This window comes from Nuphar pumila, chromosome 4 (assembly GCF_984573655.1).
Source record: "Nuphar pumila chromosome 4, dmNupPumi1.hap1.1, whole genome shotgun sequence".
In the NCBI taxonomy this organism is placed as follows: Eukaryota; Viridiplantae; Streptophyta; class Magnoliopsida; order Nymphaeales; family Nymphaeaceae; genus Nuphar; species Nuphar pumila.
In genome coordinates, this window is record NC_143252.1 from 124826995 (window position 1) to 124971173 (window position 144179).

At 37.1% G+C, this 144179-nt stretch overlaps 4 protein-coding genes across 6 annotated transcripts; 2 read left to right on the forward strand and 2 right to left on the reverse strand.

Annotated features, from left to right (window-relative positions):
• Window positions 1–13435: 13435 nt before the first annotated feature.
• LOC149840923 (uncharacterized) lies at window positions 13436–41241 on the reverse strand. Its single transcript, XM_090003463.1, has 4 exons — window positions 40708–41241; window positions 39140–39498; window positions 14754–14794; window positions 13436–14657 (listed from the first exon to the last, which is right to left on the reverse strand). The coding sequence occupies exons 1-4, from the start codon at window positions 40734–40736 to the stop codon at window positions 14019–14021; spliced, it is 1068 nt and encodes a 355-aa protein (XP_089859589.1). The 5' UTR covers window positions 40737–41241; the 3' UTR covers window positions 13436–14018.
• A 5961-nt stretch (window positions 41242–47202) lies between these two features.
• Window positions 47203–51701, reverse strand: LOC149840924 (RNA-binding KH domain-containing protein RCF3-like). Of its 2 annotated transcripts, XM_090003464.1 has the most exons (8): window positions 51656–51701; window positions 50003–50647; window positions 49090–49536; window positions 48745–49002; window positions 48302–48577; window positions 48010–48074; window positions 47693–47767; window positions 47203–47512 (listed from the first exon to the last, which is right to left on the reverse strand). In XM_090003464.1, exons 2-7 carry the CDS (start codon window positions 50600–50602, stop codon window positions 47719–47721), a joined length of 1695 nt encoding a protein of 564 aa, XP_089859590.1. In that variant the 5' UTR covers window positions 50603–50647; window positions 51656–51701; the 3' UTR covers window positions 47203–47512; window positions 47693–47718. The 2 variants fall into 2 exon arrangements, with proteins under 2 accessions (XP_089859590.1, XP_089859591.1); XM_090003465.1 differs by lacking the exon at window positions 47693–47767.
• A 5536-nt stretch (window positions 51702–57237) lies between these two features.
• Window positions 57238–117770, forward strand: EDA25 (CCAAT-binding factor). 2 transcript variants are annotated; one of them, XM_090003466.1, is made up of 16 exons: window positions 57238–58252; window positions 60083–60158; window positions 60356–60475; window positions 61445–61520; window positions 77153–77221; window positions 78080–78160; window positions 80961–81032; window positions 99617–99709; window positions 101875–102033; window positions 106340–106423; window positions 106514–106657; window positions 108319–108408; window positions 115048–115130; window positions 115266–115652; window positions 116414–116651; window positions 116971–117770. In XM_090003466.1, exons 1-16 carry the CDS (start codon window positions 57274–57276, stop codon window positions 117679–117681), a joined length of 3462 nt encoding a protein of 1153 aa, XP_089859592.1. In that variant the 5' UTR covers window positions 57238–57273; the 3' UTR covers window positions 117682–117770. The 2 variants fall into 2 exon arrangements, with proteins under 2 accessions (XP_089859592.1, XP_089859593.1); XM_090003467.1 differs by lacking the exons at window positions 106340–106423; window positions 106514–106657.
• Window positions 117771–126619: 8849 nt separating this feature from the next.
• On the forward strand, window positions 126620–129742 carry LOC149840926 (geranylgeranyl diphosphate reductase, chloroplastic-like). Its single transcript, XM_090003468.1, has 2 exons — window positions 126620–127602; window positions 128959–129742. Exons 1-2 carry the CDS (start codon window positions 126679–126681, stop codon window positions 129484–129486), a joined length of 1452 nt encoding a protein of 483 aa, XP_089859594.1. The 5' UTR covers window positions 126620–126678; the 3' UTR covers window positions 129487–129742.
• Window positions 129743–144179: the final 14437 nt, after the last annotated feature.

Here is a 144179-nt window from a genome sequence, read left to right on the forward strand (position 1 = left end):
TTCTCATAGGCCAGATCCCTTCGTTCAATCTGCTAAATCAAATATTTTCTTTCTCATGCATTTACTTTTTTTTCCTTTTAATTTAGATCAAGTTCTTTTATTGCACTCATATAGAATCAGTATGAGTTTTATTTTATATGCATATTAGATAGTTGATTTTATTTCCCTTTTGCTAAGTTATACAACTTCTTGTAAATTCTTGATTCTCACCTCTGTTAATGACATTATTTCATATGGATACTATTCTCTTTTCAAATTGACTTTTTTACCAAGTGTTCACCCATGTGTCTACATGATTCTGGCCAAATTTCACTATTTTTCATTATCTCTGGATCCGTTTTTAAAATAAAAAACCGAAACTTATTTTTACTGCCTCGTCAAGCGTTGTATAGAACCAGGATCGTCTTGTCGGAGTTATATCTCCCTAACCGGAGATGATTTTTCAAATATGTAAAAAAAAGTTTCTTTGTTTACTTGTCTAGTTTATTTTTACTAAATTTGGTAGTTTTCCATGGTTATTTACTATTTTATTTTAATTCAAAACTGAGTCTGGTTATAAAATATCATGTTCTGTAACATGTTAGTTTTCTAAGACAGAGTAACGACTTTGCGAAGTCATTGTGCCCAAGTCGTAATAGATTTTTAATTTTTGTTAATTGGAGTAATTTTTTTATCTTTTCAATCAGCTTTTCCCATAAATTTGGGAAAATTTGACTATGTTTACCCTTTGAACCAGCCAATTTACAGAAACTGGTCTATTGCCCTCTATTCATGTTTTGCATATTTGAAGATCATTTATTTAATTAATATCTCAAAATCTAGAAAATATTTTTGAATTATGCAAAAAGGATATGTTTTTAAAGTTTGTCTTGAATCCACAGACTTAATTTGGGATAAAATTGAATTTGTTTATGCATCTCTCAATTCAAAAAACCCTAACAAGTTTTCTGCCTTTTATATTCCTATTAAAATCTTACAACATTCATAACCAGAGGTCCAATCAGTGTTTTTCTTCCAAGTTTCCCCCAAATTTTTTATTTTAGGTTGTTAAAAGTAAGTGCACCAATTTTCAGTATTTTAGCATATCATTTAGTATTTTATTTAGTTGATTTTTCAAAATCGGTTTTCTGCAAAGTCTTATTTCTGCTAAAACAAGGATAATTTTGGCATTTTCTTATTTATATTTTTAATTTTGGGCATTATTTTCATGATTTTAAAATCTTGATAATGTTTTTTATCATATCAACATGCTCTCCAATCAATTTGATAAATTTTTGAGCTTCCATATTGGATATATTTCAATTTTTTTTCATAAAACCCTAATTTTAAGACTATTTTTATAAATAGTCTTAGTTTTAGGGGTGCTGTGGTCCTTTTGCACCTAATTCTAAAATTTATTATCTAAAATATTTTAGTTTTATAGTCTACTAAATTATTTAGTATATTTTGTTTTTATAAAAGTATGAGAAAGGCTTATTTTAGGAAAATATTCCTCAATTTCTGGATATTATTGGATAAATCCCAGAAAGCATATGTTTTTTTACTAACATGTTTGCTAATTTTGCAAGAAAGTTCAAGATTTTATTTTTCTTTTCTTTTTTCATTTTATTATTCGATTTCTTAATGTAAATTGTAATCAAATATAAAAAATAGTGGAAATTTATTTTTCTGCATAGTTTAGGTTCCATATGCATATAATTTATTTTCTTAATATTAATTATCATTATTTATCATGCATATGCACGTTTTAATCTCACTTATAAGGATTCACGAATAACACATGCACCTTCTTTTAAAAAGTTAATACAATTGGTGGAATTCATATTTATGGTCATAGTTAGAATACAAATGAAATTCAAGTTTATTAACCTCTTTTAAGTCACAAAAGCTAAAACACTTAGTCTATTTAAAAAATTTATTGCATATCTCAAAAGGTTTTCAAGATATTTTCTTAAATCCTCCTTTTTAGAATTTAATAAGATGTATTTAAAACATATTTGTGGCCATAGTCATGGATATGTGACAAATTCATCTTTATTGAATTTTGTAAAGCACAAAAACTCCTTTTCACCAAACAAATTTCAAAATGAAGGAGGTTTGTAAATGATTTCTTTTCTGGATTTCAAAAGAGTATATATCCAGGCATCATTTAGATTTAGGTTGCACCCTACGGAGGCTCACAAGGCCGCAAACCCAGTCATTTGATCTTTTCATAAACTCAATTTCAAAACATCTCAAAATATTTCTTTAAAGTATTTTTCAAGAATTTCAACCATGCATCATGTTTTTCATTAACTCTTTTCAAAGATCATGTCATATGTATGTTTCTAAGATTTAGAAAAATTTCTTAGGCATTTGAACATACAAGGTATAATCGTTCGATCCTTGGTTCAATTACCCTTGGTAAAGGCATCAAGAACGGTTGAACCTTGTACCGACAGACGAGTCTCATCTTTCAAGTTTTTCCCACATTTTTTAAAATAGAGGCAAGTTTTTCTAAAAATCTTTTCAAAAGTTCAGTTGAATGGCAAAGTGAAAATTTTGCATGGATACAGATTTTGGGGACCATGATGGGACCTAACATCGTCTGATCAACCCTGTACCTTGCCTTGTTTAAATTGTCTAGGAGAGGTTCTAGAGATAGAAAAAGTGGAGAGAGAAGGAGTACTTATTTTTTATCTAAAGGGGAGGGCCTCCTTTTATAGCCAAAGGGTGGGGTGGGCCCCACCCTAAGGGATAAGGATCCCTTAAGGATAAGGCTTGCCCATTTTACTCAAATACCCCTCTCTTTCAAGATAAAGACAAGTGATTCTTTTCAAGTGGGGCCCACTTAGATATTTTATGGAATATTTTATGGTTCCCATAAAATACTTTTACGTGGGGCCCACCAACATTTTTGTGGGTCCCATAAATTTTTAGGAGTTTTGTTGGTTTTTTCATAAAAAATTCTTAATACACCATTTTCTTCGTATCAACGAAACTAAGAAAGTTGGCTCATTGAAATCTCCTAATTTTACTAAAGAAAGAAGTTATGGCTCCCTTACTGATTGTGCATATATTTACGAGAACATATATGTCATAATTATAATTGGTTCGTTGAAATCTATTCATTTTACATTTCAGGTTCATTTGTTATTTTTACATAAAATATTGTTATTATGCAAAATTTTACTTTCGCAAGTCAATTGACCTTTTGAAAAAGTTTTAGAAAACTTGCCTTCATTTTGAAAATATGAGAAAAATTGAGAGAGGGGACTCGTCTGTTGGTACAAGGTTCAATCGTTCCTGGCGCCTTTACCAGAGGTAATCGAACCAAGAATTGAACAATATGCCTTGCTTTGTTTAAATGTCTAAGAAATTATCCTGAATCCTAGAATGCAGAAAGAATCAATCACACATATGATATGATTTTGAAAAGAAGTTTATGGAGAACATGATGCATGCCTGGAATTATTGAAAAACACTTTGAAAAAGAAGAATAATTTGAGATATTATGAAATCAATTTTCTGAAAGGAAGAACCAGATGATTGGGCGTGTGGCCCTGATGTTGCAACCTAAGTCTAGATGATGCATGGCTGTATTTTCTGAAAAATTCTTTTAAAAGGCTTTGATAAAAATCATTGATAAATCTCTTTGTTTTATAAAATTCTTTTGATGAAAAGGGGTTTTGTGCCTTATAGAATTCAGATGAAATAAATTTACCATATATCCATGACTATGACCACAAATATATTTTGAATATATCTGATTTAATTCTTAAAAGAGAGGGTTTTAGAAAATACTTGAGAAGCTTTTAAAAATATACAATGATTTTGAAAAATAGCCTTAGTGTGTAGGATTTTTATAACTTAAAATAAATTAATAAATTTAAATTTTATTCGTATTCTGACTATGGCAACAAATACGAATTCCACTAAGTTTATCAACTTCTTACAAGAAGGTGAACGTGCTATTTGTGTTTCACCATTGTAGAATTGAAAAAGTACATATGCATGACAAACCATAACAATTAATATTGAAAAAAATTATATGCAAATGCAATCTAAGCTATACAAAAAAGTAATTTTTTTCTATTTTTGGTATTTGATTATAATTTACATTGAATAATAAAATAAAGAAAGAAAAGAGAAAATAAAGAAAAATAATATCTTGAGCTTTTCTGCAAAATCAGTAAACTTGTCAGTACATATATATTGGCTTTTCGGGATTTATCCAATAATATCTAGAAATTCGGGGATATGATCCTAAAATAAGCCTTTTTTATATGCATTCGTAAAATAAAAATTCTAAACAAAATAAAGGATGACGCATGATTTAATAAACAATAAAAGTAAGTTGATTATAAAATTAGAAATTCGGAGTTGAAGGCAAAATAACTAAAATATCCCTGAAAATGATATTTATTGCAAAACAGTGTTAAAAATCAAGGTTTTTCAAAAAACAGTTTTGAAATATGCCTAATCCAAAGACCAAGCGAGTTAAAACGATGTGAAATTGGGTGAAGAGTACCCTGACACGATCAAGAAAATAATCAAAATATAAAAATATAAAACTTTTTTATAAAAAGATAAAATAATCAAGAAAAAGACAGATTTTGCCTGTATTTCTAGAGAACAAGGCTCCTGTGAGAACCAATTTTTGCAAAACAGTAAGATGAAATATCAAATGACCTTCAAAAAACATGAAAATTGACATGGACACTGCTAACAATCTTAAAAACAACATACAATAAAACCAAATATTTAATGAATGTGCTAGAAATAAATATTAAATTAAAAAGTAAAAATAGGCTGAATAACAAGCTATTTTGTACCTATCACGGTGTCATATTAGAATAACATATCAAACAGAGATGAAAATTTATGAATTATTATAGAGATAAACTAGACATGATGACAAAAAGTTTTTTTTTACGGATCGGAAAAATAATCTCCAGTTATTGAGATATGATTCCGACAAGATGCACTTGATTCTAGCTAACGCCTGACGATTCAAGAAAAGCAGATTCTGGTTATTGGTTAAAATAAAATTGCAAATGATCTGCAAAAATCACCAAAATCACATATAAGAAACTAGACATGGAGACAAAGAGATCACTTTTTACGGATCAGAGAGATCATCTTCGGTTAGAGAATATCACTCCGACAAGATGGTCCTGGATCTGAGCAACACCTAGCAATACAAAAAAAACAAATTCTGGTTTTGGGTTAAAAAAAAAATAAACGATGGTAAAAAATCACAAAAATTATACATTATAAACTAGACATGCAGACAGATCAGTCACTTTTTACAGATTAGAAAGATCATCTCCGGTTAGGCAAATATCACTCCGGCAAGATGCTCCTCGATTTGAACTGTGCCTAACGATTCAAGAAGAACATGTTCTGATATTGGGCTTAAATAAAATAGTAAACGGTTGTAAAAAATCCCAAAAATCACTCAAAAGAAACTAAATACGTAGACAAAGAAACCACTTTTTATGGATCTGAAAAATGATTTCCGGTCAGGGAGATATGACTCCGGCAAGTTGCTCCTGATTCTGCACAGCGTTTTGACGATGCAAAAAACAAGTTTCGGTTCTTGAATTTATAAACGGATCATCAGATGCCCAAAAATCATAAAATTTTGTCAGATTCGTATAAACACATGAATATAACCCTCATAAAAATTCCGATCAAAATGACAAAAAACTCATATAAAATAACGCTGCTAATGCGAGGCCAGAATAAAGATTTATGCAGGATTGTCAAACAAGATTCAAGAATTTGATCTAATATGCATAAAACGAGAAAGAGAAAACACAGATGCAATATTTTTTATTTTTCATGGATGAAATAATATAAATCTAAATCTAATATGCTCATAAAATAAAGAAAAATATAGAAAACAAATACTGCATGGGATTTGCTTTTCTATAGCCGATTGGAAGAAGGATTCGATCAATGAAAGATTGTATCTCTCTATTCTTGTTGGCTAAGATAAAATCAAAAAAGAAAAAGTATGAGGAGCAAGAGGTTAAGGGTTTACGTGTGACTGGATTAGCCATTGATGTTGCCACACAAAAAACAGATTAGAGAAGAAGAAAAGAAAGAAAAAGGGGCGGCACCATGAAAAAAAAAATAAAAATAAACAAGAGAGAGAGAGGGAGAAGGATTTTACCTTGGGTTAGAGGAGGAGCTAAGGTAGAGAGCATTGATTTGGATGGACGTCCCCCCTTGAAGCCTTATTTATAATATTTTTTGGGCTGGAGATAGGGCTTCTAGATTTAATTAACAAGCTTCAAAAATTTTGGAGACTAGAAGGGAAATTTTCTCAAAGGGTCTTAATTGGGTTTATTTTTTACTTTTTGACTTTTCTTAATTGACTCTGACCTAATTGAAACTCTAATCAAAAACTTAAAATGTGGCGCCACCTAGGTGGGCCCCATATTTGATTTTAAAACAAGTAAAAGGCTTAAAAAGGTTTTAAAAATAAAAGATAAAATCAAAAGGACAAAAAGCTATAAATAAAGTCATAAATTGACTAGAGTTCTGAAATAATAAAATTTAGAAAAATCAAATGAAAAGACAATCCAAAAGTGATTCCACCTATATGGGTTTCAAAAGTGATTGCAAATTGAATTGGATCTAAATTTCGTTTTGAAATTCAAGTTTGATAAAATCCAAATCAAAATTCGATCCGGATCCAGATTTGACACACTCAAAAAGACATTTTTCTGAAAAGGGCATTTGAAAATGTCAAATGTAAAGCACTGGGTTTTATATTCAAAAGATGTAAAGATTAATTTTGAACCCAGGTTTGAAATTAGAAGAAAAAAATGTTTCGAATTTGTATTTGGATTCAAAGTTTTAAGATGACAAGTGGATATGGATCATGGACCATAAGTCTAATCCATGTTTGAAAATGATGAGAGATCCTGAATCAAAGATAAAACACTTAAAATGGACCCCAAATAATGAAAAGAATAGGTTGGATCCTGGATTAAAATATTATGATAGAAATAGATCCTGAATATGAAAATTGAAGAATGGATCCGAAATGACAAATGATTGTATCTTGGATATCTGATGAGATAATCCAGGTTCAGAAAGCAAATTGGACCCTCGTTATAGATAATAGAATGAATTGAATAAAAGATACAGGTTCAGAATAGAGAATGGATATCAGATCCGATATTTGATCCAATGTTCGAATCAAAATGTGAATTGGATTTCGCATATAGATAGAGTATCAAATAAAATAATTGATCATAGTCCAAACTGAAAATCACCCTTGGCTTAAAAATTGATAGAAATGTCTTTCTGAATAGAAATGACCAAGAAATGATTTTACCCTGTAGTGTGAAGAATAACACTTGGAGAGTGAGGTTTGAACTGGATAGAACTGAGTTCCAGGGTTTCTAAACTCAGGTGAACTAAAAAGACACTGACTCGACTAAACTCCTAGACCAGGTGATTGAAAACAGACATAATTCTCAGTGAAATGTGAGAATTTCACTATAGAGTGAAGTGAGTGTACTGAGTTTGAGCTAAAATGACAACTAACTGAACTAAGGTGAATTGAATTCAGAGCTTAAACACTAGCTAGGCTGACTAGGGTTAGCTCAATTTTAGCTGAAATGAGTTGAACTGAGTTGAAATAGACTCCAACAATATGAGAAGCAACTTTGAACTAAAACTGGACCACTTGAACTCCTGGTGAACTCAGGTTAGACACAGAAGAATAGGGTCGACTGAAATTAACTAACTCTGGGACAATTGGCTTGGATTCAAGCTAGAAATGAGCTCACTTTATGTGAAATGAACTAATTTTAGATGAAATGAAATGATACAACTCATTGTAAGCTCAGGGGAGCTAGAAATGATTGACATTCTAACTCTTCTGAACTTAAAATGATCTTGGTTGGGTCTAACTAACAAGGGTCTAAGGTGACCTAGGGGTAAAATTGTATTTTTTCTAATAAAATATGGTGAAATGATACCTGAACTAGAATAGACCTAAGGGTTGGACTCCTATACTGTGCTACAGGGGGTCGACATTTGTGAGGGGGTGTCTAGGGACGAAACTAGAAAAATTGGGGTGTTTACAAATATCTCATAGATTATTCAAAATTTTTACTAAAAATTTTCAGGTCTTACATGTGGGCTAGGTAAGGGCTAAGATTTTAATATAGAGGTCACTTGTGCATCTAAATCAGGCTAGGGGAGTATCTCCCATGATCTGGTATGCAATCACATGATCTCCAATGCCAGTGGCTCGCTAGAAGAGCAAGACTGCACAGCCCGGGATGCCGAAAGAGCTTGGACTCTTTGAGGAAGATGATTGACCAGCCTACAAGGTCTGGTCAAGATGTGAACCAGAGAGACAAAATAGAGAGAGAAGAGAAGGAGAAAGGATAAGAGAGAGAATCAAATTACATACAACTCTAAAAGGAATCTCAGGCCATTATTTATATTGTATGGCTTCTGTCTGGGTCTAGCTCTGACCCAAAAAGCAAAATCTAACCCATAATCTCTATACACCCTCTAACTGCCAAACTGGAGTCCTAACTAGCAGTCATAACTAAACTAAAGAGGAGATCAATTAGACTAACTAGGGACCCTCCCTAACTAGATCCTAGTCATCCTAACTAAATTATCAAAATCATAAATTAAGAAATAGGAAACAATCCTTGGTTGAACCCTTTTCGCAAAATAGAAAGTAGGAAAGAGAGGGGGGATGTCCCCTCATTTTTAGCAAAGTAGGGGTCACCCCTTACTTTCCTTTTTCCTTTCTTTGGATTCCTCTAAGTTGGTGCTCCACCCTCTAGGCCCTACCTGACTTTCCTATCTCCAAGCTGGTTAAGATATGTGTCATTTGACTTTGTGCCATGGATAGAGGCCACCTCAACTGCCACATCACCTTCATAAGTATTGCTTTGACTTGGGTGTCTGCCTTGCCTGGGTGAGGTGTCGTGTGGATCTTGAAGCCCTGAATCTAACTCCTATATTTCGGTTCATAACACATGTTGAGGTGGTGAATGATGTTGATGTTTCTCGGTCGAAGGAGAAGGCGTTGTTTGTGGAGAGTATGCAGGATGATGTTGAGGAGTCTGAGAAGGTGGAAGATGAACCATTGGATAAGCAAGTGCATGCTGACATGCTTAAGAGTCAGATTGCAGAGGATGATTTCACTTCAATCATTTGCTTAAGAGAAGAGAGAGTATGTAGACAAGAATAGTAATCTGACTGGCATTAAGAAGCCAAATATTGAACTCCCTTGATGTTGAGTCATTATGTATTTCATCAATTAATAACCTTGTACAATGTAGTTCACCAAACCCAAGTAGAACGCTTTAGACTTCAGGATGAACATCTTCCAATTGCATAAAGAGTCCATTTAGGAACAAATATATGCCTCTCAATGGCCATGACAATGGGCATGTGCAACATTCCAACCTTTCGCCTTTATGAATGCCAAAACTTGAGCAAGTTGATCATGATTTTCATGAATTCTAAACTGATGTTTCTATTGCTATGATGCATCCTCAAAGTCCATTGTTATATAATGTGAATGTATGTAACAAGTTCATTTTTTAATGAATAGAATGAATATATGTATGAAAAAGTTCATTTTTGAATAACTAGAATGAATATATATGTACGAGCATGTGAATGAATATATGATTATATGAGCAGGTTCAATTTTGAATAAATGAAATGAATATATGTATGAGCAAGTTCATTTTTTAATGAATGAAATGAATTATTGTATGAATATGTTATTTTTATGCGAATCTCGCAAGTCTCGAAGATATTTGACTAGGTTCGCATATTCTGATGTGTGAATGTAGTCCAACTGATAAGGTTAACTCCTCATATGCGAATATGGTCTAACCGTGGTGAGGTTCTCAACTCTAATGTGTATTTACATTCATACATTCAGCAAGTGTATAAGAAAACTCGCATGCCAAAAATTTGCACAAATCACCCCATATTTGCAGATCTCCTTGAGAATCAGTTACAAAGGTGATCTGCATGGTTCTATGCAAACTTCGTACTATTTATGCAAAGTTTCGACATGTTTCAGTTGTAGAAAGTTCACCAATTTGGTTATGTGGATTTCTTGAGGTACACAAAAAATGTGTGAATCTACCTTTTAGTAAGAGTTTGTGATACCCATAGAGCCTACCAATATAGTTCATACAAATTTTGAGATTTCTACACAAACTTTGTTCAAATACAGTTTTTATTGAGAGGTTCCCAGATTTGAAGAGTGTAGTCATGCGAAACTCGAGACGAAAATCACATAATTATGAGAAAATCACAAATTTAGTAGAAAAATTGCATATTTAGGAGAAAATTTATATTTTCACATATTTGAGAGAAAATTTGCATATTTGAGAGAAAATTATATTCACACATTTGTTTATTTGAGAGAAAATTCGAATATCTTGAGAAAATTCGCTTGTGAGAAAAGGTAAAAAGGTCTTTTTAATGCTAAAAATTTGCTAAGTTTCTAAGTTTTAGTTACAGGAAGTTCGCAGATTTGGTTGTGCAAACTTTATGTTTCAATTATAAGAAGTTTGCAGATTTGGTCACATGAACTTCATACAATGTATTTCATTTTATGCATATTAAGTGCATCTGAAGTATTCCCTTGAAATTTATTTTGATTTGAAATGAAATGGTTTTTACACAGTATCAGAGGTTTTGGAGTTCCACCTTCTGTTGTTAAACAATTACTATCTTATATTGTTTACTATGTTTTTCTCTCAACTTTTATGATGCAAATGTTCATGCTATTATGTTGCAATACCATAACTTTTCTTTTAAAGAAATTTTTGTTTTTGAATAATTACGTGTGAAGCATATGCTTTTTAGGCTTCCAAGTATTCGTCTCTCTTTAAGGGGGGGATAACGCTTCAATCGCTTTTTTAGCTTTTAATCACAGTTTGTTACACGTCGTCGGATGTTGAGAATTGGAATCAGCCAATTCCCCAATTGTTTTTGAAAATTGATTCAGGGACAAGAACATCGCTTGGAACGTCTTTCTTGACTTTGGGCCTGGCCACTTCAACAAAGATCAACGTGCGTAATGCCAAACCATGACTTGAAATTACCCCGGGTTGGTAGCATTATGGGGATGACAATCCAGTTCCCCATGTGTCTGCTGCCTCAACTTACCAACATTTTTAGGGATGTTGGTTCTGATATCCAACCCACCAATTACGGTTTACTTGGACTCGCTATTGCAGATCTGATTAACTAAATGCATCTGTTTCAGTTTGAATTTTACATTCATACCAGAATCAGGATGTGTATCCAGCAAACATCAAATCCTAATACATGTAAATCCATATCAAATCCAACTCCAAAGCCAATTAGGCCAGATCCAATATGTTGACTTTAGTGATGCCTACACCCAAACTAAATCCAACCCATTTACATCTCTAACATTTTTGTGGACTATGTAAAAATGTGGATCTCACCGCACATGCAGTTTTGTCATTGTGAAAGACTAGAGGGTCCCTCCATGGCAACACAGAAATTGCAGATGAAATGTGCCTTGGCGATCCATCTACACATTCACAGGTGCTCATTTTTGGGGCTTTGGGTGAATATAATTTAGGCTGCTCTTTGCGTCTCCTCTTCCATGATTGCGACAACTTTGTTTCCCCAAAGGATAACGAGGTACGATTAGAGCTCATAAACCAACCTGACCCATTACCCAATGAGGCTGAACGAGTTGTTATACATATATATATATATATATATATATATATATATATATATATATATATATATATATATATATATATATATATACTAACTATTGGTTTTCCATGAATTTCCAGTTTTTTTTCAAAATTCTAGTACAGATGTGATTTAGATGCATGTTTTAATAGGAATCACTTCTTGGACCATTTGATTCCGATGCATGGATAGGTTTTTATAAGGTTTCAAAAATCGACGGCTTACATTTTTCATAATTTTGGAGGCTTAAAACACTAGAAATCAATGTTTAGTAGGTTACCACACACACACACACACACACATATATATATATATATATATATATATATATATATATATGAGCGTGTGCAGGTTCAAAAAGAGCAAAAAGGATCCATTTAAGTTTGAAACCCGGGCCGGGGCGGGGGACAAGGTCTCCACCTCCGCCCCATCTCAAAATCCTGCCCTCCATTCCTACATGCTACAATTCCAAACAGATCCCATTTGGATGCAGTTGAACTATTTCCAATTTCAACCCAACATTAGAAAGAGACTTCTTATTCCGCCCAATATTTCCATGCTACAGAAGTATTAGACTGAAATTCAGACATCTTAACGATGCTTTGTAATCAAAAGAGGGGAGATCAACGTCCAATACCTCACTGGTAGTTTGAAAGTAACTTCAAGGATCTCACAAAGCCAAAGGGAATTTAGATCAAAGAACCACTAAGATTCAACAACACCTAACCTTGAACTGCCTTTCCAACTCAGAGCACCCACCAAATTAGGTTGACTTCAAGAGTGGCCTAAAGTTCATTGCTCAAGTTTGAAACCAGATGCAATAATACCACCTTTCAGGCATTGCCATTAGCAATAAACACAGAGAAGCCGACAGGTCTTAGATATCTAGGTTTCATGGTTGCTCCTCAATCTTGCATGTCCTTCAGCACTTGAAAATAATAGTGCAACCAAGTCTTTCGTTTTGATTTTTTTGTTACATCAATGCACTCCAGCAAAATGCACAACCAAATACCATGTAACTTCACTGCCCTTCCACCCTTAATAGCAAAACCAACTACACCATCATTAATAATTTGACAATGCGGTCATCCAAATCACAAAGGGTCGAGCTTTGCTTGCTGATGATCCCACAAACACTAAATGCTTTCAGTCCACAACCAAAAAAGATCCAACCTCATCTTAAATCATCAATTCAAATATACATCAAGAAAATTTTAAGCAACATTTCTTATGAATACCACCTCAAGAGATTGTCACATCCTATGATCAGATATATGCATCGTAGACTTCAGAACTTTTGCAGAATTTTTTTCATTCATTGGCTTGCATGCCCTCTTGCACTCTATCTTGAATGACTCCATAAGATAGTATCCCGTGACTTGACATAAAAGATAGATAGTTGCACATTTTGCATACTCATACGTTTATCAGAGGCCAATATCAAATTGAGTTACAGCATGCTTTGATGTGTGATCTAGTAGAATATGCTAAGCACAAAGACCATTTCTGTGTAATCAATCTGAAAGGACAAAATATCTGTCCATATGCACACCTCATTCTCTGCCATGTATGAGCCATGGAATTATTTAGTTCAGTTCACTGAAAATTTGCTGCTATGTCATTAATTAAGATGTTATAATTTGCACAAGACCAACACCTGCATATATATAAGTCAAGATGCAGGCACTTGAATCCAAACTAGTAACGACATGATAAATCCGTAGATAATGTGAAGATGACCTTCCTAACCAGGTTTCTTTGACAGGTACATGAAATCAGGGCGCAAAGTCAAAAGTCACAATCTCCATATACTGAATGGCACTCACAGCGATTTGTAAGGAAGCATTTAAAGAGAGTAAAAAAGAAAAAAGCAGAAAATTGTAGTGACTTGCACAGTTTAAACTTCACCATCTCTTCAAAGATTGAGCAGTCAATGTTGAACTTGAGCACCCAATAGTAACAGAATGATCCGTAGACCTCTGGCCCTTGAACAATTGGAAAGAATGCGAGCCACTTTTCCTCAAGATATCTGATTCTGACAAATCCTTGCTAGAACTTCCCCCCATCAAAGGCTGCTGCTTGCGACGGTGCCTATTCAGAAAAGATAAGTTACCATGCAGTGATGCTTGGGTCGTCCCCTCAACACAATCACCCCATTGCCCACAGCTCCAAGGTTTTGATGTTGTTGCTTCAACATCTTCAATGGTTGATTTAAGCTTGGGAAATCCACTCTTCAACCTTGTAGCTAACATCCGTTGATCTGGGACAGGCATTGTCCATTCTTATGACTTTGAGCAAAGAGGGCATGGAGGATCATGCTTTTGGATCATAGGGGTGGTCTGTTCTAGGCACTCCACGTGATAAACATGACAACAGGAAAGAACCCCTGCAACTGGCATATCGCCACTTCTCACTATTCGATGAGAACTCCATGGTGATCTCTGAGACATCAATCTCTCACATATTCCACAATTCAGGGCCTCAGACACATTGCGTGAAAAAGCAGGGTATTCCAGGTCAAACTGATCAGAGGCATTAGTGAAATCAATACTGCTTGAGCTACTCCACAAAAGGCCTTCACGCTGAGAATTAGCACTCAGATTTGAGGAAACTTGCACTGGCTGAAGTTCAGAAAATACTCTGAAGGACTTTGGGTCAGAATGAAAACTGTTTATATTAGGTGTTATTAAGCTGTCATTAATACTACTGGAAGAAGCTGAAATCTGCATTTTTTTTTCAGAACTTTGGCTAGGGAAGGAAAGAGGGTGGATGGGTTTTGACATAAAACAGTGACTTGAGAAGTTCCGGTGCAAGAAGTGGCTTTGTGATTTGGGCATGTGGTCAGACTCGTTAGCATCTGAATGAGAAGATGTTGAACCAAAGCTGTATGGCACTGTTGAAGTTCCAAGCCCAAGGGACCCCTGCAAGCAAATGAGGCCATCAATAGAGGCATTCAAAAAGATGGTCATAATCATCTAGAGCCAGACAAAAAATGGGGGAAAATAAGGAATGATCACCTCCATAGAACGAGGAAATGAGAAGGGCTCCAATGCTGGTTCTGTAAGAAATAATGTTAAGATTAGAGAGCCACCAATAATTAAAACAAAAAAACATTCACCAAAAGTATAACATTTAACAGATGTTCGAAAGAAACTTAAATTTGAACTGATGCCGGTTATAGTTTCTCTTATACAATATAATTATTTTTTAAGTTTTTCTCCAAGGACCATATATTTGCAACCTATCCAAGTTAATAGTGTACGAGTATGCAAATACTCCACATTCTCATACAAGATAGTTGGGCATCAATTAGTCGACCCTTAAGTTTTGTTTGTGTTGTTTTAAAGTTCATGCAATAAGCTCTTGCTTAAAACACAGCAAATACAAATATAGCACAAATATTTGTTCAGTCAAGGTCCACATAAAGTGCATGCATCAGCAGCATAGATATAAGGAGGATGAAGCTCATTGACCAGAAGCCTGAGCTACTTAAAAAATCATAAATTATATAGTGAACGACAATCACCCAAAAAATGAAGGATGTCTGGATCCAATACTTCATACATACTGTTTAGAATCAGGTCTAATGTTACGTAGATTTATGGGGTCCTGTTTTAGGTCATATTAGTTGGTTTGGATATTTAATTTGATCCCCATTGATTCATTTGAATTTTTGGATTTTGGTTTTAGATTTAATGTTGGAGCTTGGGTCGAGATAAGCATCCATTATGGGCTAAGATCAAAGAGTTTCCTAACTAGTTTAGGTTTATATGAGAATCATGATGTTATGGAGATTTAAGGTTAAGAGTTCTAATTATGGTTTGGAGTCTATAAATTACTATGTCAAGAGCCATTAGATCAATGAATGAGAAATTATATTTTGGCTGAAATTTTGCAGATTTCAGTGGTTGCTTCTCCCTTGAAGAGTTGGGTGTGTGCATTTTGTAATGGAAACAAGAAGAATACAAGAAATCCACCAAAGGCATACAAGAACCAAAAGAGAAAAGTGAATGGACAAGCACAAGCCCACAAAGGGACAATTCACAAGCTAATCAATGGCAAATACAAGATATTACTATAGCCACTAATGGGCATACACAAAAGAACACAAGCACTAAAAAATAATAATCTTTTATTATATAGAAAATGCTTAAGAAAAACATTGAAAACAAATAGGGACAAGGGATTCCCTTAATAGAGTACAAGCTATGTTACCGTGACACGGCACCTTGGGTGCTGTACCCGTGTCAACATGTGTCGACATGGGTACTGGTACCTAGACACGACATTTGTCATGTCCTATATTATATTATATTATGTATTATATTTTAAATATATAATATATATTTTAAGTAAATTTAGATACATAATATATATTTTAGATATATAACATATATTTTTCAGTATATATTTAGCCATGTCCCTGTACCCACATTTTTTGGAATTGTCGTGTTGTACCCGTACCCGTACCCAGGTGACATAGAGTAAAAAAGAGCCAAGGGAGTTCCCAAAAGAGCAGTTGGGATGCTCAAAACGTTTCTATGGTCAAAAGACCATAGAGCCCCTAGTCAAACCTAAAAGGACAAAAAAAAGTCAAATCTGCTCCTAATGGTAGGACCTATTACAAATGTCCAAAAAGACTAAAAAGCCCTAGAGGACATAAACTATTACAACTCAATAAACATGATATATATATATGCATATATCAGTTACAAATATCGGTCTTGGTTATATCTTGGTGAGGCTATTTCTCACGATATTATAGGTTTGGTGATAAATCTCGAAAAATCTTGATAAAAAAATAAAAAATATATAAAAATAACAAAAAAATAAGAAAATATCATGTTTAGATAATAAAATAAATTATAATAAAAGAAATAAGTAAAAAATGCAAAATAAAGAAGAAAACACATTTAAGATGTAGATAATAAATAAAAAAAATAACAATAATTGATAATATTGTGATATTATCATGAGAATATCATGATAATATCGCAATATTAACAAATTGGTGACATTTTCAAAATATTGTGATCTTTTACCTATCATATCATTTGCCGAAAATACAACGATAATATTGCGATATTTTGAAAATATCATCGATATTTGTGACTATGGTATATATATATATATATATATATATATATATATATATATATATATATATATATATATCAACACTCCCCCTCAAACTTATGGTGCGATAACCGAAAGTTTGCCAAGAAAAGACATAAACCGAGGTGACGGTAAGGCCTTAATAAAAAAGCCCGCCGACTGACATTCAGAAGTGACATAAGGCATTTCAATTGTTCTTCTCAAGTATTCTTCTCTTACATAATGGCAGTCCATCTCCATATGTTTTGTTCATTCGTGGAATGTGTGGTTACTCGCAATATAGATAGTACTTTTATTGTCGCGGCACATCTTCAAAGGTATAGAGATGGCAACACCCATGTCTTTGAGAAGACTCCATAGCCAAATAATCTCCATAGAATTTAGCATGTCCTGGTTAACATAGAATTTGAGAATTTCAGTTCAGTTGTTAACTCACTAGAATTTGCACAGAGATATCGTCGTGATCCAACCCTATTTGTATCATCTACTCAAGAAAAATGCATACTCTTGTTATTTATAGCAATGTTATATGTATTGTACTGTATCGTTTGGTACGGTATGGTACATATTGTTACTATAAGGAATATCGATATGCTATGCATTACGCTAAAAGGTCAACACACTTAAAAAAAGGGCTGAATTATAATTTTTCAAGTTTTGATTTTAAAGACCTCTTGAGAGCAGACTCCCTCATTTGTGTAGAAGTCATTAGGTATTCACGCACATTAGGACTTGTTAGAGCGATTTGGAGGAAAATTCATGTGCAAGAGAGAGAACTTTTGCGGTTTGCTAAAGTAAAAGTGCATTTTCACCATTTTTTCACCCAAAGAAGTGGGTCAAAGTAAAAAATCTTTATTACGAGTAAAATTACAAAGTAAACCTCAAAAAAAATTTTTGCTGCAATCCCTTGCTAGTGATCATGCATATATTTTGCATTTTATACATATATTTTTATGCATGATCCGTCAAAAAATTGCATTAAAAACTCACTCTTATCAATGTTTTCGAGAAACTGCTTTAAATTCAAAATAAAGATAAAATTGCATATTTCAGGCTCTTCCCTACGTTTTTCAGTGTTTTGATTATTTTAGAACTTTTTAATTGGTAGTTTAATTAGTTTAAGAATTGTTATTTAATATTCTAGTTGGTTTAGAAGTTGTTTTTATGAAACATGTTTTTAGAGGAGAGAAGTTTTTAGAATTTCTGAAATTTAGTTAGACTTTTTAGAAATTTTAGTTTTAACCTAATGTTTTCAATATAAATAGTATTATTTCAACAGAGGGGGGTGTCTTTCCCCTTGGATTTCACGCAGCTCTGTCTCCCTCCCTCTCTTCTCTTCTTCCCCCATTTCACTCTTGGCATGTTCCTCCCTCGGTTCTTCTTTCCCTCCTTGTTTCATCTTATTTCTAATCCTTACTTTTGCCGGCTTCTTCTTGTCCCCATCGTCGGAGTTACGTGCAGTCCGGAGGCGTTCTTCTTCTCAACCCCTCCATCGGAGGTAAATCGTAGGTTTGCTTCTTCTCTCCCGTCTCTCCATAGTTTACTATATAGATTAGTTATTATTTCTTTCATAGAATACATGCATCATGTTTCACCATTGCATATACTTTAATTTATTTTCTACATATTCATTGCATGTAGTTTAAATGAGTTTTAATTTTATCATCTGCAAATAAAAAGAAAAAAAATATATAAAATAGCTTAATTTAGTTTAACCGATTTTCATGTAGATTAATATTATTTTACTCAAATTGATATATTTAGCATAGAGTATTTTTGATATTTTAGTAATTTTTAATTCAGTTCATGTTAGATCTAGGTTAGATTTAGTTGCGATTAAGCTTTTTTATTTTTGATATTAATTAAATTTAATTTAGTATATTTCTAAAATAGCCAATTTAGAGTTTATGTAGTTTTCTTGATTCTTTTTAATTGTCAGTAATAGTTCCACTTATTTCTTGTTAATAGATTAGTTCTTGTTTGGTTGAATCATGTTTTTGTAATTTTTCAGCATGTTAAAATAGTTTAAATTAATTTTAATAGCATAGGTTAATTGATAGGTAGATTAATTGATTATTTTAATTCTTTTTATTTCAGCAATTCAGAATAAGTTAATTTCCTGCTTTTAATTAGTTAAATCGCTGTCTTTTTGTTCCAGAATTTTGATTTCAGTTCTTAGTTAGAAATTAATTATTTTTTTTCTTATTAGAAATCGTGCATAGTGTTTCTAATTTAGCTGATTTAGTTGCAATTTAATTATCGGATTTCTTAGAATATACTAGAATATTTTAATTCATTCATGTTTTGCTGTAGTTTAGAGTAGTTGTGATTAATTAAGTTAGCCCAGATCAAGTTTAATTCACGTCATTTACTTTAGTTTTATTTTTATTTATCATGCATAGTTAGTCAAAATAATAGCTGATTTTTGCTTTTATTATTCTATTTGATTCTTGATTAAGTTAGATAGATTGCTTAGGTTACTTTTTATTCTTTTTAGTTTTATTAGTTAAGTCTGAAAATCCGTAGAGCATATGGTTCTTGCTAGTTTACTTTAGTTTGTTATTAGTTTTTGTCTTTTAGTTAATTTGTTATTAGTTTGTTATAAGTTAGTTTATTTATTTAGTTAGTTTGTCATTTTGTCTTTTAATGATTTAGTTTGTTCTATGATAGTTTGTTATAGGTTATCAGGATTCTTATTTTGTGATTTTTTATCAAACTAACATTAAATTTTTGACTAGTTTTACTTGGTTTTGGTTTTGTGTTTTTATTTTGCAGGGAAGTGAATGGACGTGTGGTAGGCCCTCAAAAGTACCCTTGAAGCGCCCTCTAAGGTCCCCAAAAGGTTCTCACAAAAGGACCTTTGAGCCCTCAACAGAGCCAAAACCTTTTAAGAGTGAAAAACTAAAAACCTTTAATAATAACTCTAAGATTCAAGTAAAGCAGAGGCATCAAAGGGACTAGAGCTCAAGCACTGAAGACCTTTTTCTCTTTTCTTTTAGATTAGGCTATTAATTCATTAATTTGGGTTTGTAATAAAACCATTTATTATCTTTTTGAGCCCTTTACAAGAGGATAACACATTGTAATAATTAGTTATTTTCATTTATTTTTATTTTAAAGGCAATAAAGCATGTTATCGTGTGGAATACAAAGTTTTCTCCGGTTTCCTGAGTTCGACCCAGATCTCACCCTAGTGTGAGCAGGTTTTTATTATTTGGTGTCTGGCTTTCACAAAACCGTTTTTATCAAAAAATATTTTTTTAAAATTCATTTCATAAAACTTACACCAACCAGCTTACTATGAAGTTGGATACGTGAAAAATAGAGATTTATATCAAGGTAGAAATCAAGCTCCGATCCGACATGGCAATTGGGCACTCAAGTAATGAGTGAAAACCGATCAAAAATCAAGTGCAACTATTGCTATAATATCTTTGTTTATGTAATATGAAAGTATGAGTTGTGTGGCATGTTCTTAATTGCAAGATATTTAATGTTTTGCATTGTTCTTGTGAGATAGTATGTCACAGGGATTCGACTAGCAGGGTACCGCACCCACGTCAACGCGACGCGACTCGAGTGCGGGTGCAACACCCAATGCAGTCAAACCGACATTGGGTGTGGTCAACGTACCTTGTAATATTGTGTGTTTTTACACTTAGTTAAATTCAGAGACTTGAAATTTTGGCTAAGTATTGTAGAGAAATAGATAAATGCTCGACTTTAGGTGGCGTCAATTGAGTCTGAGCTTGGCCCAGGTCTCATTGACAAGACCTAAACGATCCAAACAAGATATAATAAAAACTTTTATTTTCGACTTTTAAAACCATGCAAAATTCAGAGGCAAAATTTAAGTTATATATAGTTAGATGCGCCTTAAAATTCTGAGTTCAACGATATTTTGTTTTTCTGAATTTGGGCTATGGTTGGCCCGAAAATCTTTTTTTTCATAAAAGGCCCACCTCGATGGGACCGGGTCTGGGTTAGATAGGACTGGATGCGATCCATATGATCCAAGTTAATATGGATCTGGACTCAGTCTAAGACCCATTTTAATTAAGATATGATCCAATTCAAGACCTATATGGATTTTGGATATGGATTTGGATCTTAAATCCAGATCCAACGAAATTAAAGCTTTACATTTAAAATACAGGTTTAAATTAAAGAATTTTAAAGTTAAGAAGACTCCTAGAGGGATAGGACACCCTCTGGAACTTTCTGAATATTTCTTATTTAATAAATAATTATTTAAATATTAAATAATAATTAATTCCAAAAATCTGTTTTGTTATAGCAATTGCCTCTAGAAGAACCCAATAGATAATTAGAAAAAAAAATAAAATAAATATAGAAGATAAAAAAGAAAAAGAAAGAAGTTGAAAAAGTCAACAAAAATCTTTGAATGGGACTGGGAAAGGAGGTTGGAGATAGACAACCATATGGTAAAGCTCTATCTCCAGCCCATATGGGATTTCATAGGGGAGGGGGGCGTCACCCTCTAGAGGGCCTCCCCATTATAAAATTTCAAAAAAAAAAGGATGAAAGAAAGAAAGATAAAGAGAGAGAGAGAGAGCTCGTGGGAAAGGAGAGAGAAAAGAAGAAAAAAAGGAAAAGGAAGATCTATCTCCTCCGATCATCTAACGATTTCTCCGATCTTTTTCTAATTCCAACTAAGGTAAGAGTTTTTTCTTTTGATTCGAATGGAGAAAAAGAGCCTAAATCAGATTTATGTGATATTTTTGAAGGAATCCATGAATCTGATTCAGTTTCACATGTTGAACTTATGAAAAATCGATACGTGCATAAAAAAAGACAATAATATATTGTACATGTTCTTAAGTTCGGATCTCCATATGTACAGGTGGACAGATCTGGACAGATATGTCCGGCAGTACCGAACAGATCTGTCCGGATATACACATGGACAGATCTGCCGATATTCACATGGGTGTAGATCTGGTCTAGATCAGATATTTTTTCTTTTTACTGCCATTAGTTCGTGCACAAAATTTTTGATGATCAAGCGTATGTATGGGTTACAAATCTGTCTTCCTTTTCAGTTTATAGTCATACTGATTTTTGGTTTGATAGAAGTAGGGGTGGCAATCGGGTCGGGTCGGCGGGTCAGAATACCTCAACACAAACACGACCCGTTTATTAAACGGGTCGGATGTGGCAAACACAAACACGACCCAATTATTAAACGGGTAACCCGACACGACACGGTTAACCCGTTTAATAATCGGGTCAGGTCAACATGACACGATTACACGACACGACGGCCCGTTTATTAAACGGGTCGACCCGATAACATAGACATGATAATCGCAGAGGTGCACACCACCACTGGAGAGGAGAGGTCTCGCGCTCTCGGTTGCGGCTGGGTAGGAAGGAGTTAGATGGGTGACTAAAGTGTAAAGTTAGGAGTTAGGGTTAGATAATTTAATATATATATATATATATATATATATATATATATATATATAAACGGGTTGAGGGTTGACGGGTTCGTGTAAACGGGTTGACCCGCCCGCCTAACCCGTTTATTAAACAGGTCAAACGGGTTGGCATACCCCTAACACGAACACGACCCGTTTAATAAACGGGTTAGGCGGGTCGACCTGTTTACGACACGAACCCGTTTAAGCCAAACCCTAACCCGGCTAAGAAGCGGGTTGGCGGGTCGGGTCAGATTTTGCCACCCCTAGATAGAAGTATGTGTTGGGCCTGGCTGAATGGGTTTCATGCCAAGCTGATTGATCAGCATTAAAACTCGGGTTGCCCAAGTTTCTGATGGGATTCTGGAATGAAACCAGACCCGTCCCAATCAGGTTTGACATCATGATGTGTTTTAAACCTTGTGATTTGGAGGCTCGTCTATAACGAAAATCTGAGTTTTTATTTATCTTGAAAAGAATCGACATTCGATTTTATTAAGTATGAGTTTGTTTTGCTTAACTAAACCTGGCTCTGAATTTCACATATGTGTGTTTTGAGAAACATATCAGTTGGGTTTGAATACACATTAAGTTCTTGGTTTTAGTATGTGATAAACCATAGACTTTATTTGTCTAAACTAGTCTTGTTAAAACACGAATACATTGATCTGAATAGGGAGCTTAAGTACAGGTCAAGTATGAGTTTTTCTCATTACAGTCTGAACCATTGTTAACCATGAATTACATATGAATTTAACTATTTAATGCTGGGCCAGATTCGACCCAAACTGGGTCTGCCACAGCATATATATATATATATATATATATATATATATATATATATATATATATATATATATATATATATATATATATATGCTGTGGGGCTTTTGATGAGCCCCGTCGGCCGGGCAGATTTATAATCTGTTAAGCCCCAGCCGATTGCAAGTCGGCTGGGCAGTGTCATATTCTGTTAAGCCCCAGCCGACAGCCGACTTGCAGTCGAGTGGGCAGATTCTCAAGCTGATGAGCCCAGCCGACTGCATCGGCTGGGCAGTTTTCAAAAAAAAATATACATATATTAAATGTCCAGATTTACATGTTTATGTGTATGTTCAGATTTACATCTTCATGAGTATGTCCAGATTTACATGTTCATGTGTATGCATGTCAAATGTCTAGATTTACATGTTCGTGTGTATGAATGTTAAATATCCAGATTCACATATGTTAAATGCTCATGCTTATGTTTAGATTTATACATGCTGAATGTTTAGATTTATACATGTCTAATATTCAGATTTGTGTGTCTGTCCATGTCCAGATTATGCATTTTTATTATTGGACTATTATGAATATTTTCATGTGACTACCAGTGTTATCCCTCTTTGGGCTCAGTGGGTATGTGTTGTACCCCGAGCTTGCCCGAAATGGTAGAAAGAGTTGTTGATTACACATGCTTATGAAATTTAATATTTTATTTACATGCATATGCAGCTAGTGAACATGTGAATTCTGTAATTTACATTGTTGTTGCATTAGCATCATCACGTACACGTTTGCATATTATGCATGGGATGAATGATGAAAATAAAAATGTTTATTGCAAGCATGTGTTTATATGCATATGTAATTTGTTTATTCATGTACATTCGTATTGTATGTGAGTGAATGTACATTTGTAGACATGTTTGGATAATTGTGTAATCACATGTTCACTGTGGTTTTTGCATAGTACATTTGTAGACATGTTTGGATAATTGTGTGATCACATGTTCACTGTGGTTTTTGCATATGATGCACCAGTCGTCAGATGTGAACTAGTGTAGGTCAGATGGGCCACGAGCAGGTGTTGCTCTAAGTTTTGTTATATGCATTGCAAAAAATTCATTTGATATTTATTGAATTTTTGAATTAATTGCATTGTTCCATATTGTAATAGGCGGTCCCGTGTTGCATTTTGCATATTGATTTGCAAAACGAATATTGTGTAATGAATATTTCTTTTGATAAAAAGAAATAAACAATGTAATGTAATTAATGTTTCTTTCTGCGTGTCCCTTCTACAATGTGAGAATCCTATATTTCGGTTTTAGAGAACCATGAGGATACTAAAACTCTGTGTGCGATTGTGTCCCTGAACCCAATTAAGTAGTTCACCTCCCAGACACGATTTTAGGAAGTTTTCTGCCACTTTTCATGATGATAGTGTTGTAGATACAACTATTGTTATGTCTCGACATTAGATATTGATTTCTAATGTTTCGATCGATGGTATTGATTACTGATGTCGGTCGAGGGCCAAGTGTAGAACCTAGTAATAAAATAAAAATTGTGTGTTAAGCTACAACTGAGAACCTAACTTGAACTTCGGAGAATTGTTGTGCCCGTTTTGAGTATCCACGGGTTTTAATAAAAAGTGAAACTAAATTTGTGTGTATTTAATAAGGACATGCATATAAAAGCAACTCTGATAACTTAATAAGTTACTCATGCATGTGCATTGATATCATGCATATTTACTGTTATGCATTAGTTCATGCATCCTTACATGTTCTTTCACATATGATATATTGTTGTTGCATGATAATTGTTCTTAAATGCATGAATGATTATTTGAATATTGGAAGTGTTGTAGTTGTATTCCTCTAAAAATATTACATAAATTTGATTTATGTTTTTCTTGCCTATTTGAATTGTTAGAAGAATTCGTATATACAATCTATGATTCTGACTTCGTGTTCTTTATCTTTTTCACAACCTCTAAAGCCCAGTGATGAGATCAACTGCCTTAGAGAGCCTACGAGGACTGCGTGACCGCTTTGACGTTTTGCTTTGGGACAGTGTGACTCTGTTTTATTTGATATTCATTTGAATAATGTTCTCAAACTCTAGTTATTGATAAATAAAGTTATTTTAGTTAGTTGATGGTTAATATAAGATCCCTTCTGGTGTGGATTGCGATTATGTCTGAAATGCCTCAGATCTCTGGGTATGGTTTCTGCAATTGTTTTTAAAAAAACTACACTTTTCAATGGGGATGAGTTAGGGTCGTTACATACCCAGGGTCATAACAGTCCAAATCTGGACTCTAAAAAAACATGATGAAATGAGGGGCTAGGCGGGGGATTAGGGCAAAAAATCCCCCCCCCCGACGCCTCCCCTTCTCCTCTGAGTCGTCTTCAACCCAACCCATCTCCTCTGGTGCGGTGACTGCAAGTATCTCTCTCTCTCTCTCTCTCTCTCTCTCTCTCTCTCTCTCTCTCTCTCTCTCTCTCTCTCTCTCCGTCTCTCTCGCTCTTCTCGACTAAACCTCTGCCCTCCCTCTCTCTCCCCTCTGCATATCTCTCTCTCCCCAACCTCCTCCTCTTCTTCTTGAGGCCACGCCCCCGACGCCCTCTTTTCTTCCTCTCTGCCTCTGCTAGAGGCAGGTAGGGCACAACTCGGCCACCTGTGACGGTGGTGGCCAGGTTCACCGCCTCGAGCCCTACTCCGCCCCCTCTCCCTTGCTCTTGTTGGTGGACCGAGCCAGCTCGATCCTGCACCAGTGTGGGCCTGGGCACGACACGACCCGACTATCGAGCCACCCTTATTGTGTTTGAGCAGCAACAGCTTTTGTTGTTGTCATCTCGAGTCGAGCCGAACCGAGCACAACCCGACTAAGGTCGATCTCAGTGTGATTCGGTCCAGCAGCCCGGGCCTGCTCGACGAGACTGTCGAACCATCTCCCCTTGTTGTGCTCGAGCAGCAACAACTTCTGTTGTTGTTGTCTCGAGTTGGGCCCGACTAAGACTGAGCACAATCTGATTCGGTCCAGCACCCCGAGCCGGCTTGGGTGCACCGAGTCTGACTAGAGGTAAAGACCACTCGGTCAAACCCTGCCAGCTCTCCCTCTACCTGCTCTGTCAGGCACAACTCCTTGCCCCGACCCGACTAACCGTCAAGATCAGCTCAGTTGAACCCAACCCTGTTAGGCTGGGTTCGATTCCCAGCACCTTGGGTTGTCGAACTCAACCCTTCTGATATGAATTTTATTTTAATATAATATTTTTTTTAAGGACGAAAATGACAGATAAAAGGAAAAGACTTGCATCATCCTCATCCCCACATGCAAGTTCTGCTACTAGTGTTGTTGGTAGTGGTAGTGGGAGTATTGATTCTTTGTTAACTACATCATGTGACGATAGGGAGTCACTATGGGCACATGTGGATAAGCTTGAAAAAACTGAAGGTGGTGGAAACAAGAGATTTTGATGCAAACTTTGCGAGAGAGATTATGTTAGGTCTTACACAAGAGTTAAGGCTCATTTGTTGAAGATATCAAGATATGACATTTTAGGATGCAAAAGAGTTGATGAGGCAATACGAAGACAGTACAAGAAAATATAAGATGAATATGAGAAGAGGAAGACAATAAGTGATTCTTATGCAATTAGTGTACCCTTTTTAAGCCACCAAGATGATGCTTAAAAAAAAAGAAAAATGGATACAGGAGGTAGAGGAAAAGGAACGATACAAGCATCATTCAATATATATGGAACGGAGAAGATGGATAAAAAAGTAAGGAGGTATTTTTCAGAGTTACCGAAAATGCCTATACACCAGGGAAAGTGCGCTTCTCTGAGACGCACTTCGGAAGCGCGAAACGCGACGCTTCTAAAACATGCAGGAAAGCGCACAATTAAAATAAGTGTGTTTTCCTTTAAAGGGGTATGTGTTTCCCTTTAAATGGAAACACATACTCCTTTAAAGGGTGGTGATTTGCTTAATAGACAAGTTTGCCCTTTTTTAACCTTTTTTACCAAAAAAAGTAAAAGATTTTTTTTTTAATAAGGGCAAAATGAAGATTTTAAAAAACTCATGAAAAAACAAAACTCGTAAGGGTTAGGGTTTTTTCTTTCACCATTGCATCTGACTCCTCCCTCTCTCTCTCAAGATTTCGGCCACTGACGTCTAGTGACCTCCAGGACTTCCAGTGACCTCCACCGACCGGCGATGAAGATCTTCAGGTATGTTACTCTCCTCTCACTCTATCTCTCCATCCCACTCGGCCGTGGGAGAGAGCGACCTCCAGGCTTCCGGGAATACCCACTCGGCCTAGCAGAGTTTGGAGCAACATTTCCCCTAAAACTAAAGGTTGGTTTCAGGCTTCAGCATGTTTCATTTTTGTTTCATGCCATCAAGCTTTGAGAAAGATTTTATATGCATAATGGTTAATTTTGAAACAACAAAGTTTGTTTAAGCGTGCTATCATTTTATGAAACAACAATGTTTGTCGAAGCATGTAATCATTTTATGAAACAACATTATTTGCTTATGTGAGCATTATTCTTTTTCTTTATTTTTGTAAGGTAAGGTGATGGGTACTGCAGTTTTAATTCATCACGTTAGTTTTTTTTTAACGTGATTGACTTCCTAGGTCTGTTATTGATCTATTTTCAAACACGTGAAACCAATCCAAGGTCTGATATTGAATTAGTTTTGAGAAAAAAAACACTTTGAGACCTATTCAAGGTTTTCATTTAATATTATTCTTTTCTAACATAGAGACCTATTCAAGGACTATCTTAAGTTTTCAATTATTATTTTTTTTAATGTGAGACCTATTCAGGTCTGTCAAAAATTATGTTTTTAAAGACCTCTTGAGGGCACACTTAAAAAGTTGGTTAAATAGTAATTTTTCAGTTTTGGGTTTTAAAGACCTCTCGAGGGACAACTCCCTCATTTGTGTATAAGTCATTAGAGAGGTATCCACGCACCATAGGAATCGTGAGTGCAATTTCGGGGTCGATTTGTGTGCAAGGAAGAGGGCTTTTGCGGTTTGCTAAAGTAAAAGTGCATTTCCACTATTTTTCCACTCAATGAAGTGGGTTAAGGTCAAAAATCTTTATTATGAGTAAAATTACAAAGCTACCCTACAAAACATTGCCTCGGTAGGCATCTCCCTGCAACCCCTTGCCAACTTACCGTGAAGTTGGATCCACAAAAATTAAATATTTATATCAATGTAGAAATCAGGCTTCACATTACTCCAACAAAGATGGCATTCGATGATTCGACATGACAATGGGGCAATCAAGTAATGAGTGAAAACCGACTGAAAATTCAGTGCATCTATTGGCATAATATTTTTGTTTATGTCATATGAAAGTATGAGTCTTGTGGCATGTTTTTAATTATAAGATATTTAATATTTTGCATTGTTCTTGCGACATATTTTGTAGCTCATAGAGACATAAATGCATCATATGTGATTTTATTATTGTATTTTATACAATTCATCATTTTTATATGTTATGATTTTTTTAGAATTTTTGCTAGGTTTTTATTATTTTTTATTATTTTTTTATTGTTTTTTGAATTTTTTTATCAAAAAATTATGATTTTTTACAATACGATACAAATCTTATTTTGGGCCCGACAGATACGGGTAACGATACGATACTTACAACTTTAATTTGCATTGCAGAGTCCTGCATTTCATGTATCCTAAGCAAAGTTATCGGAAGCTTCTTAGATAGGTAGGAAACTCGCTTCGGAAGAGCGATACTCCTCACTTTCGAAACTTGATGAGAACCATGATTCTCCTATGCTTTTCCTATGCTTTCCACACGCTTCATTATTCTTATATGTTCTCTTACTCAACTTTTCATATTTTTTATGTATTTTCTCTCACTCTTCTCACTCACTTCCATGTGTTTTCTCTAAATTGCTAGTCATCATTTTTGGATTTTGTCAAAAATTTAATTTTTAAACTAAAAAATCATAAAATTTAATATTAGTCACTTTTATTTTAGTTTTTATTGTGTTTCATTTTGATTTCCATTCAATTCTTATATTTCTTTTTTTTTATTCCTCACTTCCTGCTTCTTATACATTTTAAAATGCATCGCTTCTCGCTTCCGCTTCCCATATCGTTTTCCGCTTCCTAGTCTGACAACCTTGGTGCTAAGCATATTGAGGTAGATTGTCATTTTACAAGGAAAACATATAAAGATGAAATCATATCACTAGAGCACAGCGATTCAAGGGAGCAAGTAGGTGATGTGTCACCAAGAGTCTCCTTGTTTCAAAATATTTCTCTCCAAACTTAGGATGATTCCTCGGTATCATGCCAAGTTTGAAGAGAAGTGAGGAAATATACATTCCTTGTATCACTAATCTTGTATAATACTTGTGGTCTATGTCACACAGACTTTACTAACAGAGCACCGCACCCGCGTCGCACCCGCACCCATGCGGGTGCGACACTTGGACACGGCTTCCTTTGTGTTAGGTGAAGTCAACCACACTGAGGTCCATTTCTATCCAAAAGTAGATTCAATTAACCCTAATCAAGTCCATTTTTATCTATATTATATATATAAATACATAAATGCACACAAATACACAGTGTTAACTTAAAACTATTTAAAATTATATATATATCCTCTTCGCACCCCCGCACCCAAGTTTTTTTAAAGTGCCACATCGCCGCATCGGCACCCGTACCCGCACCTATGTGACATAGCTTGTGGTTGTATTGTTTTGTTCATACGGTTATTTCTGTCTACAAACTTTATAAGTTAGAAAATTAAATAAGTTAGTGTAGCAGGACTATTTTCATCCATTTTTGTCAGCAACATGGGAGATGATAGGAAAGGATATGAATGCTTTGAACCTCACCGAGGACATGGCATTGGATCTATGTCACATGGGTGCGGGTGCGACACAGGTGCGGCGCAATTTTAAAAAATTTGGACACGGGGACTCGGCTATATATATATATATATATATATATCCTGTGTGCATATACGTGGATATTGTCTTATAAAGTTTGGCACCAGCATGAGTGTTTTTATAAACTTTGCAAATTGTACTTTTGCCCTATCAGAACGGGGGGTCAACGGGCAGGGGTCTAGGGGGGGCGCCCCTGGCGAGGGGCCCGTAGGGGGCAGCGCCCCTCAGATTTTTTTTTTTCTGGGGCTTATGTTTAATACTCATGCTATATATATATATATATATATATATATATATATATATATATTTTTTAAATATATAAAAAGATTGAAGGGAAAGTTTTAAAGGAAAAGATATGAATGCTTTGAACCTCACCGAGGACATGGCATTGGATAGAAATGATTGGAGGAAAAGGATTCATGTGGAAGACCCCAAATGAATTTCTTTTTTGGTTCATATCGCTGACCCCAATGGTTTTGGGATGAAGGCGTAGTTGTTGTTGTTGTTGTTGTATATAAAAAGATCATTTTTTTTTTGTTTTTTACCCTAAAAATGGACAAAATTAGACTCGGTCAATGTTGACCGAGTCCAAAACAAGGACGGACTCGGCCTCGACTCGTTGACCGAGTCCGGGCCATGTCCGAAGCCGCACCCGTGTCGGGGCGTGTCGACTCGGGTGCGACACCTCCTTAGCCGAGTCTGTGTGACATAGCATTGGATAGAAATGATTGGAGAAGGATTCATGTGGTAGACCCAGACTGATTTTCTTTGTTGGTTCATATCGCCGACCCCAATTGTTTTGGGATGAAGGTGTAGTAGTTGTTGTTGTTGTTGTTGTTTGTCAGCAACATGGGAGTCTCCACCAGCTTGCAGTGAATCAATCGTTCCATTCTGTTTTAGAATATCCAATGCATCCTTTTGTTGCATTAACATCAAAGAGTCCTTTTGCTGGTCCACCTACAGGCCAAAGAAGAATCTAAGAAGGCCGAAGTCCATGTTAAATTTTTTATCCAGGATATTCAACTCTTTGATTTTGACGGCATAGCATCCTGTGATGATTATGTCATTCACATATACAAGTGCCATAGTCATATCAAATCTACCATAATGAACAAAAAGGGAGTAATCAGATTGGCTCCTTAGAAAGGCAAACCAATAAATGACAATGTTAAAGTATCAAACCATGATCTCGACGCCAGCTTAAGGCTATAAATAGCCTTCTTTAATTTAAGGATCATCGCATGAGTGTCTCCTGAATATCCTAGGGTGTTCCATACATACTACTGAATATCCTGGTCTAGGTGATGATAGAGCGGGCAAAAGACTTGGCCCATGGACAACATAATTAGAAGTACCACAACCTTTGATATGACACCTACTCGAGGCACATTAGATGACTAGGCAGCAACGATCACAACATGATGAACATCTTTTCATGATGAACATCTTTTCAAGATGATGACAAAATATTGAACATGAATTTATGTGTGCTTTGTGATTAGGATCCTGTTGTATTCCCATGTCCTAATTTTGTAGGGCTATTGTATCATACCAAGTGTATCTATATAGTGTCTCATTCTGATATCATTAGAGTTACTGTTAAGATATGATATACATATACGTATGTATATGTATATATTCCACTGTAAACCCAAATACCCAGCAGGGGTATTTCGGTCTTTTTACCTAATAGGCATCAGCTCCTAATGGGCTGACATTTTTATCTTTTCTATGTACTTTATTTCTGCTTTTTACAGTCCTTTATTTCTGCACTGTATTTCTGCTTTTTACAGTCTTTCTTGACTGACTGTGAAAGAGACAACTCCATATAGCTGTTTGGAGCTACCCCAACAGTCACACATGTGACCGTTGGGTGCAGCCCCAACACTCATATGGAGCTGCACCCTATAGCTCTTCAATGTATTATAAATAGGCCTTATCAGCCCTTGTAAACTCAACTCATTTTTATGAGTATATATGCAATAACAATTCTTTATACCCTTGTGTGGGTGGACCTGTGACTCAATGATTGAAAGTGTGTTCTTGCATGCCTATTGGATTCTATCCATTTGATTACATGGTATCAAAGCTTTGGTGTTCCTAAGGGCATTTGTTGAAAAAGAGATCATGATCAAGAGGAGGATCATGGACTTGGTGGCACAACACATCAAAAACTCGATTGTTGCATTGGGAAGCGGACCATCTCCAAAAAAAAAGTCTTGTATTGCATTCTTTCTCCTTTCTCTTTCATTTTCACTCGTTGTAAATGGAAAATAAGAGGGAAGTAATACTCTTCATTCCCGTACGCCTAAATGATACTAACTATTTGATGTAGGCATCCATAGTTAAACATAAAATATGGACTAAAGTTGCTTCCAAATATGAGAAAAGATAGAAGGAATGGAGGATGAGTCATTCCAAAATTATTGGATGGCTCATCAATAGTGTGGACATTCATAAATGTTCTAGTTTAGCGAAGTTTGGTTTCGCTAGTGATGTATGAAAATACCTTAAAGACATGTATGGTCTTAAGGATATTGAGCATATATGTAATGTCCAAAATAAAGTAAGGACGATGACTCAAGGGAAGATGAGCATAAGAGAGTACTATAATGCACTCTCTCTCTTATGAGATGAATTAGCTCTTCTTGAACCAAAGTGGCATTGCCCACAAGATGTTGAGCTCTGCGAAAATCAAAGCAAAGCAAAGCATTTTTATCAATTCATAAATGGGCTTAGGCCGAATTTGAAAGAACTAAATCCGCTTTTCTTCATAGAGAAGGGGTTCCTTCCATAGTTGAAACCCTTGAAGAATTAACTATGAAAGAAAATAGATTGAAAAGACCATCCACTTCTAAGGATGAAGAATCTGTGCTTGTTATGTCAAAGCCCGAAAATCATACGAAGAGTTATAAACCACCTCATTTTGTAAGAAATGAGAATGGTAGAAACCCCAACTATGAAAAGAGTGATCATGATTCAAAAAAAGGTGAAAAATTATTTGCTACCATTGCTATGAACCGAGACACATCAAGCATTTTTTGTCCCAAAAGAAATAAGGAGGACTATAAAGAAGACAAAAGAGTAGCTTCGGTTGAAAGGAGTGAAATGGACGACTCCAAGTACATCGGTTCGCTCTCTTTAGCTCAATTAATGAAGGCATTGCAACCTATGCTTAAAGCTCAATCTCCTTCATGTTCGGGAGTGGCCATATCAACAAGTGACAACCATGGTAAGACATCTTGGATCCTAGACTCTGGTGCTTTATTTCATAGGACTCCTAATGAGTCCATATTAACCAACAACAAATTTAACTCAAATGATTCTTATGTTTCAACTGTCGATGGCACATCTTTGAAAATCAAAAGTTTTGGTATTTATTAAAAAACACCTATCTTTCACGTACCAAATATTATAGTACCAAAATTAAATTTAAACCTCTTATCGGTTTCTCAAATTGCGGACTATGATTGCAAAATAGTTTTCTTATCTAATAATTTTCTAATACAGGATCTCCAGTGAGAGAAGCCGATGGGGCAAGGCCATAGAAGAGGAGACCTCTATGTTATGGACAATCTAGAATTGTCAAACAACGTTTTGTAATTTTGTAGAAAAGAAAGATATAAAAATTTGGCACAAAAGACTAAGACATCCTAGTGTGAACAAATTACAACTCTTTTCATTTCTTTCAAATTGTAAAAGGAAAAATTTTGTATGTGAAGATTGCATTCTTGACAAAATGAAGTCTTTACCTTTAGGAACAAGACATCTTATAACTAAGAATCCATTTGAATTAGTGCATTCGAATGTATGGGGTCCCACACCAGTCATATCCAAAAGAGACGTTTATTATTATGTTGTATTTGTGGACGATTATAGCAGACACTCTTGTATATTCTTTTTAAAACACGAATCGAAAGTGTTTAATTGTTTTAAAAAAATCCATAATTATATAAAAAATCAATTCAAAACCAATATTCAAATCTTTAGAACTGGTTCCGGGAGAGAATTTGTGTCAAAAGAATTTGAAAACTATCTTGGCTTGAATGGGATTATACACCAAAATCGTGTTCATACACCCCTCAACAAAATGGTCTTGCCGAAAGAAAGCATAGACACATTATTAAAACCACTAGAACACTTCTAGTATCTAAAAATGTTCCAAAAGATTTTTGGGCCGAAGCCTCCCTTATGACGGTCTATTTGATAAATAGAATGCCTTCAAAAAATATTAAAAATATTTTTTCTATTGAAAAACTTTGAAAAACGTCTCCCGATTACAAAAGGTTGAGGATCTTTGGGTGCAAATGCTTTGTTCTTACCAACAAAAATGATAAACTCTCCCCTAAAGTCATTCCTTGTGCGTTTTTGAGTTATGCCGAAAACCAAAAAGGATATAGGTGCTATGACATTGAAAGAAACAAATTATATGTTTCTAGAAATGTTATGTTTCTTGAAAATGAAAATGGGTTTATCAAAGATAATATCCAAGAAAGTTGTGATTATTCGTTCCTCTTTGACCTAGTCAATGATAATAGTGAAAATATTTATGAGTGCCAAGACATACATGAGGCAAATGAGAATGTGAGTAGGAGTATTGATAGTGTAGACATATCTAACAATAATTTACAAACCTATGCTCGACGTACTGAAGGTCACCCACCATGTGCACTAGAAAGATACTCCCAAAACCAAGAAGAAGATCCTTCTATCCTTAGAAAATCTATAAGAATTTCAAAAGCTCCTAGTAGATTTGTATCATATGATTCTTTTGAACCAAGGTATAGACCTTGCCTAATGGTCATTCACTCGTATTCTGAACCTCAATCATATCATGAGGCTAAACATCGTCATGAATGGATTAAGGTTATGAATGACGAGTTGCAAGCATTAGAAAGAGCAAAAACTTGAGAGATTCAAATATTACCTAAAGGAAGAAAAACTATAGGATGCAAATGGGTTTACAAGGTAAAAACCAAGTACGATGAAACATTAGAAAGATAATAAGGCTAGATTAGTGGCTAAGGGATATAGTCAAGAATATGAGATTGACTATGATGAGACATTTGCCCCTGTTGCTCACATGACTACGGTTAGAACCCGCATTGTTGTAGCATCGAAAGAAAATGGTTTATATTTCAAATGGACGTTAAGAATGCCTTTTTAAATGGTAATCTAAATGGAGAAGTGCACATGGATCCTCCACCTGGCTTAACTTTAGCACATGAAAAAACTCTCTGATTACGTAAGGCCTTGTATGGCCTAAAGCAAGCTCCAAAAGCTTGGTATGATAGGTTCAGTGATGTGATGACACAACTCCATTTTAAATCTTGGTTTACTGATACTGCATTGTTTGTTAAGTCTTCTAATGCATGAATGGTGATTCTACTATTGTACGTAGATTATATGATAATCACAGGAGATAATAAGCAGGGAGTTAACCATATCGAAGATGTGCTTAAAACCAACTTTGATATGACAGATCTTGGTTTTTTACGATATTTTCTTAGAATAAAAGTTGTTTACTCACATCGTGGTTATTTTTTATCATAGACTAAATATACAGCAGAGATCATTGAAAGATCAGGACTTTCGGATGAAAAATTAGTCGATACTCCGGAAGTCATAAATGTCAAAATAAAGATAGATGATGGAAAGCCCTTGCAAGATCCAACCCCCTACAGACAGATGATTGGGGCTTTGTCTTATCTTTCTATCACTCGTCCTAATATATCTCATGCTATTCATTTTGCTAGTCAATTTCAGCATATTCCCACTACAGTGCATATAAGTGTTGTAATGAGAATAGTTAGATATATTAAAAAATCTATTAATATTGGCTTGTTTTTATCATCATCCTCCTCATTAGAAGTCATTGCCTATTCTGATTGGGGAGGAGATGCCAATGATAGACGCTCAACAACTAGTTTATGTGTATTTGTAGGTGACTTTCTAATTTCATGACGATGCAAAAACCAAAAGAAGGTGTCACTTTCTTCCACTGAAGTTGAGTATTGTGCTATGGCAACCACTACATCTGAGTTAGTATGGCTGAGACAACTTCTTGAAGACTTGGGGGTTCATACCACAGAACCTTCAAAATTGTGTTGTGACAACAAGAGCGCTGTGTACATTGCAAGCAATCATACATTTCATGAGAGGACGAAACACATTGAGATGGATTGCCACTACGTTCGCGAAGAATTCCTGCGGAAGACTCACTTTGCCTTATGTTCCATCAGAATATCAACTTGCGGATTTCTTCACCAAAACGTTACCGTCACCCAGATTTCACTTCCTACTTGGCAAACTCTTGGTAGTTGTACCATGAGTTTGAGGGGGTGTTAAGATATGATATACATATACGTATGTATATGTATATATTCCATTGTAAAGCCAAATACCCAGCAGGGGTATTTTGGTCCTTTTACCTAATAGGCATCAGCTCCTAATGGGCTGACATTTTTATCTTTTCTATGTACTTTATTTCTGCTTTTTACAGTCCTTTATTTCTGCACTGTATTTCTGCTTTTTACACAGTCTTTCTTGACTGACTGTGAAAGGGACAACTCCATATAGCTGTTTGGAGCTGCCCCAACAGTCACACATGTGACCGTTGGGTGCAGCCCCAACAGTCATATGGAGCTGCACCCTATAGCTCTTCAATGTATTATAAATAGGCCTTATCAGCCCTTGTAAACTCAACTCATTTTTATGAGTATATATGCAATAACAATTCTTTAGACCCTTGTGTGGGTGGATCGGTGACTCAATCAAGTATTCTACATGATTGAAAGTGTGTTCTTGCATGCGTATTGGATTCTATCCATTAGATTACAGTTAACACTTTTGACATCCACAAACTTAGTATTGAGCTGATATGTTTTCAGTGTAGATATTTTCCTAAACCACCTATGCAGGATCATCCAGAACTCTCATGCTGGAACTCCAGTAGGAGTCTGAAACAAGACCTCATTATAAAATGTGGTCTTTATGATGAACGCGGCAACAGATTAGTTGTTATTTCAACCCAAAGCTTAAAGAAGAAGAGAGGGACCCAGTACAAAGATTACCAACAGTCAGTTAAAGACTGTCTCAGGCAATAGAGTAACACTAGACAACAGAAAATATCCTTATAACTCATTTCCCAGAACTTCTTGATGCAAAATGAAGGAAGATCCCTTTTGTCTCCTATTCTTCTGCATTGTCACATTGCTACCGATAGAATGTTTGATGTGCAAAACATATGTGATGAGACACCCATCCTAGTGTCTCCAGGTCAACAGAGTTGCACCCCTAGGGGTGTGATTCTTTTGTCCCAAAAAATGGGGATTCTTGTGAGGCAAAAGGGATGCAACAGTTCTTTTCACTTTTGTCTGGTGTTTGATTACACCATCTGGCACACATGAAAAGGGGCGCAACAATCTGGCCCCTCAGGGACCAAGTGAGTGACTATTAGATCTAGAGCTTAAATAGAAAGATGAGGGAATTGATACAACGATAACCAACTTAACTGATTCTCACATGCAATAGTATAAGAATAGGATCCAGAAAATGAAATGTATTACAGAACTAGCATTGAATATGGATCGAGGAAAGTCCTCTTAAGGAGACTTCAAGGAAAATGCCCAAAACCCACGCCATGGGTTTTGTCGTGTTTGGTATTTGAAGAAAAGTTGAAGGATAACCAACAGAAAAGTGGATACAACAGAGTTGCACCCCTAGGGGTGTGATTCTTTTGTCCCAAAAAATGGGGATTCTTGTGAGGCAAAAGGGATGCAACAGTTCTTTTCACTTTTGTCTGGTGTTTGATTACACCATCTGGCACACATGAAAAGGGGCGCAACAATCTGGCCCCTCAGGGACCAAGTGAGTGACTATTAGATCTAGAGCTTAAATAGAAAGATGAGGGGATTGATACAACGATAACCAACTTAACTGATTCTCACATGCAATAGTATAAGAATAGGATCCAGAAAATGAAATGTATTACAGAACTAGCATTGAATATGGATCGAGGAAAGTCCTCTTAAGGAGACTTCAAGGAAAATGCCCAAAACCCACGCCATGGGTTTTGTCGTGTTTGGTATTTGAAGAAAAGTTGAAGGATAACCAACAGAAAAGTGGATACAACCTAGAAAGCAAATCATTTCATGCAAAGGATGCAAAGAGTGACATATGGATGACTGGTTCTAGATTCTATTAGAATCTAGATCGAGATAGACCCTATCCCCAAAATATTCTCTTTAGGAGGAGAAACACAACATACCATGAATGGTGACATGTCGTGGGAGTTCAGGTTTGCTTTACATACATCATTATAGATAGCAATGGTTTCCTCCACTTTTTTTCTGCCAATCTTGCTACCACTACCACCTATGCTTGATTGCACAGGTTCCACCAATTAGTCAACTATCGACTCTGATCCAATGCCTCGACATTTTTTCAATGAAAACAATGTTTCAACATTGCCCATTGATTTTTTCAATAAAATAGGAAAATATAAAGTTCAATTGCCAAATAAGCTTTTGATGATTAGTAAATGAAAAACTGCTAATGACTATTAGAAAAGCTATTAAACAAATGCATCGGTGTTTTAAACACAAATTTGGATGTCTATGCATGTTGAAATGGAAAACAAGCAGTCAATGATTTGAAATGAGCAGGGACTGTGCATACAAAGATATAAATAAGGCAGTGCTAACATATCTAGACTCATCATGTCATCTTTACTGTCATGTATTTAAAACTTTTTAGGGACTACGTGTGTGTGTATGTGCATGTGCATGTGCATTTCTATATCAACATGAATGTCAGACGGTGAAGGATGTGCAGGGTGTGTGAACATGCATGCTTGCACGTTTGTAGGTGGGTGGGTGAGAGTGGGTGTGGGTGTAGGCATGAACATGATGTGAAAGGATGTGCCAGATAGCAAATATCCATGAATAAGTATAAAATAGATAAGCATGGTTCTGTCAGAAAGAAACATAGTAACAATGCATAGCATAAACAACAAGAATTCATACCCAAATGTGAGAGTGATGAGACAACAAACAAGCTATTTAAAAACCTTAAAACAGTCACATTTATCTACCATAAAAGTAAATGCTGGATTAATTATAACACACCTTGTACTGCAGTTGATGCAAGATCATTGTGGTTGACTCCCTCCATGGGTGGAGTCCATTGCTGGGTCTGAATGCTGTCAGATGGGCTGCTAAAACAGGAGAAGATGCCATCAGATGTAGAATACTGGCAACTGGGAAACTGGTCATTTCTCACCCAGCCTCTGCTTTCTTTACTGTTTGAAGACGGTGAAGACCCATAAAGCTGCACGCCACCATAGGAACTATGCGACAGCCCTTCCAAATGAAACCTTGGATCCCACCCACTTGACAATGGAGGTGAAAAGCTCGAGTTTGTTCGCCAATAAGGTTCATTTGGAGCTAAGGACCACTCTCGGCTTCCTGAATTGGATCCATGTGGCCTTGCAGCCACACAACAAAGTGAACCCGTCTTAGCTATTTCGGTGAAACTTTGTCAAATCTAGCAGACTCTACAAGTACTTTCCAGCCCGAAAGATGGATAGCTCATAAACTCTTCATAACAAATGGATCACCAATGCTAGTTTATTATGGTTCTGCAATTTCATCAGCAAAAATTTGCACCACAATTAATTAATCACAGAAGGTACTTGCTGCCAGAATCAAATCCTCCCCAAAAGTAGTATCATGAAGACATAAGATACAGGGAAAAGAATCAGACAACTATCAAAAGGAAACAGCACCACAAAACTAACGCATTGCCCTAAATTTAACAAAGCCACTAACGTCCGTCATTCAAGTTTCTTAAATAGATGGTTTCTTGAAACCAAACAGCATCAAGTATCCTTCCGGCAGATTTCGAAATCTTTTCCAGGCTACTCTTGCAAAGATATAAGGGATTCACCCACCAGATGGCAATAAAATAAAAGATCAAATGAGCACCAACAACTGCCAGCTCCCCTCAACGAACATCATTTTGTCTATACATCAACCTCCAATATCTAATATTGATATCCTGATAGTACCACCCAAAATTCATTTAACTTAAAACCCCGATGAATGGTGATCGTCAATCAATAGCCACATATGTCATGACGCTTCCCTTCTATCAATTAGAAAGTGAATTCTGTCGCAGAAAAGCATAAATAAATTGGGTCCAAAAGAAGAAAATACATCATAACACAAGTGAAACATATTATGTTGATTCAACCCTCGGATGCAAAGATAATCACTTGCAATTCAACCCAAAACAAGTACAAAAGGGAACAGATAACACGAATGCAAGACCAATTCCCTTGAAACCGAACGCCGTCAAATATAACAACCGACAAAGAAACAAAATCAATAAACCACATGAAAAAAAGAGAAATCTTCACAACTATCATCAAACTTATATCCGATACGAACAAGGGTTCTAATGAGATTAAAAACAAATCACTCAAAACCCTATACCAAAACACAGAATCCACGCACCAAAATGGCTCAGAATTTGGGTAAAAGAAGGATTTTTCTAGAGATTTCGATTCTTCGTTTACGAAGTAGAAAACCCATCAGTACCCAGCAATCCCTCTTCTTCTCTTTTTTTAGTAATCCTAAGTAAGAGAAAATCCAGAAAAACTGTAAAAAAATGGATGGAAAAAAATAATTCTTACAGATGAAATGTGAGGGTCGATTCGGTCATCCCGAAGAAGGATTCTCGGTTGTTCTACACTTCAAGAACGGTGAAAATTACTGGAAACGGGAACGGAGAGAAGAAGAAAGCCTTAATGATGTCTTTCTCTCCCACCCTGGGAACCCGAGAAAATCCTCTACTGAAGTGAGAAAGGAAGAACGGAAAGGTAGTCTTGAGAAATGAAGCCCCTCCTCTTCTTTTGCTTTTTCTATAGTAGTGAGTGGTGATGGTTTTTTCTTTTTACTTTTTCCGGGGTGTTTGGGCTTTTGGGGATTGTTTGGTTTCAAATTTGGTGGTTTTGGTAACTTCAACAGAAAAATAAACAAAATAATCATTTGATAAGTAAATTTAGAAATATCAAGCCTTTAAGTGATATTGATTTATTTATGATAGACCCCTGTCATTGTATTACTTGGCCTTCTTGCCGTCCAGTCTTTGATGTCTTTGCAGTAATGACTAAGTGAGAGATTAGTTGCTAAATTAACCAACTCCTTGCTTATGCAGTGATTTGTGTTACTATATCAGCGGTATCATGAAAAAGCATGACGGGTTTAAGGTATTATGAAATCTTCAAGCCATTGAATGAAAGTATTGCAATATGTTTTAATACGAGTAATATTGAAATCATATTTCCTTCAAAAATTTTATTGAAATCATATGTGTGTATTGTTGTCAGGTGTTTTAAGCTGTTGGTCAAGATTCGCTACAGACGTGAGAAATATAAAATAAACAAATTCTCAAGGAGAAAATCGTGTCCGAGTAAGTAATTGTTATTTTTTTTTAAATTTTGTTCGTCTGTCGGTGTGGAAGTAAAACAAACAGACGCTACATTTCACCAGTGCATTTGATTAAGCCGATCATCTGGTTTGTTAACTTCAAAACCAACATGGCGAAGGAATCCATTGGAGCCCAATGTTCCCTCGAGGGATATCATATGACATGCATAAGTGACAGATTCAAGTTTTGAATCCTTCAATCACTTGTCTCCAACTCTCGTCTTAATATGTGTAAAACTAGACTAGTGCTCGTGCAAAATTGAACGTTGATTTTAAGCAATAGTTAACCCCTAATTAATTTGTTCGTCGGTTTTGGGGATTTTTTCAGCAATTAGTGCAACTCTCTCCTCATTTTGGGGTGTTATTACATATTTATCTGCTTTACAATTGGGGAGTCAAAGATAGGAAGAAGGTATGTGTGTGTGTGTGTGTGTGTTTCCTTCCCTCCTCCAAAGTTGCTTGTTAAAGCATCATCTAAAATGCTATCGAGTTCACTGGTCCCAATGGTTCTAAAGCTGTACATAGTTGTTCAAATGTTGACCATGTTACGATCGTGTATGTTGTTTTCAAGTGACATGTTTTTGAGTGAATAAAAAAAGAAAAAAGAAAAAAATGGACAGATAAAAGAGATGAGATTTTTATGTAATAGCCTAGCCCCCTTTAAATTTTATGCGGAATACATGTTGGGCTTGTCAACTTGGCTTGTCCATTGATTATCCTTACAAACACAATCCATAAAGACAAGAGTTAGTGCGATTGACCAACATCGGTCAAAAAAGAAGAGTTTAGGCCCTGAATTCAAAAAATGTCAGAAGCAGCTTTTGACATGTACGCTCTTGCTTTGTGATGTTTCAAATGTAGCGACCTTGATAACACTAACAAAAACTTATACCTACCTTTGAACCCCAAAGGATATAAACATGCTCGCTCTAGGGAAACAAAATAATAACAAAAAATGATCTTATCGTATAGCAAATATGATGTGATTTTTAAAACGCCCTACAATTTTTACTACTCTCTCCATGTTCAAAATTGCAAATATCTAATTTCAAAAAGACCTTTTTATCTTTAGCACATGTGACTTCTTAAATATATCTTAATTTTCTCTCACATGTGTAATTGCTTTTTGCAAAACTGTCTTAGTTTTCAGATTTTTATATATCTGATCCAACATTGAAAACTTATGCTTTTATAGTCGTTAAAAAGTTGAGACATACCGCTGTAACTTTCCTATTTTGAGTCAAAGCAAAAAAGGACTGTAAGGTTCTCATTTGTGTATTCCAAAACCAAAACAAAAGCATGCTTTGCAGCACGTGCCTTTTGTCTTTTTTATGCTATTTTACAACTACATGCATTAAAAATAAAAAAGAATAAAAAAAAGAATAAACATAGTTAGCTTTCCAACACCACCCAGATTACCTTGATCTTACAGGCAGTTGGAGAGAAACATCTTATGAAAAATAGAATATTTGGTTGTTAAACTTAAAAAAACGAGAACCATAGAAGGGTTTTCGGCTCTTAATCAAAACAGAAAAGTTATAGGCTTATCTCTCAACTTTCCAACAACCATAAAAATAAAGGTTTTGAGCGATACAGACCTATGTAAAAAAAAAAAGTAATATGCAAGGATGCTTTAGTAACCAAGGCTTTGAATTTGGGGACATGTCATTAGCTGTAAAAATTAGTGCTAAGATTTTACTTTTCACTCTTTATTTTCAACTTCAATTTTCTTTTATATAAATCATAGTATGTATCATGAAACTTGGGTAATAAACATGATCAAAGTATTCTCTTCTCTTGTTGCTGTGTTTGGAAGCACCAGTTGGTGAATGTTGAAGACTTCCGTCAGACCTGTCATTCTCTGTTTTCCCCACTTGTAAAGGAAATATGGTAAATATGATTGTTGCACTCATGTTTTAGAATAGTATCTGCAAAGCAAAGTTTTTCTCCCTTCCACTCAAATACTAACAGCTGAAGTGTTACCAGCAGGGAGATGCAAGATCTACGTGTTTTGTTTAGTAGAAACTAGCCCTTGGATCATGTTTTTCCGACATCTAAGTTGTATAATATTGTCAATCTGACCCTCTAGATGCAATCAACATGGTTTGTTTGTTACCAATTGCATCTTGGATTGTGTCAGATTAATGTAAAACTTTTTTTTTAGTTGTAAAATTTGTGAGCCATTTAAATACTTGGAAAACCTGCTTATATGGCACAATTGTGTGATCCAAAACATGCTTCCAACTAAACAAACCACGTAGATCACATCTATAAGGTTAGATTCACAAAAAAAAAAAATGAAAGGCATGGTGTCTTTTAGTAGATTGTATCCTCAAGTGTATGCATTTCATCTGCTTTGGCTTCAGATTATGTCCATCGATGTTGACATAATGCTCAAAAAATACTAACCCAAAAGAGAAGGCCAACACAATTCACCAAGTGACCAATTAAAAGAAAATGAACATGCTAATGACAGATGTTGAACCATCCAAGCAAGGCAACATAAGAAAATTGATATTCTAGAAACAATTTAAGACCATGTACATGCATAAACCATAACCCACTGAGAATAACTACTTACTACTTCCTCGTCATCAACTAGTCCAAATCCCTTGATACCTACCGCAATAAACATTATGACACAATGCTTTACAACAACACTTTGCAGATAAAGAGAATCAAAACTGAAGACAAGTAACACCCAAGGTTGAACTACAGTTAATCGAATACAAATCCATCCTGCTTCACAATTTAACTAATCAAATACCTGATAAGAGAAGAATGAATGTCAAGTGAAAGAAAGAATATTTCAAGCTAAAAACTTGAGCAAAAATCATGCTTGTATGGTATTTCATGAAGCTAGTAACATGGGCCCTTTTTTTCTTTTTTTCCAAAACAAAAAAAAAAATCCTATACATCATAGTATGAATGCTTAACATCATGCCCCTTACTTAGCAGAGAGCACTAGTCCTTTTTTCCTGAAGGAATACAGAGAACATCACTGTTATGACCATAATAAATAAGCATGATTTCCAAGCAATATATGCAATCCACAAACGAGGTGAACGAGAAGCAGCAAACCATAATAAAGTTAGCCGGCAGCAGTTACACTCTTGATTCAGCCTGGAAAGTGGCAACTGTTGGCTACATAATCCACTGAAAATTTTCTTTTCCAAAGCAGTCAGTGAACTATCATAAATGCTGGACAAAATATATGAGGAACAGAAAACCCTAAAAGCAAGAAAACAACATAACTGCAAGTATGAAAACAACAACAAGAAGCACAAAAAATGTAACCACTTTCTAACTTTTCCAGATACTTGAGTTACTTGCACCAAATGAATGGAATAAGTGGGTAACTGATGTAGCTGGAAAGATCAAACTATTACTGACGATTACAGAGTGGCATGAAATGCTTCATGGCCATAATGTATCAACAAATACAAGTCCCAGACATCAAACTAAAACCAAACTGCTCTACAAAAAATTAAAATAAGCAAGGAACCAAATAACCGGGAAAGAGAAATAACAAAACAGAAATTTATGAGTGTCTCAGGTTCTTCATATCACAAAGGACATCAATGGATAGCTGCAGAGCGCAAGGAAACAAAGAGTAACTCGTGAAGAGACATTGTCCTGGAAGCAATGGCAGTTAAAAGATAGTGGAAATCATAAGGTATCCAATTCTTTAAATCTAGCCAAGACAATGAGGCCTATCGAAAGGGAAAAAAACACTTAGACAATAAGACCATAAACAAATAGAGGTAAAAGAGCATGACAAGCACAATGAACACGACTAAATGAAGATGAGGTCTTCAAATAGCAAGGGAAGAAACGCCCAAGGCAGAAACCCATAATTCCAAAAAGGACAGAAAAGGAAACGAAGAAACTAATTAGCTGGGTCAGAGTTTCTATCGAAGCTGAACGGTTTTTGTGGGGCCAATTTGGTCAAGATCGAATTTAACACATTGCCAAACCAGAAGCCAACAGAGGTCCCCGAGTTGGACTACCCGCGTTACTATGTCATGGTGTCTTTTAGTCTGGTCTTGTCCATCTTGTGTTTCAACAAAACAGTCTAATCGAGTGATAAACCAAGCCCAGCCCAGTTAGAGGGAGTTTTGCCAGACAACCCGGTGCTGGCAATGCCGTAGTTGTCCCGCATTTGATACACATCCCACATGGGACAGGGTCCAACTCTTGCATCCAAAAAGTCAAACGTGGCCCTTAGTGCCCTCATTGAACACAAAGCCCTAAGAGAAAACAGATGAAGAAATGGGTTTGTTAATGATTTTGAAGACATGAGAGGAACATGACCAAATCACCAGCCGCCGCAGCTGTCCATGGATCAAAGCCAGGTCACACCCCAACTTGGATAAACCAGATCGCTCAATACACTTAACCAAGTAAAAGACCCAATTATAACCGACTGGAAAAAAAGGCCTCTTACAGCTCCAAAGCAACTTGGATGTATTTTTCAATACGTGAGGTAGACGAACCCAACAAATATTTCTGACCTATGATTCATGTTACTCAATTTCACTGGGTTGTGTTTTTTGATTGATTGCCACCAGCGGAATGAGTGAGAGTGCAGATATACAAGCACGCGCACGATATTCCAAAGACCCAAACAAACTAACTCTCTCTCTCAATTCTGTAAGACAGGGAAGGAAGTCGGCACACCAGTAAAGAATGAACAATAGAAACTTTACTGGCGAGACCTAACAATAAGGACAAAGCACTCATGGTTGGTTGGTTACACCTCATGCGAAAGAGTTCTTGCCATCGTCTACTCCTTTCCATCAAGTCCTCAATCATTTACCAATAGTGCACGTCAACTTGTGTCGTGTTGGGACGTTGCAGGTTCAAAACCCAATGGTATAGTTGTAAAACTGGTTGGGGTCGGACTCTGTACTGATGGAAGGCTGCAAGGGGTACACATCAGCGAATAGACAAGAGACGCTATTTTTCAATGCACACGACACACCAACATGGTTGTCGAGGGCATAAAATCTGGCGCATTTTGCCATATTCCACTAAAGAAACGCTCCACTTTGCATCTAAATAATTCATTTTTTGCCATACTTGGTGCTAAAATCCTGGAGTAGAAGTATAGTCAGCCGAATCTGGAGCTAGCAGCAGCTTCTCAAGCAGAGTTAGCAGGTCCAAGGAGACTTCTTGACAACTTGATCCAGAGATCCACAATCCAGGCAAATTATACACGATCAGAAGCATGCATGAATGACCTTCTGTAGGCTCTCAGCTTCACCAGGTACGCTATGCCTTACCTGCTTCCCATGCCGTGGAAACTTGAGTCACATCCAACGCCTGCATTTGCTCGTTAGCTGCAAAACAATGCTCAACTGTTGAATCTACAGGCTAACCTAATATCCCGAAAGCATCATTGTGGAAGCTACAAATTTAATGATCCTCCACAAAGCAGAGAAGAGATGATTAAATTTAACACAGAAACCTAAACTCTCAGTCAGCCCCATTTTAGACCAATATGGACTGAAATCGCGTTCACGCAACGATAAAAAAACATGGTAAAGAAACTAACCACATTTTGGAAAAGGTGACCACGAATGCACCAACCAATAGTCTCAGTAAAAAAAAACTATTAGGGACTTTTTTTCTTTAGTGAAAGCACCGCCACCTTAAAATCTAAAACCTGAACCCACACCAATTGAGCTCCTCACAGCTAACAGAATAGAAGAAAATCACCATGATAATCTTGAGTTTTAACATGAACTGAAAACACTAGCAAGACTAAAGTTGCGACAGGAGTGCAAATATTGAAGGTCTCAGTATTCATGTTCTTCCCTTCAAACATTAAAGTTTTACTCAGTTACAGACAGGCCTGCGCTTTTGAATAGAAAACTGTAAAGCTTGGTGAGATGTAAAGGGTGGGCCATAAGTTTCGCCAACACTGCTCATCTGGTCTTCAGTTTTAGGCTGGAGGCTTCATCAACAAAAGACAATAGGTCTGGCTCCAGGCTTCATGTATCTCAGCTGTGTGTATAGGAAGGGAAGGCAACAAAGGTCAAAAAAACAGGAACATTAGAAAATCCACATATTGGCAGGTCTGTCTAGGTTAAGATAAGCAAGATTGTCAATTGTGACAACCTCGCTACATAAGTCAAAGCAACTTGAGTTTCGCAAGAAAGATGGAGGGAAAACACGATTGTCTACCTGCAGGCCCTACTCAGCGAGGACCCCTAATAACCGTGGTGTTTTCCATGGGAAACAGGGGTTTGACCAGACATCCTGATAAAAAAACTAGAAATCAGATTCAGGAAATTTTTAAAAATATAATGTACTATTTCGTAATCATTCAGAAAAAGTGGATCCTAAACAAAATTGCAGAGATAATGGTAACAATAATAATAGGAAACCCTGTCAGCTGCATAGGGGTATAAATTATAAATCAGTCTAAAGAAAAAGGCTTTCGAGACTAAATTGGAAGAACAAATCCATCGGTACAGAAGAAGAACAAACCAGCTTCTTACCCTGAACTACCTGACCGGCCTGATACATAACCACCATATGATCCATAGCCACCTCCACTGCCACTCTGTATATGAAAACATCAAATGGTTTAATATTTCTCGCACCTCCCAATGCCAGGAATAGTCAACAGTGTACAAGGTAAAACAACAAGAAACGATAAGCAAACCAACTCCACCCCCCATCCCACAGAGAGAGGGAGAGAGTCTCCAATACTCCAATCACAATCAATTTCAAACAATAAGCAAATCATAACTTTCAAGTTAAGGTAAAAACAAAACGTGCAAACATCACCTGGCCGCCAGCATAATTTTCATAACTGTCAGAAGAGGGCACATCAGAATGACCCCCATAAGAACTTCCGCCATTATAGGAGTATCCCCTTCCATGAGATTTAGCATCCGATCTTCCCCCATATTTTGGAGGTTCATGAGGACCTCCTGGCATGGGAAGGTAAGGAACAGCTGGGGAGAATGACGGTAAGACACCTTCCCTTTCAAAGCAGTTAGCCTTCAGACGCATTGCCACTTGAACAAGCGCGTTTCTAGCAATATCAAGATCTCCGCTGATCTGCAGAGTCGCCGTTCAAAGGATAATTATCAAATTTCTTAGATAAAGCTTGGAGAAAAGAAAAAGATCCAGTTTGATGACAGCAGCAGTTCAGAACAGCATTATTCTATCATGCAAACTAATATATCACATACCAGTACTCACAAAGCAATAAAAGCTCTACGAACCTGGACCATCTCATCATCTTCCGATGCAACCTTTGGGAGATTTTCCTTTGAAAAAATACGAATATTAGCTCTAGTTAGTCTCCTCATCTCAGATATGATTGTCCCGCCTTTACCAATCAAGCACCCTATGCGTGCTGTTGGCACAAGGAGACGGGTAGTGTATGAAGGTTCACCAGATTCACGCTCAATCTTCTCACTGCATCTTGGCTGAAGCCTAACTGCAGCATCAACCGTCGCTGAAACAGGGTCATCAAAGAACTGGCAATAGAACCCAAAAACGAAGAATTAAAGAACAAAATAAGGCAACATCAAAGGCCAGGACATGACAAAATTTTAGAAATTTACCTCCCGAGATGAGACAGATATTATACAGTCATCTTCAGCAGTAGAACTCTCAACTTTAATAATTGCTCCAGATTCCTGTCTTATTTGCTTGATTATACCACCACCCTTGCCTATAACACCACCAATATAGCCAGTAGGGCACACCAGACGGAGACCAAATTCCCTAGCAGAATTTTCATCCCTAACAACTGGCGCAGGGAAAAAAGGATTTGAGGACCCCACAGGCCAATTCCCACCAGCATCACCCTTGTACCCACCAAAAGAAGTCAAAACTGGAGCAAGACCCATGATTGGGTTAGCAGTGTTTGGACCCATGAACTGACCACCAGCTGGGTACATGTTTGGTGCACTTGAAAATAGCAGTGTTTGTGACCTTGAAGGATTATCATGGAGACGGGATGATATCTGATAAAGTGCCTTTCTAACAACAGATTGATCCCCAGATATCTGATGCCAAACAAATTCGAACAGTTCAGATGCCAGCAATGCAGACCACTTACATGCTTCATTCAATAAGGATCCACCATAATACAATTAATAAGACATGTGAATAGTTTAAAATAAGAGAAAATAAGCAACAGAAAGCAAGAGGATGATAACACATAGTCCGCGGACCAGCCATGGTGAGCATTACACACTCTAGTCAACAAGGATCCACCATGGAAAACGACAGGATATGAGGAAGAGTTTCATGCAAAATCTAACAATTGTTCTCCCACTTATCAGCAAGGTCAATCTCAACCATGGCAATTGTTGAGGCAACAGTACATTATATATTATTGCTAGTTTTCCACGTCCAGCTTATTTCATCCCCTAACGGGTGAGGAATATTGACTGTTCTAAAACAATTTACGCTACCATCAGATAAGGGTGAAGAGGTTCAAAGAGTAAAAGAGTTACAGAAAATTACTACCTGAAGAAGCTCATCAGAATTCATAGCGCAGGGAGGAAGCTGATCGTTCTTCAATATGCGGATCTGAGCACATGTTTCACTCCGCATGTTCTGAATGATTTGACCACCCTTTCCGATGATGCATCCAATCTGATCAGAAGGTACAAGCAAACGTGCAGTGGCCACCTGGTTCTCTGGATCAGTCTCTTCTTCACCAGGTGTCTCATCAGCGGTAATCCTGTCATGTACCTTGAAGAGTGCATCTTGTGCTGGGCAGAGAAAGTCTATCCCTTCTTCTTCAATATCAGTCCCTTTACCCCGTCGGCGAGGACTGAATATGGTAACCACACGCTCATCACATCCAGGCACCGTTTCACCAATACGGATTTTTGCTTGACTTTGGGCCCTCAGTTGCTTCACAATCTCACCTCCCCTACCAATTATGCTTCCAATCTTCCTCCCTAGACACAAGTAGCGGTACACAGTATCGTCTGGCCCAGGGGCATACTGATCTCTCTCATCCCCTGAATGTCTCCTCTTGCCACTGCCATTTTCGTTCATGGCCATTGGGTCTGCTTGATGATGGGGCCGTTTACCAGAGTTGTATCTCTGACCGGCCATTCAAGAAAACAGTGGCCTCAAAGTGAAGCTGGCTTGTACCAAGACCTGCCAGGAAGGCGATAACATTCAAAAAGTATGAAATGTGCATGGATTAAACAAAAAAAGAAAGATGCACATTCTTGAAGCAGTTTCTGCTCAAGACCATAAAGTACAATATAAAAGGAAGCCATGCTATTCACTTCAAAAAGAAACTGCAACAACAATGTCAACCGACAGATTAATACGAGAAAGCATTGAATGAACCACCAGTTAGTCTTTCAAGTTCCAATTGTCCAATTCAAACTAACAATCAAGACACGAACTCGACATCGGACCACTGAGTCCTACCGAAACTAATGGAGTACAGGTACTCTAAAAATACATATGCCGAAATCAACAGCAACCACAGTCCAACCCCGCTCCCTTCTCATGTTCCACTACAAAGGACACATTCCCCTCTGCCCCCACAAAAAACAAACCGTTATTTAGATGTCAAATGGCAGTCAGTAAACTGAATCAAACATCATCAAGAACAGCTCACTTAGGCAACGTACTACTTTAGCACTTCAACGTTTAGCTGATTGTTTCGAGCACTCCACGAAAATAAAAAATAAAGAAACCCTGAAACCTAGCACCATTTTGCCCTCGTTTCAAATTGTTGGTACGCATGAAACCCCCAGACATCATACTCATCCGAAGCTCCAAACCCCTCGTAAAAGGCAAAGGAAGCCCTGAACCCAATAACGCGCTAATATCAGATCCTGATATTCATCAGATCACCCCATCGGACGTCAAAACCCCATAAAAGAACACTACAAACCCAAACCCTAACATCAAGCTCGTCTGCCTACAGCTTCACCATTCACCATTAATGAAGAAACAGCATACAATAATGTACAAATAAAAGAAGCAACTGGACCAGGAAAGAATCCGATCCCGAACCCCTAAACCCCCAAACCACTAACCCTAACGGGGACGAGAGAAACAGGTACCGGTTTGTACAGCGAAAAAAGGAGTAAAAGCATTTCGAGGGAAATTGAGAATTCGCGGAAATACATGAGATAGATGCCGTACCTGGCCGATTTCCCCCTGAAAAAATAACCCGAGAGTGTGGAGTATAGAGAGAGAGAGAGACGGTAAGACATATAAGTAAGGCCTTAGTTGTATGGGGGTTGACAATTAGGGTTTCGGTTATCCGGGTCGGGTCCGGGTTGAAACATGCCAGATCCTCAAAATATGTGGCTTGCAAGCGTCGTCCAGCTCGCTATTTAGCTGGCTTCAAGTAACCTCCAAAAATTGAGCTTCGTGAACCAAGCTATGAGCCAGATCAATTAGCCAAGCCGATTATGAACAAAGAAGCTCGGCTTGACTTGGCACTTGTAGGCTCGTTTTATATATTATATAATCTTTAGTGTCGCACGAAAGTGCTTTTGTGGTGCATATCGCGTGCCACTAATGACTATTAGAGCATATAAACTTTTGATAATGCTTTCGCGCGTCACTAAAGGTTTTTTTTATTTTTTTTAATTTGTGCATACCATTGATCGTCGAACTTTTGCAGTTCGACGTTACACCCTTCATTAAACAACAAACAAACAACAACAACTACGCCTTCATCCCAAAACAATTGGGGTCAGCGATATGAACCAAAAAAGAAATTCATTTTGGGTCTTCCACATGAATCCTTTTCCTCCAATCATTTCTATCCAACGCCATGTCCTCGGTGAGGTTCAAAGCATTCATATCCTTTCCTATCATCTCCATCCAAGTCTTCCTAGGCCTACCCCGACCTCTTTTAACTAATATATTTTCCCATTTCTCCAACCTTCTAACTGGAGCATCATTAGGCCTTCGCCGAATATGTCCAAACCACCGTAAACGATTTTCTCGCATCTTATTTTCAATGGGTGCAACACCTACCTTCTTACGTATCTCTTCGTTCCGAATCTTATCTTTTATTGTATTTCCACACATCCATCTAAGCATCCGCATCTCATCTACACTCATTTTTTGAATATGATGTCTCTTGGCAGCCCAACATTCCGTACCATATAGTAAAGCGGGTCTAATAGTCGTCCTATAAAACTTTCCCTTCAACCGCAATGGCATTCTACGATCGCACAACACTCCAGTAGCACTTTTCCATTTCATCCACCCAACCTTTATCCTATGATTTACATCTCCATCAATTTCCCCATCATATATTATATTATGTGCATTATATATTATGGAAAACACTTAAAAGAAAACTTTTTTTTATAAAATGAGCCAGCTCATGATCAACACATAATGAACTTGAGCTTGGGACCACTCGTGTTGATCTCACAAGTCGAGCCTAAGGAGAGTATTATTACCCTTAACAAGTCAAGCTAGAACATCCCAAGTTTGGTTTACTCGGCTTGTTTTTCAGCCCTACAGAACAGGATGCGACTATGGCGAGAAGCAAATAAGAGAAACGAAAGAGACATCTTAGAGTTAGGAGAAACCGCCTCTAATTTAAGAAGCTATCCAGTCAGTGTTGGGGAACTCCTCTGAATGCCTTATCAAATTGTTCCTACCTTCTCAACATTTGTAGAGAGTGAACCTTGTTGAAATGGTACGGCTACCACATTTCTCTCATTCTCGTCTTTATTCAAATAAAGATACATGAGACAATTTGAAAATCATTTTAAAAGATAAGAGAAAATTAACTAACTTAAAAACTATTTCAACTCGTAATTAACACCTACATTAATGGTGATGTGGACTTTGCTAGCCTTAGGCATCTTGGCCTCCTAAGTCATGCATGCATACTGTCATGGCCCAATCCCTGGGAGGTCGGCCCTGGCAGATCCGGTTCTCTAAACGGGTGCAGCGAGGAAATGTGTGTGGGTTGCGAAAGGGGCGGGCATGACCTGGCAGCAGCTGGGGTGCTGCAGCACCGGTGGCAGCAGAGGGTTCAATAGCGGAGGCAGGGGCGGCATGTTGGGTAGGTGTATGACACACTACAGCGGCATGGCATGTCGTCGGGCAGGGATACAGTCTTTGTAAAATCTGAAAGGGCTAAAATGGGTGCCTAAGTCATGGCCATCTTTAAAAACTCGAAGGTCGTGGGAGTTGTGAAAGGCACCCTTCTTCAACAGGGTCGTCAGGGGGTGGGAGATCTAGGCATACCCCTTAACAAACTTTCGGTAGTACCCGGTAAGGTAAAAAAATCTTTGTTGTCCCTTGAGTGATTGGGGTATTGGCCAACTCTGCATTGTCTCTACTTTCTTGAGGTCCACCTTTACACCTTGACCCGAGATAACATGTCCTAAGTAATGGACATGGGTCTGACCAAATTTGCACTTGGTCTGCTTAGCATACAATTCATGCTCAGTGAGGGTTTCGAGGGCAATCCGCATGTGGTGCATATGGTCTTCCCAATAGTGGTTGTAGATCAGGATGTCATCGAATAAGACCAATATGAACTGCCAAATGTAGGGTCAAAATGTGTCATTCATTAAACCCTTAAAGGTTGTTGGTGTGTTGGTGAGACCAAAAGACCTCACCAAGAACTTGTAGTGGTCATGGTGCGTTTGAAATGTTGTCTTTTGAGCATCTTTTGGGGCCATGTGGATCTGATGATAACTAGACCTTAAATCCAACTTTGAGATATAATGTGCCCCGTGGAATTCATCCAACAACTCGTCGATTACCGAAATTGAGTACTTGTCCTTAATCATAAACAAATTAAGTGTTTGATAATCGATGCAAAACCACAAAGATTTATCCTTCTTCACCAACAAAATCAAAGAAGAATGCAAACTCTTGTTGGCCTGAATAATCTCCTCAGAGAGCATCTCCCTAACCAACAACTCAATTTTCAGCTTCTGAGTATGCGCATACTTGTAGGGTTGTACATTTGTGGTATTGGCCCAATACTTAATGAGGATCGCATAGTCGTGCCACTCAGTTGGTGGTAGGTTCTTGGGCTCATCGAACACTATGCACAACTCCTGGAGTAAGGCCTCCAGGTTAGTTGGGGTCTATGTTGGGGTCATGGGCACCCCATCTACTGCTATCAACACAAATATTTGTGACACACCCCACCCGAACCACCCTAGCTAGTTGTTTAGACTTAGCCAGAGAAGCAAAGGTCCATGAAGGAGCTCAGATCAACACCTAATGGCTTTTGTAATCAAACTTCATAATCATGTCCTCGAAGTTTCGTCATACATAACCCAAAGACTAGAGCCACTCCATCCTCAACACCACGTCTACACCCTTAATCGACACTACGAACATGTTTGTGATTAAGATCATCCCCTAAATTGTTAGTTGAACTGCAGGGCATAGGGCAGTGCATCTAAGTTTTCTATTGTTTCCAACTACTACCTTAAAAGATTGTTAATGAGAAGTCTCACACTTGGCTCTTTTAGTCATCTACACACAAATGAAGTTGTTTGTCGAACCAATGTCTATCAACACTAAGATAAACATTTGACCGGTTCTACCTTACACTCTCATGGTCTGCGGTACCTCCACACTATCTAGTGTGTAGTACCAAATCTTTGAAACCTCCTTTGAAGTGTCATCGATTGCATCAGTTAACTTAGTGTCACTAGTCTCACCATCCTCAGTCTCACTATCACAAAGGTACGGATTCATGACATTACACTTGTGGTCCTTTGTCCATATCTCACCGCAGTGATAACAAAGGCCCTTCTATTGACGATCCCTCGTGTGCTCGTGGGAGAGCCGCTTCACTTCCATCTTAGGGTGCAACTTTTGTATGTGTCTTGACTGCGAAGGTAGAGTCGTGGCTTGATCAGCAAGACCAACACCTTTTCATATGCTGAATCATTTTCATTGGCCCTGCGCACCACCCCGTGTGCAGTTGCCTAGTAGAAATTGATCAAGCGCATTTTTAAATGCAAATTCCATCTAGTGTATGCCGCTTAGTGCATGGCCGTCCCATACCAGCTATCACTTTCAAAAGGGGCACACATGTGCCTTAGCCTTGCGTGACCTAAAAAGTATTGCAACTTCATGCATACGTTACAACAAAACCTCACCACCGAAGGAACAAGAACTTGCAGTCTCCAATCTGAAGAACAATTGATGATTGAACACCATAGCGAAGAGCACCACCCAGACTCATTCACCGCCTAGGCATTCACTCGCTTGGCCTCGAGTCACCATACTCGGTTGGAATCACCTAATGTGATCCCTGAAGGAATTAACCCTAACCCACATGCACTCCCGTGCGTCAAACCGCTACACATGGAATAATTTATGCAAGTTGAGAGGTCCTTAACCAAATCTCTAAAGGCAACATCCTCTGATCCGCTGGCACTGCTGAACCAAACAATGCTCCACGTCACTGCTGCCATACAACGATGCATTAACGATGATGCTGTTGCCTATCGCGTGCCATACTACCACCGCACGTCATCAATAAAGCCAACACACACTGCACGTTTCTACACTTAATGCATTTTCCACTCAATAGAGCTCCACACTGCAACTGACCTATTCCGAAAGTTCGGTCCTGTAAATTGACAAACTCTAATATAAGCATTTGTAAATTGAAAACCTTACAAGGATCACTATTATCAAGTAAGCCAAATTTTAGAGATGAAGAAACATTATTTGGAAATTAATCAATTATATAAATTTAAAATGAAGAAGTATCCAAGTTGTATGATATTAAACACAAATCAAAATTCATAGACCCTTGAACAATTACTATTTCAAATGGTTATCCACCTGTGCTATGATAATGATTAAATAACTGTAACAGTGTTTATATACAAGGATAGCTGGCAAGTTGAGTATAAAATGGTTTCGGAAATAAAACATGTTCAGGTTTGAGGTTGGTTCAGGTGATGGGTCGGGTTCCAAATAGTCCATGTTCGGGTTAGGTATGCAACGAGTTTGGGTACAAACCCATTTTCAATTTAGACACAGACTGTATGGACCATTTGAATCGAGCATAAAGACAGGTCGAGTGAACATGAGTTTGGATCTATATTTTTCTAGATATTCTGTCCAACAAGTCCAAGTTCCCAAACATTTCAAGAGAAGATCCAGGTCTGAAAAAATGGTTCAATCAGGACCAAAGTCCTCAGTTTATGAGCTTATGCTAAATAGACCTGTGCCCTCAGCTTATCAGGTCTTGATCCATTCCAACCCCGATACCAGACGATGGGTCTGGACCCACACAACCACATCTGTGATGAAGCCAACCCGTCGGGTGTATATGGATTTGGATATCATACCCGAGTCACTAGACTAAACGGTACCACCGACTTAATCGGAACCGTCCACCGATCCGTAACACTGAGTCATTAGGGCGGTTTTAAGCTGTCACATAGATCAGTGGACACGAACGCGAGTTCCAAATTTTTATGGGAAAAAGGACACGAGGACACATATTTATATTTTAAAAAAATTTTAATCAATAAAAAACTATTCTTTTGATATTTATTAAAAAAATTCATATTTTTATTGACAAATATAAAAAATATTACATATTATTCAGATATAGTAAAAAAAGTCATACGTGACTATGTGTCCGATCGCGTTAACGAACGCCTTGAGTTCACGCCCCTAAAAAGTGGCGAATCCCTGTGGCACAAGTTTTAAGTGGGAGATTTGCCTCCAACGTCCGAAGGCAAAACCTAAAAGGCTAAAAGGCCCCGCCATCCTTTTCAGTTCTCTGCGGAAGCATGGCGGAGGTGGAGGGCTCGAACCCAAACCTTAAAAAATTGCTGAAGAAGAAGAAGAAGAATAAGAATAAGAAGGAGAATAAGGTGAACAACGAGGCTGAGGGCAACGCCGGTTTCCTCCAGTCAGAGATTGCGTCGTTCGCTTCCTCCATCGGCCTCGCTCCCTCCCTCTCTTCCTCTTTCCCCGATTCTGGGTTCGATGACACCGATTTCAGGAAGGCCGGCCCTCTTAAGCCCATCAGAAAGCCTAAATCCGATCCCTCCGGGGAATCTCCGTCGGAAAACCGGAAGGCTGGGAAGAAGGGAGATGATAAGCACAGGGACACGGCATCTGAAAACAGGCCTTCAAAATCACGGAAAAGCCTTAAAACTAAACCCGAGGAGGTTGCATCAGGAAGCACTAAGAATTCGCGGAAGAAGGCGCGAAAAGAGCAGCACGGGGAACGTAGGGTTTCTGATTCAGAAAACGTGAAGGTAAGCAACGCTAGTCATAAGAAGTTCGGTTTTGATTCGTTCCAAGAGCATAAGGGTGATTCGACGGGTGATAGTGGGAAAATTCGTAGCTTGAACCCTAAGCATAGTAAGAATGCGAGCAAAAGCGGTGAATTGCCTTCGGATTTGTCGGCGAAGACCGTAAAAGAGAAGTTTCCGTTGATTGGAGCTAGCGCGCTGTCTCAGTATTGGTACGAGGACTCTGCAAAGTTGGAAACCCAAATTCTAGGTTCTGTCCGTGGAAAGGAGGCTCCTACGATGGATAGAGATCAATGGAATTTGCTCATTCGGAAGAAAACTGAAGTTGCGGAACGGATAATGGAGCAATACAGTCATGATTACGAGCTCACGAGAGCGAAGAACAGCGACATGAGGATGGCTGCTGCAGCTCAGAGGTCAGGCACGGCTGCTGACAAGGTTGCTGCATTCACGGTTTTGATCCAGGACAATCCAATCGCTAATTTAAGGTCACTCGATGCGCTCCTAGGTACCTGCAGTGATTTTCATGGTTTCTTATTTTTTTTTGTAAGTTTTTATATCTACTGCCTCTTTGCTTGCATATTTTAACTGCATGTTTATTTTGTTTGTGATGGGTTTTTTTACTTCTACATTTTTTTTAAAATTATTATATGACGATAAAATCAATAGTTTGATTGTGGAAGTGATTGGTTCACAATATTTGTTGGCAATGAGAAGTTTCCTTTAGCTTTATTGACGAGTTTTGTGCATATGTATTGGTTATGCTTTTATAAGATACGTTGCTAATTAATTATTAATCTTAAACGGACTGGATTTGAGATTGCTACTTAAAAGTACTATCCTGAAACAGATTTCTTCTTACTGAAAAAAAGAATCTGAAATAGCTTGTTGGAAATAAAGGATTCCATTACTGGTTTTAATGATAAACTGATAATTTTTGTAAATGCTGTCTTATGGCTTGAGTGGGACATGGAAATGCTTTGTATTAATAGATAATGGGGTGATATAACAATTAACGAGTCTAGGATTCTAGAAGCAATTTGTATTTTTTCTGGTACGAGTTTGAATCTTAATCACAAAAATTCTAGCCATAGATTAGTAAACATATGGTTGTGAAAACATGGCTGTGGAAATGTTCTAACAAATTTATTTGCTTACAGATAAAGTAAAATAGACTATAACTTTCTGTATGTAATCACTTTTCATACACTGGCATACATGCACTCTTAGATGTGTTATTGCATTATGCATTTTTCAGCTTTAGTCTAAAAGTCAGTGTATACAGATATTTGGAAATAATCTCTCCCTTTCTTTTTCCTCCTTAAGAAGGTTTATAACTTTATCCTGATGATTCAATTTCAGCAAACAGTTTTCTCAAACCCTGAAATGAACAAGTGACTAGAAGTTAGTACCTGGCTGGTTGAGTTCTGTGTTGTCTTAAGAACATTAAGTGGTGTCTCCACATCTTTTCTTATTTCTCTGTTACACAAAAATCAATTTTGAGCTACTTTGGGAAGATGTTCACCCAAGAGATTAATTTGTAGAGAAATTGGTTAGAGCTCAAGTAGAAAGAAGTAATGGATCATGTGTGGAAGTGGTGTCTATTTAGCAAGTAGTGGTCTGTTGGGCATGCACATAGTAACAGTATTCTCAAGTAGTAATTGGAGCAATATAGATCTCTTCATGCTCCACATCCTAGTGGAGATCTGGAATTGGGCTAGGACTAGGGTTTTCTTGGATTGCACATTCCAAGTGGCCTTTCTATCTGCCAATTATTATTTGGATGTGTTGACTGTGAAGTGTTGTTTTGTGTTGGGATGCCATCTCATTATTCCACGTTTTAGACAGTAATAAGAACCATGTGTTCTTGTACAATGTGATGCCATCATTAAAATAAATTGTGTTCATTGCCTCATTGGGTGTAAAAAAAGGCAATAAATGTCAGATACATATTAACTATTAAGATTCTCTCTCTCTCCATGTTTGTATATGTAAAAGAACAGTGCATCTTGTGGTGGGTAAACAATGGACATTCTTGTGGAACTGCTCCTTTTTTGTTGTTTGATGTCAGGGGGATCTTAACGATGGTTGGCACTGTAAACATGATTATTTGACAGGGAAGTGTTATGCATTACTTGACCTTAAAAGGAAAGGGTTTCAGGAAATATGAATGGCATTGATTTTTATTTGGTTGACCAACCATTGCACCCGCACCCACATGACACAGTCGGCGTTATAGTTTTGAGGAGACTTAATGAACTCTGAAATGCTTTTTTAAATGATCTTATTGGCTTTTATCTAATCTTTGCTTCTTGATTTGGATTTCCATGTGTACCAGCTATGGTGACATCCAAAGTAGGAAAGCGTCATGCATTGACTGGCTTTGATGCTTTGAGGGAGTTATTTTTAGTAAGGTAACTCTTTAGTTGTTCATAGTGAGTGCTGTGATTAGCATTCATCTTTTGGTTATGGAATTTATATTTGAACGTATGATTTTAATGGCTATCTGAAATAAAAAAATCTTCTGATTTTACTTGTAGACTTTTCTCATTGCTTTCTATAACTTTTTCTCCTTCATGAGGAATTTAATTCTGATTTTCTCTTTTCTCAGTCTTTTACCAGATCGTAAATTGAAATATTTCTCCCAGCATCCACTGAACTGTTTATCAGAGACAAAGGATGGATGCTCTCTTCTGCTTTTTTGGTATTGGGAGGACTGCTTAAAAAAGAGGTATGAGCTATGGATACTACAATTTAGTCTCATGCCATGCCTCCTTGTTTAATATCCTAATGGAAAATTAGACAAGGATAGTGTGTCCCATATCATTTTAGCCATGTCAATGTGACATAATGTATGCGGGAGTTATTACCTTGTCAACAAAGACTATATAGCTGTTATTTAGAAGTTCATTAACCTGTTTATTGCTTAACATTGCTAGGTGAGTTTTTGGTTTTGCCATATTTTTTAGTCTATGTAACATGGCTCCTTCTCGCTCTGTGGGTTTGAGTGCGGCACCCGGCACTGTTGGGTGCTGTCACTCCTGCACCTGATCATTTTGGTTCAGTTTTGGAGTTGGTCAACATTGACCAAACCCAAAATTCTCCAAGTTAAATAAAAAGAACTTTGAAATTTAGAAAACTCATAATTGCATAATAATGCAATATATATATCCCTGCACCCTGCACCCATGTTTTTGGAAATTTCCGTGTGGCACTCACACATGCATCCGCACCCACACCTATGTAGCTTCTAGTTTTCCTGATAAACTTCTCAATTATGGTGAACAGAACACAAAAAGTTCCTTTCTCAAACGACATTGAAGCTTGTTAAAGATTTTTTTAAGTGACTTAAGATGCTAGGATCCTGTCAGGTACAAAACTGCTGCCTTGAGGGGTGATACACATTTCTAAAGCATCTGATTTCATGCCTGAACTTTGTCCATTATGATGATGTATCGTCTGCTCTTCATTGATGACAAGGTTTGAGTTTGTCTAAAGGCCAGTGCATCAAGCCTCAAAAATGTGCCAATCCAGGCTATCTCGATTGTTCTGGTCCCAGAGCCCATTAGGCTATTTGACTTGGTGGCTACCTCCATGGGGAGATCAATTCTATATAATTCAATCTCTGGTCTTTTCAGCTCTAAACAAAAAGTGTTAGTGTTAGAATCTTTTATACAAAATTGTTTGTTGATTATTGTAGATTTGAGCGCTTCATTGCTGCACTTGAGGAAGCTTCTAAAGATGCACTTTATGTCCTAAAGAAAAAATCATTAAAGGTATGCATGCTTAGTCATTTATTTGTCTTATATTGAGATTGAATAATGATTTTTGTTTGCTTTATTGAAATTGAATTATATTGTCCACATTATCCCATGTGATTAGCACTTTATTCCTATTCTCAGCACTTTTTGTTGGGTGGTACCTATCATTTTGATATCGATTGACTGGTTTCTCAATTTTCTGTCTCTCTCCATCTCTTTTTTACTATGTCATAGGGACTTGCTAAACTCAGTGCGGCACCCACGTCGATGCGACTTGATGCGGGTGCGGCACCCGATGCGGTCAATATAACCCTCAATGCGGTCAACCCGCACCCAGGTTTATATTTGTCCAAAACAGACTCGATCAACTTTGACCTAGCCGTTTTGGACTATAAAAAGTTGTGACCTTTTTTTTTCATGTTGGTGAAACGAGGAAGAAGAAAAAGGAGGAAGAAGAAGAGAGAAGAAGAGGAAGAGGAAGAAGAAGAAGAAGAAAGAAGAGAAGAAGGAAGAAGAAGAAAAAAAAGAAAGAAAGTGGAGAAAGAAGAAGAAGAAAGAGTAAGAGAAGGAAGAGGAGAGCAAAGAAGACAAAAGAGAAGGAGAAGGAGAAGGAGAAGAGAGAGCATACCGGTGAACAACTACCTCCTCCGTTTCTTCTTCCCGTTCATCAATCTGCCAGAGAGAAAGAGAGAGGGGATGCCCTTTCGGACGAAACCCACCAGAGAGAGAGAGAGAGAGAGAGAGAGAGAGAGAGATCTTGGTCTAAACCCAAAACGAGCGAGCGCACCTGCACCTATGTGACAGTTTTTTTCTGTTTTTTTTTCTTCGAATTGACTGGTTCATTCACTTCTGAATTACCAGTCTCAATGGATTGGATGAAACTCAGCGGCGTTGTTGTCACCTTTTTGGTTTTAATAGCCTAAAAATACTCTGTAGCATGTGGTATACAAATATTGGTGTATGTTTCTAACTTTCTATCCATGTTCTAAAAACAGGGCTGAGGTCCAAATTGTTATGATTGATGATCCAGTTCAAGAAACAATCAAACCATTGTGTCAACCTGTCCTAAACCTGAAATTTTCAAATTTAAAAGTTGTTGTGGCTTCAACAATCTCTTCCTTTTCCTCTAGTGTTATTTTTCATTTCAAGAAAGATCGGTTTAGTCCATATCATTTACATTCTATCCCACTCTCCCTGGACTCTTCAATTGTCATGGGTGTTTATGATTAATATTTTTTTCAGTGGCTCTTTGAAATAGAGAGTTCAGGTTGTTGGTAATGGATATAATCATGAATATGAACTCAAAAATTCTGAGAGATTCATGCTTATGGCGTGCATGAGTTTATCAAAGCCTCGTTTCAGTTGCCTTAGATTGTGCTTGGCCTACTTTTTTGCTACATAACTGTCTTCAAAATCTCCTGTGCAGTTTCATATGTGAAGTAAGCCTCTCTATCTTATTATTAAAATGAAATACATTGGAGTACTGATGGAATATAATGAAATAGAGCTCCTTTGAGGTTCCTTATGAAACGAGGCATGGAAAGGAGCTACTGCAAAGAAGTCTCGGGAGTTATGAAGGAAGCTTCAGGTTCATATTGGTGATGGGTTGAAAATGGGATTTTTATATTTCCTATATAGAATTGATTTGTGATGGGAAGAATTAAGCACAAGCACAAGCACAAACATTACCCATATTGGTGAACCAAAACATCCATGTGCAACTCCTTGGGAAATATTACCAGAATGCTACTTCTTTTTTGTATTTCAAATACTCCTTATAATACCTAATAAGTTAAAGTCGATTCCATTTATGTTCATAAATCCAGACCATTTCCATTTTTGTCAGAACGGATCTACTAATTGTTTGACATATCCACTAAATAGCGAATAGTGGGTTGCAAAACTAACAACAATGGAAAGTAAAATCAAATGGTCTTGTCTAAATATGGAAAAGCCAGTTGCAAAATTGGTTGTCTTGATGGCAACATGCTATTTATGCTACTAAGCATCTGAATAGTTTGCCTTTCCATGTCTGTGACCCACATATTTTCTATCTGAAATGTAAAAAAGAAAAAAAAGGAAAACCTCTGGGCAAAGGGTGGTTCATTTCAACTAGTGGCCTTCTCTTTTTAAGGTTGCTGCTCTAGACTGAGAAAAATCTGATGGTTTTGCCTTTCCCCTGCCAAAGACTCTTCAGACATTAGTCCCTTCCATGGTGTCATTGCTACATATCTAATATTGCTTTTAAATGTTGAGATTCATTTGTTGTTTCTTTTTGTATTTAATCGATGGCCTATTTTTTAAGCAGAGGTATGCTTTGTTAAAATGTATTTATATATATATATATATATATATATATATATTCATATATGAGCGTATAGATTCATATATGAGTTTATATGTATATACTATATACTTTTGTAATTGTTTTATTATTGTAATAGTTTTTGCCCATGTAAGGGCATTTTGGTCATTTGTACTTATGTAATAGGTACTGTGCATTAGGGGCAGTTTTGTCTTTGTACATTTTTTACATTTTTTGTCTTCTTCCTCTTGTACGAGGGCATATTGGTCCAATATAGTCATTGGGATCTCCCCAATGGCTCCCAACGACTATATGGTGACTAGGGGTGTCAACGGGTCGGGTTTAGTTCGGGCCCAGGTGGAACTAGACCTGGCTCCGATTTTTGGGGCCTGGACCTGGGTCTAAACAGACCAACCATAAGAGAAACCATGCCCAAATCCGATATGGACTACATGAACTAGACCCGGGTTATACTCGGTAAAATAATATTTTTTATCATTTTTATATTGAAAAATTGCAGGGCGTAATCAGAACTCGGGTCGGGCCCAGGTCTAGTATAAAATTTCACAAACTATACCCGGCTCCATGTATTAATCGGACCTTCGGGTCCGGACCCGGGTCTTCTTATTTATCACCATACTCGGATGCTATAGGGTTTGGTACGGGTCGGGTCTGGGTAAACCCGACCCGTTGACACCCCTAATGGTGACCCATGTAGCCTATATAAAGGGGTAAATTCCCCTATTTGTTTCTAATGCTTTTCCTAAACATTCTACATTAATAAAAGTTTATTATTTTATGTTTTTTTTTGTTCTTTTGCTTGTGTTCATTGATGTCTCTTGTTATCTTTGTATTTTCATTGATTGGATTGTGTGGTCCCTTCGAGGACTTCTGCTTGTGCACATTTAGCCTCTTTGTATCCATTGTATGCACTTTGTGCTTGTGTAGTGCCTTAGTGCTATTGTATTATCCCTTTGGATTTATATTTGTGCCTGTCTTCATTGTATTTTTGTTTTTCGCTTATTTCATTATATGGTATCAGAGCCAATAACTTTTGTTTTTGGTATTTTGCCTTTTTGGATCCTGGGATTCTTTGGTTCGGGTTTGTGCTTTGTGAAGGAATCGTGATCGATGTATGGCTTGGATTCAATGGAGATCTTTGTCATGAAAAGGTGCGGATTCTAACGATGATCTCCAAGGCTCAAAACATTATATATTTAAACAACAAACTTAAGAATTAAAAGATACATCAAAATGTAAATAAATAATTTTATTCATAATGGACATTAAAAGAAATACAAAATAAGATTACATTCAAGTCTCACTACAATGCACTTAAAGAAAGATAATACACAATCCTAATACTACCCATCACTCTCTCACGTTACAAAGGCACCCACCCACCCATATTTATAAAGAAAAACAAAAAAGAGAATGAGAGAAGTGAAAAAGAGGGAAAGTCTCATGTGGGAGAGAGCTCCCAACGGCTAGAATTCTAGCCGTTGGGAACAAGTCAAGCTAGTTTGATTAGCTCTCAACGGCTAGAGTTCTAATCGATGGGAGCAAGTCAAAGCTAGTTTGACTTGTCTCCCATATATATATATTACATTAATCTTAACACCCTCCTCAAACTTTAAGTTTGAAATTACAAAAGAAGAAACCCATTACACAAGATGTCTTCATAGACTTCATCAAGTTTTTCCATTCGACGCCGCTTCACGGGGTTCTCAAACATATGCTCTATTATATAAAAGATTTTCAATATCATCAATCCTTGATATTCTCGAAATGTATTTAGAATCAATCGTACCGCCAATATTTGAAGAACCTGTAAAAAGCGCAAAACAAGAGCAATCTAATAAGAAATAACTATACTTATATATATATATTATGGAGAGAGAATGGCCATAGTATTACCAAAGAATTAAAAAAAACCATGATGACTTAAGGTATACATCATACAAGATTCTAAAGTTTTTAACACATAAAATTCACATAATATACCTAAAAATCACTTTTTAACACATGCCTATAAAACCAAATACATACAACAAAAGAATTAGCAACATGAATGACATATAAGCATAATATTTAAGATTTTAAAGAAAAAACACATACTCTTGTAAAATATAATTTTTATGACGATATTCATAATTGAAACATATATTTTATGGAAACATGCTTACACACAAGTTCTAATTTTAATTAATTTGAAACCTATTCATTTTTAACATATTTAGCAATAAGCTACTATATTTCAAATACATGTTTCATATGCATACCATAAATATTTAAAGTAGAGAATAAAAAAAAATACATACCGGAATATGAGTCCAAGCCGTTCATCTATTCAAATCTTTCTTTCAAAGCACAAACACGAACAAGTTACCAAGATACCTTGCTTTGATACCATATGACGAAATAGTCTAGATTCCAATGCACTCCATGATGATGATCTCCAAGACTCAAAATATTATACATTTAAACGACAAACTTAAGAATTAAAAGACACATAAAAATGTAAACAAATAATTTTATTCATAATGGACATTAAAAGAAATACAAAACAAAATTACATTCAAGCCTCACTACAATGCACTAAAAAAAACAATACACAACCCTAATACTACCCATCACTCTCTCACATTACAAAGGCACCCACCCACCCATATTTATAAAGAAAGATAGAGAAGAGAAGGAGATAAGTGAAAAAGAGGGAAAGTCTCGTATGTGAGAGAGAGCTCCCAAGGACTAGAATTCTAGCTGTTGGGAGCAAGTCAGTCTAGTTTGATTGGCTCTCAACGGCTAGAGTTCTAGCCGTTGGGAGCAAGTCAAAGCTAGTTTGACTTGTCTCCCATATATATATATATTATATTTATGATACATATAATATATATTATTATATTATATATATTATTACAATATATATACTTATACATATACGTATATATATACTTATATTACATTAATCTTAACAGTCTTGACCCGATATGTATCTTAAATCTTTATTTTTACTTGAATTGTCTATCTCATGCATTATTCATGAGAGAGCACTCATTTTTCTTATCTTAGAAAAATTATTTGTTATTTTTATAACATAAACCTTTAAATGCTTTCAAATTTATTGTTGGATTTATTTTTTTAAATATTATTAAATATTTTATAACGTTTATAATATTTATTTGGTTTTGTGAAATGATATTTATATATGTGTATGCTTTTATGAGATATAGTTTGAATCTTAGGATTTTTGAACTCTATTTAATATTTACATATATGATCTAGTATTCTTGAGCATGTGTTTTTGGCACTTAGATGCTTTATTTGAGCACTTCATGGTTATAAATGTCAAAACATGTCCTTATGTATGACTTTAAATTTATTGGTTTATTATTACATACACATTGATGAATGCGTTTGCTTATTCGTGCATAAGGTTTTTGGACATGATTTCTTCATGCATAAGTTGTTCTTTTATGGGAATTATGCACACATCCTTGTGGAATTTAATGTTGAACTCCTCTATGAGGTTGATGAATGCATTTTAAGTGTGCTTTTTTTATAAAAATTATTAAAAGTATTTATGTTATTGTGTGCTCTTTTGATGGCCCTTTCTAGTGGCCCTTGTGATTATGCCCATTTGAGATGTATTTTTATTACACTTTAATGGTTTGTGCCTTGTGATTGTGATATTTCTTAGACTCATGGCTCCTTAGTGAACATTATCTTACATGTTTTTACTTCGTATTACCTCACATGAGTTTCAAGTATTTTGCTTCTTTTTTTTGCACCTGTTATTAATAAAATTTGTGATTATTGAGAGCCTTCCTTGTGTTTGCCCTTTGTGGGTTTTGTAAGTGTACTCTTTGTGGTTCACTTTTGTCCTTGTCCATTTTGTGTCTATTGGTGGACATTCATGTTAAAGACTCTCATTGGTGGATATTTTATCTTGTCATAAAATTGCATTTATTGCATGTTTTACTAAACTTATTTGAGGATTTCACTTGATTTGATTTTTTTTGTCAAATCGGTTCTTGTTTCTTAGAATGTGTCTTTCAAGGACTTCCTTTTTGCCTCTTTATATGGCTTAGTCCATCATTCTTCTTTCAATACATCCATTATTATTTGTTTGGCCTTATCTAGGTGAGTTCTATGCACTTATATGTTGTGGAGTCAAAGTTAGTTGTTGGGGTGAGTTATGTGTGCACATCTATTTCTTGTCAGTATAGATTGCCAAGTTCATGAGTGCCATATTGGCACTGACAGTTGATTGGCCTCTAGTTCTCTGAGTTAGTTGTATAACTCAATTTTTTGTGCACCTCGGTGTTGTGCAGCCAGAGTTAGTTGTTGAGGTGAGTTATGTGTGCACCTTTATCTTCTTGTTAGTGTAAATTGCCAAGTTTATGGATGTTGTATTGGCACTTGCTTTGGCTCTGACAGACTGTGGATTGACCTCTGGTTCTATGAGCGAGTTGTATCATTCAATTGTTTATTTGGCCTTTGTTGTTTATTGGATGCTCGTATCAATCTTTGTTAGTGATGACTCAATTGTTATTTGCTTATGATCATATTGGTCCTTATGAATTAAATCTCATATTGTTGCAACATTTATTGCTTTGATTTGAATATTATTTTCAAGTCTTCTAGCTTTTTGACATCAGTTTGTCTTTGTTGCAGTATTTTTGCCTATCTTGCTTTCTGCACTCTTTCCTCTTATTTGAGTGATTTTTTTTGTTGGATAATTTTTTTTTGCTTTTTAGTTTTACAACCATGGTTGTGGTGAGTTATGTGCACCCGTTGTAGCTGATGTTATTGTTTACAATTTTACAATCAATTGTGATGTGAGGGATGCACACCTTTTGTAGTTGTAGCTGATATTTATTGTTAGTTTTGGTTGCCATTATTGATGGTACATGGTCACGGGTATGGTTATTGCTGACATTTGTATTTGCTCTCTTATCCTATGTGCGGATAAACTTGAATTTTGAGGATGTTGAGTTGGAACTCAAAGAGGTGATTGCTTGTGGTGAGCAAATTGATGTTGAGATTTGCAAATATCAGTTCTTTTGTTATGATTTATTGTATGTGGGATTTTTTAAAAATCTCTCCATAGGTTTTCTAATCTTTTTCACTGTTCATTTGTCATATAAAGAGGCATATTCAATGCACATAATTAGTTTATGCATTATTATGGGTTTTGTAAGTGTACCCTTTGTGGACCTCCCCCTCCAAGCCGTTAGATTAGTCTCTTCCCTTCTTGTATATATAAGTTTGTGTAAGTGAAAGGTGAGAGAGTGATGGATAGTTTAGGTGTGTGTGTGTGTGAGTGTGTTTGCAGTGAGGATTATATGTAATTTTGTATATTTTTTATTAATAAAATTATTTATTTTTTTACTCGTAATTTTGTCTATGTGATTTTTATATCCAAATGCACCGTTCTATAGCATTTGGATTTCATTTGTCAAATAGATAGTACATTTTTTTTACTTTCTTTGTATATTAGGTTCCGTGCCACTTTGTGACAACACCCGGCTAATTTAAAATTTTCATGTCATCTTTTAGGCAAATTGATAAGTTATCATCAAGGAAGCATAAAAAGCAATTTGTTTTCATATGTCTAGAACATTTTGATATGTTGAATGCATAAGTTCAAGAAGAACAAAGTGTTTTAACTGAAGAGGACATTCAATGGATCAATGTGAAAGAAGCACAGGTGGTAGATTATGAGGAGCCTATGTGCATTTGGGAGGACGTGAACGTAAATGATGGAGGAGAAGAAGAAGATAATGATGATGATTATTGAAATCATACATATTTGCTTTTGTTTATGTTTTGGAAAAACTTAGTTATGTAAAACTTAAGTATTCACTAACTTTGTTATTTTGTTTTTGTTTTGTTCTCTCTGCACGTTCATGAAGATGAAGATAGCTGATGTATGCATTTGATGAAGATTATCATTGAACACTTGGATCCTTCTCTTTGTTTCTTTTTGTATTTTCAAACTTTCGGTATATCATACTGATGTAAGTTTTATGAGATGGATTTTCAAAGATATATTTTTGATAAAACGCTTTGTGAAAGCTAGACACCAAATAATAAAAACCAGCTCACACTAGGCTGAGATTCGGGTCGAACTAAGGGAACATAATGAACAACTTTGTATTTCACATAATTGCAATTTTTATTGCCTTAAAATAAAAATAATTAACTAATTAAAATGAGTTGCCCTCGGCAGAGGGTTCAAAAATAATAAACAGGCCTTATTACAATCCAACTTAAAATAAATGACCCTCTGGCTCTAAAAAAATAAAAATAAAAAGGAAAAAATCTGCAAGGTTTCTTTTCCTCGCGATCTAGCTTTCTTTTCGTAAAGCGTGCATGGCCCTTCGCTATCGCGCTTTTATCTTTCAAAGTTGAACCCTCCTGCAAAACACAAAACAAGACACAAGGGTTAGTTATCAACAAATCAAAATCAATTAACCACTACGAGCACAAAAATGTATCTAACTAATTAACTAATTATGAACCAAATCAAAAAATCTAATCAACTAACTACAAGAAGAAATCAAAACCCAACTAACTAATTGCAACTAATTCTAGAAAACGTTAAAGCCCCTAACTAATTGACTATGCAATATTAAATTCATAACTTAATCTTAACCGAATAAAAAACAACTAGCTAACTCATTACCTATCATATGAATAAATAAATTTGCTCTAACTAACTATGAGAAAGGTAAAAATCAAACTAACTAATTAAAAAGGCAATACCAAACTAGCTACGAAATTTAACCACAGAAACTGACATCATATCATCCTAATGCATGCTGCCGCCAATCGCACGAATTTGGTAATACCACTACCAGTGTTAATCATAGCATCAATCGGTGTACTGATCAGGTAAACATTTATTTATTTTTGTATCAGGCTTAATTGCAGTACAATAGTCCAACAAACACAGCTGTAGATCACGCTGATCTGCGGGTCATGCCAAAATGCTTCAATGAATCCACAAGAGAGAATAGCAAGTCAGCGTAATTTACAAGGCAATCAGGTTCACATGTGTGATCTGATGCTCCTGTGCAATACCCAGCAACAAATCTATATGTCCTAATTTGGGTTGATGAACCCGTGCCCACTAACCAAAAGAATAATGCAAAGCAAATCTGCACAGTCGCGATTTGTGGGTCAAGTACTATCGCTCTGTATATTGCAGATCAGTTCGGATCAAATAAAAAAATTTCAGAACTTGAAGAAGTAAGTCTGCGTGAACAACTAAAACACGTATTTTGCCAGTCACACAGATATGTGTGTTTTACTGCACGCGTTGATCCGACAAATCAGAAGATGCACGATCTAATTTTTTTTTCCACGCTGATATGCGTGATTCCATGTTCATACTGATCAGCGGTATTGTTATGATCAGATTGCTTTGAAGATGAATAAGCCTGCGTCTAAAAATATATTCTTTACACTGCTCAGCCTGAATCGTCTCAATACTAATCAGAAAATTGATCGGGCCTGAAACTGGCGTGATTTCGACCTGATCCGGCTGGTTCAACGTCAACACTAAAGAACGATCAGATCTGTCATCACTGACAGATCTGCTCTTTCTTTCACACACTTAATATGGCAGCAGCGTGCATGGATCTTCTATACTCCTAAGAATAACAGAACTACCAGTACCTATGCATACAAAGCAACAAGTGCAATATTACCTATGTCACATGGGTGCGGGTGCGGGGATGCGGCACTTTAAAAAACATGGGTGCTGGGGTGCGGCAAAAAAAGGGACCCGAGTCGGAGTCGGATTCGGATCCGACCCGGATCCAAACCCGATAAAACAATCGCTGCGTGCTTTAAATAAGCACGCAGGGTCGGGTTTCTATTCGAGAAACCCTCCCCACACTGCTCACTCTCTCTCCTCGCTCGCCTTCTCCCCCCACCGCAGGCTCCCTCTCTCCCATTCGTTTTCCGGCCACCTAACGCCGGCAAGCCCCACGTCCGGCAAGCCCCATGTGCTAGCGATGCGATGGGCCCCTTTCAGGTGAGCTCCCTCTCGCCTCTCTCTTTCCTCGTTGTCTTCTTCTTCTTCTTCTTCAGGCGAGCCTCCCTCAATGGTTTTTTATTTTACATATCGGGTAGACCGCACCAGGTGCCGCACCCTCACACGCACCCGCATTGCATCGCGTCGACGCGGGCGCGACATCTGGTTACCCAAATCACTGTGACAAAATATTACTTTATTCTAAAAACAAAACAAAAAATATATCATGATACCCTACATGCAATTTCTAAAAGGTAACAAAAAATACAACAACAACAACTACGCCTTCATCCCAAAACAATTGGGGTCGGCGATATGAACCAAAAAAGAAAATCATTCTGGGTCTTCCACATGAATCCTTCTCCTCCAATCATTTCTATCCAATGCCATGTCCTCGGTGAGGTTTAAAGCATTCATATCCTTTCCTATCATCTCCATCCAAGTCTTCCTAGGCCTATCCCGACCTCTTTTAACTAATATATTTTCCCATTTCTCCATCCTTCTAACTGGAGCATCATTAGGCCTTCGCCGAATATGTCCAAACCACAGTAAACGATTCTCTCTCATCTTATTTTCAATGGGTGCAACGCCTACCTTCTTACGTATCTCCTCGTTCCGAATCTTATCTTTTATTGTATTTCCACACATCCATCTAAGCATACACATCTCAGCTACACTCATTTTTTGAATATGATGTCTCTTGGCAGCCCAACATTCCGTACCATATAGTAAAGTGGGCCTAATTGTCGTCCTATAAAACTTTTCCTTCAACCGCAATAGCATTCTATGATCGCACAACACTCCAGTTGCACTTTTCTATTTCATCCACCCAACCTTTATCCTATGATTTATATCTCCATCAATTTCTCCATACTTTTGAATGATAGATCCCAAATATTTGAAACAATCATCCACCGATATTTCTTGCTCACCAAGCTTCACTACACTCCCATCACTACTTCGTTGCTTACTAAACTGATATTCCATATATTCTGTCTTACTCTTACTCAACTTAAAACCTCTTGCTTCCAATGTCTGTCTCCATAATTCTAACTTAGCATTAACCCCAGCTCTAGACTCATCAATCAAAACAATATCATCAGTAAACAACATACACCACGACACATTTTCTTGAATTGATCTCGTAAGCTCATCCATCACTATAGCAAATAGGAAAGGGCTTAAAGCAAATCCTTGATGTAACCCAACCGTTATAGGAAAATTGGTTGTCACCCCTCCATAAGTGCGGACATTGGTTACTACTCCTTCGTACATATCTTTAATTATACTAATGTACTTGAGAGAAACACCTTTCTTCATCATTGTCCACCAGAGAACATCCTTGGGTACTCTATCGTATGCCTTCTCCAAATCAATAAAAATAAAAACCATATGCAAATCTTTGTTCCTCTCTCTATTTCTCTCAATAAGTTGTCTAAGAAGATGTATAGCTTCCATAGTTGATCTTCCAGGCATAAAACCAAATTGATTCTCCGATATCATGACAATCTTTCTCAACTTAGACTCAATCACCCTCTCTCAAAGTTTCATAGTATGACTCATGAGTTTTATACCACGATAGTTTGTGCAATCTTGTATATCACCCTTATTCTTATATAGAGGCACCAAAGTACTCTTCCTCCACTCATTAGGCATCTTATTTGTCCGCCAAATCTTCTTAAAAAGATTTGTCAATCATTCTAAACCTTTCTCACCCAAGCATTTTCAAGCTTCTATACATATACCATCTGGGCCAACTGCCCTTCTTGATTTCATTTTCTTCAAAGCCTTCGCAATTTCTTTCTTTTGAATCTTGCGCATGAAGTCACGATTCATCTCATGAAAAGGAATGGAGAAGTCTCCAAGATCCTGAGCATGACTTCCATTAAATAACTTATCAAAATAATCTTTCCATCTCCCCTTAATCTCCTCATCTTTGACTAAAACTCTTTGCGTTTCATCTTTGATACATCTAACCATACCCAAATCCCTCGATTTCCTATCTCTCATCTTTGCAAGCCTATAAATATCCTTCTCGCTTTCTTTGGTATCCAACTTGTCATAAATCTCTTTATATACCTTATCCCTCGCGTTTCAAACTACTTTTTTAGCTTCCTTCTTTGCTATCATATACTTCTCCAAATTCTCATTATCACGACTCTTACTTAGATTTCTATAACACTCTCTTTTGACCTTAATAGCTAATTTGACATCCTCGTTCCACCATGATGTATCCTTACATAGCAGTGCACCTACTTTAGACTCACCCAATACCTCCTTAGCCACCTTTCTCATGCCACTCGCTATCTTATTCCACATTGATTCTGAATCCTCCCAATCAGCTTCCTTAACTACCTACTCTACAAACATTCCTTGTTTAGCTCCTTTCAGTGCCCACCACTTAATTCTAGGATCTATCCTATGTCTATCTCTTTTGCGACATTGTCTAATTCTAAGATCTAAAATTAAGACTCTATGTTATGTAGCTATACTTTCTCTCGGTATAACCTTACAATCGATGCAACAACCCCTATTTCTCTTTCTAAGTAGGAAAAAATCTATTTGACTCGTATTAACCCCACTTTTAAATGTTACTAGGTGAGACTCTCTCTTCCTAAACCAAGTGTTTACTAAGATCATATCGTAGGACAAATCAAAATCTAAAATCCTTTCTCTACTGTCGTTTCTTTCTCCTATACCATAGCCTCCATGGATACTGTCAAATCCATCCCTACTAATGCCTACATGTCCATTAAGGTCACCGCCGATGAAAAGCTTTTCTCCATAAGATATCCCTTGTACTACTCCATCTAAATCTTCTCAAAATTGACGCTTAATGGAATCATCTAAACCTACTTGAGGTGCATAAACACTAATAATATTAATAATATCCGTACCTAATACTAATTTAATAAGTAAAATTCTATCACCCTTCCTACGGACCTCAACTACATTATCTATAAACTGACGACTCATAACAATCCCTACTCCATTCCTATTCCTATTTATTCCTGTATACCAAATCTTATATCCCCAAGGTTCTATCACTTTAGCTTTCTCACCTACCCATTTGGTCTCTTGAAGACATAAAATATCAATCTTTCTCCTACACATAACATCTACTAACTCTACTAACTTACCAGTTAAAGACCCTATGTTCCACGTGGCTAACCTAATTTTATGGTCTTGGACTAACTTCTTTACCCCCACCCGTCCAACAAAGTGAGGGAACCCTTGCCTATTTGACACCACACCCGGGAGCCGGTGTGACGCGTCGCTTCTGGGCGACGACCTAGCAACCCTTGCCCATTTATCACTGCCTTCGGGCCTATAGAGTACAACGCGTCGCTCAGTAGGGAATGCCTCAACGAAATTCTCATATTGGTTCTTATTCATAGGGAATGCCCCAACGAAATTCTCATATTGTTGTTTGTTGTTGTAACAAAAAATACTTAAAGTGCATAAAAAATAAAGAAAGGGAGGAGAAGAGGCGTATCTTGATGATCCGTCTCCGACGGAAGGGTTGAGGAGAAGAACAACCTTTCACGATGTATGCTCGTCACGCTGCACTCCCTGACGAAAGAGGAAGAAGATACCGATGAAGAAAAAGACTAGAAGAGAGAAAGAGGAGGAAGAAAGTTGAAGAGAGGAGGGGAGAAAACCAGTATATAGAGAGAGAGGCGTGAGTTCCAAGATGAGAAAGACACCCCTCTTCTCTCTTAATTCTATTTAAAGAGAAAACTAGGGTTAGGGTCTTAAAAAAATATTTTCTAACAACCCCACAAATTTTTAAGAAATTCAAAATATCTTCGTTTTCAAAAGCATTTTTTTAAAAACTTTTACACTTTACTAAAGAAAAACTCAGATAGGCACAAATTCGCTCATTTTTCTTTTTGATTGAAATCGGTAAATCTCCTAACCAACAAGCATTATTAGTCACTTTTCAAACTTAATCATGCACATAAACGTGTCAAGAATATTCATAAAATTATGCATGATCACATACTGTAAGTTTGAGGGTGGTATCTAAACGTATTAATTAATATATATTATATATATATATTCATATATGAGTGTATAGATTCATATATGAGTTTATTGTTTTATATATATATATACACACACACACGTATGTATATATATACTCCAAAATATCCGATAGGGGTATTTTTGGTCTTTTCACATATTGTAAAAGTTGTTTTTATTAAAACAACTTTTTTTGTTTTTTCTTTTCCTTTTTTCTTTTTATTTTTGTTCATAAAGGAGACCTTGGGGCCCCCACTATTGGAGTCGTTGGGATCCCCAACGGTCATATTTATGACCGTTGGGGCTCCCCAATGGTCATATTTATGACTGTTGGGGCTCTCCAACGTCTCCATATGTGGGAGCCCAAGGCCTCCCTCTCTCCTTTTTTGTTGTATATATGTATAGGGGGTGTTCTTCCCTCTTGATGTAATCTTTTCTCTCATTCTGTGTAGAGTGTTTTACACTCTCTTAATAAAATTATTTCTTTTTTAGCCTTTTGGCATTACCCCTTTGTGGGTTTATGTAATTTCACTTTATGTGCTTGTGAGTTCCCCTTAGTGGGTTTGTGTATTTGCACTTTATGTGTGTATGAGTTCGTGTCCTTTATTAGATCTTCAAGTGTTATCACTTGCTATTTGTATTTTCGTTTTTTTCTTTACATTTATATGTATATATTATATATTTTTGTAACTGTTTTATTATTGTAATATGTTTTGCACATGTAGGGGCATTTTGGTCATTTGTACTTATGTAATAGGTACTGCTCATTAGGGGCAATTTTGTCTTTGTACAGTTTTTATATGTTTTTTGTCTTTTCCCTCTTGTATAAGGGTATATTGGACAAAGTCCAATATAGTCCTTGGGAGCCATTGGGAGCATCCCAACGATTATATGGTGACCCATGTAGCCTATATAAAGGGGTAAATTCTCCCATTTGTTTCTAATGCTTTTCTTAAGCATTCTACATTAATAAAAAATTATTATTTTATGTTTTTTGCGTTCATTTTCTTGTGTTCATTAATGTCTGTATTTTCCATTGATTGGATTGTGTGTTGTCCCTTTGAGGACTTGTACTTGTGCACATTTAGGCTCTTTGTAGCCATTGTATGCTTTTTGTGCCTTAGTGCCATTGTATTATCCCTTTCTGGATTTATATTTGTGCTTGTGCACATTGTATTTTTGCTTTCCACTTATTTCATTACATGCTTGAATTTATTTCATAAGTTTCCTTTGTTGCAATTTCACGTGGACATGTTTATTTTTTTGCAGACATTATATAAACTCTTGGAGAGCAAACCAGAGCAAGAACGGAGGTTGCTTTCTGCTGTTGTCAACAAGGTAATACCAAGAAGCTCCATATAAGGATGTGCACAACATATTATTGGTTTTGGGATTTTTATTATGAGTTTTTTTTGGTTACTTCTAGATTTATGTTGTGCCTAAATTACCTAGTCACTCCTATTAGCGAACTGTCTTTCCATCTGACACTTGGCAACATTAACACCAACAATAACACTTCTAGACACTCTAATTTTTAGATCTTTGAAAACTTTAGGGTTCTTTTTCAAATTGGATACTATTTTTCAGACAATTTTGTTAATATTTTCCCAAAAGTACAAGCATCTTAACCATTTCTTGTTGGCCACATCTTCATGGTTTTATTTTACCATGAAGGAGAAAACAATAGCATAAAACATTAGTATGTTATTGATTTCTGGTATCAACTCTATGTAAGTTACTTCTACCAGGCCCTTGAACTGGTGTTATACCCGTATTGGTATTGGGCACTCTGCACCTGTACCTATGTGATAGAGAGCATCATACATTGCAATGCTGATTTTTTGCATTCTCTGTGTGGCTCAAATTATTGGTTGTACTTTATTCTTTCTCCTTGCAGTTTGAAATTCAAACATGTTATACTCGTGTGTGTCTGTGTAGCTGTATCCATGTATCTTGTTTTCTAAGTCTCGTTATGTCAAACACTCCATGTTTGTATCTGATGCAGAGCTCTCATACATGTGTCATTGATTTGTGGCTAAGCTTCAATCTTGTTTTTCCTGTGTTATCACTTGCTCTTTAGAGAATTGTCCTCTGTTTTCCATGTTTAATATTTGCTTTTAGTATAACCAGGATGCAAATCTAGTTTAATGTTGAACATGGACCTGTTCTTGCTATCTATTTATGCTTTATGTGCAGTTAGGTGATCCAGAAGCAAGGGTCGCATCAGATGCTAGTTATTTCCTGACTTGTCTTTTATCTACCCACCCCAATATGAAGGTATTACTTATCTCTGATTTGTACTTTATCAACTTTCTTTTCGCTTGTCTCTTCACTGTCTTATGATCCAAACATTTCTTGTATTTGAGTTTGGTTGGACAATTTTTCAACCAGATATTAAATCCAATTTTGACCCCATTTAATATAGATTCATTTCAAGCAAACCCTTACATCTATGCACATTTGAATGGTTTTTGTGTATGCCACATTTGAGTTGTTATAACATGTTAATTGCAAGTTATGTAGATATGGATCAGGTGAGCTTTTTCTCCATCGTTAGCAACTTGGCTGGATGATGACTCTTGATAATGCAGGAAAACTGTTCTTTACAGGAGAATTAAGTGTCTTTCTTGTGGAAAGTCTTGAGGTTTTCCTGAAAAAATAGAAATTATCATGATGATATTTTGATATATCTTGATATTGTTTGGTGTCTAAGTGTTGTGTAATTTTTTTCCCAAAGCTCAACTCCAAGATGCCAATTGCGCCTATATGTAGGAATTCAATTTTACAATAGCTACTACTTCATTGTGGGGTGCAAGGAGGGATATTGCAACACAAAGAGTTATCTCAGAATTAGCATACTGTTGCTTACTATCAGCACTAGGACAAATATAACTATAACAAGTGCACATATTAAATGAAACTTCATGTTGATTATGTAATGGCTGGGTTGCTACAAAAGGAAGAAAAATATCCTATATGTAATCAAATAAAATATTATTTTATTAGTGTCACTATGTGATCATCTTGTCTCTTTTACTTATAGTGAAAAGAGGGTTTATATTTAATCTTGTAATTCATTATTATTTGTTTTATCAAAAGGTTATGTGTACTTTTTGGTGTTAGCGTTTTACAATCCCATTCAGCCTCATCCTATAGCCTGTCCGTGTGTTCTATGGCTGATTGCTTTGTGGAAATGTGAAATAATTCCATGTTTGTGAACTTTTTTTCTGAGTAATTTATATGGGACTCTGCTACTAATTCCTCATTTTGATGCAAAAGTTTCAATGACAAAACAACTCTGGTTGTTGGTGCATGATTTTATAGTATTAGATCACAGAAGTCTTGATTGCTGATTTGTGTTCACACATTGATGATATTTATTCTTTTAGAGCAAAAAATCTAGGCTGCTTTTGTTGTCTAGCTAGAGTAAAAATGTCTTGATGCTTTTAATTGTCGTGAAGCCAGATGCTGCTGTGGTTTTGATCAAGGTTGTAAGTATTTGTATCGTTACCAATATCGGTCGGGCCCAAAATAAGGTACGTATTATATCGTATCGTAACAAATCTTAATTTTTAATAAAATTTTCAAAAAAATCATGAAAAATCAGAAAAATTAGCAAATTTTTTAAAAAATCATAACACATGAAACAATGATGAATTGCACAAAATACAACCCTAAAATCACATATGAAGCGTTTATGTTTGTATGAGCTGCATAGGACATCATTAAACATCAACTATTTCACAAAAACAATGTAAAATATTAAATATTTTGCAATTAAACAAGACTCATACTTTCATATTACATAAATAAAAATATCATGACAATAATTGCACTTGTTTTTTAATCGGTTTTTACTCATTACTTGAGTGCCCCATTGCCACACTGGATCATCTGATGCATCTTTGTTGGAGTGTGGAGCCTGATTCTACCTTAACATAAATCCTTAGTTTTTGCGGATCCAACTTCGCAATAAGTTGATGGGGGTTGCAAGGGGTCTGTGTTCCTCGAGACAAATTTTTTTGGTGGGTAGTTTTGTAATTTGACTCACAATAGAGATTTTTTTTACCTTAATCCACTTTCTTGAGTGAAAAAATAGTGGAAATGCACTCTTACTAGAGCAAACCCCAAAAGCCCTCTCCCTTGCGCACGGATCAACCCCCAAATGTCTCTCACGACTCTTAGGGTGTGTGGATACCCCTCTAATGGCCTCTACACAAATGAGAGAGTCGGCCCTCAAGAGATCTTTAAAACAAAAAAAAAGATTCAACCCTTTTTAAAGTGAGCCAAAGGTGTATCATACGCTACACCCTGTATCGTATGATATGGTACGATACATACAATACAGATACAATACACTTGTATAAGTGTGTATTGTATCATTATTTCCCATAGTAACGATACAACATTGGTTTTGATAGTTTTTGTGGGTTATTATGCTTTACTGTGGACCATTGTGTATAATACTATAATTTATGAAGATTGGCAGTTGATGGATGCTATTTATAGAAGTTATCTTTACCACATAATTCAGACTTTTCTGTTGACGTTAAAATATTTTTGGACATGATAATTGCACTAGGAACATGGCATCTTTTGTTGTTACCCTGATCTGAAATTCTGAAGTTGAGATGGAATCAGTTTGTGCTGGGCCATTTTTTTTACTTGGGTCCAGAATCTGTTATTTTTTCTGACTTCTGATCAAATTCTAATGGAGAAGCAGCTACATCAAAGCTGAGTTTGATATTGTGCTTAGGAGAGGGAACAGTGAATTGAAAAATATGAAACAAGAGAACTGGTTCTCTGGGTTCTGTCCTTGTTTTAGCTTTACTATTGCTTAAATCCTGAAGATTCCAATTTCAATTAAACTATATTTTTGTTGATCGTTTGATGGAAATGCTACTAGATCCATGCTTCTTGTTTCTGGTGATTTCTCTTCTGGCTGTTTAAACATCAGTTTTATCATGCATTTATTTGAAGTTCATGTGATTTTTCATTTGTATCTATAAATTCTATACTGTATTAGTGGCTTGATTATGTCAGATCTCTCCTAATCGAAAGATTTACATTTTTTCAGTTGGTTATCATCGAGGAAGTCGACTTCTTTATCTTCCGTCCACATGTGGGTTTAAGGGCAAAATGTCATGCTGTAAGTGCTTTGCCTTATCTTTTGCAATATTGAGTCTGAGACTATGTAAAGCATAAGTAACACAGCACCAGTCTAGTATTTCTTTGTATTTGTTTTGGGCTTATGAAAACACATTTTTAGTTTTTTGATTTTGCCATTCATTGAAGAGGTGTTTGCCATGTTTGTTGAGACTCTTGTAGAATCTGATAAATGAATGGATGAATAGAGAAGAAAATGAGGAAAATAAGGGAACAAAAGGGCACTCACTGTGGGCACATGTTAATTTAGTGGTTAAATTAAACTAAAACTGAAACCATGAAGTGGTGTCCTGGGTTTGGTGTGAATACTGTTATGTTTTGCAACCATTTATGTATTTTTTTAAATTCACATTCTCTTTACAATACTAGTTAATATGAAACTAGTACTGCAGAAGTGAATTCTACCTTGTGGCCAAAACAGCAGATAAATTCTTTGCTGATTTGTATGCAGATTTGAAGGAAGGTTATTTTACACATGCTATAATTCTGTATGATCAATTCACTTATCTTTTCATAACACTGGCTATTGATGGGAGACTAACCAAATTGCCTATAATTGTACCCTTGCCAATTGTAACACCCCAAATTTCAAACTTGCGAACCTTTTCAGAAAAACAGGCGAGACTAGAAATATCTTTCTTTCAGAGTTTGTTTATGAAATCAACGGAAGATTTTTCTTTTGTTAAATCAGAAGGCAAGCTGACAACTTTGGGCACGTTAGCTAAAAGAACCAAAACACACAAAATTAGGATATCCCAAGAAAAATCCGTTACAAACCCAAAGCGTCTAGGACGCGAGCTAAGAGCAGGAAGAAGAAGTCTTGAAGCCATCTTGTAATCGCGCCATCGCCCGTAGTGTACCTAATCATCACCTGTACCCATAAAATGAGTTAGTTTCGCGAAAAACTAATAGGTGCACAAGAGAGACTACAAGAAACTGAATTAAGTACATTTAATTCAGTAGGTTACACAGTTTAAAGCAGATATGCAGTTAAACCGGTAAGCAATGCAATCAGGTGAATAATGCAAACCATGGTTGCCAATTGAGGAAGCAGGAGCGGAAAGCGGGAGCGGAAAGCGGGAGCGGAAAGCGAGGCACTTTCAAAATTTTAGGAGACGGGGAAGCGTGGGACTGAAAAGAAGTGTTTTCTCGGTTCCGGGTCATGGATCTGAAGATCCAGGACCCGTGACATCCACTTCTTCATTAATGGCATTATGTAATATTGTTTATTGTAATGAGGGGTATTTTAGTGCCCTAAAATATTGTAATCTAATCTAAACTACTAAACTACAGCTCAACGAGTAGCATACTAAACTACTGAGCAAGCAAGCGATCGACCAGTGTGAACAAACTTTATGTTTCGATATTACTGGCCTGCGGGTACGCGCAGGCAAAACGTAGAAACAACTGAGACTAGTTCGGGCGTCTGTTATTCTATGTATTTTCAATAACCCGAATAGCTATTTGAGTCCGCTCCTAAAGGGCCGGCTTTAGCCGAGAGAGGATTCCCCAAAGGAGGCTGTGCCACGGATGCATCCAACTTCTGCAGAAGTATTGAGCTAACTAATGTAGCCCCTTTCCTCTTAACTCCAATGACTGGGGAGGCCGAATCATTGCTCGTGGGGTGGTTGTTAACAACTTGTCCATTGGAGTTTTGTACCGCTCTGTCTTCTCCATTGACAGAACAACCAGAAGCGAATGGGTGCGTTAGGGGTTGCTTAACTAACGACCCATCCTATGCTGTGGTCTTTAAACCACTCGAGCATCTTGTCTGTCAAGGCGAATGTGAGACCATTTATGTGATTACAGCATTGTGCATTTAGCACTGTTCGAGGTCGCACGACCGTCTCATCCGATCATCGCAGTACTAGACGTGCCGTGCACGACTACAAGTACTCTAGGATGAAGGGGGTATAACTCCTCAATAGAAGCCTCAACAAGAGTGTTTCACAAAGATGTAAAGTTTATCAACTTTACTTTATCTTTTGAAACAAGAGTACATTGTGCCAACATTATGCATGTGATTATCTCGAATCACATCTGCTATCGGGGTATCTACATGTCTCGCATGACTCGATACCGGCCTCGATAGATGAGATACGAGTTTCTCAACAGAACAACCGCTAAGTAGTTCGCTCGAGCCCCCAATTCGGGATCACCCGAGATATGCCGAAAAGGCGAACAGAACCAGCCAATCACATCCTTCCAAATGCTTTGATTTGGGGTAATCTTTGATGCTTTTTCGCAACTCCCTAAAATCTCAAGTCGACTCTGCAGGACTGCGCACACGAAGAGCCAGGATCCTTGCGAGGTATCCCTCTCCTTAGACGAAGGTTTTTCGCTAGCTCCCGACTGAACTCTTGTCGCAAGAGAGAGTGATAAATGCCCCTTGCATCCTCCACGAGGATGCCTTTAAGGTATACACAAAGAGCAAAAACCTGCACGTCATCTGCAATAGCAAGGCAGAAACAACACATATGCAAAAGCAAGAGCTTGGCGCAAAGCGCGACGGCAAAGTAAAGACTGTAAGCAGGAGTGCAACACAGAATCTTTACGCGATGCGCGACGGCTAAGTAAAGGACTGTAAGCAGGAATGCAACACAAAACCTTTGCGCGGTGCGCGACGGTAAAGTAAAGGACAAGGATCGCGAAACCGCATCCTTGAGTTAAATGCGTACTCGTATAAATATATATGATATATATATGCATATATATTTATTTAATTGTCCTTTTTAGTTAATTGAACTCAATTCAATTGTCCAAGTCTTCTATGCAATCTTTCCTTACCTTTGAGAGTTGCAAGCTTGCTGGCGTCTGCGAGTGTAAGCGATGGACGGCTCGGGTCGTGGAGCGCGAGCATGATCCGTGGCACGAGCTGCAAAAGTAACAATCTTAGCAAGCTAATACCAAAAATAGAAGGTCAGGGGCACTGTCGTCGTCATAACGTGAAGAAAACAGAGGCAGGGGCATCGTGCCCCCGCGCACCTGTTATCCGCGCAAGAAGCAAAGGCAGGGGCTGCGAGCCCCTGCTAACCTGCTGTCAGCAACCAACGAAGAGGCAGGGGGTTGCACCCCTGCCCTCATAAAGCGAGGGCAGGCAGGGTTGCGCCCCTGCCTGATAAAGTAAAAGAGAGGCAGGGTCAAAGCCCCTGCCTGTCAACAACGAACAGAGGCAGGGGGCTTCGCCCCTGCCTAACAAACATGCTAAGAGGGAGGCAGGGGGCCTTGCCCCTGCCTGTCGAAATACGAATAGGCAGGGGGCGAAGCCCTCGCCTGATGCCAGGGAAAAATGAGGCGAGGGAGCTTGCCCCCGCCTGCCGAAAAACAGCGAAGGCAGGGGATCACCCCTGCCTAATGAGAGAAGAGGCACAGGGAGGGCTCGACCCCCTCCCCTGCCGTAATAGGGAGTAGGGAGGGGGCTCGACCCCTCCCTTGCTGTAACAACGAGCTGGGAGGGGGCTCAACCCCCTCCCCTGTCAAAACAAAGAGCAGGGAGGGGGGCTCAGCCACTCCCCTGCCTCCCAAAAGGGCAGGGAGGGGGCTCAACCACTCCCCTGCCGTAACAGAGAGCAAGGAGGGGGCTCAGCCTCTCCTTTGCCTAATAGGGAGCAAGGAGGAGGGGCTCGACCCCTCCCCTGACGTAACAGAAGCAGGGAGGGGTCGTGCCCCTCCCTTGCCGAACAAAGGGATCAAAGAGGAGGGGGGGGGGGGGGGCGAGCCCCTCCTCTGCCGTAACAGGAGGCAGGGAGGAGGGCTCAGCCCCTCCCCTGCCGTGACAGAGGGAACATAGAGGAGGGGGGGGGGGCGAGCCCCTCCTCTGCTGTAACTGGAGGCAGAGAGGAGGGCTCGACACTTCCCCTGCCGTGACAGAGGGAACAGAGAGGAGGGGGGGGGGGGTGAGCCCCTCCTCTGCCATAACAGGAGGCAGGGAGGAGGGCTCGGCCCCTCCCCTATCGTAACAGGCCAATCGGCAGGGGCTTTTGCCCCTGTCAGTCGACGAAGGGTGAAGAAAAGAAAAAGGGGGAAAAGGTAGGAGGTGGCGTACCTGGAAGTCATCGACGGCGGCAACGGCGACGTCAGAGGGAGGTCGCAGGTGGCGGCAGGTTGACCAGGGTCTCCAGCGAGAGAGAGGGTGCAGAGATGAGTCGGGGGGAAGAAGGGAAGAGAGATGGGCGTCGGGAGAGAGACAGTGAGGGGGGGTTTCGTGTTTGAAACCCCCCTGCCTCGCTGTCTATCGAAGACCCGAGGGAGAGAGGCGGTCGGGGGGAAAACCGCAGAGACTGAGAGATGAGAGGGGGAAGGAGGTTTCGAGAACCTCCCTCCTTTGTCGCTGCGTGCTTTTAAAAGCACGCAGCCGACTTAGTTACCCGGGTCAGATCCGGGTCCGGATCCAGCCCGGACCCAAACATTTTTTTGGTCGGGTTATTACACCAATTGTCAAGCCTTAGTGCAAAACTTTCAATGACCTTCGTCATCAACTTCAGAAACTGAAATATTTAGAATTGTTTTATGTACTAAAATGACTTTTAGTTTGCCAATTCTAATAGTCCTGGCTGACCGGGGGGGGGGGGTCAAGTCTTTTGCTATTAATATGTCGTTAATGACGAGGTCTTTTCTATTGAAATTAGCTTGGTTTTAGAGTTGGGTTAGTCTGCAGCATCTGTAGAGATCTTGGTCTATGCATTTGCCACAAATTGACTAAGTTTTGTGTCTTCGGATCTGCTTTGACCTTCAAAACCAATATCTGAGTGTGCTATTGCTTTTTAGAGCTTTTGTTTGTCCATGTGTTTCTTTTCGTTAGGCTCCTGCTGCTAATTGGTAATTACTTGATGCTCATGGATCTCTTTTCTGTAAGGGCATGTTTGGAAGTGAGAAATATGTAGAAAAACTGAAGATAGAAAGGAAAAGAGTACGATTTTCCCACCGTTCCAAACAAGAGAATTTTTCTCGTACACTTTTTGATAGAAAACATTCCTTCAGCGGGGGTGGAGGAATGTTTTCAGGAAAATTTTCATTCTCTTTCTCTCTCACGCCCCTCACCTCGCCTCTATCCCGTGAATGTCGAGTTCGAGCATGCGGATTACAACCGCCTCAAGGTCGGAGCCGGCGTGGGCAAGGGCGAGGGATCGGCCTACTTGCGATACTTCAGGCACATCACTGTTGGCCTCAACCTCCATGATCTTGAGGAAGCCCGACGAGCAGCCCCCGATCAGGGGGTTGAGGGCTGAGGTGTTAAAATATGTTGTATGGATCATCTCTATATATATGTGCGTAAATATTTATTTTTGTCTATGTAAATTGAAATACCCATTAGGGGTATTTCAGGAATTTCACATTGAAATAGGGATCGGCCTATAGAGCTGTTCCTTTCTTTCTTTTTCCTTTTCTTTTATTTTTGTTTTTTTATGTTGTTTTGTTTATGGTTGTTGGGGCAGCCCAACTAGCTCTTGGTCTGCTCCCAAGGGTCATAAATATGACCTTTGGGGGGGGGGGGGCTATCCCAATTGCTAGTTGGGCTGCCCCCACTTTCCCTTTTTGTTTGGTTATAAATAGGTTTTTTTAGCATTGTATTCTATAATGTTTTCTAAGCATTTTGTGTGAAGTAATACAATTTATATCTTTTACATTGTTGCTCTCTTGTGAGTTGTTATTGTATATCTCTTTTGTGAGACTGTAATTTGTCCATTAGAGGCCCTCTTGTGTTTGTGCACTTTTGTAGCCCTTTGTTGGCGTTGTGTTTGTGTACATCTTGTTTCATTTCATGGTATCAGATCCTAGGGCTCGTGTTTGAAAAGCATCTTGTTCGTGATTTGTGTGGTGGTGATCATCTTCTAGTCTTCTTCCTCACTGTGATTGTCATCATGGGTGAAGGAGAATCCTCTTCCGCCATCTCCTACAAGCTCAATGAAAGCAACTACTTGATATAGGTTACCTTCATGGAAAACCACAGCAAGGGAAAAAACTATGGGGTCTTGTTAGTGAAATCACTAATGAACCCCAACTAAAGCTAACAAGAAGAGAAAGAGACAAAATAAAAGCCCTTTCCGGAGAAAAAAGAGAAAGCTATACAAGAATATCAAAGAAAAATGGAGGATTGTGAGGCTAACAATGCTCAAATACTCTCATGGCTTATGAATACCATGGAGTTCAAGATCGCTGCCAATATCATCAAGTTCAAAAAAGCATGTGATGCATGAGTACTCTTAAAGAGCACGTTCATTCAAAAGGACATGACTCAATTATATTATCTCCAAGATAAGGTGCGTACTACTAAACAAGAAGATAAAAGTGTAAGAGATTTTTATGGTCTCTTATTTCCTATTTGGGATGAATTGACTATGCTAGAACCTAAGTGGGAAGATTCGACAATTGAAATGAGAAAAAATATGTGAAAAAAATAATCTTTTCTCCTTATATGGCCTTAGACCAAAATTTGAGCAAGTACGGTCATCTTTACTTCATAGGACTTTCGCTCCTTCTATAAGTGAGGTTCTTGCCCAAGTGTGTCAAGAGAAAACTAGACTTGGAATACACAAGACCAGTGATGAGTTCTTGCCGTATCAAGACCCATAAACTATGTAAAACCTATAAACCTCCTCACTTTGAGAAAAAATACAATGGTGAAGGAAGAAAGGTTACTTGTCACTTTTGTGTGAAGTAATACAATTTATATTTTTTACATTGTGGCTCTCTTGTGAGTTATTGTTGTGTATCTCTTTTGTGAGATTGTAATTGGTCCATTAGCAGCCCTCTTGTGTTTGTGCACTTTTGTATCCCTTTGTTGGCATTGTGTTTGTGCACATCTTGTTTCATTTCATGAGGATCATCTGGGAGTTGGTAGGCCCTAATCAACGGTTAAAAATGTAATATCAATATGTAATGCCAATAATGTATTTTTAGTTTAGTTAGTATTTTAGTTAGAAGCTAGTTAGAATTAGGTTTAGGATTTTATTTACTAGAGAGTCGTTGGACTCCCTCTTTGCTCTCCTTTATGCACTATAAATATGGGGCTATTCCCCCTTGCAAACTAACTTTTGAGTGTGGGCTTTTTCCCACTTGAATGAGATATAATTTTTTTTTGCCTTGCACACTCTTTTGAATATTTTGTTTGAACCCTAGTGGTTCAGTTGTTGTGTGAACCATTGTGGTTATTGGGAAAGATCTTTTGTGAACATTATTCAAAGCTTTTGTGGGTTTTATCTTCTTACATGGTATCAGAGCTTCGTTGTGATCAAGCTATTTATCTCGGTGCATTGGGAAGCGTGCTACTCAAGTTGGAGAAGAGACATTTTTCTTCGAGTATATGTAAATTCGTGGTATAAGTGAAGCTTGGAAGTGTGTTCGTATCTACCATCCGTGGTGGAGTACATTTCTTTCTTCTACTTCTATTTGTTTTCTTTCTTCTCCTTAACGTCTCCATTAAACTCAATAATTCAAACTATGTTACATGAACTTTAATTATGAAGCACCTTATATGGGGAAAGTGTTGTGGGGATTAGTGGATGGAACCGACTTGGAATTGAAGCACCTTATATGGGGAAAGGGGTTGTGGGGATTAGTAGATGAAACCGAAACTAATCCTCACAGAGGTTGAAGGTGAGAAAAAAATACCTCTTACGAAGGTAGCAAAGACTAAAGCCATTACCACTTACGAGAAAAAGTGAAAAGAATGGAGAATGAGATACACCAAGATTATGTCTTGGCTTATAAGCAGTGTGGATATAAAAAATTATTCAAGTCTTGCAAAGTTTGAACATGCAAATGACGCTTGAGACTATCTTAAGAGAATGTATTCTCTTAAAGACATTGCACATGTGTGTAATCTACAACATCAAGTTCTGAATACGATTCAAGGAGACAAAATCATTAGAGAGTACTATGATAGCTTGTCTGAATTATGGGAAGAGTTGGCTCTTCTCGAACCAAAATGGCATTGCCCACAAGACATAGAACTCCGCCAAAATCAAATGAATGCGGAACACTTTTTTCAATTTGTCAATGGGCTAAGATTAGAATTTGAAGCTACCAAGTCCATTCTTCTTCATCGAAGAAATGTTTCTTTAATAGAAGATACTATAGAAGACTTGATCATGGAGGAAAATCGGCTCAAAAGTAGAATTGCCAAAAGTGATGATGACTCAGTTCTAGCAGTATCTAGACCGGGGAATCATGTTCGCACTTACAAACCTCCAAACTATGAAAGAATGAATGATGAAAATGATTTTGAGAAAAGAAAAGTAATCTGTTACTAATGTCGTGAACCAGGACATGTAAAAACTTACAGTCCAAAACTGAAGAAATCATATGAAAAGAAGGTTGCCTTTGTCAGACCTCCACAAGAATCCAATGAATCTTCCATTGGAAGCATGTCTCTAGCACAACTAGTGAAGGCACTTCAACCACTGTTCAAAGGAGCGTCTTCTTCTACTGGAGTCGCAGTCTGTTCCATTAGCACTTCAAGTTCAGATCCAAGTAAATCTCTTTGGCTTCTTGACTCAGGTGCTTCTTTTCATATGACCCCAAATATTAATGTGTTATCTAAATGTCATAACTCAAATGGGTTAAACGTGTTTATTGCTGATGGAACATCTCTTGAAATTAAAGGAATTGGAAATTTTGAAAATTCAAAAAGGTTTTGCATTCCACAAGTTAGATATATTCCTAAACTCAATCTAAATCTTTTATTTGTTTCACAATTGACTGACCATGGATGTAATGTTTCCTTCTTCTTTCGTGAATGTCGAGTGCATGATCACCAGTCAGGGAAGCTGATTGAGGAAGGCCATAGATAAGGAGGCTTGTACTACATGAATTTTTTTGACATATCTAAGAATATATTGTGTTGTAATGTTCAAAAAGCCGGCTTAGACTTATAGCATAAGAGACTTGGACATCCTAATGTATCCAAGCTCCAGTTTTTTTCAAAGATGGAAAAATTTTGTAATTTTGAAACTTTTAAATGTGAAAAATTTATTCTTGAAAAAATGGAAAGACTCACATTTCAAGAAAGAACCTTTGTCTCTTCTCGACCACTAGAGTTAATACATTCAGATGTATGGGGCCCCGCACCTATTAGCTCATAAGGTGACTTTATTTATCATGCAATTTTTGTAGATGATTTCACAAGACACAATTGGATCTATTTTCTTAAACACAAATCTGAAGTCTTTTCACACTTTTAAATATTTCATCAGTTAGTTAAAAATCAATTCAAAAATAATATTTCAAATTTTCACACTTATTAAGGGGTAGAATTTTTGCCTAAAAAATTTAAGGATTACTTAAGCTTACATGACATTATACATAAAAAAATCATGCCCTTGTACCCCTCAACAAAACAGGTTAGCAGAAAAAAAACATAGACATATCATAGAAACAATAAGAAACTTACTTATTACACATCAAGTACCAAAGGTTTTTTGGGCCGAAGCCACGTTAACTGCAGTTTACCTTATCAAGATGATGTCATCTTCTGCCTTAAACCATATATCTCCTATTGAAAAACTTTTAAAACAAATCCCAGATTACTCTAGGTTAAGAGCTTTTTGGGTGCAAATGCTTTGTTTTTTTAAACAAAAATGATAAATTCTCCTCGTGCTATTTCATGTGCCTTTTTAGGATATGCAAGTCATCAAAAAGGCTATAAATGCTTTGTTCTCAAAACAAGAAAATTATACGTTTCAAGGAATGTATCCTTCTTGGAAAAAATGTTTTTTTGAAAGTGTGAATTCTAAGAAAATAGATAAATATTCTTTTCTATTGGATCTAGTTCCAAAAATTGTTGAAGATGATATAGATAAGAGTCCAGAAGGACAATTTGATATGACAAATTCAGAGGCATTTAGTGATCCTTCTGATTGCATTCAATATTCTAGACGAGGTAATTTAGAGAAACCTTGTGCTCTCAAAAAAATACACTAAAGAAAAGAAACAAGTATCCACTAGAAAGTCATCGAGAGTATCTAAAGTTTCCGGAAAATTTGTGTCATACGAGTCTTTTTCACCAAAATATCAATCCTATATTGCTTTAATACACTCCTATGTAGAACCTTCTAACTATGATACAATAAAAGAACAATCTGAATGGGTCGAAGCAATGTCAGTAGAATTAAGAGCCTTAGAAAAAGCAAATACTTGGACTATACAAGATCTTTCATCAGGAAAAAAACTTATAAGATGTACAAAGTGAAAATCAAGAGAGATGACACTCTTGAAAGGTTTAAGGCTCGTTTAGTTGCCAAAGGCTATTCCCAAGAGTATGGAATAGACTATGAAGAAATCTTTGCTCCTGTTGCTAGAATGACCATAGTTAGGATCTTGATAGCTCTAGCATCTTCAAAGAAATGACATATATATCAAATGGATGTTAAAAACACATTTCTTAATGAAAACCTGGTTGAAAAAGTATATATGAAACCACCACCTGGTATCAATATTCTCAAAGGAAAGACTCTTTGATTAAACAAAGCGTTATATGTGCTTAAGCAAGCCTCAAAGGCTTGGTATGATAAATTTAACCAAATTATTATTGATTTTGGTTTTCAATTTTGTTTTACTGACACATTGTTGTTTGTTAAGAATTCTAATATAGGTATCATCATTCTTCTTCTCTATGTAGACAACATGATCTTCACTGGAAGTGACAAGCAAAGAGTTGATAACTTTAAAAAATTTCTCAAAACACATTTCTAAATGAGTGATTTGGGTTTCTTAAAATATTTTCTTGGTATAGAAGTTGCTTATTCTTCCAGAGGCTATTTGCTAACTCATCCTTAGATATTGTTGATAGGGCTGATATCACAACCGAAAAGCAGGTTGACACTCTTGAAGTTGTAAACATCAAAATGAAGATTGATGATGGAGAACTACTTGAAAATCCAACACCTTACAGACAACTTGTTGGGGCACTATCTTACCTCTCTATTACAAGACCCGACATTGCACATCCCGTCCACATAACAAGTCAATTTCAACATGCTCCTATCACTGTTCATATGAGAGTTGTTTTACGCATTATTAGATATATCAAAACTTCAATTTTGAGGACTTTTTTTGTTAGCTTCATTCCCTTTAAATTTAATTGCTTATACTGATGCAGATTGGAGATGCGATCCCAATGATCGACACTCAACTACTGGTTTTTGTGTGTTTTTAGGTGATTCATTGATTTCGTGGAGGTGTAAGAAGCAACAAAAAGTCTCTCTTTCGCCAAGTGAAGTCGAATACAAGGCGATGACTACAACGACTATGAAAATAGTCTGGCTAAGACGTTTGCTTCATGACATGGGTGTTTAAAGTACACGAGCATCAAGACTCTGCTGCGACAACAAAAGTTCTATCCATATTGCCAGCAACCGGACACTCCATGAACACACTAAGCATATTGAAATAGATTGTTACTACGTACGAGAGGAGTTCCTACATGATACCATTGATCTTCCCTATGTTTCCTCAAAATATCAACTGGCAAATTTTTTTACCAAACGTCTCGCTGCTCCTCGATTTCACTTTCTTCTGGGCAAACTTTCGGTTATTCAACCGTAAGTTTGAGGGGGAGTGTTAAAAATATAATATCAATATGTAATGACAATAATGTATTTTTAGTTTAATTAGTATTTTAGTTAGAGGCTAGTTAAAATTAGGTTTAGGATTTTATTTTAGACAGTTTTGGATATGTTACTTTTTTGACCAAAGTAAAAAAGCAACATGTACTAGAGAGTCGTTGGACTCCCAACGACTCTTTCTTTGCTCTCTCCTTTATGCACTATAAATATGGGGCCATTCCCCCTTGTAAACTAACTTTTGAGTGTGGGCTTTTTCTCACTTGAATGAGATATAATTTTTTTTGCCTTGCACACTCTTTTGAATATTTTGTTTGAACCCTAGTGGTTCAGTTGTTGTGAGTGTGTTGTGTGAACTATTGTGGTTATTGGGAAAGATCTTTTGTGAACATCATTTGAAGCTTATTTTGTGGGTTTTATCTTCTTAGAATCAACATCGTTGATGATCTTACTCCTCTTCCTGCCCCTCAATGCGTTCAGCAACGAGAGACTCTTTTGTGTAGCTCCGTTGACCCCTCTTTGTTTCTTCTTCTTCTTCTTCTCGGTAGACAAAACAACAATAAGATTGGCGGAGCGTGGCGGGGTGGCGTCCATGAAATTTTCCATTTTATTTTTCATACTACACAAACAAGGGAAAACTTTTCATTTAGAAAAATTATCATATCAAAACTTCACATAGGAAAAATTTTCTTTTCCTATGAGTTTTTCTTGCTTCCAAACATACCCTAAAAGCAATGTGGTTTAGGTTGTCTCTGTCACATGCTCCTTTTTCTCTTATTATTTGTATCCCTTGATTTCTTTTGTGCTGTATTACCACACTTTTCTAGTATGGTTATGCTCTTATGATTCTTAGTCAGATGTTGTGATGTAGATGTCAAATAAATGCACACTTAGGTGGTTGACTTGGATGCCCTTTCATAGTTAATGGTTGGGACTTCCTTTACAACAACAACAACAACTACGCCTTCATCCCAAAACAATTGGGGTCGGCGATATGAACCAAAAAAGAAAATCATTCTGGGTCTTCCACATGAATCCTTCTCCTCCAATCATTTCTATCCAATGCCATGTCCTCGGTGAGGTTTAAAGCATTCATATCCTTTCCTATCATCTCCATCCAAGTCTTCCTAGGCCTACCCCGACCTCTTTTAACTAATATATTTTCCCATTTCTCCATCCTTCTAACTGGAGCATCATTAGGCCTTCGCCGAATATGTCCAAACCACAGTAAACGATTCTCTCGCATCTTATTTTCAATGGGTGCAACACCTACCTTCTTACGTATCTCTTCGTTCCGAATCTTATCTTTTATTGTATTTCCACACATCCATCTAAGCATCCGCATCTCAGCTACACTCATTTTTTGAATATGATGTCTCTTGGCAGCCCAACATTCCGTACCATATAGTAAAGTGGGCCTAATTGTCGTCCTATAAAACTTTTCCTTCAACCGCAATAGCATTCTATGATCGCACAACACTCCAGTTGCACTTTTCTATTTCATCCACCCAACCTTTATCCTATGATTTATATCTCCATCAATTTCTCCATACTTTTGAATGATAGATCCCAAATATTTGAAACAATCATCCACCGATATTTCTTGCTCACCAAGCTTCACTACACTCCCATCACTACTTCGTTGCTTACTAAACTGATATTCCATATATTCTGTCTTACTCTTACTCAACTTAAAACCTCTTGCTTCCAATGTCTGTCTCCATAATTCTAACTTAGCATTAACCCCAGCTCTAGACTCATCAATCAAAACAATATCATCAGTAAACAACATACACCACGACACATTTTCTTGAATTGATCTCGTAAGCTCATCCATCACTATAGCAAATAGGAAAGGGCTTAAAGCAAATCCTTGATGTAACCCAACCGTTATAGGAAAATTGGTTGTCACCCCTCCATAAGTGCGGACATTGGTTACTACTCCTTCGTACATATCTTTAATTATACTAATGTACTTGAGAGAAACACCTTTCTTCATCATTGTCCACCAGAGAACATCCTTGGGTACTCTATCGTATGCCTTCTCCAAATCAATAAAAATAAAAACCATATGCAAATCTTTGTTCCTCTCTCTATTTCTCTCAATAAGTTGTCTAAGAAGATGTATAGCTTCCATAGTTGATCTTCCAGGCATAAAACCAAATTGATTCTCCGATATCATGACAATCTTTCTCAACTTAGACTCAATCACCCTCTCTCAAAGTTTCATAGTATGACTCATGAGTTTTATACCGCGATAGTTTGTGCAATCTTGTATATCACCCTTATTCTTATATAGAGGCACCAAAGTACTCTTCCTCCACTCATTAGGCATCTTATTTGTCCGCCAAATCTTCTTAAAAAGATTTGTCAATCATTCTAAACCTTTCTCACCCAAGCATTTTCAAGCTTCTATACATATACCATCTGGGCCAACTGCCCTTCTTGATTTCATTTTCTTCAAAGCCTTCGCAATTTCTTTCTTTTGAATCTTGCGCATGAAGTCACGATTCATCTCATGAAAAGGAATGGAGAAGTCTCCAAGATCCTGAGCATGACTTCCATTAAATAACTTATCAAAATAATCTTTCCATCTCCCCTTAATCTCCTCATCTTTGACTAAAACTCTTTGCGTTTCATCTTTGATACATCTAACCATACCCAAATCCCTCGATTTCCTATCTCTCATCTTTGCAAGCCTATAAATATCCTTCTCGCTTTCTTTGGTATCCAACTTGTCATAAATCTCTTTATATACCTTATCCCTCGCGTTTCAAACTACTTTTTTAGCTTCCTTCTTTGCTATCATATACTTCTCCAAATTCTCATTATCACGACTCTTACTTAGATTTCTATAACACTCTCTTTTGACCTTAATAGCTAATTTGACATCCTCGTTCCACCATGATGTATCCTTACATAGCAGTGCACCTACTTTAGACCGATGAAAAGCTTTTCTCCATAAGATATCCCTTGTACTACTCCATCTAAATCTTCCCAAAATTGACGCTTAATAGAATCATCTAAACCTACTTGAGGTGCATAAACACTAATAATATTAATAATATCTGTACCTAATACTAATTTAATAAGTAAAATCCTATCACCCTTCCTACGGACCTCTACTACATTATCTATAAACTCACGACTAATAACAATCCCTACTCCATTCCTATTTCTATTTATTCCTGTTTACCAAATCTTATATCCCCAAGGTTCTATCACTTTTGCTTTCTCACCTACCCATTTGGTCTCTTGTAGACATAAAATATCAATTTTTCTCCTCCACATCACCTTTACTAACTCTACCAAATTACCAGTTAAAGACCCTATGTTCCAAGTGGCTAACCTAATTTTATGGTCTTGGACTAACTTCTTTACCCCCATCCGTCCAACAAAGTGAGGGAACCCTTGCCTATTTGACACCACACCCGGGCGCCGGTGTGACGCGTCGCTTCTGGGCGACGACCTAGCAACCTTTGCCCATTTGTCACTGCCTCCGGGCCTATAGAGTACAGCGCGTCGCTCAGTAGGGAACGCCCCAACGAAATTCTCATATTGATTCATATTCATAGGGTATGACTAAGTTTTTATGCTGGCTGTCACTGGCCTACCACAACCCTCCTCCTTTATTCGGGCTTGGGACCGGCAGTGTATAACTGAACAATTATACACAGGCGGAGTTGGTTGGGACTTCCTTTAAAGTAAAGAAATTTGAGGCAAAAGGGTACTAGGGTACTGTGAGTCAAGTTACAGATTTTGACATATTGATGAATATTGTAAATTTCTTGTTCTGAGAACCTCTGTTGTTCATCTTATGATTAGGCATTCTGGTGTTGGAGATGGGTCTGTACAATATATTGTTTATTTATCATTATATTTGAATTTGTTTTCTTGGAATCAGTATTTTCACTGATCGTTTACATTCCCATTATTTCTGTGCAGTATATTAGCACAGTCCCCTGTTGTTCCTTTCTTGAGGTAGTGTGGTGGATTGGTTAATGGGTTAAAATTCATTTTAACAATCCATTTTTTGCTTTACTTATCGATATTATGGTTGGGATATTATAATAATTTGCTACTTTTCACAACTTGAATTTGTTTAGTTACAAAAAAAGCTTGGGAATGAATCTTTCTTTCGTTGGAGTGCTTTAGTCTTAGAAACTTAGTAGGGTAGAGGATGTTTTGTAGTTTTTTCAAGGTTGTAAGTAGCGTATCGTAACCCATATCGGTCGGGCCCAAAGTAAGATACATATCGTAAATAATCATAAATTTCACTAAAAAGATCTTTAAAAATCTAAAAAAAAACCCATAGAATACAAGAACACAATATATTTATGTAATAAGATTAACTAAACATAAATATGCTATTAAACATTTAACAACCACGCATTTGGTTGTGTAGCCATACATCTAATCACCACAAATACAATTGGTTAAGACAAAATAATGATACATTCAAAAGCTAAACGAGTTTCATAACTCGTTACAAAAGTTAAAGTTACATTTTTTAGTTACAGGATGCCATGCTAAGGGCAAAGACATACAAGCTAGAATTCAGAAAATATGTCTATATATAAACATCATCTTCAATATGAAACTTCATCTCAATTATTTTCTTCGTTTATTGCATCTTTCAGTGGCTTGAGATGATGATGGGTCATCTTCATCTTTTGAATTAAGAACCACATTTGGCAATTTTTCTCTCACAAATGCTGCACTTACTCGTGCCTTTCTTTTATCATCTTTTATAAGACTAGTAAGAAGCTCAACACGAATATCAATTGGAATGCGATGTGTATATAATTTCACGGTGGAATTGTTATGCCTTACAACATAACATTTAAATCTTTACAATCCTCCATTTATTACAAAACCACAAAATTTTCATTTCACTATTCATTTCACACACATGCCCAAGTCAACTTGTGTACAATTTTTCAATGCAGGATCCTTTGAGAGACATCGTCCAAGATCTCTACCCTCTATCGACCTCCTAAAGCATTGATTACTAAATTTAATCACTATAAAGCTGTAAAACAATGCTCAATAACATATTTAGGGATAAATTTTGAGTTCTAAGGGCAAACAAATGAGATTACAGGTGAAAAACTAAAAATAAAGTAATATCTTCTAAAAACATAAAAAAAGAACAGAGTTTATGGAGATTTTTTACCTTATCTCACTTGAGTGAAATTTGGGTGAAAATACACTCTTATGCAAGAAAATTACAAAGGCCTCTTTCTTACGCAAGAATCAGACCCCAAAGCGCTTTCAAGTGTCGTATGGTTTCGTAGGTTTTTCTCTAATGACCTTTATATAAATGGAGAAATCAGCCCTAAGAAGGTCTTTAAAACCCAAAGTAAAAAAAAAGTTTTGGGCCTTTTAAAGTGCTCCTGAAGTGTATTGTACAACGTATGATACAGGGGTGTATTGTATGATACACCTGATATGGATACAATACACTCATATCGCGATACGAGTATGTATCGTATCGTTAGAATAAACAATAAAAATAATATTATACGATACTTATAACATTGAGTTTCTTTTATTGAAGGTGATGTGACGGTTTGAATGTTATAAGATGGGGTTGTGGTAGCATAGTAACAATGTTGTCTATATAGGCAAAACTTGATAAATTGTGGTACATTAAGACTATGTTGTCAAAAACGCTAGGCGGTGCCTAGTCGGTGGAGCCCTAAAAAGACTAGTCGGTACCTTAATTAAAAAATATAAAAAACATGCAAATGAGCTGTTAAAATTAGTAATAAACATGTATGCAACATAAAAACAATCAACAATAAGCAATAGACAAAAAAACATGTCGAACATTACAAAATCTGCTCAAATATTAAAAACAATTGAATAAGCAAATCCAAGGACTATCAACAAATGCCAAATAATTTAAAAACAATCTAAATTCTTAAAATAAAGTGCTAAAACTAATAGCAAACCTGTATCCATCATAAAATCAATCAACAACAAATGCACGAAGCATAAGATATTGCTATAGTCAAGCATAGTAAACATATTATTACAAAACCTGGCCAAAAATTATTAAGATTAACAACAAAGATTTATCCAACATAAAATTAATCAACAAATGCACAAAGTATAAAAAATACCACTATTGTGAAGCATAGCTGCATGGTAAACCTGTTATATTACAAAACCTATTATACAGACATAGCAATTACAACAATTACAGAACTTCTATCAACAAAAAATCAGCGGCAACAAAATCTGATTAAGAGTAATTTGCTCAGAGCCATTACAGAATTAACAAAATTTTAAATTCCTCTTCTGATACATTGTACACGTGGAGAATTGCTGAAATAAAAACACACACAAAAACAAAAGAATCTTTTCCATTTTAGACAAAGACAGACAAAGAGAGAAGAAGAAAAAGAGGCGGAGGAAGGGGAGACAGATACAGAGATAGAAGAAGAAGAGGCGGAGGAAGGGGGAGATAATAATAATAATAAGAGGCAGAGGAAGGGGGAGAGAGAAAGAGAGAGAGAGAGAAGAAGAATAAGAGGCGGAGGTAGAAGAAGAAGAAGAAGACTATGTGCATACTGGAAGTTCCTAGGACTATGGTGCATGTCATTCAAAACTTCAGCTTTTGATTATCAAGTAAAGGTTCCTTTTCAAGTATTATCAGAAGAAAACATGTCTCTTTTCTATTTTTGACATGTTTCACATTTTTTTGTTTTCATTTCTTTTACATGTCTGTTGTTTCTTTTCTTTTCTAAACCTGTCCTTGTTTTTAAGGCATCAAAAACTAATTTGAATCTCAAGGTGTTAAGTTGCTGTTTCCAACCTGGTAAACCATGGCTACTAGATTTTTTGCTATTATTTTTATTTTCAATTGTACATCTTGATTCAGTGATGCACACTCAATCCATATTTAACAATCCTTATTAGTTGAAAGGTCTTTAGGAGAATACATCACTAACTCTGATGCATTATTGTTGCTAGGGTTTGATATATGTTTCCTGTGCAGGTAAATTTCCTGAACCAGATTGTCTTTCACAGCAAAGGGGAGGGCCCTAAAGTAGCAAAGAGATTGGTGGATGTTTATTTTGCACTGTTTAAGGTGTGAAGGCTCGTTGATTTTACTCTTCTATTTTGATATGCCTGTCTTACAAACCGTCCCCTTTATTTTGATATTTCCCATTCTAGTACTTTTCATGAAATATCTTTTGTTTAACACATGTGCTTAATTCTATAATATAAAGCTTAGATTCACTTCTGTGTTTTTTCTTCTTTAATTAGAATTTGAAATAATTGCATAGATGTTTACTGCTGTTAAAACCGTAGATTACAAATATTTGCTAATGTTTTGAATTTATTGCAAATTTTTATGATAACTCACAGAAAATGATAATGCTATTGCTATTGCTATATTCATTGGGATTTTATAAAAAATGACAAGATGATGATGCACATCTTATTCAAACAAAAAGTATTAAATAGGATAGTTTATCCTTTGACCAAAAGTTTTTATTTAGAAAGCAAACATTAGATGTCATGTCCACTTCATGTGAATTTTCCCAACAATTTGTTGCCTTTGGAAAATGAAACTAGGCCATTGTATGGATAATTGGGGGTCCTCTTCTCCTCTCTTCTGATCAATATGGTGATATTTCTGTATTCTTTCAAATAAGCATCTCTCTCTCTTACTATGAAACTACTTTAATAATACAATACCATAGATTCACAAAGTGTGGGTTTGGATAGTTGGTTTAAATAATTAATTTTATGTTTTCTTGATATGTTTTTTTTCAGAGCAGCAAAATTTTCTGAAGTATCCTGAATATTTTTTTGCTGAGAATATCAAAGAATCATGTTTGTGGTTATGGTTAAAACGGATGTTACCTAGTTTTATTTTGGGACAATGTGCTCGATGTGTATTCATGCACAACTGTAAGATGTGTATACTGTCTACCCTGTCTTGGAAATTAATTTTATACAGTGTGCACAATATGTGTACTGTGTAGGGGTGGGCTTGGGGTGGCCCGAATTTACTGAGCCTGATGTTCATTAGGGCCTGACAGGTCAGGCCCCAACCTTGACCCACCCACATCCTTACAGGACCCTTAGTTGGGGTTGGGCTCAGCCTCGGTCCTATTGGATTTGGGAAAGCCCTATTGACCCTGGATGGGCCTGGGTTCCATCTGGTTGGACCCTACTGATTTTCTTTTTTCACCAAGCATGAGAGGTGCTTGGTATATTGTTCAGGCCAAGGTTCTGCCAGGGTCTTTTTGGGTTTGGTTTGGACAGACAGATGAAACCAACCCATCTTACCTGACTTCCACCCCCTACCAATGTGTAATTGTCCAAAACTAGTTGGTGTGGCCAATGTGGAATTTTCCACAATTATACAATACTGTCAATAACGATTTTATAGTGATCTCTTTATACTGGCTTCCTCTTTCTTATTGTGTTTTACTCTTTTCTTCCCCTTTCTGTGTGTATGTCTTCTTTGTATGGTTTCCTATGAAAACATAGAGATTTTGCTTGCTTTCCTGCTATAAATTATATAGACAGATCACTTTATGCATGTCAACTGTGCAAACATATACAACTTTACATGTTCTTACACAAAAATCATTAATTCACCATTATCATAGCAAATAGGGAGTAGTAAACCAACTGGTAATATGTAACACTATAAATGTTCTTAGCATATCTCATTTTTAAACTGAATTTTCATAAAAATGCTCATCATGTTTGTAAAAATTAATGTAATGTTATGGCTGGAGAAATAGAGAAGAAGCCGATTTATCTCTTTTAGCCTGATAAAAATAGGGTATTCACTGTGCCATTTTCATGGGATTCTTAATCCTGGAAGCTTGCTAACCATATACATGAGGGTGCATGATTTCTGTATAAGTAAATACAATTTCCTTGGATCAGAATGTGCCTTCCAACTATTCTGAAATGCATATCTACACCTGTAGAATCTCCTGTACACACTTTTCTGAGGTTATATCCAGTGACTATTGAGTTGTAAGAAATTAATTCGGATTGGTTAAGGATAGTCTTCATTTGTGTCATCATTTGGGTTGATTTACAAGTGCTTGTGGGTTATTATTCACATGTACCTATTTTATGTTTTCTGAGAACATAATGTAATATAAAGATGCTTTTGTTTATTATACTATTAAATGCCAGTTGGAAAGTTTGCTGCATTTGTACTATGAACTTTACTTTTACCAATCTTTGTAGAACTAATGAGATTTTTTCTATTTGTTCCAGGTATTGATTTCTGATGTGAATGGTGGTGAAAAAGCTGTAAAAGGAAAGAAAATGATGCAGAAACAAGTTGCTAAAACTCTTCATGACAAGAAACATGAAAATTCATCCTTGCCATCTGCTGTTGAAATAGATTCCCGTCTTTTATCTTCACTTCTAATTGTACGTATGATTGATTTTTCCTTCCAACCTGTGACCTATCTTGTATATCATATTTATTGTCCGTTCGAGTTGCATTTTTAGTAGCATACATGTTATCTTTTGCCTTTCAGAAACTCCCTTAGTATGAGTAGTTCATTTATTGCATGTCCTTTTATTCTGTTATACAAGTATTTGTTATTTTTTGTGTTGCACGTTTTCTTGCTTCATGTAATTGTATTGGCATTACAGACACACACACTTCAACCATACACATGTTACATACATATTTGTTTTGAGCACTTAGTTGAGGTGGCATCCCATGCTTTTTGGTCCTTAAAGTGGGGCAATCTGAGGATATGTGATTGTTGGGTTGTTAGATCTCATAGATGCATGAAACTGATAATAGTGAAGGTAACGTTGAATAACTGCATACCTTTGATTGAAGAAAGGATTCCTTTGAGTTTGTTAAGCAGAAATTCAGAACAAGGCTCAAAGGAATTTGTTAAAGAAATCAGAATTTGAGGCAAGGTAATAAAACACTTAAAGAACTCTCTGGCAAAATTGTCAGTCGAGATTGACATTTTTACTAGTACTTAGATGTATTCTAATTGGCAATACATACCACACTCTTATTGTTGCAGTATAAAATGAATGTAGCAATCATCCTAAAATCACTGAGCAAACAATATAACCAAAAAACATCAGCATTAATATCAACCCTAACTTTATTTTCTGCTTTAATAGATGACTGAGGCATGCAATACAACTCTCCCTCCTGGTTGCTTCCCTGATTTGTTGTCCCAACTACGATCACTAGAGGAGAAAATGAATAGAGTGAAAAATCAAACTCTTGTGATACAAAAACCAAAATAACTGCTAACTTGTGAAACAGCAAAAATAGACATACAGTCATAACTAACTGATCCAACTTTGTAACTGTCAGGGAGGTTTTCAGCAGTGGTAACACACTGAAAAGGACAAACAACAGCACAACAGGCAGAGTAAACTTTTTATCCTTAAAAAAAAATGGCAGGGTAAACTCTTTACGGGTCATATGAATACAAGGTCATCAATCAACCAAAAAGTCAATGCAAAAATATAATATAGAGCTATATCAGAAGCAAGTGTAGCCTAGATGGTTCATGTCTTGGCTGCTTGAATATGTGTAATGATCACTGCCTCCTTTTTGATGTATAATGATCACTGCCTCCTTTTTGATCAAGTGGACAACCATTTGACCCAAAGCAGACTCCAAATGTTGCAGAAGTTCAAGTCTGGATATAATTTGCTTTTACATGCGATGATTATGAGGATGGATCAGCTTCATATTGGAGCAACTTCTAATCTCAATATCACAGTCTTCTTTCCAGAATGTGCCATTAACACTTGGCTAGGTAACTGAAGTAAAAATCACTAGAACAGCCATTAGTAATGACAATTCTTGATTCTAACACCAGATACTTGATCATCCTACCAAATTTCTAGGCAGGCAAGGCACTAGCTCAGTTGAATACAGATGAAAGTAGTTGACAACATCACTGCTTCCCAGGGAGTGTAGCTACAGTAAGCCAAGTGTGGACTGTGATGCCAGTAACTTTTCTTTGCAAGAGTGAGCACACTTGAATAATAGTGCTCAGACTATTGTGAGACTATATGTCAGACATGACCAATTATAAGAAAGAACGTCAGAGAGCCCCAGTGCAGTCAACTCAAAAGTGGTATCAGAATATCAGTAGAGCTGAAAAGCCTCTGCAGAATGTTGATAGCATCAGGAAAAGATAATCAAACTTCAAGAAAATTTTGAAGACATCTGGAAATACCAAAACAATGAGAAATCCAACATAATTCTAAGGAAAATGGGCATAGGATCATGATTCTTTAGGAAAGGGGCTAAAATCCACATGGATATGGATGCTGGAACAGAAAACAATGCAAATATGCTTGGCATGACACGACAGCTCTCAAAAATTAAGTCAGAGAACACAGTTGTACACACACACATGTTTCTTGACCTAAAGCAACAAACCATAAATATAATCTTAAATGCGAACTTTTGAACACCAATTCTGAATCACTATAGTTAAAAACATAAAATAATAAAACCAATTTTCAATTGAAATATAATGTAAGAATGCAAGTGAATAAAAATAAGCAATCAAGACCATAATAGGAAATAGATAATGCTAATGACCAATGTTGATTGTGTCCATGAAGTGTCTTGGTGTATCTGCATGGATATGTATGCAGTGTCCATGTGGCAGCCTAAAATGTTTGCATAAGCAACAATAAGCACACTTTTGATCTACAATGCTTAAAAAAATTCAAGAGACAAGATTCGTCTAAATTTGGGTTGCCTCTTTTGCCTATTGCACGGGCCTGATTATGTTTACATTGCTTATGCTGTTGTCCTCATATTGGGGTAACTTTAACCCATGTTCTTGCTGAATCATTCATCTACTCCTGCCCTCTGTATACCACTGTCATGGTTAATTATCCTGATATGATGATTCCCAGGAATCTCTTCAAGGATATGGTTGTCTCTGCACACTGTTCATGTGACTGATGAGTTTGCAATGTGATGTCTGCCCTGTTGCATCCATAGTTCCCATGCCATTTCGGTCTGTATTATGTACCAGGACATTCTTACTAAATTTCTCCCTTAAAAGGTCAAAGAGCATGGCTGTTAACTTAGTTTTATCTTAAACAGAAAAATTGATAAAACTATGGCTGTCAAATATTAGGTCTTTAGCTGTTAGATTCTCTACACCATGATCCACCAAGAGGTCACTGTAATGAAGTGCCAAATGAGGGAAGCGATATCTCCAAGAGCAAAACACACACCTACACAAGTAGCCACTGGGCAAAAATACAACAAACCACAAAAGTGGTAGAAACACACAAAATGAAGTAAAAAAATATATTCCATTCAAGAGGGCTTCAAAGAAGCATACTTACAATGGGGGAGAACCCCTTTATTTATAGGCACAAAAAGAGAACCCTTGGAAGGGCTCCTAAGGGATGTTGGAGCCCTTCCAACGTCACTCAAGGGGTGGCATTTCCAAGGAAAAAGGAAAAAGAAAAAAGAAAAGAAAAAGAAAGAAAAAGAAAAGAGAAAAAGAAATAGGGAAAAATATACATGGCGTGAATGGGGGTAAAAAGACTATTTTACCCCTAGTGGGTATTACAAAGAAAATATATAAATATATGTATTTATATATGTAGATAGACACATGGACATATATATATATATATATATATATATATGTAATTATATATATATATATATGTATGTGTCATGATCTATCTATCTATCTATCTATCCATATATATATACAATCATATTTTAACAGTGACGTCCTTTTTGTTGAACTCATCCCTTGTTTCCCTCTGTAAGTTTTCTGTCCCATGCTGCAGTCTCACTTGACTTGAATTAGCATCCCTTCTGTATTACTGGGCAGGAGCCTTCTTTTGATACCCATTCTCTTACTCAGATGTTCTCTTGTGAACTATACTCTTCTGGATTTCCTTTTGATAGATGAATTTTGGAGAATGAGACAGATTTTTTCTTTCAATCTTCTCTCTCTCTGTCCTATGTTAGGTTGCTTGTAGAATCACAATGTAGCATAGGCTGACGTCAGTTCCTACTCTGTGTTCATTGACTGTCAGATTTTCAAGTGCCAATTGATTACTGACATGCTATGTCAAACAGACTCTTCTAACAGGGCACGGAACCCGCATCGCACCCACACCCAGGCGGGTGTGACACTTGGACACAGCTTCCTTTGTGTTAGGTGAAGTCCACCACACTGAGGTCTATTTCTATCCAAAAGTAGATTCAGTTAACCCCAATCAAGTTCATATATATATATATATATGCACACAAATACACGTAATGTTAACTTAAAACTGTTAAAAATTATATATATATACTCCCCGCACCCCCTCACCCAAGTTCTTTTAAATTGCCGCATCCGCACCCGCACCTATGTGACATAGCTGGCATGGTTATTCTTTTGAGGGCATGTGTGCATGTGAAGAAGTGGCACCTTGTTTCTGTCATTCCTTGGATGATGGCATTGTGTAAATGTGGTGTCCATGGGGCAGAAAAACTTCATAGTCTGACTGTTTTCTGATGCTTATTTTCAAAAAGTTATTTTCATGTGTTTGTGGATAATTTCCACTTTTCTGGTTCGACCTTTGTTACCTATGATGACATGATTAATTGGCCAGTTTTATCTTGCAAGTAAATTCTTGAACATTAAAAACACCGATAAAATAACACTTGAGCATTAAATTTGTTTGAACACTTGTTTGGTTTTCATTGCAGGGGGTCAATAGGGCGTTTCCTTTTGTGTCATACGAGGAGGCGGATGCTGTTATTGAACGTCAAACTCCTGTGCTTTTCAAATTGGTGAGAAACTGAGAGTTCATTTGAGTTCTGCTCAGGGTTGTCAAATTATAAAAATTCCTCTGCACTAATACAGAACATCTCCATTGGTAGGCTCACTCAAAAAATTTCAACATTGGTGTACAAGCATTGATGCTTCTTTTTCAGATATTGGCCAAAAACCAGGCAGTGAGCGATCGTTTTTATCGTGCCCTGTATTCAACTCTCCTGGTTCCCACTATCATGAAGTCATCTAGTGTAATGATCTTCACTTTTGCTTGATTTCAGGATCTCCTTTTTCTTAGTTTTCGAGTATTTTCCATAAAGATTTTTTGTAATACTTGTAATGTTTCTTATTTGGGGGTATTTATCATATATGGTTGTCCTTTCATGAAATAATGGAATAGAGCATATATAACTATATAATTTGTGGGTGAATGTTTCTCTTTGGTTTGGATAGTGTTGGCATGCAAACCAGTTCTCAATCCATTGGAGTGCCAATTGAGAGCAAGTTTGTCATCCAAAGAGGATATTCTGGCTGTTAAACAACCGATATGCTAGAGCTAGCGTAAAAGCATAAGTGATGGTTTCGTTTCTAAGACCCTTTCAATAGTTGATCTCTCTTTGATTGATTAAATAATTTATCATGCCTGGGTTCCATTATCATGCTAAAATATGAGTTGCTCTTGAAATGAAATGTGTACTTTCATTGCTGTGATTTTGGTTGTGTACAACACTAAATAATACAAACTTGCGCACCTGATGGTATAAGAAGACCCAAATGCTAACCTCAATGATAAGTTTTATGTATAGATGGGCATTGCATGGATCAGCCTTTAATAATTATATGCTAGAAAATATGCATAATACAACTGAAAAATATAATGAATTTGATCCAGGGGTACAGAGCTGACTTGGTCACTGTATCAAGCTGAGTAGATCTTGAGGGCGTCATTGTAAGGCTATATCAAGTTCTCAAGCCATACACGTGGTGAAACTGTCACATTTTTAGTTGTTTGATACACAGTGTTAACTAATACCATAGCGAACATGTTCGCAATTTGGGGAGTTTCCAGGGTTATATCTGGGGAAATTTTTGCAAAACCAGGTTAAATAATGACTCGTTGACTGGAGGCCTGCCAATGTGCCGTCGGTGATGGAGGGTTTTCCCTTGGCCCAGCAAAAATTAATAAAAATAAAAGAAAAGGCTGATTGACCGTCTATTAGTTGTTCTGTTGCCCAAAATGCTTATTGAATAGGGAGTAAGCATGATGGGGCATTTCAGGTTCGCATCTTCTTTGGGCACAAACCTATCATTCACTGTTGGAGTGAGATGAAAGAACTGTTTTTTCACACATGTTGGAGCATAGCAGCTTGTGCAACCCAATTTTGAGAACAAGAAGCCCTTTGCAACTTTTAACCTGAATAAGATACATCCATTATTTGTTTGTTCTTTTTTCCTTCAGGTCTGAACATGAAATTTATGGTTATTATGAGTGCTTGCAAGCCCCATCAGCATGTCTAAATCAATTGTTTTGTCCTCAACATTGTTATGCGCTAATCTACTTTAGGTCACAATCCACACAACTCTTGTTATGGGTTTGCACTGGTTCTTCATATCTAGTAAGCACATGTTCATCTTTTGTGTTCTTTCTAGTTGAAGTTTAATGCTGTGCACACACCCATGCGCGTTTGGGTATGGAGTCTCTTGGTACATAGAGGCCTACCAACCCATGACCCAGAACCCTTGTGTACATGTTTCTAAGCCCATGTTCCTAATATATATGGTGCATTCTTAACATATAGGGTGCACAAGCTAGTGTGCATATTTTGCTTATATGTATCAAGTTGAAATTGTCATCAGAATACCTTGTACCTGGTGAGTTCAACTGACTTATTTTTGCATTCTCGTTATTCAGTCTGAAAGGTTTCTCGCACTCTTGTTGCAAGCAATGAAAAGTGATGTCAACATAAAGAGAGTATCTGCCTTTTCAAAACGACTGCTGCAGGTAACTTAGCAATATTTCATAGTTCCTATCACCTAATACTTTATTGACATTGGAAGCTTGGATGTGTTTAATTATGAGTTGGCATCCTGGATATCTTTTGTGTATACTCTCTAGTCTCTGCCTTGTATTGCCCCTGCCTATCATTTGCTTTGTGCTTTAAGAAAATAGCTGTGCTCACTTTATGTCCCTTGAAGACATCAAACCACATTTATCTTAGCTTTTGCATTAATGTTCAAAATTGCTGACCCTTAAAGACATTAAAAGTCTTGTATTATGAATTTTTGGCCACTTATTCTGCTATATTTATATGCATCCTTTCAGCAAAGATCTGCTCTGCTTCATATTGCTTTTACCTTACTGTGATAGTCATTAAATGATCTCTACATAGTTCTTCTCAAGTTTACATGATTTCATCAATCTATTAGCTTGCACCTATGTAACACGGACTCTTCTAACACGGCACCGCACCCGCGTTGCACCTGCACCCATGTGGGTGCGACACTTGGACACGACTTTGTGCCTGGTGAAGTCAACCACACTGAGGTCCATTTCTGTCTAAAAGTAGATTCAGTTAACCCTAACCAAGTCCAGTTTTATCTATATTATATATATATGAATACATAAATGCAGACACATATTAGTAGTGTTAACCTAAAACTGTTAATATACATACCCTCCCTGCACCCCCGCACCCCCGCACCCCCGCACCCAAGTTTTTTAAAGTGCTGCATCACCGGATCCGCACCCATATCCGCACCCGCACCTATGTGACATAGTCTTGCACTAGAAGGTACACCATTCATATCATTGATTTTTCCCTCCCTCATGGTGCCATTATTCGTTGGTTTGTGAAATAGATTGTATAGAATCTCTGTCATCAGAATATCAAAATATTTTCTTTATTGTCATACCCACATCCTGAAATCTGTCTTCCCTACAATCTACACAGATCATTGCAAGTGGAAAATTAGTCATACTAGCATGGTACCATGGTCACCTAAAGTACTGATGTAGCCTAGACAGTTCATGCTTCAAATTCATATGTTGCGGTTGCTTGCCATGCACATTATTTTTAATGTTTTTGAGAATTTTCTTGGTTCGTAGTTCGTACCACTATTTAACTTAGGGATGAAATGAAATGGGGATCTTCGAAACACGAGCTTAGATTAACAAGAGCAAGCGTCAAGAATGACACTAAAGCATAACCCTTAAAAAGGGTATAACTGGAAACAAAATAAAAATAAAAATGTATTCTTTATTGATATGAAAAACCAATTGCTTAAGAAGCATTGGAGTAAAATACAAAAGGGGCTGCACCCCTTTATATACACAGCTGAAAGAGGACTCAATAGAGCTGTTGGGCACAGTCCAACAGCTCTTGGACTGTGTCAGTCCAACAACTCTATTGCTAGTCAAGTCTGGACAAGACTTGACTAGCAACAGTCATTCTAGTTCAAACTGAACTAGATGACATAAAGACAAAAAATAAAAATAAAGGAAAAAAATTACAGAAATGAAAGAAATGAAAAATGTATTTATATATATATAATAATATAATATTATTATATATACATATATGTACAGTTTTACATTTTAACACTCCCTCTCAAAATTACGGTACAATGATCGAAAGTTTGTCTAAGAGAAAGTGAAATCGGGGAGCAGCAAGAGGCTTTGTAAAGAAGTCTGCTAACTGATATTCTGAAGTAACATATGGCAGATCAATTATCCCGTGTAGATATTCCTCTCTGACGTAGTGACAATCCATTTCGATGTGTTTGGTGCGTTCGTGGAATGTTCTGTTACTGACAATATAGATCGCACTTTTGTTGTCACAACACATTTGTGAAGCCTTTGTTGCTTCAACTTCCATGTCAGCAAGCAGTCGTCGGAGCCAAACTACTTCCATGGTCGTGGTTGCCATGGCTCTGTATTCAGCTTCGGTGGATGAGAGAGAAACCTTCTGCTGCTTTTTACACCTCCACGAGATTAATGATTCCCCTAAAAAGACACAAAAGCCAGTGGTTGAGTGTCTGTTATTGGGATCACCTCCCCAATCAGCATCAGTATATGCAATTAAATCAAGAGAAGAGGAGGAAGATAAGAAAAGTCCTCGTGAAAGAGAGGACTTGATGTATCTGATAATACGCATGACTGCTCTCATATGAACAGAAGTAGGAGCATGTTGAAATTGACTTGCTGTATGAACAACATGTGCTATATCTGGTCTGGTAATGGATAGATAGGAAAGTGCCCCGAAAAGCTGTCTGTAAGGAGTAGGGTCTGCAAGAAGTTCTCCATCATCAATCTTCATTTTAACATTAACAACTTCTGGAGTGTCGACTTTCTTATCATCAGTAATACCAGACCTGAAAACAATATCAAAAGCAAATTTAGTCTGAGATAATAAATATCCTCTAGAAGAATAAGCAACTTCAACGCCTAAAAAATATCTCAACAAACCCAAATCAGTCATTTCAAAATGAGATTTAAGAAGTGTTTTGATTGTTTCAACTCCCTGTTTATCGCTTCCGGTGATGATCATATCATCCACATAGAGAAGAAGAACAATGATCCCTGCATCAGAATTCTTAATAAACAAAGCAGTGTCAGTTAAACAGAATTGAAAACCAATATCAATCATAACACGACTAAACCTATCATACCAAGCTTTTGGTGCTTGTTTAATTCCATAAAGAGTTTTTTCTAAGCGAAGGACTTTACCCTTAGGAATACTTAGACCAGGAGGGGGTTCCATATATACTTCTTCAACTAGCTTTCCATTTAAAAAAGCATTTTTGACATCCATTTGAAAAATAGACCATTTTTTGATAGAAGCTAAGGCAATTAAGGTTCGGACAGTAGTCATACGAGCCACCGGAGCAAAGGTTTCTTCATAATCAATCCCATATTCTTGGGCATAACCTTTGGCTACTAAACGGGCTTTATATCTTTCAAGAGTACCATCACTCTTGGTTTTAATTTTATAAACCCATCGACATCCTATAGTTTTCTTCCCTGGATGAAGATCTTGAATATTCCATGTAGAAGCCTTTTCAAGTGCATCTAATTCAGCTTTCATGGCTTCTATCCATTTGATATCATTTTTTGCTTGAAAATATGTGGATGGTTCTTCATATGAGTGAATTAATGCAATAACTGCCCTATATGTGGGTGAGAAAGACTCGTATGATACAAACTTTCCTGGAGGCCTCGAGATTCGGGTTGATTGTCTAGTTGGAATGTTAGAATATTTCTCAAGTGCACATGGAGGATTAGACTCTTGTCGCCTGGAATATTGAATACTAGTATCTCTATGAACTTCTTCATTTTCAACATTAAGATCAATAATTCTTTGATCATCATCAAAGTTACAGTCAAGGTCATATTCATCAGATGTTGATGTTAGTTCTAGCAAAAAGGAGTACTCAGTGACGTCTTTTAATTTTCTAAAATCAAAGAAGCTCTCCTTTTCAAGAAAGGAAACATTTCTAGACACATATAGTTTATTATTTTTGAAGTCAAAACATCTATAACCTTTCTGGTTTTCAGCATATCCTAAAAAGGCACAGGGAATCGCACGAGGGGAAAGTTTATCATTTTTGTCAGTAAATATGAAACATTTGCACCCAAATATTCTTAGTCTAGAGTAGTCTGGAGAAATGTTCATAAGTTTTTCAATGGGAGTGATATTTTGTAACGAAGAAGATGGCATCCTATTAATGAGATAGGTGGCAGTTAAGGCAGCTTCTGCCCAAAAGTCTTTCGGGACTTGATTTGCTATTAATAAAGTCCTAGTGGTTTCTATAATATGGCGATGTTTTCGTTCTGCCAGTCCATTTTGTTGAGGTGTATAAGGACAAGATCTTTGATGTGTGATGCCATGCAATTTAAGATAATTTTGAAAATCTGTGGATAAAAACTCTCCCCCTGAATCTGTGCGAAAAATAGTAATATCATTTTGAAACTTGTTTTTAACCATATTATGAAAAGTTTGAAAGTATGAAAATACTTTAGACTTATGTTTGAGAAAGTACATCCACGTATGTCGGGAGAAATCATCGACAAAAATAACATACTAAACAAATCCTCCTTTAGAAATTACTGGTGCAGGACCCCAAACATCCGAGTGTATTAATTCAAGTGGTCTTGAAGAGAAAAAGGTTCTGTTCTGAAATGGTAATCTTTTCATTTTGCCGAGAATACAATCTTTACAATCAAATGATTCAGAGTTACAAAATTTCCTTAGATTTGGAAAATGTTGGATTTTGGCTATATGTGGGTGATCAAGTCTCTTATGCCACAGTTCCAACTCTATTTTTTGAATATTATAACAAAAAGCTTTCTTCGGCATTTCCAAAAAATCCATGTAATAGAGTCCTCCTTCTCTATGGCCTTCCCCAATCAGCTTGCCTGGTTGGCGATCCTGTACCCAACAACCATGAGAAGAAAAAGAAATATTACACCCATAATCAGAAATTTGAGATACAGATAAAAGATTTAAATTTAATTTGGGAACATGTCTAATTTTTGGAATAAATTTTTTTTTTGTTTTATAAATTTTTTCAAAATTTTCTATTCCTTCTATTTCAAGAGAAGTCCCATCAGCAGTAAAGACCTTTGACACACTTGTTTTATTTTTAACACATTTGGATAGACTTTGATTATTTGGGGTCATATGAAAAGATGCACCAGAGTCAAGAAGCCAAGAAATTTTACCTAGATCAGAAAAAGATGAGGCTGCTGCGCCGGTTGAAGCTTCAGATGAGGAAGAGGCACCTTTGATGAGAGGCTGAAGAATCTCCATTAGTTGGGCCAGGGAAACTGGTGCATCCTGATCTTTAGGCTCCGATCCAGCAATTGCAGCTCTTTTTTCTTTCAGCTCCTTAAGTTTGGGACATTGTGGCCTGTAGTGTCCTGTTTCATGACAGTGATGACAAATAACTTTCTTCTTATCATAGTCACAATTTTGTCGGTTAAAGTGAGGAGGCCTATATGATCGAACATGATTCCCTTGTCTAGACACGGCTAAAACGGAATCATCTTCAATTTTTAAAGAACCTTTCCGGAGACGATTTTCTTCCATTGTTAACTCTTCAATAGTTTCAACAATAGAAGGAATTTTTCCCCGGTGAAGTAGGGCCGATTTAGTGGTTTCAAATTCCGGCCTTAATCCAGTGATAAACTGGTAAAAATGTTCAGCATCGAGTTGTTTCTGACGAAGCTCGATGTCTTCGGCACAATGCCACTTTGGTTCTAAAAGGGAAAGTTCTTCCCAAAGTTCGGACAACCCATTGTAATATTCACAAATAGTTTTGTCTCCTTGTGTCATCATTCAAACTTTTTCTTGGAGGTTGCACACGTGTGCAATATCTTTAAGGGAATACATATTCTTAAGGTATTCCCATGCCTTATCAGCATGATCAAATTTGGCAAGACTTGAGCATTTTTTAATGTCAACGCTATTGATAAGCCATGACATTATCTTCGCATGAGATATTCTCCATTCTTTCCATTTCTTCTCGTATGAGGCAATAGCCTTGATTTTCTCTTCTTCCGATAGAGGGACTTCTTTATCTCCCTCCTTTTTAGTAAGAGATAGCTTAGGTTCCGAATCGGAACCATCCACAATCCCCCATAAGCATTTCCCCCATATATGGTGCTTCATGATTGAAGCCCATGTTACATAGTTCGTATCACTTAGTTTCATAGGCATGATGGTGATTTTATCATTGTCATCCATCGATTACAAGGAGAGAAAGAATAGGGATAGAAGAGAAACAAGAAGGAAAATGAAAAAAAAAAAACAATACAACAAGATGTGAAATCCTCTCCAATGAAGTGATAAAACACTTCTCTTCAAGTGGCGAACACTTTTGCAAACGGGCACGGAAACCGAGGCAGCTTTTCCTCAAGATTTAGTACTTCTGCGGCTCTGATACCATGAAATGAAATGGGGATCTTCGAAACACGAGCTTAGATTAACAAGAGCAAGTGTCAAGAATGACACTAAAGCATAACCCTTAAAAAGGGTATAACTGGAAACAAAATAAAAATAAAAATGTATTCTTTATTGATATGAAAAACCAATTGCTTAAGAAGCATTGGAGTAAAATACAAGAGGGGCTGCACCCCTTTATATACACAGCTGAAAGAGGACTCAATAGAGCTGTTGGGCACAGTCCAACAGCTCTATTAAGAGCTGTTGGACTGTGTCAGTCCAACAGCTCTATTGCTAGTCAAGTCTGGACAGGACTTGACTAGCAACAGTCATTCTAGTTCAAACTGAACTAGATGACATAAAGACAAAAAATAAAAATAAAGGAAAAAAATTACAGAAATGAAAGAAATGAAAAATGTATTTATATATATATAATAATATAATATTATTATATATACATATATGTACAGTTTTACATTTTAACAAGGGATAAACTAAGATACTGTGCTGTCAGCATAATGTAATATCCTAGTTTATCTCATTTATGTAGTTAGTGGATTCAGTGAACACAATCCAAAAGGATTAGCTATGCTCATTTCATTTGGACATTGGTTTGATAATACAACCATTGTACTGTTAATGGCTTTCAAGAATTTAACATGATATGGGGTGCTTTGACATGTCCACCATATCTGCAGGTTGCCCTTCATCAACCACCCCAATATGCATGTGGATGCCTGGTTCTCTTGTCCGAAGTTCTGAAAGCAAGACCTCCTCTATGGTTAGGTTTTAAGTTTAATTGTATGCATCTTGTGTCTTGCACCAAGTTAAAAGTGTTTTATGTTTGTTTGCTGGTTTCATTGTGTGTGCGTGCGACAAAGCTCTGCCACTGATCGTAATTTAATTGATTTTTCAGGAACATGTTGCTGCAAAATGAGTCTGGTGATGATGATTTTGAACATTTTAAGGATGTCATAGAGGATTCTCATGATACAGCAGAGATTTCTCCCATCAAGAATGCTACCATTTCAGCAGATTCTGTGACCAATGGACATAATGCTGTTGAGATTAATAGGAATTCTGATTCAGAGGAGAGTGAAGTTCCAGATCTAGATTTGTCAAATGATGAAAGAAGTGGTTCAGAGGGAGAAGCAGATTTGTTTGGAGCTGATATGGATGTAAAATCAAGCATGGGAGGACATGATGCAGTAACTGGACGTGAGAATGAACATAATCAGGTTCCCAATATGACACCAGCAATGCCTTGTGGGTATGATGTTAAGCATCGGGAACCTTCTTTCTGGTATGTTTACAAATTACAACCCTTTATGTGTTTCTTTTCTTGTGTTTCAGCTTAGCTCTTTGTAGCATGTGCCTTTGCATTTTATGGCCCCACATTCTGGGTGTGCCATGCAGGATATTTCCACAATAATGGAGTGGAGTAGGTTCTTCCTTTTTGGGTGTTAAGTGTGGATGGATTTTGTGAGCTTGCCTTAGAGGCACTCCCACTGCAGAGACACTAGGAAGAGTATGGTTTCTTGACCCAACAGTTGGGTCAAGAGTAAGGTTTCTTGACCCAACTGTTGGTTTGGAAAAGTAGGTCTCGACAGTTGGCTGCTGCTATGTGTAATGTACTGACATTTTCCCCTGAAATACCTTGACATTTTCCATTAATTTCAAAATTAACCTTGAAGTGTGTACAACTGGCAGCATGAAATGGTGGATACGTGACATTTGGGTTCTGTCTGGAAACTGTACCACAATTCTTTGAAAAATGGACTTGTTAACTCTTGTTTAAGCTGACTACTTTGTATTCTGTCATCTCCTTATATCTATTGATTATTTTTTTCCTCAAATGTACAATCTGAGTTTTTGTCATGTTGGAATTCATAATACTCTAGCCATTTTCTCTTCGCACCTCGTTTTCCAAATTTTACGTCTGTAGAGTAATTCATGTGGGGGTTATCTCACCCACTTAACTATAAGAATAGTCATAACATGGTGAGACCTAGATTGATGTAAAGGGTTCTTCTTCTTAATATTTTGAATTGATTGCTGTAACAGTAATGCAGATCGAACAAGCTGGTGGGAGTTGGCAGCATTAGCATCACACGTGCATCCATCAGTAGCTACGATGGCCCGTACCTTACTATCTGGGGCCATTATTGTTTATAATGGAGAGCCAATAAGGGACTTGTCTCTTTCTGCATTTTTGGACAAATTTGTTGAAAAGAAACCAAAATCCAGCTGGAGATCTGGAGGCACATGGCATGGTGGTTCTGAAATTGCACCTGCTAGAAAGGTGTGTGTGTGTGTGTGTGTGTGTGTGTAAAGAAAGACCTTTATATCACATTTCGGCCTTGCATGAATGTGTGTATGGGATATATGGTAAGTCTGCAGTCAAAATCAAGCCCTGGCCGTTAATGCTGCATTTCTAGGAAAGAAAATTGAACGTTGGGCATTCAGCAAATATGCATATCATTTAACACCACTAAGAAAATTATCCTTGTGGTAGAATGATATTTTTCTGTTTTTGTGGTCTACATTTAATGTTGTTTAGTACGAATGACTCATTTTTAGCATATCTATGATTTTGTTCTTATTTTTGACTTTTGGTGCAGCTGGACCTGAACAAACATTTTGTAGGACTAGAGATTTTGTCACTGGGCGAGGAGGAAGTTCCTCCCGAGGATATAGTATTTCACAAGTTCTATATGAATAAAAAAGGGTCAACAAGCCGGAAGAAGAAGAAGAAGCAGAGTGAAGACGAGGCAGCTGGAGAATTGCTTGGTGTTGATAATGGTGAATATGATTTTGATGGTGGCGATGAGAGTGACAATGAGGAGATTGATGAATTGTTGGAAGCTCCAGCAGGCACAGGGCTAGAAAGTGATGGCGAGTACGACTATGATAAGCTTGATGAAGTTATTGATGATGATGATGAATTACTCACGGATGGCAGTGATGGTGTAGCAGATACTCCGGCTGGCTTTGCTCAAGATAGTGATGGGGATGACGATTTTGGTGATGGTCATATGAATTTAGAAGATGATCTTCATATTGAAGAAGGCACTGGGAAGAGGAAAAAGTGGAAGTCCTCTGCAGCCTCTGCAGATCGACATACAATTTTCACTGGAGGTGATGATGATGAAATTGATTTGGATACAGTGAATGTTAGCAAAGCATCTGCGAAAAGGAAACTTCAAAGAGCTCAGGGGAAGAAATCTGCAGTATCTCCCTTTGCTAGCCTCTATGAATATGAGGATTTGTTGAAGGAGGACGATCAGGGAGAAGGAAGGAGGGATAAACCTGGTAAAAGAAAGCGTAATTGATGTTTGGTTTTATAGAAACAGACTCATAGATCATCAGATTATGATGTATAACAACAAAGATTTTTTAAGGTTTGAAAATCAATGGCTCAGAATTTTTGTAAATGTTCATGCATGCAAAATCACATTTTTTGATCGGATTATGATGATCCGATAGCTGTTTTCAAGCAAATGGACAGCACATAATGCATCTGCAAGCTTAGATTTACAAAAAACCTTATGAAAATCTCAATTCATACTAGTTTACATATTTTACTGGTTTACATATTTCAATTTCCCTGATAAAATATACTTATATTTTAATATTTTGATCTTTTGTATTATAAATTATGTATTCATTACTTATTTCTAATAAATTAAATCAAACTGCTCGACTTGCCTGAGTCATTGGCCGATCCGATACAAAGTCTTGAAAATGCCAACCATGCAAAAGACTGAAAATCCCGTATGAAATCAAAGACCACAAAGGTTCTTATTAGCCTTTTCCTGTGCTGTCCATACAAATACAATCCATCAATATTCATCCACAATCAGATGGTTAGGCACAGGGTCCATCCTGTAAATCTGGCTGGCATTTTGGCCCCTATATTTAAAGAGTTCAAGACCAAGAATAGCCAGCACCTAGTGCTCTTTAAGACAGCCCATGTCTGGATTATGAGCCCTAAGGTGGCTCTCACAATCCAGATCAAGACTGGGCACTGGGTGGGTTGCGTCATTCTTGAGTAATATGTATGCACTTAGCCTAGTCAAGGCGCAACTATTCTGACGCATACCGATGAAGGTGGAACGAGCCATTCTGATAGGGTTTCGACAACATGGGCATCATCATGTTATTCAGGCAAGTATTTTGCCAAACATTTCAACAACACTTATTCTGCTTAACTGAGGAAGCGTGACGACCCTTTCTACCCATCAAAAGTATTTGTCAGAAATTGGACTGCACTTCTTTTCTTTGACGGAGTATCTGCTACCTCTTTCTAAGTTTAGTTGAGCTTCTTTCAAAAATTTTGACAATACTTCCTCGCTTCGACGGAAAAAGCGTGCGTTCTTTTAAGCTCGGTGAGCATCTTTTATGAAAATTCGGCAACACCTCCTCTCTTTGATGGAGAAAACGCTACGCTTAACTCAGAAAATAGATGCACATCATTGTGCGTACTTCACATCTATTGAGGTTCGTTGGAACCTTAGGCCTTAACTAGGCCATGGGCAAGTAACTTAGGTTTTTTTATGAAAAAACAGTTTTGTGCAAGGGTGAAACCTTTTTAATAGAAACTTCTTTTGTCAATCAGAATCTTGATCGAGGAGCGGCATATGAAATCACATTTGACGATTAGAGTTGATCTCCATTTGAACGCTTATTTATGTGCAGTTATATGTAATATAAGCAGGAGCCTTTACTATATAGTGCGGCGGCGTAAATGAAATCATATTTAATATTCGCTGGGAAGACCAAACTAAATAACTTATAGAAAGCAAATACATATATATTTGCAGAAAGCAGGAGCCTTGGTATTGTTCGATGCGATGAAAATATTAAATGTATAAAGTAAATTGTAGAAACATGAGCCTTGATGTCATTCAACACGACAATAATCTTCAATGTATAAAGTAAATTGCAGAAAACAGAAGACTTGGCATCGTTCGACACGATGACAATCTTAAATGCATAAGCAAATACATATATATGCGAGAACCAATATCTAACGATAGTCACAAGGTACGCGTGTGAACAATGAAGTGTCTTAGAGGGCATAAATCAAGGAATATGGCTAGATATCATTTTTAAGAACATATATATTACGTATTCAATATAAATATCCAAAGCTAGTCGTAAGGCACATGCGTGAACACCGAAGTGTCCTAGAGGGTGTAAACCAAGGACTAGGGTCAAATACCCTTTTTAGGAACGTATACGACATATAACCTATCACAGTAGTTAGCAAATACTTGATAGAGAGAGATCGACCAACAAACTTACACTCCAACCAGTGAAAAAATGGTTTCGATTGCGCTTAGCTTGCTTCAAACCTAGTTTTGGCTACATTGGGTTCAAACCTTCTTTTAAGAGGCTAAACTAGGTCAGATAAGTTTGACCTAGTTGAGAAAAAGGAAGAGAATGTCAAGCTGCTAAGACCAAGTGGTTTGGATCAAACTAGGTTTAGTCCAAGTCAACTGGGTCAGGTGGATTCAAACTTAGCTCAAGTAGGCTAGGTCTAGGTTAGGTGGGTCAGACCTAGGCTAGAACCACAAGAGTTTGACTTGATCAAGCTTGACTAGACCCAGTTGGGCTCAAGCTAGGTCAAGTAGGCTCAGGTTAGGTCAAGCAGGCTCAGACCAGTTTAGGCAAGCTCAAGGGGGCTAGGCTAGGTAGGGAAGGTTTTAGAGAGAGAAGTAAAGTAGAGAGAGAAAGAGATTCATGATTTTTGAAATGGAGGAAGAGGCTTCTATTTATAGGCCAAGGAAGCAAAACTTTCTTGGCTATCTTAGAAGATAAGCTTGCTCCTTTTTACCCTTTTGCCTCTCTCATTTCAGATAATGTTAGGAGGTTCATTTTGGGTGGGGCTCACGTGAAATATTTCATAAAATATTTTATGAGTCTCATAAGATATTTTTTGAAGAATATTTACTTGGGGCATGTAAACATTTTTGTGGGTCTCACGATTTTTTCTCTTCGTATCGACGAAACTAAGAAAGTTGGCTCATACAAATCTCTTAATTTTACTTAGAAAGTAAGTTATGACTTCCTAACTGTTTGAGCATATATTTATGATACGTATATCCTAAGTATAATTGATTCGTTGGAATCTATTCGTTTCACATTTCGGGTTCATATGCTATTTTCACATAAACTACCTCATAGATTTATTTAAAAATTTTGTTCAAAAATTTGCAGGACTTACACTAATTAGACTCGATCTTAACTACACGCGGTGGGTGAGAAGACACACCTCAAGGGCTCCCTGACGAGTTTAGGGAAGAAAAGAGCAGTCCAAGGCTTCGAAGATCACGCAAAACGTCTCTTAGGTCTGCTGCTACACATGTTCCCTTTGCTGGATCTATGGCTGGACCTGAATCAACGAGGAGGGAGATTGATGAAGAAGAAAGAAGGTCGGCGGTTGTAAAGGAAGGAGATTCTCGATCGCCGGCTATGAAGGTAGATGGCGTTCCCACACCAAATCCAAAGAAAAACTCCAGCCAATTCAATATGCAAGAAAAACACAACAAAACAATAAAACAATGGGAGAAAACACAAAAGGGAATCAAGAAGAAGAAAAGAAAAGATAAGAAGAAAAAAAATGTGAAAGAGAAGAGGAAAACAAAGAAGAAGAATGTGTGATTTTGGGGAAGAAGAAGAGAAAGAAGAAGAGAGGGAAAAAGGCGTGTTCTCCTAGGCTGAATGATTTACCCTAATGGCTAAAACTAGTTTTCATAATATATATTTAATAAAAATTCTAAAACATACCTATGCTAGAAAATATTTAAAAACACTACCTAAACTCTAAAAATTTGCAAATTACCTCTAGGTGCCACTTCTAGAGGGATTTTTTAGAAATTTCTCACCTTGGATCTTTGGATTTAGGATTGGATTGACTTTGGGTCTAGTCCAAGGTCTAAGATGGAGGCTTTGGATTGGATCTAGATCCAAACCATCTCAAAAATCGATCCAATTCCTTAAAATGGCTTTATCTTTCTCATTTTAAACCAATTTTAAGTGAAATTTGAATTGTGACTTCTTTGTACCTAATACAATACAAACATGACTATTTATCCTATACAAACACATATAAATACATGAATTTATGATAAGAATGATATGCATTTCATACATCATCAGTATGCATGAGTTATTTATTATCTTTAATTAGGTTTTCTTTCTTATATGATGCATTCCATGCCTATCTAATGCACAATCACTTCACGTTTCAGTTCTTAGCCCTGTGAGTACTAACACAGGTGTAAACCTGGATCAGGGCCATGGCGTAGACAATATTTTCAAACAAGGATAGCTTTGACTTGGCTAGGCATCTTTCATCAGTCCTTTGGGTGAGGAACAAGCATATCGAGGGATTATATCTTAATGCATCAGTTTTTCACTCATAAGTTTATATCCTCTACGTTGCAGTCAAATGTTGAGGTTTCTCCTATCTTCGTAGTTGGGGATGAGCAACCTTCTGTGCTCAAAACATTTCCTACGAAGCCGAAAGTACCACTTTTCCTCTCCTTGCAAGCATCGATCTTTAGTATCACATGCTTAAACTTTTTAATTTAATTATTTTATATGCAACACTCACATATGAACTCACTTGAGGGATTCAGCCTCTTTAGGGCCCATGGATGTATATTTTGAAACATATGTTTCCAATATCATTACATATGTTATTCTTTCATTTCAAACTTAAACACATAAAGCAATGGGTTTCTTGACATCTAAATGCATCCAATCATTCACATCACTATGTACATGTCTTTTATATTAAAACAAGATGCACAAATTATTAACAATTATATTCAATTTAAAGCAAACTCTATTCGTCTAATTTATTAGCAAAATACCACGAAGGCAAGCTAGTGCATCAACACATTAATCAATGCATGACTCATAATTGACACAGTTCCCTGCAAAAAATTGATTTTTAACAATACATAAACTTTACAGGGTTCATTCACAAAAGCACACATGAAAATACATAGGATTCACAATATTATGCTAACCGGGTCTTGAAATGGTTTAAAACTTGTAAAAACTTAAATTTGTCCGACTATTACAGAGGTCACAATTTTTTTTTCATTTGTCGGATAGAGCTGAAATTTTATGGGTGACAAATAATTTCGTCAGTTTTTCGAGGCCACAAACCGTTCATAAAAACTCCTCCAGATAAAGGGGGATACGATCAGTTTTGTGCACGTATATACTTTCTGATCCGACTATCACGGTTCAATGCTCATTATGAGAATAGAGCTGAAAAATTTAAAGAAGCTGTAAAATTTTGTTAGCTTTCCAACGTAATAAACTGTTTATAAAAATCCTTCCAGATGAGAGAGATACAAATGATTTACCAGTCGGGTATCAGGTCAAAAATACGTATTAACAAGAAATATGCATTCGAGTAGGCCAAAACAGGTCACCCGAATTCGTGTTTAAGTTTTTTTTTACATAAACATATGAAATAAAACTTTAAATACAACATCACATAATATTTTAGCTAATCTATAAAGGACAAATCCTATTTTCGTAGCTGTTAGGCTGAAAAACCTATCAGTCTCCTCGAACCCTATTTTCTCATAAATAGTTTTGGTATTTTTGCAATACGACACATAAAAACACATATTTTTTTATGACAAAAATAAGAAAAGGCATGCTAAGCACCACAGTACATGAACATGAATATTAACTACAATTTCTAACTAAAATTTTGTTAGAAACAAATAAAAATTACATGTATTTCCCAAAAATTATAATTTGTATTTTTAACAAAGTCCATAACAGATGATATCTTGTTTTCTTTCATTTTTAAATTTTAGTAATTTGTCCATTAGGGTTAGAACCATTTTTTCTAGGGGAAAATCAGAATCAACCATTTGAATTCAATCCAATTTTAAATGCTTAAAAAAATCCTCTTTTTAACAATGGTTTGAATCAGATTCTAAAACCCCATTTTGGTAAAATCGATTTTAAGAGGAGGTTTTCTTCCTAAAATCGTCTCTATTAAAGTTTTTGACAAACCCCATGCCAATACCATGTATAGGAGGCATGGTATAGGATTTATTCCTATAAAAAATAGAAAGAACTCGTGCCTATGAGTTTCGATTTACGTGTAGAGAATAAAACCCCCACATCAAATCATCGAAATTGTTGGATTGAAACACTAAAGCGTGAGAGTTGTTGGTTTGAACCGGGTACCACCTTCAAACTGTGGTTGTACCACCTTGTCCAGCCACTTCTTTAATTAAATCCTAGACCTTCAAAGTCGTGTGGAAGAAGGAGATACAAGAGAGAGGATTGAGAGAAGAGGGAGCTTAGGAGGGAGAGAGAAAATAAAAAATAGGGTGAATCATGAGAGGGGCCTTGTATAGGCCACTCAACTTTCCAAGGCAAGTCTCTATTGCCTTATTTCTTTTATTTATTTATTTTTTTGCATTTTTGTTTATTTTGTGTATTGTTTTAATATGGCAATGAAGGGGGGCCGTGTGAATGAGACAATTCTTTTTTTTTTTTTATAAAAGTGTTGACTATTCCCACCAAGGAAATAGAAATTCTCTTTGCATTTTTTTTAAATCACTTCTAATCATTACCTCTTCCTAATTAGGTAAGCAAGTTGGTCCTCATTGGTCTCTAGAGTTTCCTTTTTCTTTTGTTTATTATGTGTAATATATTAATATTTTTTTATTATCATTACCTAAACTATATGTGACATATATAACCTATACTCTATATATGATATACTATATACAACTATAGTGTATGGGCTGGTCGACACCCACATGGGGTCTCAACCTTTCTAATTTACTAATTGTCAAACTTGCTTGCTAACTTGTCAAGTTAGTTTTTTTTTTCTTTTAAGTTTTTTTCTTCTTTTTTCTTTCTTGCCATTTTCCACTTTCCATATTCCTTCTTTCTTATTATTCAGACCCCATCCTAGAAGACTCTAGGATGGGACGTCCCCCCCTTGGGAGGCTCTCCTTTTAATTAGGTAAGTTTTGACTTTGGTATTAAGATTTAATTTTTAGTAACTTTTAGAAACTCTTGTATTTAAAGCATTAAATTTTATTTTTTTCTTTTGTTTAAATTAACAAAGAGGTGCCACATAGGATGGGACCACCCACCTATGAACCTTTACCATATTATTCTATTTAATTTAATTACATTTTTATTCTATTTAATTATTTTCTTAATTAACTTAATTTAGTATTTTGGATTTTAATTCTTTCAAAATTATGATTTAAGTTTAAATGGAATGACTCCAAATACAAACTAAATTATTTTCAAATGAATATTAAATTCTTTCAAATACTAATTTATCTTAATTATTTAAATTTATTTCTCAAAAATGCATTTTTACTGAAATTAATTTCGAGTACGGTTTTTGTTAGGGTCGGCAGGACACTTAGTTGTTTTCATTTTTTTGTAAATTGGATTTTAAACTCATGAAACTAAATTCAAATTTATTCAAATTACATTACATATATATCAAATTATCTTAATTTTGTTTGAAACCACATTTGACTTTATTTCCATAAAATTTATCAATTATTTTATTAAATTCTATTTTTTTCATGAATTCAATTTTGAATGTGAATTTTTCTGTAATCAACTTTAAATTTTTTATTAGATATTTCTTATAATTCATCTTAGGCTAATTTGTATTTTTATATTTTTTTCTCAAAAAAATCTTTATCACTTATTATTTTATTCATTATAAATACTTTGAAGAATCACGACTATTATATCTGAATTCAATTTAAATTCCAAACTTAATTTCGATGAATATTTAAATTATTATATAATTTGAACTTGAATTGACATTCAATAAAATCTTAATTTAGGTTAAACTCAAGCTCAAATCCAATTATAATATTCAAAATATATTTATTAAATCTGAATTAAAATCCAAATCCGATTTGAATTCAATTTCCCAAATCGAAATTCAAATTTGATAAAACTCCATAAATTGAAAGCAAAATCCAATGAGACTCCTAATTCAAATATGCACTAAATTCGAAACTGGGCTATTATCGAAATCCAAATTTCATTTAATTTAAGTTTAGCTTAAATCCAGATTAAATTCAATTAAAAATCAAACACCCGATCCAGAATAAATTCTCAAATTGAAATTTATTCTAAATCTTAATTAATGCTTGAATTATAATTTAATTCTCATCATAATTTTAAATAATATTTTAGCCTTAAATTATTTTTATTTCTGATAAAAAATATCAAAAATTTGTAGGTTTTACTGAATCGATCTTCTGAGATCGTAGAGAGAAAAACTGTGAAAGTTGATAGTTGTGGTTGGTGAAGAACACCTTAGATGACGACCAAAATGAACAGACGAACATATGAAGGGCTTGGGCCCTCATTGCGAAGATTGAACGTCGTCTCTGAGGTCCAGAGAAGGACCTGCTCTGATACCAATTGATATAGACCTATCGTTTGGGGCTGCACACTCGAACCAAAAGCTTGATTACGAAATGATGGAGAGAGAGGGATTTGCGTGTGTGTGAGAGAGAGAGAGCAAAACGTGAGAGGGAGACATGAGAGAGGGTTCCTCTTGGGTAGAGTCCCAAGATTCCTATTCTCCTTCTTCTAAAGAAAGCGACACCAAAAAGGTAAGCCAAAAGAATACTTCTTAATTCCATATATAAAATATGAAATTTATTACATGGCCTTAAATAAGGAAACCCCTACCATTGGGAGATAATTATACAATTTCTTCCCATATTGCCCTCTAGGTGGCACCAAACGAGAAATTGAAACATCTATCCTTGAGAAAACTTGATAATTCTTGAGAGAGTCAATTTTGCCCCTGCCTTCTCATCGAATCTCTTCCTTTGTCCTCTTTAATTGCAGCTGACCCGGATACCCTTTATCCTAACCCAAAATTCTGCATACACCCACATAGATCTGAGTCGACCCGTCCCGGCTAGACCTCTGCCTTGAGCGGCTATTCCTTCGAGAGGCCATGCATTGGGCACGTGGATGTAACCCTCACTACAAATGTCATCCGTCAATATTCAAGATGGACGGCGAATATGTGAGGAGAAATCCCACCCTCTTTCAACATTCACGCGCGCCCCAACTTGAGGCTGAGAATCCTACTCGTTATCCACGACCCACACTGTCCATCGATTGACTCAATCCAGCGGTCAAGAATCCTCTCACCGATCTCACGACCCGTCCCATTGGCCAGGAATCCAGCTATAAAAATGATGGGGAAAACCCGAAGATAAGAGTGTTCTCACTTCTCAGTTGCCGGGAAACCCGAACTGTGACCGATTAAAATGTCGGCCACCGCCACGGGAGTCCACCCCCAATTCGCCATCTCCACCTGCCGGAGCTCCTCCGTTCGCCTCCCGATCTCCTCTTTCATCGGCTTGAGATGGAATCCGGCCCCGCCGGAAAACTCTCAGAACTCCGGCGGATCCCCCCGCCGGGGGAGGGCTCTCGCTCCTCTCGTGGTGTACGCGGGAAAATCTAGCCGGCCGCTTCAGGGACGGAACCTCCGGGTGGCTGTGATCGGCGGGGGCCCCGCCGGCGGGTCCACGGCCGAAACCCTAGCGAAGAACGGCGTCGAGACATTCCTGATCGAGCGGAAGCTCGATAACGCGAAGCCCTGCGGGGGAGCTATTCCTCTGTGCATGATAGGCGAGTTCGACCTACCGCTGGACATCATCGACCGGCGGGTGACAAAGATGAAGATGATCTCGCCCTCGAACGTCGCCGTTGACATCGGCCGGACGCTGAAGCCCCACGAGTACATCGGGATGGTCCGGCGGGAGGTCCTCGACTCTTTCCTACGCGGCCGCGCGGCCGAGTCAGGGGCGACGGTGATCAACGGGCTCTTCCTTGAGCTCGACCAGCCGGACTCCGGCGAGGCACCGTACGTCGTCCACTACAACCACTACGACGGCAGGGAGAGCGTCGGGACGAAGCGCACCCTGGAGGTGGACGCCGTGATCGGGGCGGACGGGGCAAACAGCCGGGTCGCGAAGGCGATCGGCGCCGGAGACTACGACTATGCGATCGCCTTCCAGGAGAGGATCCGGATTCCCGACGAGAAGATGGCGTACTACGAGAACCTTGCTGAGATGTACGTCGGAGACGATGTCTCGCCGGACTTCTACGGCTGGGTCTTCCCGAAGTGCGACCACGTCGCCGTCGGCACTGGCACCGTGATCAACAAGAAGGACATCAAGAAGTTCCAGGTAGGGATGGATGCGGACTTTGGACGGGAGAAAGGGAAGGAGCAATTTTTTTCCCTTTCATTTAACGCGTTATTTTCGGATGCTTTCTGTTAATTAAGACTGGTTTTTTTATGCGCATTTTGCTTATTGGATTAGATGTCGCCTTTTCTTTATGTTCTCGAGATTCTTTTTGGCAACTCAATTGTAGTATATATCACGTCATAAACGCATTGATTTTGATTTTTGAAAATGAAAATGGTGTTTTTTTTTCACAAATTCTAGTTTATTTTCCCCTGGGTCGTCATTTTTTCTACTTTTTTAATCCCTTTTTTTTGGTATTATTGTCATGCAATGCATTGTGAGGAAATCAATTTGTCCTCCTAGACTAAATATAACGTTTTCTTTGGGTAACTCCCGCTGCTTGTTGAAATGTTTTCTTTTCTTAAATTTCGCTATTTCCTTTTTAATTCCTTCTTTTTGCTTATTGTTACTTATTTTTCTTGCAAATCATTAATGAATTTGGTGCAACTAATTTGACGGTAACGTTAAATCTATTGAATCACATCAAACAAAGATGGCTTTCCCATACGAATTTCAGTCCTGTTCCTTTTTCTTCCTTTTCTTTAACCCCTGTTTTTCTCATTGGCTCGAACAGTTCCCTTTGCGATACTTTCTGGTTTTTACCCCATTGATGAAAATCGCTTCCTGAATTCTTCAAATTATCTTCTTTCAATTTGCCTTATTATATACTGGTATATATTCCACAGTTTGTCTCCTTTTCACTCAAAAGTTTCTTTATTAGCTGTCATTTCTTCGTTGTCTTTGGTGTTCACAAATTTCATTCATTGTATTGCTCGCTGTGTTCGTTCCCAATTAGAACTCTGTAGGTGGTTTCCCGGGAAGTTTGTTTCAAAAGCTTGAAACTACATGCTTTTCTTTTTCTGCTTTTGTGAAAACAAAAAACCACACAAATTTTTATATGAACTTCTTTCCTAAAAGTAAAGTGCTTGCTCCTACATGTATGAAAATGAACTTCCTTGATACTGCAATGTTTTTTTTCAAAGAATTGTTAGTTGCTTTTCAAAATTTATGTTATCATAAAATAGACATGAATAATATTTTTTTTTTGATAAAAAGCTTAAAATTCAACTTAAGATTTATGTTTAACCACCCTCTATGCCTATTTATTTTGCATTTTCATTGTTACGCAGCCAATCACATAACAGCATTTCATGTTTGGGTCTGCACTCTGTAGTTGTGGGCCCCATACAATGCTGTAATGTGATTGGCTAGTGTCACATAGCCATGGCACTTGGCCGCTCGTTCCCGTTCACTTCCTCTTGTGCTTCGTGTCTTAACTTTCCATTGTTCTTCCAGTTGGCAACCCGCAACAGGGCTAAGGACAAGATCGAGGGGGGAAAGATCATCCGGGTGGAGGCGCACCCGATCCCGGAGCACCCGAGGCCCAGGCGAGTCAAGGACCGGATCGCCCTGGTCGGTGACGCGGCCGGTTACGTGACCAAGTGCTCAGGCGAGGGCATCTACTTCGCGGCCAAGTCCGGCCGGATGTGCGCGGAGGCTATCGTCGAGGGGTCGATGAACGGACGCCGGATGATCGACGAGGGTGACCTCCGGCGGTACCTGGAGAAGTGGGACCGGACCTACTGGCCCACCTACAAGGTCCTGGACATCCTGCAGAAGGTGTTCTACCGATCCAACCCGGCGAGGGAGGCGTTCGTGGAGATGTGCGCGGACGATTACGTTCAGAAGATGACGTTCGACAGCTACCTCTACAAGACGGTGGTGCCTGGCAACCCCGTGGACGACCTCAAGTTGGCCTTCAACACCATAGGCAGCCTCGTTAGGGCCAATGCGCTCAGGAATGAGATGGCCAAGCTGAGGTGATTGAGGCCAAACTCATGGGATTCTGTGGGTTTCCCACTTTTCCCGGTGTGGGACTGTGTGGTTTCGATGGTTCCTTTTTGGTTGGTGCATCATTAGAGGTTGGGTGTGTTTCAATATGTAACTACTAAGGGGGCGTTTTGGTGTTTCTAGAGTTAAAACTGCCTGGGTGGAAGTAATGTGTCTACGGTGCAACCGAAAATGCCGATCAATGTTCAAAAATGTCTTTTTCCACTTGTTTTTAAATTTTAAACGCTAATCACGTCTCTCTCCCTCTCTCTCCATGGGCCATCTACTCACCTGGATAGGGGCGGTACAATTGTCCAAGCGTTATCGGATGTCCTGTGTTTGATCTAAAAGGTGGACACCATGAAGGGGAGACCCACCTAGTGGGCAAGTGAGGTACTTGAGCGGTTTTATGTGGATGATTCCGTAAAGACGTCGGTCAATACAAATTCTTTCTGTCTTGGCTACAGGTCGAATGGCGTAGCCGGTAGTTTGATGGTTATATTGCACTATCACAACTCAGGGATCTTGGACCAGGTAAAACCAACCTAGGCTTGATTTGAGATGATGATACCGGTTCAGACTCAGGTCTAGTCAGGTTCATCATAAGAGAAACCATACCCGGATCTTATAAGGATTCAATAAACCAGACCATACCTGGTAAAATAATATTTTTTATCTTTTCTACAAATTGCAGTTCTTAGTCGGAACTTGGGTTGGGCTCGGGTCTGGTATGAAATTTCACAAACCATACCCGACTCCATATATTAATTGGACCCTTTGAGTCTGACCTAGATTCTAATTGGAGGTTCTTGTTTATCACCATACCTTGACCCTATAGGATATGGTACGAGCCGGGTTTGGGTCAAATCTGACCCGTTGACATCCCTGCATAAGGGTTATTCCCCAACTTGCGTAGTTGCATATTGAAAAAAGAAAAATTTATGTTGCAATCCAAAAATTGAGAGTTGGTGTAATATTAAGAATTTTTTAAACCCAAAAAATTTAACTAATGAGATTTTTTTCTTAATTAATAAGATCTTTTATGCGAATGTTTTTATTTCAAAAAATTCATAGATGTAGGCTCATTATAATTAATTATTATTTATTTAATAAAGGGTGCACTCATACATTCATACATCGCTGAACCTAGAGCTAATGTATTGTTTCGATATTATTCCTTTCCACCCTTAGTACGCAGGAAAAACTTTGTCCACGTATCAACACGACGTTCTGGGGGTTGATTATTTCATATATTTTAGATACCCCAGAGGCCTGTTGACCCTATCTATAGTAGGATGGTAAACTCGTACTGGGAGAACCCTATTAGGCCCAATTCGAATGCATCATCTACTATAGTAGTTGAGTTTAATTCTTAGATAATTTAAGGATAACCATGACCTCAAACCCCTTGAGTGACTGATGTCCCATTGAACTCTGTCAGGTTCATAATTAAATACATGTCACTCGGGCTATACTATCATCGTCTGCCACAATGAGGGATAGTCTTGAAGGGGTCTGTCGGTCTTACCATTACTTGTCGGATATGCACCATGCCACTCGGGCAGCTAGTGCCTCCCGCACTTAGGATATATGTACCAGACCCATTCAGTAATCCCCAATAACATGATTCTTTGACCACGGGGTTCATTCAGACTTTAAGTCTTATTCATATGCATGCTTGACCCTGCTCTCGACATCTACGACCATCACGAGCATCTCACCTCTTTTGGGTGAACAACGTACTCTGGCACGACAACCCTTACGAGTCTAGTTGTGTATCGATATCTCAATGAACATGCATATGACACGATCTCAATAGATCGATTGCTCGGCTTGAATCACGACAATGAGCAGTTGGCCTAGTCAAGGCGGGACAACTACTCTCGCTTTGTGGCCCTTACGAGTAAAGTGCTTTTACAGGCGAACATGGAAACGGGCCATTCTGGTAGCGTTCCAACAACAGGGCATCCTCGTGCCATTTAACTGGTTTCAACAACTCTTTTGCCAATCATTTTGATAGTACTTCCTCTGCTTCGATGGCAGGAGGAAATCGATCATTTCCACATTATAGAAAGTACATGACGAAATATGGGCAATACCTCCTCTGTATGATGAAGTAACATTTTACGCTCTTTCCAAGCTTGGTTGAGCTTCTTCAGAAATTTCAGCAACACTCCCTCTCTTTGTCTGAGAAAGCATGCATTTCTTTTAAGCTCGGTGAGCATCTTTTTAGAATTTCTATCAACACTTCTCCTCTTTGATGTGAAAATTGCTACGCTTTAACTTAAGAATGGATGCACACCGTTATGCATACTTTGCATCCATCAAGGTTTGATAGAACCTTGGGCTATATCCAGGCCATGCACAAGTAATTTAGGTCTTTACAAAAAATCAGTTTTGTGCAAAAGTGAAGCCTTTCCAATAGAGGCTTCATTCATCAAGCAAAATCTTGATTGAGGAGCGGTAATGGAATTGCATCAACGATTTAGAGTTGATCTCCATTTGAACGCTCATTTACGCGCACTATATATAGTATAAGCAGAAGCTTGTAAATGAGTCCATATACATATTGTTCGAGGGGTGAAACCGAATGAAATATCTTACATATATAATTATAGAAAGCAGGAGCCTGGGCATCATTCGATGCGATAACAAGATAAAATATGTAATATAAGCGTGTAATTATAAATTGCAGAAAGCAGAAGCCTTGGCATTATATAACATGACGGCAAAACAAAATACAATATATGCGGAAATCAATATCCAACGATAGTCACAAGATGAGCGCGTGAACACCGAAGTGTCTTAGAGGGCTCAACCAAGGACTAGGGCGAGATATCATTTTTAAGAACGCATATACTGCGCATTCAAACATATATATCCGATGATAGTCACAAAGCAAGCACGTGAACACCGAAGTGTCCTAGAGGGCTCAACCAAAAACTAGGATCAGATACTACTTCAGAAAGTACACATCGTATACAAACAAGTAAATACTTGAGAGAGATGGATCAACGAAGCGAACTTCAAATCAGAGAAAAAATGACTCTAGAATGCTTCATCTTCTTCGAACTGAGTTCAAAGCTTCCTTCAAGAGGTCAGACTAGGTTAGATGGGTTCAACGTAGTTGAGAAAGAGGAAGAGCAGGTCAAGCTGCTAAACCTAAGTGGTTTGAACCAAACTGAGTTCAATCCAAGTCAACTGGGTCAGGCAGGTTCGGGCTTAGCCCAAGTAGGCTGGGTCTAGGCTAAGTGAATCAAACTCGGTTTTATGACCAAAAGGGACTTTGATTTTGACTAAACCCAACTAGGTTCAACCCAAGTCAAGTGGGTTTAGATCAGGTCAGGTGAGTTCAGACCATGTCAGGCAGACTCAGATCAGGTCAGGTAGGCTCAGACCAAGTGGGCTAGGTAGAAGAGGTTTAGAAGAGAGAGAGGAGAGAGGGCGGGGGGTCCATTTTTATGAGAAGAGAGAGAGGGGATCAAGGCTATTTATAGCCAAAATTACTTGGTCTCTAAGTAATCTCATTTACCTTTTTGCCCCTAGCTTTCCAAATAAAGATAGGTTTCTTTTGTGTGGGGCCCACATAGAATATTTTATGGAATATTCTATGGGTCCCACTAGATATTTTTTGAGGAATATTTTTGTGGGTCCCACCAACATTTCTATAGGTCCCATAAAAATCTCGAGTTTTTGACAATTTTTTTTTGAAAAATTCTCAGTATGCCATTCTCTTTGTACTAACGTTACTAAGAAAGTGGGCTCGTACAAATCTCTTGATTTTATTCAGAGAGAAAGTTATGACTCCCTAACGGTTTGAGCATATATTCGCAAAGATACGAATATCCTAAGTATAACTGGTTCGTAGAAATCGATTCATTTCGCATTTTGAGTTCGAATGCTATTTTTCACTTGAAAATGCCTCATGAATTTATTCAGAAAGATGCTAAAAAATTGTGAGTCTTATAAAAATGATTTGCACAAACATTGATCATGCACTTTTACCGTGATTTGTACTCATGCACAGTGCGATTTTCATCCAGTTATGGCTGACATAGACGTCATTGTGTAAATCATTATACCATCATGATTTACACAATGACGTCTGTCTTTTAGACAATGAGCTTTGTCTAAGTGCTATCACGATTAGCTTTTACGGGCTATGTCTATGTCAACAATATTTTCTAATCGCTTTTACGGGCAATTGGGGTTTAGGGTTTAGGTTTTGGGGTTTAGGTTTTATGTTTTAGATTTTAGGTTTAAGGATTTTGGGTTTTACATCAATGTTACAAATCGAGTTAACTTCTTAAATACAAATCAATTTTGTTCACAAAGACATATTGTTCTCGCTGTAACTTCGTAACTACAAATCCACGTGATTTACAACTATATTCATATACAAAAAAGATTAGTATTTAGTTATAATACATCATGACCAATGGTTTGACTTAGATACAATACATGATCATCATCATCAAAGAAAACAAATATCATCATCAGTATGAAACCCACGTCCAAAATAGTGATGTGCTTCTAATGCAATCCAGGTGAAAAATGTGGAAAGCTATTTATGGAAGGGCATTTTCGTCAAACGCATATCTATCTTTTAGAGACTCCAATTTTTACAAAAGAAATCACAAAAACATTCATATCGTTCATCGTCGAGTTCATTTCCTGCTGCAAAGTGATTCTATATGCAACTCATTAGTAATGGCATCCCACTGCACCATTTTTCTCGAACTGAGGCTGATTCTTAGAGACTCTAGCAATGGTGTACTCTTGAGAATATGCTTCACAAACTTCAGCTCAGGCACTATCCCCTTGAAGAAGCCGATGGGCTACATGATAAATCACTTTTACGTATTTGTCATTAAGTATATCGAAGATTAGACAAATATTTTTCCAACTGCGAAGTATGGTCTGACAGTAAGAATAAATCAAATAGATGGACATCAGCATCACCCTCTGATTATCATGCAAAATATTTGTGCTTGCTCTGGTATGGCGGTAACGATTGAAGATGATTATGGTCGTTATATTATGTGTAAGTTTTGATATACTTTACGATAAATATGCCACAATCGTATGTGTCATGAATATATCAATGTATACATAGAAGATAACAACCACAATCATCATCGAAGATTATACATATCTTTTCTCATGACGTAAAACAACTACGTTATCAGCATCAAACCCCATTTATCAAGCACAGGTAGAAGAAACACAGAAGAACAAAGAAGAAAGAAAAATACAAGGAAGAAAAAGAAGAAGAAGAAGAAGAAGAAGAAGAAGAATAAGAAGGCAGAGGAGAAAAAAGAAGAAGAAGAAGTTGAGCCACCACAGAAAAGAGGAAGAGAGGTTAAATAAATTAGGGTTTTAGACATGAACAATGGGTCGGGTAGGGTTTTATATATAGATCTATATTAAGGTTTTATATTTTGTAGGGTTTTACGCACGTGTATACAAATCGACATGATGTTTAGACTTAGTAAAGTATAAATCGATTTGTATTTAAGAAGCTATCGCGACAACAATATATCTTTGTTTGTCTTTATGAATGATATTGATATATAATATCATGAATTACTCATTGATTTGCAATTGTTACTAAAATATTTTTTTTTGTAAAACGTAAATCGATATCATATTGTAAATCACTTCGAATTTACCTTAATTTTTTTCATTGAATTTTATGTCAATTTGTATTTATGGGTTTAGGTGGAATAGTGATTGGATTGGGTTGTACAAAGATGTGTATATTTGAAGGCTAGATGGGACAACAATTTGTCTGTGCACTTTTATCGCGATTTGTACTCATGCACATTGCTATTTTTATCCAGTTGTGGCCGACATAGACGTCATTGTATAGATCACGATAGAACACTATATGGTATAACATCTTACAAATCAATATACATATCTTATAATATATTATAAATTGATACAGAAATTCAACATAATAGCTTACAAATCGACACTACAAAACACATAATATCTTACAAATCGATATACATATGACAAAATATATTACAAATCGATACAAAAATTTAGCATAATAACTTACAAATCGATATTAACAAACTAAACATTATCTCACAAATCAGTAGTATGTTACTACAACCGCGATGAGACAATGATTTATACATGTGAATAATACATATTACAATAACTTATACATGTGAAAGATACATTATTAAACATAATTCACACGCTATTCATGTGTTCTATAGCTTTTTGGATGAAGCCATTTTTATGAACGGTGATCAACAAAAATATTAACAATTCTATTTTTATGACTCATGATTCATGAAAATGGCTTCATCCAAAAACTCTTTCTTAATAAGACCATCTAGTGTATAAGCACATTCAACTCCTGTTTTGTTAAACTCTTAACAAATCTGACAATGTGGAAATTGAGTCATGCAAAGAGGCATAACAACTAACTTTATGGTAAAACTTAAACATAATTCACACGTGATTCCTGTCTTTCATAGCCCCCTTTCAAATTGATTTAAGTCTATCATGAAACAGAACAATATAAGACACTATATTAAATTTTACAAGAAATGCAAACATCCTCCCAACATTGATTACATACTAAAAGACGTGTAAAACTAAAGCTATCATTCCGGAAAAACTGGTCGAAATGATTGAAGGTTACAACGTTGGAGTGCACATCTGTAGGGTATTTCTGCATGTTGGAAATTACACAAGTTAGATATTGATAAGATGCATGTATTTTACATGGGAAGCAATATAATGTATTGCATACTTGTTCATGTGAAGGGCTTGGTTGCTTTTGCTTAGAGGTTAGTTGTTTCTTAGACATTTTCTTGCCAACCAATTCTAGTGCACCCTTTGTCCTCTGATGTCTGCGATCAGAGGCATGCTTTCTTTTGATACCCTTCGTTAGGTAAATTTTTTCATCATAATCTATAACGTTCACTCCTGACTTGTTGAAGATAATGTTTACGCTTCGGTGCAACTTCTCATGAGTGTTAAGAGAAGCATGATTTTCACCTCCGTTGTTTACTCCCATATTATTGGACTGACCTTCACGAGTTGCGACAGACTGATGGTGAATTAACTGCATATTTTCAACTAACTCCCTTGACGTTTTTCTCATGCATACATAGGCTTCTTCACTTTTCGATGCTAAATATGCAACATGAATAAGTGACCTATACAATTATTGGTAACGAGAGGCTATGCAACACTTTTCTTCAACACCAGATTGACTGACATAATCTGTATCCAGCAGTTCAATCTTTGCTTGTCTCATCTATCTTCGCATTAAATATGACTCAAGTATTTCTTGTATCTTCTCTTGATTAAGTGTCTTTAATGCATGACGACATATATTTTGCACGTACATTCAACTGTTTCATTGTCAACATTTTATGTGACATGTACTTCTTGCCTTTTCAGATGCTCTTCTCCCTCCCATACAATATTGTATTTGTGCATATTCTTGGTTTACATGCATCCTTCTGTGTTGCAATTCATAACCTGTATAACCTCATTCTTAATCCATTCAAATATAATTAGTGTATACATATCTGCAGGCCACATCAATATTTTCATGCCCAAAGTTACAGGGCGTGTATTGAAGCATTTCATATCTTGTTCAAGCTCATTCTGTATAAGTTCGTCTATAAATAATTCATATTTTTCCATGAAGTGAAACATTATTAAACATGAATACAAGGTTTTCTTCAGTGTGACATGTATAGATTCAGCTCTTTGTGTGCTTATCATACATGCACAAAAGTATTATCTTCCATATGTCACTGCCCACTTTTCTTTTTCTGCATATAAATTTTGTAACCACAGACAGTCTTCAAGGACGTATATCTGAATCATTGCCTCTCAATCAGATATAAATGTGACCTCATCTATGCTTTTAAGTACACACCTAATAAACTTTTTGTCAAACCCTATCTTTTGATTAAATATATGTCCTATGTTATTTACTGCATTTTAAAAGATATGCCATAAATATAAGTGATGATGTGCATCTGGCCATACATGAGACACTGCAGTCGTAATATAATCTACTATTGACTTTGAATCTGCCCAAAACATATTCACAGCAAATTCATCTTCATCCAGTTGCATTGCACTAAAGAAATTAGGGTCAATGCTTGATTTCTTATGTAAGTAATCAATCAAAGAACATATTTCTCCATTCTTTATGTTATTTGTCATCTTCCTTCTCAAGTGGTTTCTTAGATTCATAGGTGTGAATGACACATTCTCGTGACCACCATCTATGTACGCACATAAATTGTATGTCTTTCTTGGTACAATTTCGGTGCTATAAGCTATTTCAGCAATTGCAGCATGCACTTCAGTTACTTTACGATGTGACCTTAATATAGGAGTCATAAATGAAGCTTCTAACTCATGGTTATGATCACTGATTAAAGTATGAACTACATATTTCCCATTCGAAAGTCTTCTTAACATCATTCTCACTAGACATCAACATCTTGAATATGGCTTTCTCCTTGTTGGATTTTCACTTGACTTCTTCCAACTTCCTTAGAACATACATATGTCTTTCTCACCACGACACCCTATGCATTTTTTGATCAAGAATATCTTCTAACACTGAGGCCAAGTTTTAAGGCATAATCATTATAAAATTTGTATGCAACTTCCTCATTATTAAACTGCATTTCTTCTACGGGAACAGAGTCAAGTGTACTATCATGTACATTCCCAGTGCCTGTACCTTTATCAAGTGTACTGTCATGATCGTCTACCTCATTATCGAATTGCATTTCTTTTGCTGGAACATTCAAGTCAATAGTGAATCCAATGTCTGCACTCTTCTTATCATGTGCATCATTCATGCACATGTTCACTTCTTTAGGTGCGTCATTAGTACAAATGTTCACTTCTCTATAACTTTCTAATGATTGAGATATATCATCTTCATTGCAAACAGATGATAAGCTCACTATTGTCATAAGCAAGATATCATTTTGCGTTAGCCAGCACATACATTTACTATGATTTATTCAAGATGCATATAACAACAAATACCGATAAGGTTAAGCAAGTCAAAGAAACAATTCAACGAATCACAATATAAAATAAACAACAATTTGTTATTTTCTTATACTATGCATCAAGTTGTTACTTACCATGCCAATAAAAGAAACGATTTGTCGTATATGTGTGTTGACGGTAGCGATTCACGTGACAACGATTTAATTATATCTACGACATTGTGAAGCGATTTCAATAGAAATCGCTAAATGAGCAACGATTTGAATACGAAAATCGCCATTGCAAGTGCGCAATAATGTATTTCGACACACACATTTTAAAATTCTTTTTACAAATATCTTACAAATCGATACTAGAAAATACACAATATCTTACAAATCGATATACATACCGCATAATATATTACAAATCGATACGACAATTCAACATAATAGCTTATGAATTGATACTACAAAATACATAATATCTTACAAATCGATATACATGTCACAAATTATATTATAAATCGATATGGAAATTTAGCATATTAGCTTACAAATCGATACTACAAAACACATAATATCTTACAAATTGATATATATATATATACATATATCGCAAATTATATTATAAATCAATATAAAAATTCAGCATAATAGCTTACAAATCAACACTATAAAACATATAATATCTTACAAATCGATATACATATAACAAAATATATTATAAATCGATACAAAAATTAAGCATAATAGCTTAAAAATCGATACTATAAAACTTATAATATCTTACAAATCGATATACATATCAAAAATTATATTTCAAATCAATACAGAAATTCAGCATAATAGCTTACAAATCGATATTAACAAACAAAACAATATCTCATAAATCGATAGTATACTACAACCGCGATTTGCGATACATTACATATACTGAGTGAATGGACGATACCAGATGGGGTAGAGGCCCTTCCTCGCATCTATAAACAAGCATTCTTATCAACGGGTCCTAACGTCTTAAATATATCTTTCATTTTCCAACCATCGAAAGGACAAGATCCACCTGTAATAACAAAACAACGCCTTAATGACACTCACGATGGCATACGTTCTTCAACAATAGCATGATGATATGGAAAGGTACTCACGACGCCTTAATGACACTTGTTGAAATGTTTGTGTGTCATTGCTTTCTTTCACACTGCTTAACAACAATGAAAAAGAAGAGAAGACTTTCAAAAGAGATGATCGACAAATGCCCTTATGACGCCCACCAATGATCGAACCAATTGATCGATTTATAGTTATCTCCACAAAGTAGGAACAGTCCCGGGAATGTTTTTTAATACAAGGCATGGACGAGAAGGCGACAATGTGTTGTAACACAAGCTAAATACCAATGCGGGAACCTGGACTCAAGACGACGACAAAGGCTGCTCCGACGACAGCTGACGACGGTAAAGAGTGAGTCGTCAAAGAGAACTCATGTTACAACAGATGGTGAAAAAGTTTAGTGCTTATGGCGAAAATGAAATGTTTGGACTTTGAAGAGTTAACATCATTCTCGACTTTTTGGATGAAGGACATTTTTGTCCTTTTTTCGAACCGTCATTTCCTCTTTTTTTTGAATGGATCATATTTTTATCTTTTTCTCGAACCGTCGTTTTATAGCAAGAATAGCAGAAAAAGGATACTTAAGTCTTTGCAACCGCACCAAACTCCGATGCTAAGTGATGCTGACACACATGAGAATAGGAGCCCTACATACTTATATACGTGGTGCTCATTTGGACCCGAACATGCATGGTAGCAAACGGTGCGTCTTCGGGGGAGAACACGCAACACCCTCCCTAAAAAAAAGCTTAATCAAAATTGCTAGGTAAAGACATGTTTCATGTTAAACAAACCGTCCAAATGGATCTGTTTATTAAGAAATGCATGAACAGGTGAGATTCCACTCATCGATGTGATGACACATCTCTCTCTCTCTCTCTCTATATATATATATATATGTATGCGTGTGTGTATAATTAAAGGCCAGATACATTTATCTACGTCTTGTAGCATTTGGATGCAATACGTTGATACACAGAAGTTTCCGTCATAATGATGGTAGTTAATTGCAGATACCTTTTCCAATGTGCTATATGAGTCAAAGTACCGGAATGACTGCAATATAGGGTGCTCCACTTTACGGAATCACTAATAATTGGTGAACACGGATCCCATCATTTGAAATAGGATGGGTTCCCTGTTCGTAATTGGTAGGATTTGATAAAGGCCTATGTTGGGCCACAGCCATAGTGACAAATGTTTTTATCGGTAATTTCTCGTTTTAAAAAAACTCACAAGAAATTGAAAAAAATCTATAAATCTTGCATTTTTTGGCAAAATCTTGGCAATAAAAAATTAATTTTAAAAAGTATAAAAAATGTTTTTTTATAAAAAATATTAATACATTTAAAAAATAAAAATACATGATTTTGTTTATTTAAAATGTAAATATCATGTTTAAATCATGATATTTATGTTTTTTCATAAATCTCATGATATTTTGTAAAATCTCGCAAAAAAATACCGTTTTAAACTTTCAGGCAATTTCTCAGGATATTATCGCGAGATTTTCATAAATCTCGCTATATTTGTCACACTGCCCACAACTGCCTGCTCCTCTAAATGTATAAAAACTGATCTGCATGTAAACATGATTAGGTCTGCATCAATTAGGAATTGTAATCTGACTCTGGATCTGATCCAATTTGACACGATCCTAATTAACCAACTCTGATATGTCAACATGTCCACCCACACAATCTAAACCAATGGGATACGAATGAAGTAGGCACACATTATAAACAAAGTACTGCTAGTGAAAATGGGGGACGTCGCGGGTGGGGAGGTGGCTCATCGTCTCTCTTTCTTTGCCCACTACGTACAGTGACTATGGCTGGTGCACAGGGCCACCCACATGGGATGTCAAACCCGAGGCTTTGCCCACACCCACGTAGGAGAATGTGAGCACATCGTCCTTACCTCCTCCCCCAATATTATCTGGGCTGGTCCCCATTAATTATCAATACAAAAGTATACTCAACATGGCTTATTATATGGTCATTTTTTTGTCGTATCATTGCTGTCACTATATGGTCAATGTCGTAATTAATGAAGAGACAGCAACGCGTTTGAGCTTTTGGGAGGTGCTTCACTGTGGGTCAAAATCTGTTCACACTGTGAATTGGTGATCTTTATTAATCTTGTCGCATTGATTTTCATATTTTATGTTTCGTAAATTTAAAAAAATAATAATTAAAAATGAGTTAAAATTCAAGAAAATGATGAGAAAAAACTTTGTTGAAGACGAGAGAAAAAAGGATTAATATTGAAGAAGAAGATGAAAGTGAAAGAGTCATGTTTGTTTTTTACCATCCAAAATACGAAAGAATGATGAAACCTCGGGTTGTTTTCAGAGGGTTCTATAATTAATTTCCAGTGATTTTGGCACAGCGAGGAAACAAAATCCAAAAGAAAGTTTTTTTTTTTTTTTATGTGGTGATGTTTTTTATTTTCGGTAATCCAAAAGGTAACATTAAAAGCACTGAAAATAAATGGGTGCATGGTCTCGTACGTAGTTGCCCTTTAAGAAAAAGTTGGGTCCAATTTGGATGCGAGCAAATATTTCCTTCGCTTCGAAGCAATAAGTAGCCGAGTTTTTAACCCTCCAAATTGATCAGTTATTCTCATCAAATATTAATCGACATTGGTGAAGGGAAGGGGATGGTGTGCACGTGGATTTGAGCTTCATGGGTACGTTGTCCCACGTGGGCACGTATACTCTTGCACGGCAAGTGATCCACTCGTGCGCAAGGAGCCCAATGATTGTGGGGGCCTCGTTGCTCGTACCCCCAGCTTACCCCACACGTGTGCATGGGTGCCACCTAGGGATGGTAGTGGACCGAGGGAAAGCGGGGCCCCGCCTCACCCCGTTTGAACCGGGGATGAAGGGTATGAAACGGGGATGGAGGCGGGGACGAAGGTTAAAATCCATCCCCCGTTCGGGGATGGAGGTGGGCATGGACTTACACTTTTCCCCTCCCCAGTCCTTCTAAAGGATGACAATACACTACGGGAAACGGAGCCCCACCCCGCCTCATATCCGTTTGAACCGGGGATGGAGGACATGAAACATGGATGAAGGCGGGGGTGGAGGTTAAAATCCATTCCCGTGCGGGGTTCTAATCTTGAGACGGGGCGGGGGACATTCCCTAGTGCCACCCGGTACTTGATCAAAGAGACAATTACCACAACCTCTTCACCTCTACAAGTCAATGACAAGGATGACCATGGCCACCCCGCTTTGGCACGTGCACCTGAGAGCCTTGTGGTTGGCTCAAATTTCAGCTGGTCAAGGTCAGTGAAACATTGAGCGGGTGTATAAGTATTTTTCAGGATACGAGAGAGTTACTTTTTTTTTTTTTGATAGGCAAGCTAGGATTAGGCAGATCCCCAGCAGTTGTACATCGTACCATTGGGTTTTGAACTTGCAACGTCCCCGACACAAAAATGACGTGCACAAACCGCTCCTACCACACAAGTGGAGCCCCCGTTGGTCGTTACAAATTAAAGGGATTACTTTTATAGTTAGTCGTTAGGGCTGGTAAACTAACCGAGCAATTCGTGGTTCTGCTCACCATGAACTCATTCGTGTTTGATTCGTGTAGGTGACAAGTCGAGCCAAGAGCAGATCGTCAAGCATAAATGAACTGAGCATAATGAATAAGAAGCATTTATCTCAGCTCATGTAAGCTAGACCATGAAAATATAATATATAGAATTTAAGCATAAGACATTACATACAAAAGGTAGTTTTTGTATAGTTGGCTAGAGTTCTTGGAATGTATGTGACAGTTGTTTGAGGTTCAAAACATGGTAGAAATTTTGAAATTGATTCAATTTTTTTTTACACGAGCCTGATGGTGGCTTGACACATTTGACTCGGGCTTCACTCGAGCTCGAACTTGAGCTCGACTCATCTAAACATGAGCACAAGCCGTGCCCAAGCTGGGTTGAATGGTAAACGAGCCAACGCGAGCCCGAACAAGCCGTGTTCAGTTCGTTCAGCCCTTTTACCAGCCTTATTAGTCGTATGTGATTCATGGTAATGACATGAGTGCACCACAAGGTTGGGTTGAGAAGTTGTGCTTAGATATATAATTTGTGCATCGACCGTGTATAAATTGATTGATCAAGATGACATGTGATTTGTCCAACGCGTGGATCATCACAAACTAATTGGCTTGTCAAATAATGTTAGAGGATGCAAATACTCTCTTTCGGATCATTGAGCGTCCTAACCAAGTCCGTGTGGGGGCGGGTTTCATAGGTCCTGCGATGCACCAAAGTTAAACCCTTAAAACATGGCCATGAAATTCATAAAACTAGACGTAGAAGTCCAGCTTTTGTTTTAGAGAAGTTCTCGTACGTAAAGCTTCGTCAAACTTGCACTAGGCCAGTGGCTTAATTTGACCACTTCAAACCAAAATAGCTAGTATAAGTGTTCATGCCTTAACTAGGTAATTAGTGTGCGCAGATGGTTGATTCATGATTTGAGTTTGGGTTCAGACGAGGAAGCGAGAGCGGAAATCGATACAGAAAGCGGAAGCGAGAAGCGAGGGACTTTCAAAATTT

Coding starts and splice junctions, on each gene's coding strand:
- LOC149840924 (XM_090003464.1), bottom strand. CDS start 50,602: ATGGCCGGTCAGAGATACAACTCTGGTAAACGGCCCCATCATCAAGCA. Junction 49,003..49,089: donor TATCTGTCTCATCTCGGGAG/GTAAATTTCTAA, acceptor TTCTATTGCCAG/TTCTTTGATGACCCTGTTTC. Junction 48,578..48,744: donor AAGATGATGAGATGGTCCAG/GTTCGTAGAGCT, acceptor GCGACTCTGCAG/ATCAGCGGAGATCTTGATAT.
- LOC149840926 (XM_090003468.1), top strand. CDS start 126,679: ATGTCGGCCACCGCCACGGGAGTCCACCCCCAATTCGCCATCTCCACC. Junction 127,603..128,958: donor AGGACATCAAGAAGTTCCAG/GTAGGGATGGAT, acceptor TTGTTCTTCCAG/TTGGCAACCCGCAACAGGGC.
- LOC149840923 (XM_090003463.1), bottom strand. CDS start 40,736: ATGACCGAATCGACCCTCACATTTCATCT. Junction 14,795..39,139: donor TGCATCAACTGCAGTACAAG/GTGTGTTATAAT, acceptor TATTTCTTACAG/AACCAGCATTGGAGCCCTTC. Junction 14,658..14,753: donor CATTTCCTCGTTCTATGGAG/GTGATCATTCCT, acceptor ATTTGCTTGCAG/GGGTCCCTTGGGCTTGGAAC.
- EDA25 (XM_090003466.1), top strand. CDS start 57,274: ATGGCGGAGGTGGAGGGCTCGAACCCAAACCTTAAAAAATTGCTGAAG. Junction 58,253..60,082: donor GTCACTCGATGCGCTCCTAG/GTACCTGCAGTG, acceptor CATGTGTACCAG/CTATGGTGACATCCAAAGTA. Junction 106,658..108,318: donor CTATCATGAAGTCATCTAGT/GTAATGATCTTC, acceptor CTCGTTATTCAG/TCTGAAAGGTTTCTCGCACT.